Source organism: Seriola dumerili, unplaced genomic scaffold (assembly GCF_002260705.1).
Source record: "Seriola dumerili isolate Sdu_G_001 unplaced genomic scaffold, Sdu_1.0 BDQW01000258.1, whole genome shotgun sequence".
Classification (NCBI taxonomy): domain Eukaryota; kingdom Metazoa; phylum Chordata; class Actinopteri; order Carangiformes; family Carangidae; genus Seriola; species Seriola dumerili.
In genome coordinates, this window is record NW_019174513.1 from 2,809,659 (window position 1) to 2,953,837 (window position 144,179).

Sequence of the window (144,179 nt, forward strand, 5' to 3'; positions counted from 1 at the left end):
CACGCACATCCATATTTATAAATGACATGTAATCAGACAGCAGAGTTTTATTACCAGGGTATTTGTAAACAAGGAGATTAACCCCTGACTTTTTGTCTAGTCAACAGCAAGCCGACAGTTATATGAGGCCGTTTGGTCTTTCAAGATTACTGTAAATTACATTGAAAACAAAATGACCCTAAACTACACTGTACTTTACTTAAATGTTTTTCAAAAGTGGTCTCCACGACTTCACTCTCTAGGAGCAAATATCTTAAAGCAAAAGCAAATCTCAGGTAGGGTGCTTTCTGGGAAAGGATTGATACCACTGTTAAAATTCTCTCTTAAATATGAGGCCAATGCCAGCAGCTGGTTAGCTTAGCTTTAGGGTTGGATCACCAACTGGGCATATTATTCCATCACTGAAGTACTGTAAGGCTGCAACCAACATTTTCTTTAATTATCATTTGTTCTGACAGTTACTTTCTTTAATAAAGGCCCATCATCATTCCCTGATGCCTGAGTGAACATTCAAATAGCTTCTTTTTTTTTTTTGTCTGACCAACAGTCAAAAAACCAAAGATGGTGAATTTCACTATCATAGAAAATGAGGAAACTAGTACATATTCACATTTCAGAGGCTTGTTTCCAGTGAATTATAATAGTTAATATTTAATCAGTTATCAAATTTTTTCCCAATTGTCTCCCAATCAACTAATCAATGAATCACTTAATCATGATTGGTTGATTTCTAGCAAACGATGAAACTGCACAGTGAAAGTCAGTAGAGTTGGAGGTTAATTTGGTTCTGTTTAATTATATCAAATCAATCACCCAGTTCAACCTGTAAACCTCCCTTATTAACACATTTAATTTGTACAAGAAACTCAAGTGTATAAATACCAGACTATTTCTTGGCCGTAAGCAGTAACGTCCTCTCCTCTGGTTGCCTGCCAACAGCCCATGGTCCAAATCATAACCCCATATGACCAATAAAGAAAAGCACTTTGTCTGCAGTGTTGCCGCCCACCCACATAATGTTCACATAAGACTCAGCCATTTACCTTTACCGAGACGTCAGTACTCGCTCCTTTGTCTAAAGCACACTTACAGCAACATATTGTATTAAAGAGGAGGAGGATGAGTTGTTGGCGTGATGGCGAAGAGTTGTTGCTCTAGAATGCCCCATAAATTTTAGTGTCATATGAAATGTTTAAAGCAAAAAAAATGCAAGAAACACCAACAAAAACCCAGCTTCAGCCTTCGTACACACAGGTACACGGAAACATTTACATACATTTGAACAAAAGCAAACTATAACTAAAATTAACAAATGAAAATGACAAAACTGTAGCAACATTTTGACCATTGCGTAAGGAAATAAAATAACGTCTGAAGTAGATGTAAAGACTGAAGTCTGTATTTTCATGAAAATATAAAGAGAACCACATTTAACACTGTTTTTTTTTTGTCCTGTGGTTCAGTTAAAGTCCACTTAAGTGTTTTGGCAGTTTCAGAAAACGTGCAGTTTAAACTTTAAATCTTATATATGTTTTGACAGGATAAATTATGTGAACAAGTTAATAAGAAACGTCTTTAGCTTCTAATGCTGAATCAACACCTCTCTGATAGTATTTATAAACTTGCCAAACAACTAAAACAAAGTTTACTCTTCATGTTGTTCATGTGTTTTCATTGACAAGTTGAGTAAAAACAATAGTAAAAGACAGAGGGAATTTTATATGCAAAGGACTGTAACTGGAAGATAGACATTTATCTGTATCTTACCTATCTATTATCCTCAGATGAACTTCACATCGGATTTGTGTACTGTGGATTTTACACTGGAATCGGTGTAGTACTGTAGTACTACTGTTACTGACAGTTTCTTCATTTCCAGGGAATTACTGGTAAGTTTCACCTCTTCGGGCTTCTAACAGTCATTCAAATGAGTCATTCACAGAGGAGAAAATCCCTCTGGTTGACCTCCTCTCAGGTCATAGACATATTCAGCCTGTGAGGAGGGGTCACAAGCAGACACTGGTTCATTTTAAACAGTCGCCAGCCAAAAAGGTTGGGAGCCTCTGCTTTAAATGATTCACCCACACAGACGCCTCTGTGTTCCTAAAATATCAGTTTGTGATATATGACTCATGTAACCTGGTTTTACCCACTTTGACCTTGGTCAGGGTCACTATATACATGTATACAGTGGGTGGTGTGTGTGTGTGTGTGTGTGTGTGTGTGTGTGTGTGTGTGTGTGTGTGTGTATGTGTGTGTGTGTGTGCATGTGTGTGTGTGTGCATGTGTGTGTGTGTATAGATTCCTGGACCCCACTGTTGACACACCAGTCATCCAGGTTCTCCATTCACAGCAGAGGAGAGAGAGAAAGAGAAAGAGACCACAGGAGCCACTGTGCTCTCTCACCTGTGCCACATCCCTCTCCCTTTGCTTCCTCTGAGCGCCTGCTTTCGCGGAAATCTGCGCAGAGCCGGCTCTCTTTTCCACATATAACCACAACCTGTGCAGTGTGCAGACACTGCACAGCAAGAAGCCTTTGTGATTTACACACACACACACACACAGGAGTGTTGCATCTACTGACAGAGTGACGGTACGATGAGATACAGGAGGTATGCTAGTAAATTCACCACATCCTCCACCATACAGAGAAAAACTGCACCACACAGGATTGATGCACTTTCACAGTGACGGCACTTTGTCACATCGAGCACAGACGTGTGCATGCATTGATGTGGTTTGTTTGAAGCTCTGGTACTTGTATTTCCTTTTTCTCCTTCCTTCCCGCCAGTCTTTCTGTTCAACCTATATGACCCTGAAAAGAAATATGTTCATTTTTGTCTCATTTAGACGACTGAAATATCATTGACTGACCAGAGGTGTAAAGGGTAAACAACACTCAGTGAAACAGGCCCAACTTGACTATATCATACACCCCTAGAATAAAACTGGTTCAGTTTGCTCCCTCAGTTTGGTCATTTCCCATTGACTGTCTCCCCCTGTTGTTGGAATTCTTCACTGCACATTATCCGGCTTTAAGTTCATAGTTGAAGTTGAAGTACTGTATTTCTCAGTGCTGTTAACTGTGTGTTAGGTGTACCTAATAAACTGGGTACTGAGCTACTTGCATATTAAAAACACTGTTGATTATGCAGTTATGAAAGGCTGATTGGACTGATTTGTGGTTAAAAGCACAACATTTTATTATTGTACAAGTAAAAGTTCATATAATTTGGTGTTGTAGTATAGAACAGTATACTTATATACTGCTTATAGATAGATGGATAGATAGATAGATAGATAGATAGATAGATAGATAGATAGATAGATAGATAGATAGACACTTTGGCTGAGTTGTTGTATAGCCTGATGGCAGCGGGAACAAAGGATATCCTGAACATATACAGTTATGAAACTATGTTATACACTGGGCATCTCATGTGCAAAATTTAATGCAAAATTAAAGAAATGAAACATTAGATACTGAAGTGATGAGACGATGGACACCTACGATGGAGTGCACTGATTTGCAACCACTCGCTTTTCATATTGTCTCTAATACAGGCAGGAATATCTGTGTCCAAGGACACCTGTCCATGGGGGTCCTGTCTTCAGCCCCGGGACATGACGTGGACCCTGTGGAACAGCTGAGTGGTGTAAAGTTACCGTGAACAAGAAGCACAGTGAGCACAAGGGCCTACTGTTCTCCACACTGCAGCTTGTACGGACGCCAGCCTTCTGCACCACTTCTGTTAGGCTTTAATAACGCCATGATGTGCTCTCTGTGCCTTTTTTTAGCCATTTATCAGGGTCATGGACCAAATTACATCGGTGTACAGTAGTTGTTCATGTTTCAGAATGAGTCTATAAATGAGAGACATTGATAGATTTCTGTCTTCATATCTTTTGTGGTCATTTTACTCAAACTGGTTTTATTTCTGGGTTTTATACCAGTGTGTGCTGGCATTGTCTCTTCTAAATCCTTAACCTTACCTATGCAAAAAGTAAAAGTACAAATATATTCAAAGACTGGCTCAAAGCCACAATGATTGATAATTAAGAACCTAGCTGAAGTTTCAAAGACTCACAAGAAGCACATACAGGCATTATGATTCATGCTGATGTTTTGCAGATATACTGTTTACAATGTTAACCATCTTAGTTTAGCATATTAGCATGCTAACATTTTCTAATTAGCACTAAACACAAAGTAGAGCTAGAACTGGTGTGTCTTTGCTGAATATTTAAAATCCAAGACTTTCCCTGCTGACTCCAATCCTGTAGGTAACAGGAGTCCATTGCTTCAGGAACTGTGAAAGACTGGCTCTCAGATGAAACAGTGCATGACGTCACAGTAGCACACTTTAAATCCTCACTGAACACTCAGAATCTGAGTTTTATTGTTGGTTTTCATTGTTTTATCAGAGCACACCATCTCCATGACTGCAAAGCTGTTTTGAGAACTCTTTTCAGCTTTCTATTTTCATTGCTTTTCTGATGGGGTTTGACAGGGCATGCGTGGTTTGACTGGAGTGGGTGAGAGGTCAAGGTGAGGGTCAGAGGTCAGAGGTTATGATACTGTGAGCATCTGCTTTAAGAAACCCTGAGGTGAGAGACATTCCTGATGATGGGTCTGGCTTTATGTGGGGTTATGGTTAGTTTTGGGTTAGTATACAGGCAAGAGTTAGTTTACGGTGTTTTCTTCTTCCACTTCTTCCCTCTGTGTTTCCCTCCGCGGCTGTCTCTACCTGAGGCTGGGCTGACAGCAGAGCCCAGCAGGAGAGGAGGGTCTCCTGTGTTTGACTGACAGACCAGTGATGAGCATACAGAAAGAGGGTGAAGGGTGAAGGCCAGAGGTCAGGATCCCATTGAGAGGGGGAGAGTAGAGCTGGGGAAACAGACCAAAGGGTGGGTGAGGGGGTTGGTGGGGGCTTGCTAACAAGGTAGAGTGGTCAGTGCTGTGGCATGCAAGGAAAAGAGATAAAAACCACGCTGGAAATGATACAATAAGACTTTATTGATCCTCTAGTGGGGCAAAGGGGCCACTGTACCAGCAAATAACTAACATATAAAAGAAGAAGAACAAATAATGTATATATATTATCAACACTAGTATTAAGGTATCAATAAAAATTTGAAAGACATGAATAATGCTTGAGTTTGAACTTTCGATCTTGACTGTGGAAGCTGTAGTTTGACAGAAAGAAAAGTTCAAAGTTCACTTACTAGTGTTTTCCATACCTAACCTAAATACTTAAAGTGAGTTAGGTGGGGATATTTGAACTATCCCCGTGTGCTGAAGAAGAGAGGTGGTTGAAATGAGATAACTAAAGATAGTTAAGTGGACTTCAATTGTTTTGTGAAACAAGTAAAAGTGTCAGCGATGCTCCGTGTAGCTTATTGGTTCAATTTTTTGTATAAAACAAAATACATTACTAAGCATTACACAGACCTGTGATTCATAGTGATAATTTTTTTTTTTTAAATATTTGTAATATTAGAAGCGTATCTGTAAGTCTTACACATGACAAACAGGAGGAAAATGAATTTACATTGTATTAGTTATTTTGAAATTGCAGCCAACATAATATCAGCAGTGCAGAGCCTAGGAATGCAACAGGAGTCCAGGCCCAGCACTGTTCACATATGTAGTGCACATTTATGGCTGCTGAATCCCTCACTAAAACTCTGGACCGCTGTTTGGACAATGTAGTCAGTTTAAAAGTTCATGTGCTTCCACAGCTATATTCAATTCTTCATTTTTATTTCTCCCCAATATTTCATATGACATTTAAAATATTCCTCTAAAGGTGCCTCAACCAAGGCTGGATTACCAACCTGGCAGTCATTTAACTCATATCATCTGGGTATACATATGATTAATCAGAAATTTCCACCAAGTACAATACCAGCTGAGAAGGGCCCTCCAACCTCCATCTTGTCACCTTATCTTATCGAAATCTATTTTAAAGACCCTGTCTGTTTCAGTTTATATTCTGGTCATTCAGTGTAAAATGTACTGTTTCTTTGTGTCAAGCAGTTAACACACAGAAATAATTTCATCGTAGAAGTAAGGCTGTAAGGCTGCAACCAACAATTTACTTTCATTATCAATGTGTCTGAATATGAAGCACATATGTCGAGTTTACTAGCACAGGGAACCAGGGAAACTTGCAAATACTCACATCTGAGAGGCTTGGTACAGTACCAGCCAATTTTGGCATTTACAAAAAAGAAAAAAACTTTTATGATGAACAAAATTGCTGCCAGTTAATTCTCTGTCAATAGTTTAGTTGATTAATCAGTTAATAATTTCAGCTCTAGAGCACTGGTTGGTTTTAGGGTGCCTGGGGAAATAATGTAAGTGTCATTTACAGTGGGGCTTAATGGGGCTCAACAACAAATCTTTGCCCCTGGATCCCCTGGGATGTTAATCCACCACAAAACCGATGTTTCACTCTCTCTTGTACAGAACCTTCAGTTTGTTGTCTGCACAAAGCTATCAAGAAATTAACACTGCCAAACAAAGTAAAATTACACCAGTCCACAAAATGTTTTGAAATTTGCACAAGTTGCAGTGCTGGAAAATGACAACTAGATGTCACTCTACATCAACATTTAATCAACATCCAGCCTTATCTCTGCCCCCCTCCCGCTCTACACACACCAAACACACACACACACACACACACACACACACAGGCAAGCACACACACACACACACACAGGCAAGCACACACAAGTGGCAAACACACTCTTACAAAATATTCTGCTCTTTGCATCCAATCAGGACTTTCCTCTGTTTTTAGCTCTACTCATCCCTCCTCTCCCACCACTGCTTGAGTGAGAGATCAGCATGCATGCATCAGATCACACCGACAGGGGACGCTGCTTCTATGAGGTCCCGCATGGCTGTCTGTCTCAACATGAGTCTGGTCTTCTCTACTACACACGGAGCAGAGATTATGTAATGTTTACTATTACCGCACTTTATCTTTTGCAAGGTATTGTACTTTCTCTTCTGCTATGCAAAGGTTAAAGGCCACAGTGGTGATGTCTTATATCAAAGTGATCACACGTGCAAGAGGCCAGTCTCACGCGCCACATGCACATCTTTTCAGTAAAGACTCAGCACACCGGTTCGCCTCCACCACCGCTGCCTGCAAGTTGCAAACACGGGGTTAGCCGAGTTTACGCCAGACCACGCCNTCCCATTGAGAGGGGGAGAGTAGAGCTGGGGAAACAGACCAAAGGGTGGGTGAGGGGGTTGGTGGGGGCTTGCTAACAAGGTAGAGTGGTCAGTGCTGTGGCATGCAAGGAAAAGAGATAAAAACCACGCTGGAAATGATACAATAAGACTTTATTGATCCTCTAGTGGGGCAAAGGGGCCACTGTACCAGCAAATAACTAACATATAAAAGAAGAAGAACAAATAATGTATATATATTATCAACACTAGTATTAAGGTATCAATAAAAATTTGAAAGACATGAATAATGCTTGAGTTTGAACTTTCGATCTTGACTGTGGAAGCTGTAGTTTGACAGAAAGAAAAGTTCAAAGTTCACTTACTAGTGTTTTCCATACCTAACCTAAATACTTAAAGTGAGTTAGGTGGGGATATTTGAACTATCCCCGTGTGCTGAAGAAGAGAGGTGGTTGAAATGAGATAACTAAAGATAGTTAAGTGGACTTCAATTGTTTTGTGAAACAAGTAAAAGTGTCAGCGATGCTCCGTGTAGCTTATTGGTTCAATTTTTTGTATAAAACAAAATACATTACTAAGCATTACACAGACCTGTGATTCATAGTGATAATTTTTTTTTTTTAAATATTTGTAATATTAGAAGCGTATCTGTAAGTCTTACACATGACAAACAGGAGGAAAATGAATTTACATTGTATTAGTTATTTTGAAATTGCAGCCAACATAATATCAGCAGTGCAGAGCCTAGGAATGCAACAGGAGTCCAGGCCCAGCACTGTTCACATATGTAGTGCACATTTATGGCTGCTGAATCCCTCACTAAAACTCTGGACCGCTGTTTGGACAATGTAGTCAGTTTAAAAGTTCATGTGCTTCCACAGCTATATTCAATTCTTCATTTTTATTTCTCCCCAATATTTCATATGACATTTAAAATATTCCTCTAAAGGTGCCTCAACCAAGGCTGGATTACCAACCTGGCAGTCATTTAACTCATATCATCTGGGTATACATATGATTAATCAGAAATTTCCACCAAGTACAATACCAGCTGAGAAGGGCCCTCCAACCTCCATCTTGTCACCTTATCTTATCGAAATCTATTTTAAAGACCCTGTCTGTTTCAGTTTATATTCTGGTCATTCAGTGTAAAATGTACTGTTTCTTTGTGTCAAGCAGTTAACACACAGAAATAATTTCATCGTAGAAGTAAGGCTGTAAGGCTGCAACCAACAATTTACTTTCATTATCAATGTGTCTGAATATGAAGCACATATGTCGAGTTTACTAGCACAGGGAACCAGGGAAACTTGCAAATACTCACATCTGAGAGGCTTGGTACAGTACCAGCCAATTTTGGCATTTACAAAAAAGAAAAAAACTTTTATGATGAACAAAATTGCTGCCAGTTAATTCTCTGTCAATAGTTTAGTTGATTAATCAGTTAATAATTTCAGCTCTAGAGCACTGGTTGGTTTTAGGGTGCCTGGGGAAATAATGTAAGTGTCATTTACAGTGGGGCTTAATGGGGCTCAACAACAAATCTTTGCCCCTGGATCCCCTGGGATGTTAATCCACCACAAAACCGATGTTTCACTCTCTCTTGTACAGAACCTTCAGTTTGTTGTCTGCACAAAGCTATCAAGAAATTAACACTGCCAAACAAAGTAAAATTACACCAGTCCACAAAATGTTTTGAAATTTGCACAAGTTGCAGTGCTGGAAAATGACAACTAGATGTCACTCTACATCAACATTTAATCAACATCCAGCCTTATCTCTGCCCCCCTCCCGCTCTACACACACCAAACACACACACACACACACACACACACACACAGGCAAGCACACACACACACACACACAGGCAAGCACACACAAGTGGCAAACACACTCTTACAAAATATTCTGCTCTTTGCATCCAATCAGGACTTTCCTCTGTTTTTAGCTCTACTCATCCCTCCTCTCCCACCACTGCTTGAGTGAGAGATCAGCATGCATGCATCAGATCACACCGACAGGGGACGCTGCTTCTATGAGGTCCCGCATGGCTGTCTGTCTCAACATGAGTCTGGTCTTCTCTACTACACACGGAGCAGAGATTATGTAATGTTTACTATTACCGCACTTTATCTTTTGCAAGGTATTGTACTTTCTCTTCTGCTATGAAAAGGTTAAAGGCCACAGTGGTGATGTCTTATATCAAAGTGATCACACGTGCAAGAGGCCAGTCTCACGCGCCACATGCACATCTTTTCAGTAAAGACTCAGCACACCGGTTCGCCTCCACCACCGCTGCCTGCAAGTTGCAAACACGGGGTTAGCCGAGTTTACGCCAGACCACGCCCCCTCGGTCCAGCTGGTGGCAACACTCGTGATGACATCACCGCCGCGCGCGCCCATTGGTCCCGAGACGTCGCACACCTGCCCAATCGCCTGCCGGTGAAGTGACGTCAGCGGAGACGGTCCCGTTCACTTCCAGCGGAGTGGGCGGGGTGGAGACGTTACCGACGTCAGAGCAAGCGGGATGCTGCGCCACCATTGGCTGAAAGCGGTGAAAGTGAGCGTCTGTTGCTGAGAGAAAAGGGAGAGGGAGAGAGACGGAGGGCGGTTTGTGTCGGCTGCAGCACGCAGGAGTCGTTCAGCTCCGGGACAAACTTTTCAAACGTGCACTTAAGCTCATTTCTGTCCTGTGTCAGTGCGTTCACTCTGTTTGCCTAAATGATAACACAAAACAGCGGTTGCAACAGTTCGGATGGCGGGCCACAGAATAGAAACTGCCCACCGCATCGTGGTGCTTTAATCCTGCTGCACCAACTTCTTCCTGGACAAGCATAAGCGTTGATGCATTATCACCGTCTGCTCAGGGATGGCACTTGTGCTGTCAATTATGGTAAACATACTCCTTTTCAGAAGGGGAGGGGGCATTTGTGCCTTTCTATTGGCTCTCAGTTATTTGCTCCCTCCTCTCGACCCTCCCTCATGCTGTTCCTATGGTTCCCAAAGCTCTCATTGGATACTGTAAAGTTTGGGACAGGACACCGGTCTTGCTCAGCATCCCCGCCACCATTGGCTGCACCCCCCCGTCTGTCAACTGCACTTTGACAGCCCGCCACGCCCTCTGGTCTGTGGCGCCGACGTTGATTGGCTACTGTACCTGTCAGCAAACTCTGATTGGTCAGCTCGCCCAGCTGTTAGTGGTTCATTCACCATTTTGTGACTGTAGTGGGAAAAGAAGACCGATAGTTTTTTATACCCTTGTTTGAGTTTCTGTGGGGGAAAGACATGTTTTGCGGAGGAAAAGTAAAGTGTGAGGCCGGACCGCACAGTCGTCAAAGCCGACAGCCAAGGGATGTTACCGAGAGTTGTGTGAGCGTCCTCATCAGCAGAATAAGACCATAAATCTTCCTCTGGCGAAGGAAAAAGCTCTGTTTGGGTGAGTTGAAACTTAGTTAGCAAAAGGCAGAGAAGCTCAACTGACATGAATTTTCCATTTGCAGGAGCAGCGAGTTAGCACGAGACGAGCATCAACTGCCAACCGTCGGTCGCTTGTTCCGATACCGTCCGAAGAAACGGAGTGACACCGCTTGCGAGCCGAGGAAGAGCCGAGAGAGAGGGGAGGGGTGAGGGTGTAACAGCCTAAAAACTTTCTCAAATGTTTTACCGCAGTCCCACGGACGACGGAGAAACATTTTAGCTTCCCGCGGGTGGATATCACTAAATCGTGGTTAGTGTTGAGCACTTTTCCTTGACCTTAGTTTTCGAGTTTTGCGCGGAGCAGCGCTAGCGTAGTAAAAACAATCGACCTATTTGCAGCATTGCAGCCCAAATGTTTACCAATAGCCTCGCAAGCTTATTTTGTGTTTATAAAATGGATCCGGGGAGAAAATGGAAAACAACATGAGAGCGTGTTACATCCCGTTTCCTTGTGGTCTGGCTGACGGTGTCATTATGTGGGTACTAGTAGTCTGCAACCGTTGCGTACTACGACTACTACAACCACCACTACTACCAACGTTACTGAGCTGCTTACTAGAGCGAAACACCAACACGGAAAGATTCCTGCTTTTTCCAAGTTTATAAAATCATATAAGCAGACTGTCACTTCACTGGCTCCATTAAGGAAGCTTCTCTGGAGTGGTTGCGTGTATACTCTAGGCGTTGTAGTGGATATTTGCATGCCAAACACCGTTGTATGAGGAAGAATCAGGCCCGTCTAGTTGGGATAATAAAGCGTCACTTGAAACCGGTTGTTTGTGTTTGTTACCGAGCACCGTACAGCAGCGCAGACCGGCTGACTGCCTCGAGTCATAATACTCCTTTGACATTGTGTAGCGCCTCTCGTAGTACTCGCAGNGGCCCGTCTAGTTGGGATAATAAAGCGTCACTTGAAACCGGTTGTTTGTGTTTGTTACCGAGCACCGTACAGCAGCGCAGACCGGCTGACTGCCTCGAGTCATAATACTCCTTTGACATTGTGTAGCGCCTCTCGTAGTACTCGCAGAGATCAGCGCATAGAAGCCGGGGATGCATTCGGTGTTTTCTCGGCTTTCCCCTCGCCGACACTCCACTTTTCTGCACTGCAAGCCCGCAATCAGTGTCTGTGCACCCTTGACATCTCTGACTGGGCAGTTTTAAACAGTTCTGTCATATTGGGTACATTTTAAGTGATAGGAATTTAATGCCTGTTTTTGACATTTGGAGAGTGTCCTCATCTGTCCTGCAGATTTACACCGTGGCATGCATTCCTCATATCTTCATTATTGCACTTGTTTACGCAGAAGACAAATCCCTGATGGTGTAGGCATCTTTGCATAGCTTGTAGAGCAGTTGGCCATTGATGTGGCATTGGCAGTTCTGCCATTTGGTCCCAAACAGGAGCAGTCACCCCTGATCTATGCTGCAGCCTCCTGATCAATATGGGCCAGAATGCACAAATTCCAGGCCTCAATGTTTCTCTTTTATTGATATAATATCTACAGAAAGATATGCCATCCACTAAACAGCTGCCAGTATTCATACTACGTCACAATGGATGCCTCTTCACAACAAGCGCGCACACACACACACACACACACACACACACACACACTTCATTGCTCATACATACACACTTCAGCTTGCCCTCTTGCTACACCTAAAATACCATAACGAAATGTTTTATTTTACTTGTGTTATTTTGCCTGTACCATCACATCCCACTCACTCATGAGAGCACGAACCAAAGTGTGTGTGTGTGTGTAACAGAGAGCATGTTCTGTTCATTTTTTTTTTTTTTTTTTTTTTTTTTTTTTTTTTGCTGTTTCATGTGTGTGTGTTCCCTAGTGACCCAGTTAAGGGCAAAGCACCCTGCCATGCTGGAGTGTACCAGGGCCACGGCAGGCTTCACTATCACGGCCGCACCACTGCCTTCCTCTGTTGTACCATTGCACGTTCTTCTCTCTCCATCTCTGTCCTCGTCACTGCAGCCCTGCGCCCATACAGACACCCATAAAATGCTTTTAGGAGAGGGATGAGCTGCAGTGTGCCTGGTAACTACGTATACACTCAAACTGACATATAGTGCAAATGCAGCGTTGAACAAGGTACAACCTGAAGACAGCCGTATACAGTCATACCTTGTGTTCTATAAGCAGCTCAAATACCCCCACGTATCCCTCACACACACACACACGTTCTGTGCCATGTTGCGGTGGGGCATAGGCTACATTCTCTACGACTGACTGAATAAACTGGCATCAAGGTGGAGGTTTAGTAGGGTTGTACAGTCCAGTAATAAATACTGCACAACTTCTTCCTCTTGTAGTGTTGACATTAAGTTTAGATCTCCTTATGAATGACCATTCTGTGTTTGTGTGTGTGTTTGGCACATACATGCACCCATGTCCAAACTGCTAAGAAATCACCGGCAAGGTGCTGATTGCATTAAAATGTGTATTTTTAATCTGAAAATTTAAAAATGATCAAAGTCATTTTTATGTTTCTTTTTATAGAAATACAAAAGTTATACTGGCCGGAGTGTGAGCTCCTGTGCATGTGTGTGTGGACGAGTGTTTATACGGCGCAATAAATGTGTGAGTGTGAGACAATGTATAGGTTCAAGGGAGATTTTAACAGTGTATGCATCACTACACTGTAAATTCCAGGGAGAGCATTTAGTGTGTGTGTAAAGTTTGATGTTGCTATGCTGTGGAGGGGGGTTACATTGTGCGCTCCTGTTTGTTTAATCAGTGAAGCAGCATCTTTTTAAGGAGGAGTTCAGTCCAACGCCATGGAGACGATAGCCGTCAATTATCTGTCTCTTCAGGATTTACAGTAGCTTTAGACCAGACCAGCAAATATCTCGATCTTAACTTACTCTAATACTTGAAGGTGTAGACGTCTTGAATTGCCAAAATTATGACTGAGTTCCTCTCTGCTTCACCTGGATTCATCCCAGAGGACAATCAGGATTTTCAGCAGCTCCCTATTTTTTTGGCCCCTAATTTTTGATGAACAACTTGATTTAGACTTGCTCTTGGCATCTTGGATTGTAGCTAACACTAAGAGTTGAAGGTCTGTAGTTATATTCGATTTAAGGGATATTTGTTGAACACACACTGTGTAATTCTTCAGATTTTTTTTAAGGAGAAATTATGGGCTTATATTAGGACTATGTGAAATGTTAAAATCCTGTTCCATTTATTATATGGCAGCACTGCAATTATAGATGCTTCCTGCATAAATTCATATACTTTTCCCTGTAATTTAGTATAACATATTTGGTGTCTTTGGCAACCTTGGTATTTTGTCTGGAATAAGATTATTGCTTGTCCACATAACATGTGTTTCTAAGGATGGACTCACATGGTTGAGGCTTTCTTTGATTGATGAATTGTTTCAGGCGGGCTATAAACTTGCACCAAATACTCAGTTCTGAAAGTGAAGATAGGTCAGTGTCTAATTCTGAAAGTCTTCTGTTATCTACATGCTGTGCACACAGTCTGTTGTGCTGTCCAGTGCCTTCAAAGTTACAGAACGTGAATACTCACACATGCCTGCCGATGGCTTATCAGCCAAAGCCTAGAGCATTTTGGGAGACCATGAGCATGACCAAACGCATTTTTATATGCTAAGATCAGATCCTCGCAAGTCATTCAGTTAACCAGTCAGTCGGCCAAGTGGCCCTGACTCCTTCCTGTCTCTTCCAGTGCACTGGTGTAACTCTACAGGACCAACACTCCCAGTCGAGGCCTCTGTCTCTAATGAAGGGGTACTTGGCCTGCTACTGGTAGGATGTACATTCCTGCAGTAAGAGCTTTCTGTCTTTTTCCGCTTTGTCTGGAAATGCCGATTTACGCATGTAATTTACAAAGATCTGCTGTAATTAGAGGTTGAGTAATGTACTGTATGGTGTTTCACTTTATGTTCTTCTCTTTATTTCATTTTCTTTTTGTTGGCAATGGACAGTATGATCCGTTATTTGTTCCACAATATATTTTCTTATTAGCACTAATATCAAAAGTATCCCAAATATTTTTGGATTGATTATATAATTCAATTCATCAAACTTCTATTGAAAAGATCAGAAATGCCTGAAACATTTGTATCTGTTTAATTTTCATACATTTGAGATGAAGTAAATGATCTTCAGTTGCGGACACCTTGTAATAAATAAGCACATATCAATAAGACATAGTTTTTCAAATGTCTGTATCTGCAGGAAGCATCACAGTACAACGAGTAAACTCCAGATGTGAAACTACACACATGGTGCAACTGCAATGAAATACAAAACATCAGTATCACAGCACTGTGTGGGAAGACTTTACAGTGGAACTAGTCAGCTAGTTTATATTGGTCGTAGGTAAATGTTGTACATTACCAATCACTAACAATGATAATAAATTACTGAAAATAAGGAGTAATAAAATGATGATTCAGTAATGAGAATGAAAGCCAGTTTGTTCTGTTTATACAGTAAATATTGTGAGAGGTATAGAGGTTAAAATGGCGAGTCAGTGATGAGAGTGTGTGAATGACTCGGGTTGTTTATTAGTCATTTTGGACCAGGAAGGGGTGTTTTTCTATACTGCAGGAAGTGGAAGTGGTGTCATACTGGTATATGTTGTGGATTGTTTGTTACGGCAAACAAACAGTTAATAGTAAGGTCACCTTATGTGTGTGTGACGAACTTTTCCAGTGTCTAGGACAGGAAGTGTGAGTATGTGTGCTGTATGAATTTGTCCGTGTTGTCTTTTCTGTATTTGTGGGAATGCAGGCATTTGCACACGTTGGTGAGTTGCTGAGCTTAATCGAGGGAAGCACATATGCACAAGTGTGCGTATGAGTGTGTGCGTGTGTGTGTGTGTGTGTGTGTGTGTGAGAGAGAGAGAGAGAGAGAGAGACTGTATTTAGCCTGTAATCTTGCATCAGTGAGTGTGCCTGATCCTGTGCCAGCCTTTTAATTTCTCTCATTTTGGGCGTATCTTACCATGGCAGATTATTCCAATTATATTGTCTTTTTGTGTGTGTGTGTATTTGTGTGTGTGTGTGTGTGTTTGTGTGTGTGTGTGTGTGTGTGTGTGTGTGTGTGTGTGTGTGTGTGTGTGTGTGTGTGTGTGTATGTGTGTGTCAGTGAGACAATGACAAAAGGCGACTGGGAAAGACTGAGACATCGAGAAAGAGTGAGAGAGGGCCAGCGAGTGCTAGAATGACTGTGGAAATTCCCAGTGACTACACAAGAACAGCCTATTTGAACAAACAGCCAAACAGCCGCATACTCCTACCTCTCTCACTCCCTTTCTTTCTGTTTCTCTCTCACTTATGTGTCGTAGGCTGACCTCATCCGGGCCACTGCCAGCCCTTTACCTCCTGATAGAAGACTAAATAAATGCTGTGTTGTTGTTGCGATCCCAAGTTGAACATGGAGTATCAAGTCTATAATGCGTAGCATGAGAAAGCTACGCTGTCGCATGTGGAAGTAGCTGGAGGGAGTACAGTGGAGAGATCAGGCGACCTGTAGTCTGAGACTCAAGTGTGTGTGTGTGTGTGTGTGTGTGTGTGTTACATAGAGAGATAGAGAGGAAAAGCATTTTTGTCTCTGCATGCATTTAAAGAGATGTAGGCCTCATTAAAGGCAGAACGTAAGAGACAAATTGAAGCAAGTGACCTTGGATTTTTACGTTTCTTTTTCTTTCTGTCTGTCTTTCTTTCTTTCTTTCTTTCTTTATTTATTTATTTATTTATTTATGTATTTATTTTGTCTTTTTATACAATTATTTTTTCTTTTGCTGACCCTTTGTTTTTGAGTAAACCTACTATATGAATGACACACTCACCACATTAAATCTCAGACATTCTTACCCAGGGCTACCTGGGAGGTAAACCAATATTTCATGATAATCAAAACATAAACAGCTGTTTATTCACCCATCATTAATTATGTAGTATTAAATTAACGGTGATAAGATCTTAACAAGAATGCTGATTTTTATAAGAAAAACACTTGTCCTTTATTTTCATCATGCAGTTGTTTTAAAATGTTGTTGTAAGGTTTTAAAATGGTGGATAATTAATGTTGGAATTAAGATTTTATGTTTTGAGTACACAAACTTGCACTTACTGACAAGTACACACAGGCATGCTTGCATGCACAGTGTGGTGAAGCAGGCAGACATGGAGGGTGAATGAGAGCATACGTTACATATTGAGTCAGTGTGATAGCCAGTGCAGAGTAGCACGCTTCCAGGTATGACGTCATTTTTATTCTCAGCGATTTTTGATTATGAAGATAATAAATGACCACCTGTCTTCTGCATCTACCTCTTCCTTTCCAGACTGCAATACAGAGGACAGAAGGACAGAGAAGGGGGAGAAGAAAAAGCAGAGAAAAATAAAAGGAGTGCCTTAGAAGTGAAGAAAGAGGAGCACCACACAATCTGTAGCACTTTGTGAACAGTGAAGAAGAGATGAGGCCAATAAAGAAACACAGAGGGCGTTCTCCACCGTTAACTAGAGGCAGAGGGGGGAGAAGGAGAGGAGGCTCTCAGCCTCTCCAAGAGAAAGACCCCAAAAGAGTCAAGAGGGAGACGCACGTCAAAACCACACAGCACACACCCAACACTCCCTCGACACGCAAACAGAGTCTGCCCACAGCCACCAACTCAAATGAAGAACCAATCACAAACAGCAATAGCCCCACGAGGGCGGAGTCTACTGAGCCGAGGAAACCTGTGGAGTCCATTGAAAAAGATGGAAAGAAGGCAGAAGAAAAGACAGAAAAGGAGAAGATAGTGGGCATGAATGGAAGCAGTGCTATGTCCACTGATACTGTAGCATTTCCTACCTCTGCCCCAGCGCCACTCTCCACAGCTACACCTCCTCTGACCACAAATCACAGCACCAGTTTAGGCTCTGTTTCTAGTAGGAAAACAGCCACATTTAAGGCTCGTGTCCCCAAGAAGAAATATACATATGAGCACTTTGCTAACAATGCAAGTGCCATGACTACCATTCCTACCTCCAGCCCTGCACTCATACACAACAGTTACTGCAATATTAACAGCAAAATTAGTGATAATGTGAATACACCCAATAATAATTTCAAGAGTAGTAACAGTATTAGTAATAGCATTAATAAAAGCATTAATACTAGCATCAATAGTAATACTAACAATAACACTACAAGTGGTATTTACAATATGACTACAAGTAGTAACAGTAGTGCTGGGAGCCATAGTACTTTTATTAATATAAGTAATAGTAGAAGTAATAATTGCTCAGGTAATCAGCCATCAGTGCTAACTGTGGATAGTAAAGCTAGACAAGCAAACCATTTTGTCTCCATGGAAGATAGGGCCCTCAGGACAGCAAACTCCCAGGAAAAAGAGTCCCAAGCTGGAGAAAATGAGTCAGAGGGGGCCCCTAACTCGGTGCGCTCCTCTTCCACTGATACAGCCAGTGAGCACTCAGCTGACCTGGATGTGATGGAAGCAACAGGGCCAGGTCTTCATCAAAAAAATTCCCACATCCCAGCTCCCCTCCATAACTCGCATCCTGAAGAGGCCAGTCTTTCAGAGGGGCTAGCTGAAGCTCTGGCCAAAGGCATGAAGAACCAGAGAGTCCTGGCTCGCCAGATAAAGAGGACAATGGAGAGTGGGTTTGGGGCTGCAGGGGACAGAGGGGTTAAGGATAAAGACTCATGCCCCTCCCTGTCACCTGTGTTCAGACCAGGGGTAGTGCGTAGGGTGAGTGGAGGTACTGTTGATGTCCAGCTCCAAGGAGAAGAGACCCTTGTTAAATACCCTTTCCGTGGTAGAACTGTGATGACATCGTCATCAGGGGCCGATAGCACTGTGGAGTTCATTTTGGATGCCCCCCCTCCTGGCATGGCACCTGTGGCTGTTGGGACCCGAGTGTGTGTGCCCTTTGGTGGAGAGGAGGGGGGTCCTCTCCTCTACAGAGAGGGGATTGTCACTCAGGTGGACCCCCACCCTGGTGTTTCATTTCCTTACCAGGTGCTCTTAAGTGAGGACAGAGAGACTCTGGGTGATGGAGGGGTGGCAGAGGAGATAGAGAAAAGGAAAGCTAATGGTAAAGCTGTGTGGGTGTCCAGACAGAGCCTGAGACTGCTCACCCCTCCATGGGAGGTCCCACATTTGGATGGTGGGAGGGCAAAGGAGAGAGAACGGGAGAGGGAAAGGGAAGAGAGGGAGCGGAGGGAGGAGATGGAGGTAGAGAGGGAAGTGTGCCAGTTGAGCATTGGAATGGGGGTGCTGGGAGGGGGAGCAAGGTTGGTCCATGGTTTTGCACATGAAGGGGTTACAGGAGGGCATCCCTATGGAAACGTACATCCACCCCCCCACTCCTCCACTGTGACTTCTAGTGCAGTAGCCAGCACAGTTCATGGCTGTGGAAATAACTACTCTGATAGAGAAAGACAGACACAGCCAAACACTCCTGAAGAAGACGTTGAGGTGTCTCGTTTTAGCATGGGCCTTACCGTTGCTCCCAAGCCAGTTGCTGGGATGTCTCAGCAGAGAAACATCATCTCCAAGTCCAGTGGTTACCCTCCATCCTCCCCCCACCTCTCTGTAGTACGGGGTCTGGGGCCTCCGCACCTCTCCACCCTAGCTAGTCCTCAGCCACCCCCTTCCCCTGCCTTACTGGGGTCTGAAATGAACAACACCACTCCAAACCTACCTCCATCCAAGACCACTCCCACCCAAACCCCTACTCCTACTTCTGGTGGGGGGTCCTCCTCTACCTCCTCTCGCTCCAGGACTCCCCTCTCATTGGCTCAACAAAAATACAAGAAGGGTGATGTGGTGTGCACCCCTAATGGTATCCGTAAGAAGTTCAATGGTAAGCAGTGGAGAAGGCTGTGCTCCAGGGAGGGCTGTATGAAGGAGTCTCAGCGTCGAGGATACTGCTCTAGACATTTATCCATGAGGACCAAAGAGATGGAGGCAGCAGGGGGAGAGAGGGGAGGAGGTGGCAGCAGCTCAGGGACAGTCACCCCCTCTGACTTGCGAGGCAGAGCCAGTAGTGAGTTTGAGTGGGACGACACATCAAGGGAGAGCAGTGAGACCAGTAGCAGAGGAGACTCAAGGCCCCGTCTGGTCCTACCCTCCCTCCTCCCCCATGATCTGTCTTCACGCTTTGACTTCGATGAGTGTGAGGCCGCCACCATGCTTGTATCATTAGGGAGCTCTCGCTCTGGCACCCCCTCATTTTCTCCCATCTCCAACCAGTCGCCCTTCTCCCCTGCCCCCTCTCCCTCACCCTCCCCACTGTTTGGCTTCAGGCCGGCCAACTTCTCCCCGATTACCGCCTCCCCGGTTCTGCAACACCGGAGGCACAGGCAGCCCAGTGGTACGGGGGGAGGAGGGGGAGGGGGCAGTAAAGCAACAACCTCAGCTGGAGGAGCAGAAAGGGAGAGACACACTTCAGGCATCCAGCCCTCCTTCCACAGCAACCTGACGTTTACAGTCCCCATGAGCCCCAGCAAACGAAAGCCAGATGCACCTCCTCCACCACCCCTTCCTTCACACCACCACGATTACACACCCAAGACAGAGCTGGACCAGGGGGACCTCAACTCTTTCAGGGTGCTGTCCCCCCAAACACCAGCTTCACATTCCCACACACACACATCCACCTTCTCCCGACCCAGAGGGGTGACCACCCCCTCCTCCAGTAGACCCCCGTCCTCCACTGCTGTCTCCCCTCCTCCTCTACTGGTGTCTCCAACTCCTCCTTCACCTCTCACTCCAGATGGAGGGCCTCGTCGTGTGGTCCCTGTATCCCAACAGGCTTTGCGGGACTCCCCTGTCATTGTGAGGAATCCCGAAGTCCCACTGGCAAAATTTACAGAATGTCCCTTGGGAAGAGGCGGAGGAGGAGGTGGAAACGAGGGAGGGATAGATAACACTTCATCTAAAGACATCGGCTTAACACCCCTCACCCCTCAGCCAATTTCTGGCCTCCAGGTTCCCGTCCCCATTAACGCTGCTACAGCCACAGTACCCAACGGCACCGTCCTTTTGCGAAGCCCAGCCCAGACTCTGGTGCTTGTGTCCCCAACACCTTCTTCCCTGCCCACTACTGACACCCCTGCAACCCCCCTGCAGGCCCTGTCAGTTACTGTCAGCACAGCAGTCACAGCTCACGCTCCAAGTAGCACGGACACCTCTGGGGAACGGGAGGAGAACAGGGGGACGGGGTTCGGGGGTGAGGTCCAGCAGCCAGTTCCTTGTCACCCTTCTCCTACTGCACTGCTGCCCTTGATCCTGCCAGCGGAAAGTCTTCACCCCGTCCCACGAAAGGACATCATCATGGGACGTCCTGGCACAGGTGAGAATTGCTTCATGGATATTTTGTATGTGAGGTCACTGACTTTGAAGGGATGAGGAAAAACTCAGTTATTTCATGACAAACATATAACAGGACCTTTGTGGAATAAGCAATTAAAGGGTATATTGTGTGTGGCTATACAAAATTCTCCAAGCCACGATGAAAGAATGAAACAAGCAAAAATCCTAAAAGGAAATGTATCTTGTTGATAAGAACAAACTATACATCATAATAGATTATTATTCAGAGACAATGTGTTGAAAAATGTATTATATAGTGCAGCTATTTAAAAATGAAGAATAATTACACTAAATTTTCAGAAAGCAGTTTCACTCTTTATAGCTTTGATTACACTGTTAATATGTTGTTTTTTAAATATCACTCTAGTCAAACTTTATTCCTCTATGATATATCAAAGTCCAGCTCTGTATTTACAAATGAAAAATGAGGGAAATTTTTCCTTGTAATTTTTATTGAATCCCCACTTGACCTCAAAGGAAGAATTTTTTGCAACATCTCCAATAGCGTAGCATAAAGGGTTAGGAGCACTCTGGATAACAATTTAAATAGTCATCCATAGAGTATACTCAGTAAATTCCATTGTCATCAGAATTGTCTCATAACTTTTTAAAGGATATCTTCTTTGGTTGCTATGTGGCTTGTAGTGAGACACACAGTGTCAACTCAGAATGGAGAGAGGGAACTCTCTTTACTGGCCGTGAACTAGTGGGCTGACCAGAATTTTGCAGTACGATGGTAATGATTCTTTTCCTCAGACACTGAGAATCCACAGAGAAATGCAGTGATTGTGCAGCTACGGCTTGAGAAAAGTATCATAGGAGAAAAGGAGGAATAATTCTGTTCATTCCACTGAATTTAGTTGAAGCTACTGCAAGTGACATAATTATTAGAATAATGAGAAGACTAGAAATGGAGCTTTACAAGTTTTTCTCTTTTTATTTTGTACACACACACACACACACACACACATACACACACACACACACAAATCGAGAAAGAGAGGGAGTTATATTGAAGCTTTAATATTAAAATCACATTTTCCTGTTAAATGAAATAGTAAATAGAAAGACCTGGCTTGGTGATTTGTTTCTCTCTCTATATATATTTTTCTTATCAAAAAATACCAGACAATCATTAATATAGCCTACTGTGTTGTATTTCATTCATCCAATAAATCTAATTAAGGTAAACAATCATTTATTCAACAATCATGGTTGTTTTTAACAAAAAAAGTATTAAACTGCTGTATAATGTTTTTTTTTATTTTCTGTAATAACTTGTGCGAGAACAAATAACACCCACAGTGTAATAGAGGGTTAGATTCACATGAACATGCCACAACCTGTGTGTGTTGATGCCCAGTGAAAGAAGCGCCTGTTAGCCAACATGCTGTTGTCCCATATGGCTTCCTCTAATCGTCTGTCCACCATCCTCATGTCTGCTTGTAAACTAAATGCTAAAGCTGGTCACGTGACCCACGTAAGCCCTGGAACAGGCTTGTGTGATTGACCAGGTCAGGACTAGTCTTGTTAGAATCACTGCTGATGACAAAACAATCACTAAATTCACTAGTCAGCACACAGTAAAGTTGGAATAATCCCTGCCGTCCATCCCGATAACTCAGAGCAAAGGGGGCTGGGTTTATCTAATGATTTTCAGAAGATGACTGTTTTATGTCATGTGTCATACATTATTTAAAGCCAAACTCTATTATTAGAAAGGCAAAATTATCAAAGTAATAATTAATTTGTTGTTGGTTTGGATTTTAAATGCAAAGGGAAAAGGGAGACGTTAACTGGATGCCAAATTATTTCAGTGCATTCATGTGTGTGTTTGTGTCGGAGAGTGTGTAAGAGAGAGAGTGAAAGTGCAAAAGAGAAAATGTATGCACGGGCATGCATGCTTTGGTGTTTTTGTGTTTTCTATAGGGATTAGACTGTACGTTATACAGGATTAGCTTTGTCGATATTGGAGAGTCCCTCTTATATACGAAGTCATTATAGACAGAAACTTCGTGGCTGAGTGGAAGCAATCATACCTACACTACATGCACAATACACATGGATTCATAATAGAAAGGAACGGGGAAGTTCGATAATAAAATATAAGAATTCTTAAGAAAAAGAAAATAAATGGAAGCATGAATAGGAATAAGTGTTTTCAGAGACTAACTGCTTTGAATCAGTTCTACACAAGAAATTAACATTCAAAGATGAAAGCAAAAGTGTGTATGGAACGTGTGGGCTAGATTTACAATATGTAGGCCAGTTATGGACTGTTTCCACCAACTTGTTTTTGATTTTGTGTGCTAGAGAGAGAGAGGGAGAGAGAAATGGGGATTAGATGAGAAAGAGAATGAGGAATGAGGAATGACATAGAGAGGATGGCCGTGTGGATAAAAAACACAGAAGGTGGGAAAGAGGAGAATTCAACAGCAAGTTTTATGTAAATCTTTGATTCATTTGTTTATTGAAAAACTCTGACCAACATTCTTATATTAAATGTATGTGTGTCTTTGTGACTTCCTGACCCTAGCAACTGTTATCTTCTTACTCACTACAAACTATTTCCGCTGACTCTTGCTGTGTGTATGTTGATCCGTTGTTTGTTTGGTTTTTTGTTTATTAGTGACTCATGTAAAGATATAGTGAAACACATTGTGGGCTGCATTCTTTGCATTGTTACTGAGGTGGGTGATTTTAAGTCTGTCTGTGTGTGTGTGTGTGTGTGTGTGTGTGTGTGTGTGTGTGTGTGTTCGTGTGTGCGTGTGTTCGTGTGTGCATGTGTGTGTAAGAAATGTGTGTTGTTGTTGTAAGTTTCAGTGTATTGTGTGGGTGTGTGAAGTATTCGTTTCTCAAGGTCCTGTGTGGGAAAACGCTGTACTATAGTGTGTGTGTGTGTGTGTGTGTGTGTGTGTGCGCGTGCGCGCGTGCGTGCGCGTGTGACAGAGAGAGCATTATTCATCATCAGCTGAAAATAAGAGTCCACTTTTCAGTTCTGTGATATATGAACATATAGTATCAGTTAGTGTAATTCACTTCAGCAGCTCTCAGTGTGTTTGTACTTATCTCTGTGCAGACTTTCATGAGTGTGACAGAGAAGTGGACAGGAAAGGGAGCGCTGTCATTTTGAGTGTACGGTCCCTCCTCAGTCCCCCTTTTTTTTTGCAGCTGAAAGGACGCTGAATGAATGAATAGCATCTCTTTGTGTGAGAGCATGCACGCTTGCCCGTGTGTGTGTGTGCATTTATTTTGAAGACCTTTGAGTGAGGGGCACATGTGGGTGTTTTCTGTAGAGTTAGAAAGGGTGTGTGAGCTTTTGCATACGGTCGTAGGAGAGTGTGAAATATGAGGAAAGTAGGAAACAGTGTGTGTGTGTGTGTGTGTGTGTGTGTGTGCAATCACACGTTTGGTATGTTTGTGATTTGCAAGTTTGTGTAGGTGTTAGTGTTTTCTTATCAGCTTTTGAAAAATGAAAAAACGGTAATCTGCTAATTTTAATTTGAGTTTTAAAGGTAATTTAGTGTTTTTCAAATTACTTTAAATAAAGATTATGTCAGAACATATTACTATAAAAGTATACTTTAAAAAATCTTTGCTAATTCTTATTCTCTGGGGTCACTGGCAATTGTTTTAAAAAAAAAATGAAAGTAAAGCAGTACTCTAAGCCTTCTGCAGAAATAAAGTTGACACTCCTTGATCTTGAAGTACAATTTCATGATAAATATGTGCATCTTTGTGGTCATTAATGGTAATGAATATTATTTAGAGTACACAGTCAGTATCAGTATAAATTTTATCATGTTTATACCAAAAAGAACACACATTTGATGTCAGTCAGATTCTTGTTCATGTGAGGGTAGAAACACAAAAATCTTCACTGAATCCCAGACTATTGAAATTTTCCTACGTGGGTTACCAGCTCATCAATGATGACACATTGCACCTATTCAAGGGCAGGAAAAACTATAGGTTACGTCAGGCTTTTAAATTAAATTATTATTTTAAAAAACTACAACCCAACAATTAGATGAATAAATAAAATGTGGAAAACTAAACATTTGGTATGTTCCTGTGGTCTGGTTGGAACAATTTAGTTTGATATTTCAGGAAACTAATATAGTTCTAACACCTTATAGATCCTACAGTAAAGTCTAGATTTAATATATAAGAAGACAAAAGGCTATGATATGTAAGAAGAGAGGAACTGGTTAAATTAAATTTCATACAATTCAGAAATAAGTAGTTAGTTAGTTCTTCCTCTCTTTTCTGTGTAACATACAGTGTTATGCCACATATATGCTGTGTTTTTATTAATTCACTCAGAAATATGGCGACAGACCCCTGGCTTAGTTAAGCCCCTAAACTGACAGTCACACACTTTACAGACAAAGCAGCATATTTTCTCTGTGTGCATGTGTTTTCCCACCTAAAACATGCTAATGAATAAGTAAATTAAATATGTTTTTAATCTTCCCTGTAACTTCCTGTAAAATAAAACTGTTGAAGGCAGAAAACTGTTCGCGACAAGGTGAAGGATGAGACCATTTTTATGGTGTCACGTGTGTGTTGCATGCAGTGTGTGTATGAGACAGAGTAACCAAGCGTCAATCATTGAGTACCGGATATGATGTGTAAGCGCCAAACGTCTGTTGCCATGGCAACAAAGCAAACATCACACTGATGTAGCCTGTATATAACACAGAACATTCACAAATACAAATAGCTGTGTGTGTGTGTGTGTGTGTGTGTGTGTGCATGCGTGCGTGCGTGTGTGGGGGGCACATGTTCTTGTGTGACTTTCCACTGAGAGAGGAGGAACTTCAGGATGCTCACATGTGTTTACACACCAACACACCATTGGCAGCTCTTTCTTGTTCCGTCCTGGGTGTTTTCGTCAACATTCCCTGAAAACAGAAACGATCCTGGATAATCGGAGGGTTTCCTCTAAATTATTTAAACTGCAACTAAAGTGTTCCAGGTCACATATCAATTACACGCTCATATTTGCAGCCACTTCCACACTTGTACTGTTTTTTTCTGTCACTTTAAAAATACAACTGCTATTATAAGCATTTATTTCGAACATGTTTTCCTTTTTTACATTTACTGATAGTGAGATTGTAGCATTCTTGAGTGGCAACTTTCATCACTCTAGCTCTGAAGTCACAGAGGAAAGTGTGTATCAAGTCCTTTTTATAGAGAGGACCTAGATGACTTTGTTGTTGCAAAGGTCTTAAATGAGAGTTGGGTATTTATTTTTTGTGTCCAAGTCCTGGTCTTACCAGAAACACAAGCTTCCTCTGTGTGAACACATAGTGAAACTGCTCAGCGTTTCACATACTGTGCTGCATGATTATGTCTGTGAGCAAATTATTATTAGCATGACTGTTTCTTGAACAGAGCATTTCTTTTTTTTTCTTTTTTAGCATCTTAAATAAATATGTTCTTTTTCACCTTCAATCAACATTCAAAGATATATGTTAAAATATATCACGTATGTCAGTCTTTCACAGTTATAAACGACTGAAAGTGGAATTGCATGTTATGTATGTTATTAAGTTTGCTTAATTCTTTTTTTCTCTCTCTCTGTGTCGCTCGCCCACACAAACATGCACATGCAGTTTGTGCAACACTGAGTAAACATGTCACACTCTCTTAAGTGCACGTGAATACACTTTTCCGCAACCGTTATTCTGCAGTTGAATACGTCTTTTTCTCTGCTTTCCCATCTTCCTTCGTCTCATTTTTGATTTTTCTGTCTAACACATTATGACACATTTGTTTTAACCCTTTGCTCCATCGCATTGCAGTGGCTTTGCTTCCCCTCCTCTCTTCATCCTGGTCTACCCGGATACGGATACCCGGGAATAACATCCCCACTCCCTCCCGCCCCTGCTTTACGTAACGCTTAAAGCCCTGCATATCCTCCCTGGCCATGGCAACAACCACATCTGGATCACACAGCCATCTAGACTGGCACCAAAGCACATGTGAAGCCCTCAAGACTTACCACAAAAGTCATATGCAATGATAATCCAATTTCCTATTGGGCAAAGCATTCTTTGGGGAGATTCTCAAAATGCACTGGTGCAGTGGGACTCCTTAGTCTGAGGTGGCTCCAAGATTTTGACTGCATGCATGTAAAGTTAGAATGAGATTCACCTTCTTTGGAGTCTCTGTCAAACTCACTTTCATTGTTCTTTTGCGATCACAGTGTTCATGTGCTCCTCACCTCCCAAAGTTTGGAATGAGTTTGTATTTTGCTTAGGAATTTCTTTTCTCTCCTTCATCCCACTCTCCTCCTTTACTTTCCTTTCAGCTGTAGCTCAGCAGTCGCTGCACTGGTTTACTGGAGCTGCCTGTCTGTTTGCCATTTATCTGCAGACTAATAGTGCCCCCAGATGGCCAACCACATACATTACAAGTTCTTTCACAGTGGGTGGAAGGATCTGGGTCTCCAAACATTAGTCTCAAGTTTGTGTTTGATGTATTCTACTCCATGGTAATGATTCACTGTTATGAAGAGATAGTTAATGAATCTACATATGAAGTCACAGAGTGTGAAGTGTGTTTTACATTTTGGCAATGACTTATCTATACAATTCCCAATAATTGTGGTGTCATTCCTCTCAGTACTCAATGGTGGAGTTGTCCTTTGCAACATTGAACAAAATAAGGACCACCGGTTTAATTAGACTTTAAGTGAATCTATAACAAAGCCACAGGCCGATCTAATGTCTTAAAAATCTCCTTTTTGGGTCACACAAATAGCTCCCTCTGTGTGTCAACAAGCTATGAATAAATGGTGTAAAAATTATTGGTTAAGCTTATGTTGATGCAATAGATGATGATGGTCAGTGGCAGACTGGTGACCACAGGCGACATGGGGACCTGTGCCCAACATAGCTGTTGCCATGGTAACTGCAAAGGATTGGTGGATCGAGTTATAATTGGTCGGAGCAAATGGTGGGTTGTGGGAGGGAGAGACACAGAGCACAGGGGTAGAAGATGAATTAAGGGATGAGAGAGATGGGATGGGAGAGTGAGCGAAGGCGGTGCTCCGCCTGCATATTGCCAGTGTAGGTAAAGAGGAGGTGGAAAAGTTTCTTGAGTGAGGTCACGTGGCATTTGACAGATTTAATTGGGGGGTAGAGAAATGCATACATACGCACATTAAAAGCATGATGTCTGTAAGAGGAGACAGCCAATGAAAGCTGCTGAACACCTACACAGATACTGCACTGGCAGCACGGCAGCAGGGAGAGATAGTTAAGCTTAGCTGAGGGGGAATTTCTCTTTTACTGTTTTTTTGACACCTCTCTTCTCTCTTTCACCACTTATCTCTATTGTTTATGAGTAAGCGCTAAAATTCTGTGGTTTCCCACGATCATATTGTGTCTAACTCACCTCCTCTGTGAAACTTTACATGCATGCAGTTGACAGATTTCCTTGTCTTAGCTGTACATCCATTTATATTCAAATAGATGTTGTGTGACATTTAAAACTGTTTCTGAAGTGACAAAAATACCATTACACAAATGAGTTTGCGATATTTTGTTGTGAATCAATCAAGTATTTTAGCATATTCAAACCAGGCTAAAGGGAAAGCTCATTACTCTGCTGTGAATAATTGGTCAGATGTAGTTCATTACTAAGGGCTTGTAATGTTTACCCAGGGTTGTAACCACTGAGCAGCCACAGTAATCCCACATCTCCACCCCTGCCCTATTTCACCCTCTTTTCCTTTCAGCCAAGCTGTCCAACTCCCTCCCCTTAACACACTGTGTTTGCTGGATTGACTTGTTGAGAGCTCAGTGTAGTTGATAAGCCTTAATCTCTTATTCTCTCTCCTTGTCTCTTCTTCTAATGCCTTTTAGTTTAACCCTTTCTTAAAAAAAAAAAAAACCCTATAGGCTTAAAAGAGGAACAGACAGTCCCCCCCCATATTTTTACATGATGCAAGATGCTTTGCTGGTGCCAGCAGACAGAAGAGAGAGGCACATGAGAGCTGAGTGACGTATTGAGGTGGAGCATAGGCACATTGCAAAGATGCTTCTTTTTGTTTGAAGAATATCATCAGAATATTGCTTTTTATCCCACTCACGTTTTTGTATAGTGGCACTGATCTAAATCTAGATTTGAAAGATTTGTAACCCAGGGACTGAATGGGTTAACTTTTTTACTACTGAGGACAGCGGCTGCCAGTAGCTCTCACAACCTCATTGGTCAGTTCCCAAGCTCCTGATGAGCCGACTGGCTTATAGTGGTAATTAAGTCTCTCCCAGTATTGTATTTGTCTTATGGATACATGAACTAAGCTAAGAAAGACTTCCTGACTCATGTCGTATGAGGAGAAACCTTATCATATGTGCAAGTCCTCCTTTGTGTAGCTGTGTTGTACTTACACAACATAGGTATCTTTAAATGTTTTCCCTTTGTCTCCCCCGTCTTTGGCCCCCCACACCCTTCCTCCTTTTAAGAGAAGTTCTGTTTTCACAAGTTGTTTTCTCTCCACCCACCCACCCTCCTACATCCCTCCCTCCCTCCCTGCTTCCCTGCCTCTCCTGCTGAAAATGACTCTCAGTCTATTTTTACCCTCTGGTCCTCTCCACTCTTAGCCTGTTCCACCCATTTTCCCTCTCTTTCTAACCACCCCTACTCTCCTGTTTTCAATTCTTTTCTTCCTCTCTGTCTCTTTCTCTCTCTCTCTCTCCTCTCCATGCCAGTGTTGCATCAGAACATTTAAAATTCTGTCTGGAGGAGGCACATTTGCATGATGGAGAGATGGAAAAATGTTTGGGGATTTGAAAGGGCTTTTTATGGTGGAAAATTACATCACTTGCCTCCCTACTGTTAGCTGCGTTACTAAAAGCAAATTATGACATTACCCAAGAAGGGGTTTACAATCCCTCTCAGAAGTGAATATTGCTGATTTATAATACAGCCAGCATATATGTTTGCATGGACCAACTTTGTGAAAGACTCAAATAACAGGCAGAATGACCCTGCATACTGTTATAAGTTTAGTGGGTATGGATATGCATGCATCTTGACCTCAGAGCCCTCATCAACATCCTTCCCTTGTGCAGATGGCATAGAGAGACCACAGGCAGCGTGGCAAGCAAACTCACTAGCGCCTCCCTGCATTAGATGGTCTTTATGGGTATTAAAGCATTTGTAAGAAGGAGGGATCGCATCGAACTTCTGTTAAGCCATTGGTTGGCCTATATCTGAGTGTCGGCTTTTGATTCGTTCATTCACACATCATTCAAGGTTTACTACGAATCCTGCACCAATGACATAAAACTGGGGTGGGCTTATTGAAAGAAACATAAAAAATACACACTTTTGAGGCATTACTCCAACGCCAGCAAGTGTTTTCCTGTGAATGTAGTAAAGTTATATTGCGTTTTTTGTTTACTATTATTGTGTATTTAGGTTAAGTTCAGTTTTTGTGGTGAGAAGAGAAGCTGTCCGTGAGGCCGGGTGAAATTTGCATATGACTGGCATTCCAGTGCACACGCTGACCAATCAGGGTTCGCGGCGGGCAGATGACGAGTGGCTGCTTTGCCCAATAGCCGAGCGGAATTCGCCTAGCAAGGCGGGACAAGGCTGGGCGAGGTTGACAGGACGAGAAGGGGAGGGCGACGACTACGGGGGATGGGGGGGGCAGAAGCCTAGTTTACAACAAGAGGAAGAGGGAGGGAAAGAGAAAGAAAGGGCCAAGGCTTGTGAGAGAGAGAACGAGACTAAAATAAGGGAGTAAACTCGGGCTGGGAGCTGTGGAGATGCGATACGAGGACTTTTCTAGACCAAAACAACACTCATAACTCCAGGTATCCTACGCGGGCTGGACGGTGTGTGCGCCGATGTCGTCCGCACGAAGTGGCTAGCTAACCTGCTGCAGACGGACGGACCTCACCAACGGCTTTAACCAAACCTACTGTATCGGTTCTTCTTAAAGCCCCCCTCCACCCCTCGTCGGCTTCTGGTGCTGTATTCGGGCATCTTCAACCAGCCACTCGTTTGCTGCCTTGAGAGCTTGTCCGAGGAGGAGGAGAAAAGAGAAATATAACAGCGATTCATCTCCCTTTTCCCCCTCGCTGAGTGGAGTCAGGAGTGCTCACCGTGCTCGCTTTTATCGCTGTGTTGTAGTCTCATCAGTTGCTAGCTAACGTGAGGTTTGTGGCCAGATTGGCCAGGTAGGAAATGGGATGGTAAACTGTACAGAGATGAGCTAGGCATTAGCTAGCAGCAGAGGGGACGATATTGTTTGTTTGCTCTCTTGATAATCAAGCTGATGGATAGCGGGCTTGTAAGCACTGGGTGATGGATGAATGCACCAGATTTACAGTCAACGACATCTGCTTATGCGTAGTAAACAAGGTTAAATCCAAGTTGATCGCTATTTTTAAATGGTGATTTTGTATCTTGGCAGGTGTTAACTAAATTTTCAGGTTAAGACAGGTGCATGGTGCAATTCTCGGGTCAAGTAATGGGAAAAACAAGTTAGTATTTGGTGTAATGCACTTGTCAAACAGTCCTCGCCGGATTATTTTGGCAGCCATGTATATGTGAATACGCCTTTGTAGTTGAGACATGAGAACAATTGCGTTTCTTTTGCCTCTGTCTGTGCTGCTGGTGCACGACCAGGGGCGTTCCCGAGAGGTTGGTCCAATTTGGAGCGGTGCACTTGAGGCTCCGGCTGTTGCAAGAGACAGCTAAATCACAGTCTATGTGGTTTATTATATAAATCAGAGCGTATTAAAGTAGTCGGTGTTTAAGTAAACAGTGCATACTTGGACAAAAAGCAGATTCTCACGCTCCTCTTCCAAGTTAGACGAATCACCTTATCTCTGATCGTCCCTATTTGCTTGTTGCAGTGCAGTTTAGTCTGATCGATACGGTGCCCTCTTACAGCAGCCCTTTAGCTGTTTGACTCGGAGGCTTTATGTGCTTCTTAATACCTGCCGAGCCCACCTGTCTGCAGCTTTGCTTTAACCGCAGACGAAGGTTTAAGATGGCCCTGAACGACTGCGTAGTTTCCGGGCGCATGTAGTAATCCAGGCCGTGGATGGGCTCAAGGCCTTGTTAACCCCTTCATGGCCGAGCTGCTGTAGTAATGTAAACAAACAGGGAGAGAGGGCATCGGGGGTAATTAGACCAAAGGGAGGAGGAACCTTTTCTTCCATCATAATCATCTTTTCAGTGGGTCGTCTATACACTGTTTCATTCTTACAAATGTAACTTAAGTTTTGTATGTTATTGTAATCGTTTATAGTACATTTTGTCCACCGATGTTTGATTGCTCTGTGTAAGTTATTAGATTGCGGCATTCTGGACGGAGAGATGGACTCTACTTGACAGACATATTTCATTTTTGCTCGCTTTGGAATAAAAAAGGATACCTCTCTATGCCACATCTTCAAAGCCTCATGATGCAGGGGGGTGATGCAGTAATAATTGTGAATGATGACTGCAACCTGTAGGGATGAAACGGACAGACACCATTGAGCACTTGTCGACATCTGTGAGCTTCCAGACAATTTCAGCTCAAGATTTTGGATTAGAAATGTTTCCTTACCTGGATTTGTGTGTGTTGTAGAAAGGAGATTTTAAAAGGACATATCATTATTATTTTTTTTGGAGAAACATCAAGGATTTTATTCAGCCATGTTCTCATCAGAGAATCCCCAGTATCTCCGCCAAGGATTAAGCATGTTTGGTTAGTCCATATCACTTTCCTTACTGTCAGTATGAAAATACAGTGTCTTTTTTGCTGAATCTGTATACATACAGTGGGGTCCAAAAGCCAAGTGGTGTCAGACTTTTGGACCCCACTGTATTTCATTATTGTTTATTTGTAGAATAATGCAACCCTTAATTGAATTAACACTCTTACTGAATATGTTTTTGTAGGCTTAAAAGGGGCAGATATTGTTACTTTAAAGTTTTTGAGAGATGCATTCTTATTAAGAGGTTTTTTTTCAATAATGGAAAGAAAGATAAAATGACTTAGACAGTCCCTTATTCGATTATGAACATTCAGAGTGTACCAGCTTCTGTTCTCTATCCAGTCTGTTATTGAGAACAGAGAGTCCTTTGGTACATCTGCTGTTGTTGGAGTGATTTAACCAGTTAAGTGGCTGGAGGTGTGCTACTGTGGCAGTACTGATATCCTTGGTAGTTCTCAAAGTACTGATATTGTTCTATTCTTCCAAGTAATTATTGTATTCACCTAGTGTCACAGATGTTAACCAGCCCCTGGTTAGATGACAAAAATGAGCCAGTAGTACTCTGCATATTGCCGTAACCTAAGCATTGGGCGGTGATTTCATTATATTTATTTTTTGTGCCATTAGTAATAATGATTATGCATGATCACATTGCAAATAAATTTTAAGAAAATGATTAGAGCTGGTAATTAGAGTAGGAATGTATTTCTGTTAGTAGTGTTGCACTGCGGGCCCTGATTCCCCAAATAAGGAAATAGGCCTGGTTCTCTTGAATGTGATATCTGAGCAGGGGAGCATATTATGAAGTTATGGATATCAGATGGTGTTGGCTGTTAATAAGTAATACTGTTTTCCTCTGCAGTGTGGACCAATGTAGAGCCCCGGTCAGTTCCAGTCTTCCCCTGGCATTCATTGGTCCCTTTCCTGGCACCAACCCAATCAGATGCTGCTTCTCAGCCAGGAGAGGGCCAGCACCCCGTCAACCACCCCCAAGCAGCCAGTCTGAAGACAGGTACTGAATACCTTATTGCTGTCTTAATGACTGTAGAACATGTGTTATCACCACTTTCATGTAATTTTCCTTGGGTTTTCATACTGTTTTGAATACCACATATTATTTACTTTTCCATGAGCAAGTATGCATCCCTTTGTTGTTTTTCCTCAGAGTGTCAGGGGGTGGCAGCGCTGTCACAGGAGCCTGCAGAGGCACCTCCCACTGTAGAAAGAGGTCCACCGTCCCGGCCTCCCCCCTCCTCTGATGAGCCGCCTCCAGAGAAGGAGAAAGGAGATGCAGAGAGAGAAAGGCCTGACAGCGAGACAGAGAGTGATGTGGATGACCCGTTAGTGCAGTTTTTTTTTCTGTTTTATAGTGATTTTAAGTGAAAAGCTGTGAGGTTACATGAACACACAAAGACACATGCTGCATATTTACCCTCGTGTCAACAGTGTCAATATACAAGAGCAGTTACGTATTTGTCTGTATTTGTCCAAGTCAGCCTTCACAGTAATTTTCTGTGGTACTGTGTACCCACACATACAGTAAGGGAGTGTGATATTTTCTGTATCCTCGCGCTAATTTGGGCAGAAGAGCTCAGTGCCAGAACAAAGCAGATGGGAACAAAAGCATTCCATCTCTGAGCTCTATCACTATATGAAAGGCAGTGGCCAGGCTGTCAGCCATTGAAATGGATGAGCTATCTGCTGAATCTGCTAATGTATCTCATGAGAGATGAACTACTTGTGCTCTGTGTCTACATCTAAGAGAATTGCAGTTCTATGGTACATAATACTTGATATGAAGTAGAAGATTACTCAATATTTAAATATTTAAGAGGGAAAGAGAAAGTAGTGCTTATGTATAAGGCTGCATGTTTGTATTGTTCTCTGGGAAGATGTCTTCTGAAGATTATAAAACAGAGGGCTGTTTTTTGTCTCCTTTCAGCTTCCTCCCAGGAGTTGTACCAGAGCAGCCCCTCTCTACATCACCAGTAAAGCGACGCACTCAGTCCCTCAGTGCGCTGCCCAAAGATGGAGACAAGAGCAGCCCTGGAAAGGTAGCCGTGTCACTGCTAATACAGAACATCAAAAGTATTACTGTTCCTTTTAGTAAAACATGTAATGTAATATCTGTTTGTTTTTCTTTCTTACTTGCTCAGCGGGAGAAGGACCACATCCGGCGACCGATGAATGCCTTTATGATTTTCAGTAAGCGGCATAGAGCATTGGTGCACCAGAGGCATCCAAACCAGGACAACAGGACTGTCAGCAAGATTCTTGGGGAGTGGTGGTATGCGCTGGGACCCAAGGAGAAACAAAAGTACCACGATTTGGCCTTCCAGGTACACAGATGCATTTGCAGACAAAGAGCCCCACAAAAGGACTAACATATGAAAGCTTCTATGTCAACCTATAGTGCATGTACTATATTTTTGTCTCCTTATCACTTACTCCCTCCGTCTTGTCCCCTCTCCTTTTCCCAGGTAAAAGAGGCCCACTTTAAGGCACACCCAGACTGGAAGTGGTGCAACAAAGACAGGAAGAAGTCCAGCTCTGAAGGTCGTGGGGTCCCAGGGGGCAAAGACATCAGAGAGAGGAGCATGTCTGAGTCCACAGGTTGGTTTCACTCAACTCTCATGATGTACAACAACAGACACATACCAGAAACATGTAATTTATAGTATTTTTATCCTCTCCAGTCCTTTAACAGTCCTTTTTATGCCCCCTGATAGAGCCCCACTCTGTGGAGCTGAAGGGGGTTGGTCCAGGTCTGGTGTCTGAGAGGAGTACAGGAGAGGGTCATGTGGGCCAGCTTACCCGTCCCCGAGCCTTCTCTCAAAGTGCCATGCACAGCCTGGAGCGGAGTGATAGGGGTAATACACAGGCCCTGGCAGAACTGGCACAGGTAAGACATTAGAACAGCTTGTGGACCTGGAAAGACTATTCTGTAACATGCAACCTGGCATATTGTAAACAATGAAGTGGAGACAATCATCAATGGTGGGGACAAATGGTGTTAGTTTTCTAGTGCTATCACTGAAAAGGAAATAGTTATATTTGACAGATTTGCTTCTTAAAACATTGGAAAAGAAATTTGAATATTTCTTTAACAGAGTGCCGATTGTGTCAGTAAAATTCAGCATTTTTCTTTGATAAAACTTCTCACATAGATAAAAATATACAAAATACAGACAAATTTGGTATATATACAGTGCATCAGGAAAGTATTCACACCCCTTCACTCTCCCCACATTTTGTTATGTCACAGCCTTATTCCAAAATGGATTAAATTCCTTTTTTCAGAAATTTTTGCAAATTTATTAAAAATAAAAAACTGAAATATCGCATGTACATAAGTATTCACACCGTTTACTCAGTACTTTGTTTAGGCACCCCTTGGCAGCGATTACAGCCTCAAGTCTTCTTGGGTATGAAGCTACAAGCTTGGCACACCTGTATTTGGGGTATTTCTCCCATTCTTCTCTGCAGATCCTCTCAAGCTCTGTCAGGTTAGATGTGGAGCGTCGCCTTTTTCGCTTTGTCATTATGGGGTATTGTGTGTAGATTGATGAGAGAAAAAAAGGAATTTAATCCAAATTGGAATAAGGCTATAACATAACAAAATGTGGGGAAGTGAAGGGGGGTGAATACTTTCCGGATGCACTGTAAGTAAGAGAACCCACACAAATGGTAAACCCCAGCCATTTTAACCTGTTTAAAAAGCATCTTCTCTCTATAATCCTTTACTTCATGATTTCAGATGTGTGGCGATGGTGGCAGCCAGTTTTCAAGCCATGCCCCACCCCTGTCGCAGTCCCAGCGGGGGGTCAGTGAGGACATGACCAGTGATGAGGAGCGCATGGTCATCTGTGAAGAGGAGGGAGATGATGATGTCATTGGTGAGAAATCAGGCTTACTCTACTCGTGAAGCAAAATACTAATTAGAGATATGTGTTAGTATACTTTCTTGTGTCACTGACCCAATTAATACATTTCCAGTAACTACACTTGGAAATCCCATTCAGTGGTACAATAAGATAGTCTGTAATATTTGATGTCAGCAATGATGCCCATGTGTCATTTTGTCACAATAGACTTTGTGAAACCATCACGAGATTTTTTTGTTCATCATGTGGTTTTATTTTTTGTCTTTTGTACTGTTTGTTCCTTACTTACTAATATAGCCTATATAGGCTAAATTGCGTCCAGTTTTTGACCACTTCCATGTTTCATTTTTATAGATTTGATGGCATTGAGAGCTGATTCAGACACACATGCCACGTTCACGTCATATCGTTTAAACTGTAATTACAAGCAGTCAAGTGCGGGAAAAAACATTCATGCCAGCCTCCAACTTATAATTCTCTGTGGAAGATATTGGGGAATTTCGGACATTGACGTTATCTCCCACTTGGTGAGAAGAACTACAGACTTGTGAACAAACTTTTGGCAGAATGTCTGGAAATGCTCCACCGCTGGTATTAACATTAAAATAAAATCCATTATTAACGCTAGGACAACTAATTCAGCTCTTTTAGTCTGTGCTACACACTGTATCTGGTTTCACTTGGAAATCAGCCGCTTCAAATACATAACAAAACAAAAGTAGTTAATTTAGGCTAATTATTTGGTGTGACTGCAAGGTTAGCAGGTAGGTTAACTACACTGGAATATTACCTGAAATTCCAGGTAATCAGGAAGTCAGAGTTAGTTTTTTTTCCCTGTTCTTTCCATTCTGTCGACATTGTATCAATGCAGCATAAGTAGTGTATATTTTTATTTTCCACAGAGGACCCCTATCCGAGCAGTTCCATAGACCTCAAGTGTAAGGAGCGGGTGACTGACAGCGACAGTGATAACGGTTCTGGAGATGAAAGCGATCGAAAGGTAACATTATTTTTCTCCTGTTATTCATCTTTTCATTGATCACATATAGATTGATTTACCATTTAAAAGTAAGTGCCTTCTATGGTATCTTTCTTTTTTCAAAATCCTTTTCTGTTCATCTGTCTTTCTTTTCAGAGAGTTTTTGCTCCAGTCATCTGCTCTACTGCATCATCTTCCTCACACCATACCCCTCATGGCAGGAGTGTCTCACTGTCCTCTTACCCCACCAACAAGCGTTATGATGAGGGGAGATCAGGAGGGGGAGGGTTTTCAGATCACAGGAGGAAGGAAAGAGGAGAAGGAGAGGGTAAGGACACATTTGGGGGGGAGGCAGCAGGAGGAGGAGGAGGAGGAGGAGTGCACGCCTCTTCTCTCTCCCTCTCTTCTGGTCAGTCAGTCATTTCCACTTCTCCAGCTGGAGGGCCTCCATCCTCGTCAGTGGGTTCACTGGGTGGGAACCCACTCCTGGGCGTTGGTGCTGTGAGGGTGGCCTCTACTGTGGTGACCAATGTAATGCGTCCTGTTATCAGCACACCACTCCCCATTGCCAGCAAACCCAGAGATGGAGGCACTTCATCCAGCCCACATCCACCAGAGAGGAAGTCCCTGACTCCACAGCAGCAGCCGCAACTTCTGATTGGTTCAGGACCAGGAGGCGGGGCCACAGCCACAGGGGGTGGGTACTACTCTTCTTCATCACCTAATCCTGTAGGTGGAGGCGTGGGCCCAGGTGGTGTAGTGACAAATTTGGTGTTAGGAGGGGCTCTGTCTGCTCAACCTGCTGTACAGCTCATCACCCCCTCCCCCCAGCCTCAGCCCTCCCAGCAGCAGGCCCTTCCCTCCACCGCTGTTTCAGCTCCACATAACCAAACCAATGGGCCCCTGCCTCTGCCCCTGCTTCAGCCCCAGTTCCTTCCTGCTTCCTCGCTGGCACCCCACGGGGGTAAGGCCATCACACAAGTTCAGTACATCCTGCCCACCCTACCTGCCAACACCAACCCCAAGAGTCCACCTCAGCAGCTCAGCCAGCCAACCAGTATCTTCAACCTGCCCACAGCTCCACCCGCACACGTGTCCTTAGCCAATGGAAAGCAGCAGGGTACAAGTTCACTGACAGGCTATACGTCCAGCCCAGCAGTGGGAGTGGTCAGCCCGGGAACTCGAGGTGAGAGCATTAAATCTGCAGTCATGACAGCAAAGCAAAGCAGAGTCATGACAAGGGCTCAGATACATATACCAAAAAATCTGTGGTGACTCCTAATAAACCCCCCCCCCCCTTCTGTTGTTGCATTAGTACAAACACAATCTCCAGTGCTCCAGGGTAAAATGCTTGTTCCCATGGCAACAGTACGGACTGCGCCAGCCCCTGCCCAGCAGTTTCCCATTGTGGCTCCACCTCTTCCTGTCCAGAACGGTGCTCAGACTGGAAGCAAGGTCAGTTAGCACTTAACTGAACACACTGATATGAGAACTTTAGAAATCATTAAGATTTTGTTAGCAACGCCAAGTAAAAACAAATATGTATCTCACTACTTGTATTGTCCAATAATACATTTGTATTTGTCCTTCGATTTTCTTCATGGCCTTCTCTTTCCATGACTCTTTAGATCATTCAGATAGCGCCCATGCCTGTGGTCCAGTCTCAGCTGCCTCAGGGCGGAGCAGTGCACCCTGCCAGCCCCTTCCCCGTAACAGTAGGCACAGCTGCTGTGGTGGCTCCAGGATCAGCGCCTTCCCAGGCTGTACTACTGCCACCAGCACCTACCAGGTAGGAAATAACTCACAAAACAAACTGCACTGAAACAATGAATATAGATCCTCTACTTTTTTGAACCTACAACGCCACTTTTATATGCTTTTTATTTTGCACTTGGGCATCCGCTGCTGAACAGGACAGATAGCAACAGGAATATTGTGCAACATAACAATTTCAAGTAACTAAGGGCTTATAGTATGTGCTGATGTGGTAAACGTCACCACCTTGGTACTCCAGAACAAACAAACAGATAAGTGTTCAACGATGAAAATTATCCTGAATTGACTTTGAAATGCTTTACTGTAGTTGTCTGTTTAGAAAGTCTTTATTTTCATTAGACTAAATCCACCTACCGTACCTGCCACTGAAAGACTGTAAGAAACACTTTGGTATCATGTTTGTAAAAAGTGTTTATTCCTTCACTCTGGAATTAAATCTTGACTAAATGTGATCTACATGAGTGTTTATACACATACGTCTATTAAATGTGTGACTTGTGATGCCCTCTGAAGACAGCTGGGTAATAAATTCATATGTTAGCCTAATTATCATTCCTTGTGTGCAAGAAAATTAAATCTGTTTAATAAATTATTTTATAAACGAAATACTGTGAATGAGCCAATTCAAAAAGAGAAGCGAGAGGAGCAAGAAGAGATATTCATGGTGTTCTCTTCACATTTCAGGTGAGAATATTTGTAATGATGTGGTTTTTTTTTCCATCGAGGATTTATTTTATCTAGCAGTGCAGGGGAACATAGCGAAATAAAAATCCTCCTTGGCAAATTCCATTGATTAGATTACCAGCACATTTGCCCTAAATTTTCAGCTTCTTTCAGTTCAAGGATTTTGCTGAAAATCCAGCAAAATGCTTACCACAAAAATACAACATTTTTACAGCAGATACAAGGCTGGGTCAAGCCACAGAGAATCTGCTCTTTGCTTAGGTGAGAGTAGGTTTGCAAAGCACTCCCTGATACCCACTGCATGGCCTGATGATAGGTCAAAACATCATTTAACATGAATATTGGGCTTCTGTAGAAATGCTCACCTGGCTGTTGGCACATTTTACACTATATTGATAATTAATTTAATGTATAGAATAACCAGCGTGTGAGCAAACTGAGGAATTATTTGAAAGCCAGAACTTGGATAAATGTGTTTCTTTTTACAAACCTCACTGGAAGAGCTTGTCAGCATGTTTTATGTATGCGCGTAATCCTAGTGGATGAATTAAATAAAAATTATCAGTTAGCATGGTAGATGGTTGACAATCAAATGGTAAGGATAAAATGTCAATGACAAAATCTTTATTTTTATCATAAAGTTTTATTTTTCATAATTGACGCAGCATGTATTTTGACTCTTCCACCTTAATGTCAACTTTTACTAATTCACTGCTGTTTTCCAGTAGTGCTGTGGTGTGGCAAGGAGGGGAAAAAGGATTTTAGAGTTCCACTTACGCTTGGGCACTGCTGCTCTCTTGATAACACTCGTGTTGTGAGTCGACATGTAACGCTCTATAATGGAGACTGGTTGAAAGCTTAAAAGCTATTTCTTTAACAGCTAGATGAACCCAACACTGTTACAGATCAGATGTCTGAAAGGGGCTATAAACAAATTACAGATTGTGCCAGAAAAGGTTGACTCAGCCCTGACAAACAGGCACCCATTTAGGAACATATGCCAGCTTTACTCATCCTATCCTGGGCTTCTGTTGATCTCAGTATTTGTTCAATTATTGTCAGTCATTTTTTTCCTGTATGAAAGAAATCTGACTGATGGCTTCCATGAAAATACATAAATGCTTCAGAGAAGAAATGGATCAGACGTGCTGTGCTCCAGAATACATGTTTAGAAAAAGGAAATCCAACTCATGTGAAAATGTTTGAAAAGGTGCACCAGCATTGTGCCGCTTTGTTGGTTCACTGCTATGGTTGCTATTGAAGCATGTTTTTTTTTAATAAATATATACACACACACACACACACACACACACACTACTCTTGGAATCATTAAATTGGAGCAGGCAAGCCATTCATGGGACTCAGAGTGACTCAGAATCTACCTAAAACTAGTAAACATCACTTAACCAAAGATAATCCCTCAGCAACAATCTTGGACTTAAAATAATGATGTGAGCATGCATAGAAAGTGTGATAGAAAGCAGCCAGGAGGAGTGTTTACATGACAATTATCACCCACTAGAGATGTTAAAAAGGTTTATTCAGCCATTTGAAACAATGAAATACCTTTTCAAATGGGGCAGTTAATTCTTGAAGTTTTAAACAAAACAATTTTCAGCAAAAGCTGATTACTGTCAAACAGTTGTTATCAAAATAAATATATTATTTTTCCCTCTTAGTTTATGGAATGAAGTAACTCAAGGCACATTCTGGTACTTGATTGAGTTAAGGTGGCATAAATAATACCGAACAGCATGAAGTTGTAGTGCAGTCCGGATTTCTTAAAGCACAGCGAGCAGACAACATGAGAAACAAAAACTCCAGCAGGGGTGCAGCTGTAGCAGTGCAGCTCTATTCTGGATGTGTTAGTCATGCTGCTGGTGGCCCAAGTTGCCTCTGCCTGCCACCCCCACACTACCTCTCAGCTTCTAACACACACACACACACACACACACACACAGAGAGAGAGCACTAGTCATCCAGTGCTGCTCTCTGTGATGTACACTCAACCACTGACCCCCCTCTGCAGCACTTCTCTTTTTGTCTTCCTCTTTCTTAATAATCATGTCTGTTCCCATCATTTCTATTCTGCCTCGTTATTATACTTTAACACCTTCTGTCACTGCTACTACACCTTTCTCGACATTTTTCATTACAAAAATGTCATCTACTTCTCCCTGTGTCTCTGTTGGCCTTCTTCACCTTTTATTTCAATTCCTCATTTTCAGTTTCTCCCCTCTAATCACCTCTCCTGCTCCTGTCCAGGATCACCTATGTCCAGTCCACTCCAGGGGTCCCATCCACTCTGCCTCTGGTCTCCACGGCAACAGGCTCTTCCCCCACCCAGCAAGCTCTGCCAGTGCCTGGATCTGCATATGTTCCCTCGCCCCTAGCAACACTCGGGTTTACAGCCATCGCACCACCTGGACAGACATTGGTTCAGCCACTGATTGCAGGTCAGTGCCATGGAAAGATGATTTCATAGCCTCTGTTCTTTACAAACACAAAAAGTAGCTTATAAAGTATTGTATGAAATGAGTTACACAAAATCCCCTTTCGACAAATCGGCTCAAGCTAAAATATTTGGCCTCTTGACAAATGTTGAAGTTAGTTAGCTAAAAAATAATATAAATACGAGGCTCATTTAAATCCCAATAAATATGAACTCATAATATCTAATACTGTGCCCACATGAAGACAAGCATACCATGAGTACTAGCTGTGTATTAAAGCCATACTACATCCAAATTTTATACAGCATATACCACATACAACTTGTTATAGTGAACTGCTTTGGCACTTGGTTCACAAAAAAGCACCATACATCATTATTTTATACTAAATGTGTATAAGGTCCAGCGCCAATCAAGTTGCAACTTCAGGAAAGCCCTTTCCAACTTAACTTCACATGGAGACATCACAAAGTTTTTTCCTAAGATTATAAACATATTTTTTGTTTTTCATTATCTTTCAAAAGCTGTTTCACTACCATCTACAGTTTATTCTAGTTGTCCTCCAGTGGTGTGTTACTTCCCCATTTCCTTTGGACTTTGTGGAAGAATAGTGTCTATCAACAGCACACTCAAAAATGGACATATTTAGTATGCATACAGTCTGGTTTGAATATACTTTATGCACTCACTTTTTTTTAATGGGAACACACTAATGTACATTCTCAAAACCTGCCTAGATTTAGTATGTAGTATGGGTTTGGGACATACAAGTATGTCTCATTCTGTGCCAAGTGAACAGTGCAGGGTGCTGAAATGAAATTAATGGATGAATAACAGATCAATAATACTATCTGCTTCATTTAAAGTTGAAATTTCACAATTTTAATGAATTTTATTCAACTATAAATGAAGTCTGCCAGTGTCATCATGTGTGGTTAACCTATCAATTACAGCTCTAGTCTCATGGTTTAACACAGAACATATATTTGCATATATTAGTTTTAGAAATTAGTATTAACATAAGCAGCTTTAAGGGAAAAAATCTCCCACCTAGAAACAGTTTAATACCTTCAATTAATTCTTACATGAAAAATAAATAAATAAATAAAATATACTGAAAAAATGTAGGCCTGTGTGTCCGCTGCATGATTAAAACATTGGCCATCCAATGAACAATGCTGAAACAACTGGCCTATGGATTAACGTAATTGCTGACCCCTGAACTGCAATATCCACATTTGTCTCTTTACTGAATACCTATACAAACATGTGCTTTGACAAAATATTTGATGATCAGTAGTTGGTGTGGTGTGGCTTTCAACCAGTTTCAGTTGGCCAACACTGTGACAGTAGGACTGCCTTAACACCTCACTCCATGTATAAACCTCATTCACAGGACAAATCTGGACCAACAGTGGTTGTGTTATGTTTGTTATGTTAATTGGCAACAGAGAAGAAATATGGACATTTATTCATGTGAAAATGTTCTGTCTCCTTCATCCAGGTCAGCCACCGCTCATAGCCACAGCTCAATCTCCACAGCCCTCCACCTCAGCCCCCGCCTCAGGCTCCGGGGGCCAGATAGTCACCGCCATCTACCCTCCTTCACCTAGCGTCACTATGGCAACAGGGGTGGTCTCCATGACAGCAGTGCCCCCCAGCGTGGTCTATTCCGTCTCCAGCCCTTCCAGTGCTTCCCCTCACATCCTGCCCAAACACACAGCAACACCCGCCACAATCACACACCCACATCCGGACAGACAGGCAGACAGGCACCTGCCTCTGGACAGACCTGCAGATCGACAAGCTGAAAGGCAGGCGGAGAGGCAGACAGAGCTGCTGACACATTCGGACAGACAGCTTGAGAGGCAGATGCAGACCTCCAGCAGTAGCAGCTCAGTGGCACCTCCCAGTGGCTCAGCTGTGTCCATAAGGCCCTGCAGTCCTCCACTTCAAATCCAAACACCTGGTACATGTTTTTTTATTTTTTTTTATTTGTCTTTTATATATCCAAGACTAACTTTGCATGGTTATAATTTATAGTGAATTATTTTCTTTCATTCTTTATTTATTCATTTTATCTTTATTTTACAGGTAGCACACCAGGTACACCCAAACTCACCCAGCTTCCAGTCAGGACCCCTCAGAAAGTGAAGGCAACAGTGGCAAACATACCCGTGGGCAGCTATGAAGGAGGAGGAAGAGGAAAAGAGAGAGAACGGGAAAAGGATAGGGAGCGAGAGAGGGAACGAGAGAGGGAGCGAGAGCGTGAAAAGGAGAGAGAGCGAGAAAGGGAAGCTGCGGCCAACAGTCACTTCTCCTTTGATCCTGAGCCGGCAGGGCAGACAGCGTCTCCATCAACACATCCTGCCGAGGAGCCGCCATCCTCTGACCGAGCCCTGGAGAGCTCCAGTGCAGCGGACTCCTCTGACACAAGGACCAGGGAAAGCACAACCGCCAAAGAGGTGAGAGAAACATCACGCACTGGCTTTCAGCTGTAATACAAACAGAAAAAACTACCCTGTTGTTGTTGACACATAACATCTCTGTGACTGTTTAAAATACTTGAATTTAACTTTCTGTGCAGACTGGATGGAAGGAGTCCCTCCCTTCTTCTCCTCTCCCTCCTCCATCAGCCACAGAACCTGCCCTGCCTCCCCCACAGACTGACAAAGAGGGTCCTGCGCCCAAAAAGGTTAAAGCCCGCCCACCACCTCTAAAGAAGACTTTTGACTCTGTGGACAAGTGAGTTAACACCTTTATGAATCTTTTATTTAAGGTTAGAAAAATTATTGGTGGACAGTGTATATATACACTCTGTATTTTGTGTGTGTGTGTGTGTTGGTCTGGCAGGGTGCTGTCAGAGGTGTATTTTGAGGAGCGCTTTGCGGAGCTGCCAGAGTTTCGGCCTGAGGAGGTTTTGCCTTCACCCACCCTGCAGAGTCTGGCCACTTCACCCCGCGCAATTCTGGGCAGCTATCGTCGCAAGAGGAAGAACTCTACAGGTCTTACTCAAAATACCTTTTTATGATAGTCTGACTAAATGCTTTTAGATTTGTATCTTTAGTTGAATTGAACGAAAATTGACTGGCAACTATTTTGATAATTGAGTAATTTTTCAAGCAAAAATGCCAAACATTTCATGGTTCCAGATTATCAGATCTGTTTCTTGTCCTTACATCATAGTAAATTGAAGATTTTTAGACTGTTGCTTGGAGAAAACAAGACATTTAATATGTCATCGAGGATATTGTGACATACATTTTTCACTGTTTTCTGGCGTCAGTAGACCAAATGATTATTGATTAACCAAGCCAATAATCAGAAAATTAAGCGATAATGAAAATAATTGACAGTTGCAGGCCTAATCTGTAGGGTATAGTTGCAGTGACTTGTCATGGATGTTCAAGCATTTAGAGAAAAGCAGATATTCACAGTTTTTATCAAAACAAAGATTTAAATGTGTGATACTCTCAAGATTTTCTTGATGGATATTTGAGCTCTGCTGTTGTTGTTTCATTGTTAAATGGTAAATGGACTGCTCTTATATTGCGCTTTTCTATTCTTATTGACCACTCAAAGTGCTTTGCACTGCAAGCCACATTCACCCGGTCACACACACACACACACATTCATACAGCACTTGTACCATACACACACTCATACAATGATGAAACAGCCATCACAGGCAACTTGGGGTTCATCATCTTGCCCAAGGACACTTCGACATGCGGACTCGACACCTTCTGATTAGTGTATGACCCGTTCTACCTCCTGAGCCACAGCCGCCCGTTACCAGTGTATATGTGTGTCATTAGTGTAATTCAACAGTAATTAAAGTAAAGTATTTTCTGAATGTGTCATTCACATGTTGAATTTCACGTTTGCTCTTTGGTAAAAGATGCACTTCATGTTGGTGGTTTTAAAATGAGTTTGCTTCCTCTGTGTGCTTCTAGATTTGGACTCAGCCACTGACGATCAAGTCTCTCCTAAAAGAAAAAGCCGCCGGCGCTCAAGCTGCAGCTCAGAGCCCAACACGCCCAAAAGTGCCGCAAAGTGTGAGGGAGACATCTTCACCTTCGACAGAGCAGGTAACGCACCGAGAAAAGCAAGAGCACTACTAAGACAGACAATTACATTTTGTTCTGGGCAGGATGTATGTAATAGCAGCGTAGGATGAGGGGCTGGGTAGAGAGCTCTTGTTGGTGTTTCTTTTTTTAGTGTTTGCACTGTGCTTTCACTGTAATGTTTTTAATGTTACATAGTTACTTCAACCTCACTGAGAATCTACCACACATACCATTTAAAAAAAAAAAAAAAACTAACTGTCAGAACCAAGTAACCATATAATAGTTGGAAGTACATAACCAAATATGGAAAAAAATTTAACTGATGTAAGGACTAGTTTGAAACTCTATATATGGGTTAAATAGGAATCAGTGGCTTAGAGTAATGTTTTGCCTACTGCTGTGTTTTTTTTCAAATGGATCCCACCTTTTGGAGTGCATGGGGAGGGACATAATTCATTTCTGTAACCAGTTTCCTGAAGATTCATCCACTCCATCTGTTTGTCCCGTCTCCTAGCCACAGATGGAGAAGACATCCTGGCAGAACTGGAGTTTGATAAGGTGCCGTACTCCTCCCTGCGACGAACACTGGACCAGAGGAGAGCACTGGTCATGCAGCTGTTCCAGGAGCAGGGCTTCTTTCCATCAGGTAAGACACAAGCACATACTCCCTACTGTATATACAAACATTTTCAGAATGAATTCCCACTTGCAGACATTCATTTTTTGACTTTGAAATTTTTTTTTTTATGTTGCTTCCAGCTCAGGCCACTGCAGCCTTCCAGACGAGATACTCTGACATATTTCCCACCAAGGTGTGTCTGCAGCTGAAGATCAGGGAGGTCCGGCAGAAGATCATGCAGACCGCTGCCCCCTCCGATGCCTCTGGTTTAGGTATCTCTGACTCAGCCTGCTCCCTCCCTGGACCTTCTGGTTCCCAGGCAGGAGAAGGATCTGGGAGAGGGGGCGGGGACCTGCAGGATGAAGAAGTGGAGCAGGGGACAGACCTAAGCCCAGAGGAAACACGGGACTCACAGGACTCTTGCAGATGAGGGATGCTGACTAATTAGATTGACCAATCAGTGACTGTTGCTGTCACTCATCTTCATGCCCTACACACTTTCAAGTTTCCAGTTTTTTTTTTTAAATCCACCCTCTTTGCTTTCCACTGATCAGATCCTGATTTCTTTCTATCCTCAGCAGCCAACCTTTTGAGAGTAAGAGATGTTTGTATGCAATGTTGAGATTTTTTTTTTTTAATTTGTGACCATTGTACCAAAAAAAAGGACATGTGAAAAAGCAGTGGCACAAAAACTACCACAACACCGGCACACAACCTGCAAACTCTTAAATCCCACACTTGAATTAGCACTCTGTATTAACCACCTTGCAGGAAGCTCCCATTGATGCCAGTGAACGAAGAACCATTGTGTACAGCTGCACTCATTTGCCTCGAAGATGAAAGGGTTCTTGTTTTGGACGGAGAAACCTGCTTAACCCGTTCTGAGATGGTGAAAAGTCAGCAGTTTTAAAAAAAAAAAAAAAAAGAAGAAAAAAAAGGATGTTACATGTTTTGATATTTGTTTTTAACAGGGTTAGATGAGTAAAAGCAGTATGTTTCTGCTTGAGGAACAACCTGTATGTAGACTGAACTGTTGTAAGCTTGTTTCTTGTTTCTGCTGACATTCGGGGGCTGGGCCCTCAACAGCTGGAAACTATTTGATTTGACAAGATTGATTTCACAAGCACTCATTGCTATGGACCTGGAAATATCTTTTTCACCATTTCACTGCTCGCATGTAGACCTTCAGGAGGGGTCTACCAGGAGAGACTGAAAAATCGACTGAAATGTTAGTGGACTTCTGGCAGTGCCATCATTCCTGCAATTACCTGTCTGGCCAAGTCCTCATTTCTCACAACTGACCCGAGCACATGCCAGTAGGTAGGAACCAAGCATTCCTGTGCCTCTCATTCGCTAGCCATGAAGGAACGAGGTGGGTCAGAGTCAATGGGCACATCCTGGCTCTTAGTTGTAGAGGTCAGGCTGTTACAGCCTTAATCCTCCATTGCCAAGCAGTTTTATTAACTTTTTTAAAAATAATTTGATTTGTATTTAACATGGTCATATTAAGTTTGTTGTTGTACTATTCATATGGTTATTGTTATTACTCCTATCACTGCAGTGGATCCTGGTCCTTAGTTCTACTTTCATTGCTGGCAGATGTTTCCTTAATTTCTGCCAGCTGTTGATTGCTTGTTCTAGTTTTTTTTATATATAATTTTGAAGGCAGGTGAGAGATGCTGCTCCACACCTGTACAGTTACTCCATTGTAGTCTTCCCTTGACTGCCTCACCTCAGCAAGGACCTGTGGTGCAGTTATTTTTATGATTCATTTCAAAGAGGAAGACAAACTCAACGTGGACCTTTATATCCTTTCAACAGTAATAAGCAGTATGTTTTTCAACAACCTTGTATGCCTCTGTCCCTCGCTAAGTTTGACTCTATAGCCTCAACACTTGTACATCTCTTTCCTCCACCTCTTTCCTTCCCTCCTTCCTCCCTTTGTCACTTTATTGCTCTCTCCAGACCTCCTTTTTAGACGGACGGAGAGAAAACTGGGGTAAGTGAGAGGAGGGTAATGAATCAAAGAGAGCTGGTAGGATATAATACTGGTTGTGTCTTTGTGCAAGACTTGGTTGTGTTGTAAATAATTACTGTAGAGTCAGTAGACTCATTATATTATTGATAAGGAAAAATCTGTCATTGAACATAAGTTGACTTTTAAGACACCCATTACCGAAGGTAAAACACATGAAATGGAAAAACAATAATAAATATGGCTATTAATGTTTTTGTGTTATACTCCTTGTTTTGCTGTTCCAGTATGCAAGAGAGGAATTTATATGAATAATTTAAGTTTGTAACTGTATCTTTCAGTATGCAAATAAAAATAGGTGTTCAATTAAAGTGATTTTATTGCTGGAAATGTGAAAAATGGGTTTTCCTTCAGCAGAGATAAAATAAATGGCGTGGTTCTAAAATGTTTTCTAAATAGAATTCTATTTTTTATCCAGCCCCTTTAGACGTAACAGCAGCTGATCAAAGTAAGGTTCACATTACTTTTACAGTGTACAGCAGTGACTCTGGATATGTGAAATTTAATTTAATCATCTTGAAAAAACATTTATTGATTTCACTTATTTACAACGGAATACTTTGTTTCAAAATTATGAACTAACCTTTAAACAGAGGGAAAAAAAATCACATCCATCTCATATAAATGACAAATTTAATCATACAAATGTCATGAGGCACAACCAATGGTCCTTATTCATAATGAATGCCATATTCTTAATTTTAGTATGCATCATTTCAGTACACAAAGAGGGAAGTTGACATACTTTGGTGTGTTTGCTGAACTTAATATGGATTTGTCATTTCAGCATTCTGGTTCCAGTTAATTATTACTCAGGACTGAATCCTCACCCTCACAGTATTCAATTAGTCTGTTTCAGTCTGTATTAAGACTCATCAGTCCAGCAGTAGCTCTAGAGAATTAATTCTAGTTTTTCTGACTGGTATTAGTCCTCAGAGGAGCTGCAAGCCATCCACAGCAACTGTGTCCATGGCGAGGCCGTTCTCCAAAGCTGTGTGATAGATCTCCAAGGCCTGCTCCAGAGGCAGTGCTCCTCCCTCACTCGTCTCAATGATGGCGATGGTCTCCCCGAACTCGTTACACATTATAGTAGGAGTTCCCTGTGTCTAAGAGGAGGAAACAGAACTCGGAGTAAGTTCAGCCAACAGCAGAGAATGAGTACACAAACACATTTACAGGTGCTGATTAAATGTCATCCTCTCACTCACTTTAACTGTTCAGATTTCAATTATTCACCTAAAATTTCAGTGCTTTCAAATGGCAGTGTCATGCTTCTTTATTGATTAGGTGGAGTAAATTCATTCTGACCTGCTGAAGATCTGAGGCGTGGATCTGGATGAGCTGAGGCTGCCCGTTAGCTAGTTCCACTGCTGAAGCATCCACCACTGCCACAGCAGAGCTGGTTTCCATGGCAGCTTGAGCAGCAGCCTCCTCATCCAGCCTCTGCTGTCTGGCGTGGGTCTTTTTGTGGTTCCTCAGGTTGGAGAAGGTCTTGAAGGCTTTGCCACACAGAGGACAAACATGCGGCCGTTCGCCCGTGTGTGTTCGACGGTGTTCAGCCAGGTGCATACTCTGGATGAAACCCTTTCCACATACCTCACAGCGAAAGGGCCGCTCCCCCGAGTGTGTGCGCAGGTGCTCTCGCAGGTGTGTGTTCTGACGGAAGCGCTTGCCACACACTTGGCAGGGAAACGGGCGCTCACCAGTGTGGACTCGCTGGTGAAGTGCAACTCCGGAGGAAGACACAAACTGTTTCCCACAGATAGGACACTGGTGGGCTTTAGGCCGCTTCCCAGTGGCGCACCGCGGTCGCCCGGGGCCTAAAGCAAAGTGGCTCAGTCTGTGAAGTCGCAGGTTGGCAGGAGAGTTGAGCTTCTTCCCACAAATGTTGCAATCTAGACCTCCCCGCACAAGACTGGTTGAATCCCCTGATTGTGTCTCTACTGCTGCTGAGGTGGAGGGCTCTGAGGTCAGGTCTTCACCCAGCTCCGCTTGGTTGTGGGTCTCTTTGCCCACTTCTATCCCTGTACCAGCCTGCACCAGGGTGGGGTGCTGCCCCAGACAGTGGCTGTCTCGTTGCCTCCTGCTCAGGAAGCCAGCCTCACAGTGAGGGCAGGAGAAAGGGGCTGGAGCCCCCTGGTGCTGGGTATAGCGATGTGCTGCTAACTTCGTGGGCCAGCGAAAGGTGGCGGGGCAGTCGGGGCAGCACAGAGTTGCAGCATTGGAGTGAAGCAGGCTGTGCTGACGGAGGTTGGAGGACTGTGAGAAGGAGCGGTGGCAGACATCACAGCGGTATGGGCGCACACCAGAGTGGATGAGGTTGTGCCTCATTAGATTGGCAAGAGAAGAGAAGGTTTTGCCGCAGTCGGAACACTGAAATGGCCTCTCGCCGGTATGTGTTCGTATGTGGTTGCGCACGTGGATCTGCTTCTTAAAAGACTTGCCACAGATTCCGCACACAAAGCTGCGCTCAGTGACATGGGACTTGCGTCGATGTTGAACAAGCTGCAGCTGGGAGGGAAAGGTCTTACAGCATGAACGACAAGAAAAAGGCCCTTTGTCTGATGACGCAGCTGCAGCAGCTTCTGTGGAGCTAAACGTGACTCCTGCATCAGTGTCGTCCAGGGGAGCAGGGTCTGTAGCTAAGCCAGACTTGGTGGCATCCTCCACCTGCTGTGAGTCATCAGTGTTATCTTCAAGTGGGGCAGACACCTCCATGTTGTTGTCTGCCCCCTTCATCTCCACTTCACCTCCTTCCATTTTAATTTGAGAGCTTTGTATTGGAGCTTCTCCCAGTTTCTCCATCTCTTCCTCTGTGAGAGGGGCCAGCAGGTTGGTTTCTGTGTGGGAATTCCTCTTTTCTCTTGCTCTCTGTAGGATGGCAAGGGCTGAGAGCGATGCTCTTCTTGGAGCTGAGACCTACAGGGGACAACAGGCAAATGTTACATTAAAATGTCATACTAACATGAGGTTGTGGACACAACTGGGAGATGCATATGCTAACTACCATAGAGTGAGCGGCCGGTGTGCCAGATGTATCACGGTTGAGGTGGGTGCGACGGTGGTAGAGGTACTTGGTCATGTTGGTGAAGGTTTTGTGGCAGAACTGACACTTGTGAAGGGGATCTGCAGTGTGGGACTTCCTGCAAGAAATCAGATGAAACAGACAGAAAAAGTCAACAGGACAGTTTCTCATCATATTCTAGGATGTGTTGGTGTCTCCAAACCTCTTACCTGTGCATGATGAGAGTCATCTCAGTGGTGAATCCATTGCCACAGTCCACACACAGGTACCTGGCCACACCAGAGTGTGTGCGCATGTGCGTCTGCAGCGATGTTGCTTTCTTGAACACCTTGCCACACTCTGGGCATTCGTGTGTGCCCTGCTCGTGCACACGTTTGTGAGCAGCCAGCCGGTTGACTGAGGTGAAGGTGCGGTTGCAGAGCTCACACTGTTGTGGCTTGGCCCAGACTGTTTCTTTCTTCTCTGCCACTCTGATCCTAATGTCCTCCACCTTCTCTGTAGACTCTTCCCTCCCTCGTGCCTCCTCGCAGCCACTCATGACCCCCGACTCTCCACTCTCTTTGTCTTGGCCCAGGAAGTGCTCCCCCTGGTGCTGGAGGAAGTCCTCTGGAGTTTGGAAGAGAAGGGAGCACTCTGAGCACTCGTAAGGGTGGATGACCACCACCTCTGTTGGCTGCTGCTGCTGCTCCTGGACAGTGGGAGCCAACCTTAACTCCAGTCTCTGGACACCATTTTCCATGACCCCCAGCTTTGCTGATGAGCCTCGGCCGACAGCAGGCAACAGAGGAGGCAGCTTGGAGCGGCGCTGAGTGGGGGCGGTGCAGTTGTCTGCCAAGGCTTGAGCCGTGAGAATCTGCAGGTGCATGGTGGCAGAGCCAGGGGTCGGTGTCACAGGAGGCAGCAGGGAGGACCGGGAGGGTGCAGCAGCTTTAAAAGCGGACTGACGTTTCTTGTTCTGTTGTTGTTGCTGCTGCTGGGCAAGTACCTGGAAAATACACAGAGAAATGTAAAGAGAAGAACTTAAAGAGAGTGAAACCCTAAAACCATTCATCTAGTCCTCAAATCTATGCTTCCGTTGTGAGATGTTTACTATCCCAAGTACCTGCGCCAGGATCTCCCCAGCCTGCTGCTCACTCAGCACGTAGTTCTGCATACTGTTCAGTGGAGTGACGGTGCCATCAGGCTGTAGCACATACTCCTGTTGCAAGGGCAAAAGAAATGAACGTCAGTTACTAAATTTCTACTTTCAATTAAGGCAATGCTACAAAATAAGTCAGTGATATCAGATTTTAGAATAGCAAAGACGCTTTAACATTTTAGATCTGCTGTCACTCATTCATTTATTTCAGTAGATTATCAGATGCTTGGAGACCGGATGTCTATGGATCTCGTGCTGTCTAAAATTACAGTATAATCGCAGCAAGCCAGTCTGTGCTGCCCTACACAACCCAAATAAGAGAGTCACTGAAATAAATTCTGACAGTGTTGCAAATTTAACACAATCTACAGCATATGGGCATGACTCAAAAGTAATGAATGCATGGTCAGACACAGTTGTAAGTGCATTTTAACACTGTCACCATCACTTAGAGATTTCCTGAAGTGCTTGCTTTTAGATTCACAGAAAAATATTACCAGCTTTTGACCACTATCACTTTAACTGTTTTGGGCTGTGCACACATGAATGACTCAGCATGGTAGAAAATAAAAGCATGTTTTGTCTCCTTTTCTGCTCCACTACGTTCAAAGATTTGGCCAAGTGTTGTATTAAAATAAAATTACAATTCAGCTGATGATTTACAAGAAGGGTAATAGCTAAACAAAATCTTGTATTAAGAGGATGTGAAGGAGTGCGCATAACAAGGCCTGTTTTATCTATCTCAGTGCATAATTACATGGTGTAAATACAACATCAATTTCAGCAGGCAGCTTATTTTCACAGACAAAACAACTATTATTGTGTTAAGCAGCCTCCACTCAATTCTGATAATAACAAAAAAACGTATGCATTTGTACTCAATAATTAAAACAATTAAATACTGATTAGTCTTTGTCAACATATGTTTGATCCCTTACCGTGGGTTCTGTGTTACTGTGTGTGCTGCTCCTGCTGTGGGTCCGCCGGTGCTCCAGCCATGTCTCAGGCGAGTCAAACAAAGCCAGACAGTCGAGACACTGGTACTGGACCGGTCCCGACACCTGAGCCTCTGACCCGGCTTCCTCTGTCTCCAGGACCTCGCACAACTCTAGCAAACAGTCACACACACTCACAGTTAGTGTTGTTTTTTTTAACCTTAAAATGACTAACAGCCATGCAACTGGCAAAAATGTTGAATGCACACTTTAAATGTGAAAAGATTATATTGTCTAAGCAAGCAACCTGACAATTGAGTTAGTATGATGAGTCTGTAGTTAGCTTAACCGAGAACCTTTTGCTTCCTCTCATATGACTGCATTAATATATTGCACAAATGGATTTCCTTATAAGAGCACATGAGTTCACTTCCACAGTATAGCATCATGTTCAGCCCATCTGCAGTACATTATTATTATATCATCACCTTCCAATTTTTCATGCTTGCTCAAAAAACACATAAACCAATGTCACCTTGTTGCTCCACCTCCATCCCAGCCTCTCTCATGTGCATCTCCTGGTGCTGCAGCAGCTCCTCTGGGTTCATGAGGAGGGTCCCACACTCCAGACACTGGTACTGCTGGGTTTGCCCCATCTCAGAGACACCATGGATGGTCATGCCCTCCCCTACCTCCCCTTCCCCTTCTCCCTCTTGGCCAGTGTGGATCTGCTGGTGGATCAGCACATCCTCAAGGGTGTTGAAGAGCTGGTGACACTCACTGCACATGTACTGGTGCTCCACATAAACACCTTCTGCCTCCTCCTGCTGCTCCGCCATGCTGCCACTGTGTGTCTGTGTGAGTGTATGTGCTGTCTTATGTAGATTGTGAGTGTATCATGAAAGGGGATATGTGACAGGTGATGAGGCTGGTGAGTGGTGAGTGAAACCACTGCTGTGTCCAATGAATGACGACTTTTTTTTTCATCCAGTCCAGTATAAGAGCACACCTGTGGTAAACAAAACATGAAAATGACAACATGTAACACTGAGCAGCATTGGTACATAAATCAGCCGTTACGTAGTAGCAATGAAATTGTTAAAACATTGCCACATTTGCCATTATCTTATATTTTACAGTAAAAAACAGCACTGTTGACACAGACATTATGGAACAATCCTGCGGACAAACATCGCAATTTTCAGCCGTTAGCCAAATGAAGGCCCTCTACTGCTAACGATACGACCACTACTTAACACAACCTAACTAACCATTGTCCGATTCTCCCCAAATATGTGATCCCTATCTTTGTTTACAGTGTGATGGCACATGGAGAGCTGTTGGCGGCGCTCCCTCCGATACTGCAGACCTGTTTCTCGACACCGCGGTTTCCTGACAGCGGCTGCCCGGTTCGTCGGGCGGTCCGTCAGGCGGCGCTACCCACTTTTACCCGCAGCTCTCCGGCTACGACGACGACGGGCCCTTCTTTCCCCTTACCTCTCATTCACTCTCGTTGGACAATCCCTCGTGTAGCCATCTCTCTTCGTTCACACAGGCGTATGCCTTTTTGTCAGCCCCTCGTCACTAACCGTGGCATGGAAATCAAAAAAACTGAAACGTATCTGTGGGAAACTACATTTCAAAGCGTGAAATGATACGTTTGCCCGCCGATCGCCTCCATTCTTGTGCTACAAAGCCCCGCCCAATGCGGTAGTCTCGGCATTTCAGATTCCATGATTGGACAGGCGGACTGTCAATCATAAACCATGCTCTCCTGCTGGAAATTGTAGTTTTTTTGTCGGTTGTTGAAGCACAAAACAGTTTGTTGTTTTATTTTTTTGTAATTTTTATTTATGCATTTCTTCAGTTTATTTATGAATTGTGCTAAACTAGTTTGTGTGCTTTGGTGATGTCTGCCTTTTTCAAAATTATTTAGGCTCGCATGTGTCTTAAAGGGCAATGATGATCTTGTTAATTATATGTTGACTGTATATTCATAACCCAACTTCAATAAACACAGCACATATACATTTGACATCTTTTCTATTTGTACTGTATGAAATAATAAAGGTGTAGTTTTAATGTCATTAACCAGATCAGGAAAAGGGGTTAGCTGTTAGAGTTTCTATGCTCATGGTTATAAAAGTTGGCTACAAGTATAAGACTGATCATGTAGAATTTTTCTTTCTCTTTCTCTTTCTGGCTGTGGTAAAGGAAATCAAATGAGATGTTTTCCATTTCATAGAGAAACCATGATAAATTCTGGAAATTAGCAGATAGAGCCTTTCAAAAACTTGTACAGTATTGACCGTTCCAAGATGAACAAGTGACTGACAGGCTTAGTGGAACCCCCAAAAAAACCCCAAAGAACACAAGCGGTATCAATGGTTTTAACAAATCTTGTACAAATCTTGACAACTACGACAAAATATGAATTTAAATTCTATTTATTTTTATTTGATTATTACCATATATTTTTATGGTACCCTTTTCCAGCAAAATTGATTCCTGTGAGAAACAGCATAAAACAGCAGTTTATTAAATACACTTAGCTAAAACAAATGCAGTCTTATACGACAGTCCTTCAAGAAATACCTTCATGATGGTTGTTATGTTCATTTTTTGTTGAAACTGTTTTACAGAGATGTTGATACAGCTTAATGGTGATTTTGGAGGATACAATTTGCCGTGCTGTTGAGTTGTATCGTGTCAAACTCTGACGGGTCTCTATTATTTTGCCCACCGCATTTATATCAATCAGGGAAGACTAAATAACAGACATACTGTACATCTCTGTATAATACCTTACAGTGCAACAGCACCCCTACATACTCGAAAATGGCCATGAAGATGACTCAATACCTGTCTAAAATAATTTTAATAAAAATGCTGTTGTATTGGACTGCATTAGTTTTAGCCAGGTATCCCTAATAAACCGACAACTGAGTGTAATGAGGCCATGAAGCTCTCAACAACTCAGTTTCCCATCAGCCCTTGCGAGCTTTACGTCGTTGTGCGTCAACTCCCCAGTCCCCCCACCATCATCGTTCTACAGAGGAAGAAAGGGGGAGACGGGCAGCCTATACAGAACGCTGTAAGTGTAGTTTTTTTATTTATATCGAATATTAAAATACATATAGATAGCTTAAATCTGTGCCGGTCTGGCTGCGAATAACACTCAACCTTGCCCCGGCTTTTAGTTCACACAAATATGAGCGGCAGCGGGCGGCCCAGGACCAGCTCATTCGCTGAGCCTCCCGGAGCTCCCGGATCCGCTGCAGCCGGTGCCGGATCAGCAGTAGCCGGTGGAAGCTCGACAGGAAAAACTGGGGCTTCACAAGCCACTGGAAGCAGCTCGACGAGCTTTCCGAATCTGAAACTGCCTAGTGAGTATTATTATATTTTTCTTTCATAAGCCCAACTTACATGTTATTAGTAAAGCTCGAGTTGTGCGTTATTTTAAAGGAAATGTGTCGGCGTGTGTTTAATCTCGATCATTGCCGCGGAGCTAACCTTAGCGGGTTAGCTAACTTAACTTAGCTGTCCGGCTAACGTTAGCTGTGTTTTTCACTAAGGAACCGCTGCGACCAAGGGCTTTTATCGCATAGCTAACATTATCGTTAGCTGGTGGTGGCAAGCCTAGAACCTAACCGCTGATATTTCGACGTTAGATAACGTTATGTCATTTTTTCGGCAACATTACCAAACCATTATTATTACACTACAACCCAAGAATAGAGTTGGTGTTAGCCGATGCTTGAATATATTCGTCTTTAATATCAGATGTGGAAGCTAACTAGCTTGCTAACGTTAGTAAAGAGTAGGCTGAAAATGATCAGTTTTAAGTTTTTAGGCGTCGTCCTCGGTGTAGTCTGATCTTGCACAGATAGTTTTTCTCCAAAGTAGGGTAACGTTAGTTTACAATGTGGTAGCCTTAGTACATGGGAATTATTTTCAGTCTAATTTCCCAAATTACTTAGGTTCTAGCTGCTTATTAACCAGCAAAGGTTGACCATCCTTTTTTGTTATCCAACTGCTCGCCAGGATGACTACACTTATGGATACCTAAAAGCATCAATCCATGATTTCAAACAGTTGGTCCACTACATGAATCCATACCAGGGTATCTTTAAAATCAGGAAAGTGAGAATGTTCTTGCTTTGTGTAATGGAAACAGTTTGGCACACCTGTATCTGGCGTATTGCCTGTGCAACTGTGCCACCACCCTCAGGTGGAAGACAAGTTCTGAATTATAATCAATTTTTGTACACCTTAGAAGGAGCCTTTATCCCCTTAAGTAATTATGCAGATGGTTGAATATGCTCACTTTCTTCACCATTTTGATGGTTGTACTGGAAACCCTGCTTTGCCAACAGCAAAGTCACTCCAGTTGGTTTTGCTGGTGTGATGACAAGAACTTGCAGAATGCTCAGGGGTCATGTAGCTCTGCAGCAGTAGCAGTTGGCTGAAGATCTAAAGGTTTAAACAGAGGTGTGCAGAAGGGCAGACTGCAAGAGACCAAAGGAAATAGCTTGTGTCAAATAACGGGAAAGAAAAACTGCAGGTCGGCAATAAAAATAATGGTCAGTGTGATCAATAATTGATCATTACCACAAGCGTAATGACAAACAAAGAAAATGAATGGAAATCAAAGATAGAAATTCAAATAAGTCGCTGTGCTTTAAGTCCTCGCTGAAATCAGTACTTGCAGCCAATCACCAGATCTTCACTAAGTGACTTGGCTCATTCACATCCATTGGTTTTAAATACAAGATGGCCTTTTCACTTGTACAGTTTTCAGAATGTTTCAGTCTTGGTCTTCAGAATCTGCTGAACTCTGTGAAAGCATTGTTCTTGTGTCAGGTGCCTGGACCCTGCAGAAACCCAAAAAAAAGTTCTGTTTTAGACTACATCAACACTAACTGTGTTGACTGGTCGAGTACTTGCTGCATTTTGATTCACCCGTGATGTTTAGTCCGCAACGAGCGGGGAAACACATTCTCCACACCGCAAAACGGGTCCGGAAGAAGGAAAAAAAACTTTAAAAGGAAAATTAAGGACCACAACAACCGGAGTGGCTTGGGTTGCCACCCATCATGTATAATATGGGATCGTCCCGTATTTGAAATTAAAATGCTATTGAATATTGAATATATATGGGACACAGTTTGTCCCGTATTTTCGTTCATGTTATGCCCCCAGAGTGCTGTGAATAATGTAATGTCAAGTAATAATTTTGCATAATCTTCCCGGGACTTAAGGCCACGGTGGAAACACAGACAACAATGGGCCACAGAAACCTTTTAGTTCCTGAAGAACTTTTGGTCAAAACGCAGCTTTTTTTTTTGCAAACTTCTCTACATTTTACCAGCACCAAGGTCTTCCTAAACTTCTTTACCTGTTTGCGCTAAAAACCTTCCTTACAGGACAATCACCTGTCATAAATAATTAAACTATTTTAGCCCTTGAAGAAAGCATAATAATAAATATAAGCATAACCACTGTAGTCCATCTACAACACTTTACTCAAAATATATATAAACTGTGATGTGAACTTAAATAATAACAGAATTTGTGCAAGCAAAGCAAAGAACCTGGCTTCAAATTTTATGTGTTGAGCACAACAACAACACGCACACACTAACAATATTGGCGATTTGTTTCCACGCGTCTTTTGAATTTTTTATGTCCCAGTAACTCCATAAAGACGCATTGTAGAGAAATGAGAAGTAGAACATCACAACAATCAAATGTTCTTATATTTTGTTTAGAGTTCATTCCCATAGTGTAGTGGAGTAGTACAACAACACTGTGTTTCCATTTCTGCTGAAATCAAGATGATCACAGTTGGCTCTTGCCTGGCTGTCGCTCACACTGCGTCGGAGGATATTTGCATAAAGTTGAGCCTTTCTCCTTTTGCCCATGTAGTGTATCTGGGTGCTCTTTGAGTCTGCCGAGCTCATGCCCTGCAAAGCCAGGTCTCATTTACAATGAATTGCAGCCATCATCCCAGCTTTTTGAAAAATGTGTGAATGGCACGTAAGCTGTCTAAATATGAAAACATCTCTCCATCTCTACCTTTTGGCCTTTTGTCCAAATTAACCTGGCTGTTTTTACACTGAAATCTAAGCTCTCTGGAGTGGATAAATCCAAAAACCCCAGGCTCAATTTTTAATGTGCTTTGGGAAAACAGAGCTTTCCCAAAAGGAAGATTTCTGACTGTTCAGACATTGTCAGGTGCAATGTAGCAGTGTTATTGAAAAGGCCGCTGTCTGATACCTATACTCCCTGATTCTGCCAATACTGCCAGTCATACAATACAGGCCTCCATTAACTTATATTCACTGTTGTTAAACACTTGTCATGTTATAGTGATTTCATCAATGATTCTACTACAGCGGTAAAGGAATAACTGTTCTTGATTGACAGGTAGCATTAAGAAGGCACGATTGAATCACTACTTTGTACTCATTCACTTGTCTTATACAATAAACAAAAACATATGTCAGTAAGAACAACTAAATTGTGTCTTTGGCAATATTGAAAAATGGTATAAGTGATCACTGAGAGCAGGAGGAGGAAGAATAAAATATTTATCCATTTTGGCTGATCGAAGCCTCCAGAGATGGTGGCTGTGACAGATTTAAAGTGATTACATTTGGCCAAACAAACATCCGTTGCACATTCATTCCTACCTCTCAAATGTTACATGTAGTCAAAGACAACTTACTGTACAAGAAATTAATCTAAGTAAAATGTCTAGAATCAGAAAGTCTGATCAGATAAGAAGAGGAGTACAAATCTGAGCAACCATTTATCACCGGCTTTTATTACTTGTGCTTTTAATACCTGGTGCTATTTTGCTATTGTGCTACATTTCAGTGTGTACCAAAATATGGTTTAATTCTTGGCTCTATTCATTTCTGTTCTAGAGTGCTTTCACACGAGAGACTTGTTAAAGTCACTGGTTTGGCCTTGTGTCTGTTAACCATTTCAAAAGTATTAAGCTACTTCACTTGGACCTGTGGGTTATGATGTTATTACATCCTGTTACACTTTTTAAAATCGCAGTTGCCTCCATCCAGCCTTCAAATCCTGAACCCACACACACCTGTATTATTAGTGGCATAAAAATGGTCAAGAGAAGAGATGCATTGGTACAGATCCAGCGACTCCAACTTTAGACATGACCAATCCACATTAAATACATTTTCCTCATCAATGTCATTATGAAATTCAGTATTTTATTGGGCCTCGACTCAGTATGTAGTGCCAAGGCCTCATGTTACCTTACATAAAAATGATTCCAATGAGTTCTTTTAGTCCTACAGTGGGGTAGATTTGCAATATTGCAGCAGCAAAGTGGACAGTACAAAGAAAGAAAAAAGGAAAAACTGCAAAATTACAATACCAAAAACGCTAAATGATATGATAAAATAGATAGATATATAGATAAATACTTTATTTATCCCCTAGGGGAAATAATATAAAAAAAAATAATAGCAGGTAGTGACATTGAAAAAGAGAGCGCCATATTGGATCAATACTCTGCAATGCATCGATAGATACCCTGAGCTGAGGTATTGAAATCGGTAACAGGAAAGAAAAAGTTGAATCTGTACATCACAAGAGAACCATCTTGAGTCTGTGTGTTATGAAACAGTTACATTAACTGTAAACTGTTGTGAGCTGTGGTTTTTCTGATCAGCAAATGTATAGATCATTGATAGTTATCTGTAATGTATATTATGTGACTGTGATTTGCTTCTGATGCATCCTCTATTGTGCCTCCACAATAGTGGATGTGTAGATGAATGGATTAAAAGCCACACCCAGTGTAAATCCATCACCATATGCAATTATGCAAGGTGGCATTATAATTCCCATAGATCACTAATGGTAAAATACTAGTTGTAATTTGTCCTGCAGTTGCTGATCATTGTGTCAAGTTAAAAGTGGGCTTGGGTTTTACACCTACCAACAAGCTCCAAGCCAATTACTTATAAGTGTGGGTGTGATGAAAGTCACTTTGCTCATCCTTTTTCTCTTACTCATCAGGCTTGCATTGACGTATCAGAAACCAAAGCTATTCACTGACAGCTGGGCAGAGTGCTCATCTGTGCATTCATTATTCAAGGGACTATCATGCCACAGCTGCTCCATATTTAATGTGCTCCCCTCTGTCTTAACTTGTTTAAAATGAGTGAAAGTGATGCTAAAAGGAAACACAGAGGAGCAGTGTATTTTGGAGCTGGAACACAGGAATGTGCAGGACCCACACAGTGACTGATCTCGAAAGCTAAATATTTCCTGCTGACCCGAGGGTAGAGATCAGATCTAGGCCAATCATGTGGATACGCTATCGGCTGCTGTTCACTGTTAACCTTGAAAAAGGTTTTGGTGGAAAACTGCCAAAAAAAGAAAAAGTATATGGTTTTCGTTTTTCATTGATAATCAATTGGAGATAATAATTGAATTTGGAACTTTTGAAATTTTTTTTTGCAGACAGAAATAGCAGGTGATGACGCCAAATTGCTGTCTTGGTTTTTTTGTCAGTTTATTGAAGAGACCTAAATGCTTCATTGTCTGACTCCATTTTGAGACTCGGAGACCGACTAGAGATCAGGAGGGGTCCTGTTGAGACAGGCGAAGTGAGCAAACCCAGGAAATGGTAGCACTTCTGGGTGTGCTACTGTCCACGCAATTTCATCACAGGCTCTGACAAGCCTTTTGGCAATGGGCCTCTTTTTTGCTCCTCTTCCCATCCCAGTGTCATTGCTTCTGGTGCCGATTTGTCAGATCATTCTTGAACCAGCACGTGCGTAAAACACTGAGCAGCTACTTGACCCTAACTAGAGCTGTCAGTGACTGTTAGATCATGAGCTTCTCACTTTGCTCGATTTCCACAAGGTCAAACATTAGTCAATGATACTGTTGGACTACTTTAAAACATACACCTTGTATTCATTCATGTAAAATTTTCTCTAATATTAGTGCTACAGCTCTCACTTGACCCTTTAGCTATACATAATGTGATCAGGGTGTAGTTGCACTTTTACTGTGTTCCTTTTTACAAGGCCACTTTGTCAGCAGAGCCTCTTAGTTTTGACTTGTGTTCTATTTAATTAAATCCAACTTTGTTTTGAATTTAACTAATGGAAGGGTGAGGCAGTAATGAATGAGAGTTTAGATCACAACATCACAACAAGTGTTTCTTATCCAAGAGTTACACCTCACACTGTGACATGGTAAAAGGCTATTTTAGCCGCGTTTCCACCGCAGGAACTTTTCCCAGGAACCTTTTGAGGAACTATGCACGTTTCGACCGCACGAACCAGGGTTTAAATTTAGTTCTGGGGTAATTGATCGATCCCCAAAAAGGTACCTGGTGGGGGGATAGTACTTTCCAAAGGTACTTGCTGCATTTTGATTCACCCGCGATGTTTAGTCCGCAGCGAGTGAGCAAACATTCTCCACACCACAAAACAGGTCCGGAAGAAGGTAAAAAAAAACTTAAAAGGACATCCAAAAAGTAAAGGACCACAACAACCGGAGTGGCTTGGGTTGCCATACGTCACGTATAATACAGGATTGTCCCGTATTTGAAAATAAAATGCTGCGTCCTGTATTGAATATATACGGGACACAATTTGTATTTTCGTTCATGTTATGTCCTCAAAGTGCTGTGAATAATGTTATGTCAAGTAATAATTTTGCATAATCTTCCCGGGACTTAAGGCCACGGTGGAAACACAGACAACAATGGGCCACAGGAACCTTTTAGTTCCTGAAGAACCTTTGGTCGAAACGCAGCGAAACTTCTCTACATTTTAACAGCACCACGTTCTTCCTAAACTTCTTTACCCGTTTGCACTAAAACCTAATAATAACAAATAAAAGCATAACCTCTGTAGTCCACCTATAACACTCAACTCAAAATATGTATATAAACTGTGATGTGAACTTAAATAATAACAGAATTGGTGCAAGCAAAGCAAAGAACCTGGCTTCAAGGGAAACTGAAACAAATTTTTATAAATTTATTTGGTAATGGTAAAAAGCAGTGATGTGTATTTGGAATACTGTTGGGGAATCATCTGTTAATTGTGATGACAGATTACTGATCCAAGACAAGCAGTCTGGTTCAGACTCTGGTTGAACTTCAGTTGACCTGCATCATATGCATGTCTCCAGTATGAAGGGGGTTTCAACTAAGTTCACCCAGGGGAGCAGGGGAAAGTCTTGTGTGAAGTATCAGTAGCTCATTACCAGCTAGTGCAGTGTGTCTGGGGAGCCACCACATAGGTCCCAACCATTCAAAGGAGAGAGAGAGAGCTAGTTGATGTTTGGCTTTTCTCTCTTAGGGATACTGGTTTAAAAGCTAATCTGGAGAGGGTTGTGTTAGGGGTGTCTTACATGTCTGAACATAACTTTATGCTATTTCTTATTTCATCACAGTATGTTTATAATTTCAGAATAATAGATATGTAACTGGTGTGAGGCCACAGTGAATGTCTTGACTGGGACAATTTTTTATCATTTCTGAATCTCCATGACAAGGTGTACTTGTGCTTTCATTCACAGGAGACAGTGGCAAAGTGACGACGGTGGTAGCCACACCCGGCCAGGGCCCTGATCGCCCACAGGAAGTGTCCTACACAGACATAAAGGTTATAGGAAATGGCTCCTTTGGAGTGGTCTACCAGGCTCGCCTCATCGACAGCCAGGAGATGGTGGCAATTAAGAAGGTTCTCCAAGACAAGAGGTTTAAGGTATGCTTAGAAAGGTTTACTCAGATAATTACAGTAGAGCAAAATGCTATTGTCTAAATAGGAACTTTGCATCTACAGAAAAGGTTGTTGTGGCTTTTGGTATGTGCAAATTTTTATTTAATTTTATTCTTTTTTAAGCACTGCTCTCTCACTCTCTGGATTAGAATATAGAGTACAGTAACTATCCTAAATTAACTGTCAGTTTGTTGTGAAAGTTTTTTTGCACAATTCACAATCTGGATTTCTCTTCCCTTTCCTTTTTCTTTTCTTCATTGTAGAATAGGGAGCTGCAAATAATGAGGAAACTGGACCACTGCAACATTGTGAGGCTACGTTACTTCTTCTACTCCAGCGGAGAGAAGGTGTGTGTAGTAGAAATCAAGTTTCCAGGTGGAGCACTCTGCCTCCACACCCAGCCATTTTTATGGTGCATGCATCAAGGATGATTCATAGACATGTTCTGGACTTGTAGAACTTTGTCTGATTTGTAACATGAATTCACACTCTTTCACTGAGTCTCTCAGATTATTGTTGTGGTTTTGCTTCTTCCTAAAATGTATCTGCATCTGAGAAAACACAATCTAAACTTGAAAGGGAAGAAAAGGTTTATGTATTGTCTCATTCACAATGACAAATATTAGAGTTGATGGGATTGTGAATCACTGACAAGTGAGATTACCTCTTGGCCCATAACTTCTGATCTGTGCTATACTTTAGAAACAAAATAATTGTGTCCCTGAATTCCTCAGATCAAGATGCATCTTTATATAAGTTATACACAGTGGCATGTACTGAATTTATGTCAAATCGGATACAACAGACATAGCACATCCTCACTGGCATAGAATCACTCTATAACTCGTTTATTCTAACCCGCCTCTGTAAAGAGTAAAAATTCATGCATAATATTTCATAATGGAAAATTTTATGGTTTATGAATTAAGTACAGCAAGCCAGAATATTCTCCCCTGCATTTGAGTCAAGTAGTGTTTATGCTTCATTGTACTTTTGCAATGTTTACTATAGCAGGCCAATTAATTGTTTTTACACTCATAATGACAGCTGTGTGTTATTGCTTATGAAGTGGAACTGCAATGTCAAAGAGCTGTACAACTGTAATTGTTTATTTAGTCATTGTTTGCAGCAAATATTCATTTAAGATAAGTGAAGTATAATCATTTTCCTTCTTATTTCCTCTTATTTCTTCAGTTATATAGCTAATCACTGCTCATAGCTCACAGCATTAATTATTTTTAGTTTTCTTACTTATCCTTTATCCAATCAGTATATTTTTTAGACTGGTTTGTTCTGTAGATTATGCTCATAGCACTAAATTTAGTTTTTTGTGAAGTAATAACTTTTGATTTGGATTGGATTAGATGTCACATTCCACTTCTAATTATACAGCCCTCTTTCTTGCTTTTTTTTCCTCCTTTTCCAGAAAGATGAGGTGTATTTGAATCTGGTGCTGGACTACGTCCCCGAGACGGTGTACAGGGTGGCTCGGCACTTCAACAAGGCCAAGACTACCATCCCTATCATCTATGTTAAGGTAAGTAGACACAAAAAGACATACACACAGCTGGGGTGTTTTCCCTTCGCCGCTTTCACTACACCACTCAAGGCATCAGAGTCTTAATTCAAGTTCAGTTATTCAAGGATGACACACTTCATGTCTGTACATCACAAGTGAAAAGTGCAGTTATCATCTTAGAAGCAAATACTGTCTGGCCTGTCCAGCCACTACTTGTTATATTAAGTCCACCGTGTTTGCAGAGGTTGTTTTTTCACCGTTGTCTGTTTATCTAAAAAGCAAGGAATGCAAATCAAGTGGACATTGTCTGATAGTGATGTGGGATGTGCGTCTCAAATGCATTATAGCTGTAAATAAATAAATGGGTCTGATTTGTATTTTTTGTACTTTGTACATACTTACACTGGTCACTGGTTTCCATGGTAGGTTGTCATCTCTCTCCATGTGTCAAATAAAAGGTGTTAGATTTAATATTTCATCTTAGCTTTTTGAATTTAGTCTCATTTAGTCAGATCAGTTATTGTGCAATATTTTACTGATATTTGGTGGAAACTGAAGGTAAAATTTTGTTCAGTAATTGCCTGTGGATGTAATGAACAACCAAGTATTTTCCTGTTTGTTTTTCACAGACAGCTCACTGTTTAAGGATTATGAAAGCAGAAAGGGAAAGATGGCCCCATGGGAATTAACGTGTTTGCAATACACTTGGTTCCCTGTCTAAAAGGGTGCTCATTTCAGGGAGAATGTTTGTGTGTTTACTGTGTCTGCAGCAGCAGAGAGGACATTATAGCTGTCTCATGGCCCATTTCCCTACCTCAGCTTGCTGCTCCCCTGTGGCTTTGAGATGCATACTGATCTCTCCCTCTTTCCTCTCCTGTCATCCCTCCTTCCTCCAGCGACACACTTCAATCACAGCATGTCTCAGGCCTTCTTTTCCCCTTCCTTGCCCTGTGGGTCTCATGTTTTTATCATGTCTCTCATTGTCTCCCCCTTCCTCACCCCTCTCCTCCTTTTGTATCTCTCTCTCTCTCTCTCTCTGCACCCTTTTCAACCATCATCTCTCATCCCTCAGTCATCTTGTCTTTAATCATTTTGTAATCTGTGGCCGGCCTGCTGTCACTGCATCATGTGGGTAATAATGATGATAATGGTGATGATGACGGTGGTTTCATATTAAGATGCTTACCGTCTGCATTCCACAGACACATTAAATGGGTGCAGACTAGGATGTGTAGTCAGGGGTTGGATGAGGTTGGTTACGAGTCTTCAGGGAGAATTTTTCACCCCTGTATTTTTTTTGTAGAAACATGCCACTGCAGGCTGCATCAGACACCATACAGATGCTTCTTTCAACATGCACAGTGAACCTGAAAACCCAATCAGGGAACGTATTGAAATGATGAAAATCTATACAGACAGTCACTCATGTGCTCCTGCCTTTGGAAAAGAAATTATATTGCTATCTAATCTTGAGTAAAATAGCCAGATATATTTGTAGCACAGTAACCATGAACTAGGGTTAGCTAGAATTTAGCTCAGTGGTCCCAAGCCTTCTTGGGTTGTTTAAATGAAGCAGTGTCACTCATCACACCCTACACACCTCTACAAATTGTGAATAGAAATAAGCAGATTTAAGAAAGGTCTGAAACATGGTTACACATTTTCATAAAAGAACAATATTATTCTTCTTTCCTTAACCATTCATTGTCTGGTGACCCACTAGAGGGGTCCTGATGCCCATGTTGGGAGCTAGTTGATTCAACATTAGCCGAGGTCAGTTAAGGTCACACAAGACGAGCAGTCTCAATGGCAATGAAGTTTAAATTCCTGGTTACTCATTATAACATTTAAATGTATACAGTGCAGTTAAATGACAGGACGGAATAATTTTTAATAGGTTAATCCATCCATCCAATTACTGCCACATATATGGGTCCAGGTTGCATTTATTTGACAGTTTATTTCATTGCTTGAAAGTACTGGAAAATGTGATCATTCTGGGACATAAGGCCCCTACTTGATTTCCAATATTCCCTCATATTTTGGCTGATTTGATGATTAAATGACAATGAATTGTGGCTTAAAAGGTCTTTAAAAGTCTTAAATTTAACTTGGGAAACCCCTGCAGAAATCCTGGTTGAGCACTGCAGCAAAGACGCCTCCCACGAGTCAAGCGTCACCTGACACCTGAGCACAAGAACAGGGAAAAGACATGAAAATAGTGAACTCAGACTTCTTCACTTGCTCATTTGTTATTAATCTTGGAATATGAGTATGAGTCTGTTGTGAAAGAATGTCAGGCATTATTCCAACCCTCTCTGTCCCCCCTCAGGTGTACATGTACCAGCTGTTCCGCAGTCTGGCTTATATCCATTCCCAGGGCGTGTGTCACAGAGACATCAAGCCCCAGAACCTCCTGGTGGACCCAGAGACAGCCATCCTCAAACTCTGTGACTTTGGCAGGTCAGTAACAGACACTGCCTCTGAACATGTCTGCCTGTCTCTATCATTCTTTCCATTGTGGTAACTGTCTGTGTCTCAGCATGCATGTTTAGTTAACTGTCTGTTTGTATAGCCATCTCTTTCTCAAGACTTGACTTTGCCTCTATGTATCAGTCACATGTCTTCTTATCTCCCTGTCTAAGTCACTTACATGCTTTGTGAAACAAAAACACTAAGAAACTTAAGGTTCATTTTGACTGGCACTCTCCTCCTGAATCGTCTGTTTTTCTGCCTCATCTCCCATCTACCACCTTCTAGTGCTAAGCAGCTAGTTCGGGGGGAGCCGAATGTGTCCTATATCTGCTCACGGTACTATCGTGCCCCGGAGCTCATCTTTGGTGCCACCGACTACACATCCAACATTGACATCTGGTCGGCCGGCTGTGTGCTTGCTGAGCTGCTGCTGGGCCAGCCCATCTTCCCCGGGGACAGTGGTGTGGACCAGCTAGTAGAGATCATCAAGGTACAGTAAGGATGCTACAAGCAGTGGAGGAAAGCCAACTAATGGCATAAGCCACTAGATGAAACAAGACATGGTGTAAAGTTTGGAATTGAAACTAGTTTTGGTACAGTCTGACAATGCAATATCACTGTTAGTATGGGTTTTAGAATCAAGACACTGTATTTGTAAGAACTATGGAAAAAGAAACACGCATAAAGAAGCAAAGTTTAAAGTCCTACTTAACTAAACACATGTATACTGACATTTAGAGATGGGTGTTATTAGATAGAGATCACTCAATATAACAAAGAATATCTGTGTTATCACCCACACTGACAATCCCTCCTCCTCCTGTTGTGCACAGGCATGAAGGACATGCCAATGATTGTAATTATATGAATGAATATTAACTTTTCACCTTGTTTGTCAGGTTCTGGGGACACCAACAAGGGAGCAGATCCGGGAGATGAACCCTAACTACACAGAGTTCAAATTCCCACAGATCAAAGCACACCCTTGGACAAAGGTATGTTCACTCTACTGAAGTAGATTAATTGCTGGATAACAATTAACCACACTCTCTCTCAGTGGGAGATTTTACTATTTATAGGTACTGAAACTGCTTTTTTCCTCTTTACTGGATAGGAAATATGCCACAGGAAAATACAAAAAATAAGACCCAGGTTGTACGAAACTGAAATTTCATGGCTTATGCAAGTAGTTAATTGTGTTTTGTTTTTAAAATGTTATCCACACTTCTTTGGAATCTTCATATTTGTGCAAGAACATGAACACAAATTCCTGGTGGGACTGACTCTCTCCATGTATCGATACAGAACCCTAAATTTATTCATTGACTTTCTCCCTTTCTCTCTCCTGTCAGGTGTTTAAGCCTCGTACCCCACCAGAGGCCATTGCCCTCTGCTCTCGACTGCTGGAATACACGCCGGTGACCAGGCTCTCTCCTCTGGAGGCATGTGCACACGCCTTCTTCGATGAGCTGCGCCAGCCCAACACCCGCCTGCCCAGCGGACGAGAACTGCCGCTCCTCTTCAACTTCAGTCCCGTTGGTCAGTTTGCCTCTCTGTCATTCACTTTTTTCCATTTATCTCCCCAATGTATTTCTTGTATTTGACCTTTGGTGACCTTCGCTTTATACAGAATTAAACATTTACTTGTCTTTTCTGCTCCCTCAGAGCTGTCTATCCAGCCCCAGTTGAACTCCACACTCATTCCTCCTCACGCTCGCGCACAGACATCGCCTGCCTCACACGGTATGATTGGATATTCTTTTTAAGCTACAGTTTTCTCTTGATAGAAAAATGGGTCTATGTATTCATTTATTAGCAAATTGTATTGTACCATCTCTCTTAAGAGACCTAGATCATTTACAATTGCAGGCAATTTGGATCATTTTGACTATCTCTCTTGTTGCTGACCTGTACAATTAACTCCAGTCTGCACTTTAACCCTGATCTATTTTGCAACCCAACCCTGAGATTACCTTTAGCCCAAATACTGAATGTCAATAAACTAAATATCTCATCATTATGAATATGACCTTAAAACATTTTAGTGACAGCAAGGATAGTTTCAAACAATCAAATATGAATTATCTATCAGAAATATGACTGAACTATTTTTGAGATTTTCTGATGGTAACAATTTTATTACCTCTCTCCCCCTGCAGAGGGCAGTGTGTCAGACAGTACCGCCCAGCCCAGCTCAGCACCTGGATCCATCAACAACAGCACCTGAGCATCCATCCCTCTGTCATCCTTTCTTTTTTGTCTTCCCCCATTTTCCTTTTCTCTCCTCTGCTCTTCTCCCTCTCAACCTTCCTCTTGGCTCCAAACCTTTAAATAGAAAAAAGAAAAAACTATACACACCCACATAAACACTCAGCATTGCTATTTACCCTGAATGTTAACCATTTCCAATAGAAAGCAATTTCTGTGGCTGCTAGCTTCAGGAGGATTTGGGTTGTTTTAAGGACATTTAGGTATCCACACTTGGGCTTAATATAAGCTGCAGGTTAAAGTCCAGGGTAGCCCTTGTCTGGCCTGTTAGAATAAAGAAACACCACATTGGTTGGGTAGGATGTTTGGGAGATGAGGAGGGGGTTGTACATGTTGTGTGGATTTTCTGTATTATAATCAACAGTTGACTTTTATCCCCTTTATGTTCTTTTTATTTGTATTAGCTAATTTTATGTGTGGCCGTGGTGCCATTGAATGGGGTCTTGATTGGCTATGGAGTTGAGAATGAGGGCCGCATGTAAGGCCCGACTAATATTGACAATCATCCTTAGTAGGGTCAAAAATGGCACACTTGTACTGTACATAGTGTTTGATCGTACAACCCACTGTGTAGACTGGTGGCTTTTCTGTCATTTTTCTACCCTGAACTCTACTCAAGTATTGTCAGTTCACCCGGCCCAGCGGTGAACAAATGTGAATAATTTTTTTAAAACTCCCAGTTTGATACAGACAGAACACATTGGCTGATTTTGTCCATGTCATTTTAGAAAAGAGGTGGTTTTAAATTTTATTATAAAGCAGGGCACCACAGCCTGTCTTTACTGTTTCTTTTTGAATAGCTCCTCAACTGCCTTTTATGTGAATGAGAGGGAGCTTTATACGAGCAGAGTGCACACATCTTCAGTTTCTTCAGTATAAGCTCATGTTGTCATGTTGGTTAAGCTGGAAACCAAGCGTTTCATGTTGATTCTTGAGTAAGTATTGCACATCTCCAAAGGGAGTAGAGGGGAAGCAAAGGGTTGAGTTATGTGTACTGTCCAACACTGCTGTGAACATAACCTCACAAGGAGGGAGCCGTTGGTGTGGGGCTCCAGTTGCATCTAATACAGAAGCCTCAATGTCTCATATGTCATAAACACAGTTGCCTAGCACTGTAGGGTGAACAGTCGGCTCATTAATTATGTCACTTTTACAGTGTTAAGTTTCATATCAGCTTGATTATGTCAGGTGCCGAGGGTACAAAGAGACTACTGCTCACCCGGCTCATCGTTGTCATTTCAGCTAGTATACACAATTACTGTTTGTGCAGGAGGATGACTCTGTGAATGAATTTTGTTTGTGGTGTCTGTGAGATTTGTTGAAACCCTCTTCGCCCCCTTTCCAAACAGCCTGCCTTTGACGCTCATATCATGTTCTTCACATCCTGTAATGGTGGTAGGAACTGATCTCGAATGATTCACACAGCCTAGCGGTCCACTGTCGGCATGGACTAGTTTCTTTCTTCCACCACGCAAATGTGCATGTTCAGCCCAAGATGACCACACTATATTACTTCCACTAATATCAGTAATAATCTGACCAGAAACGATGCTCAAACCCCTGGAACCCAACAGCTTTTGGAGCCTCCCCCGATTCCTTTTTGCTCTCATCCCTCTGCCTTCTGCTTCCCTCTTTCCTCCTCCTTTTTTCACTGCTAAACTGTAAATATCAAGTACCTTTTATTTTATTTTGTTATTTTTGTTATTATTGTTATTCTATTGTTGTTCTTGTAATTTTTTTTTTCTCTAGTAGACCGGCGCAGCAGCTGCCGGACTGTTTATCCTCAGTCGCAGTCTGTAAATACAATTTCATTTCAGTCCCTGGTTCACATGGGGAAAAAACAGAACAAAATGTTTCATTTTTATTCTCTCTCCCTCCATTTCTCTCTTCACAACTTTCCCTTTTCCCCCATAAATGTTGTCATAATTGTTTTATTTATTGTATTGTGTTTTTTGGGGGGTGGGAGTGGGGGAATCTTTTCTTTTCCACTGGGGTGGTAAAATTTGAGGGATTTGGTTTTTATTTAGTTTTGTTTTTTAATTCCAAATTTTAGTCCAGCAATGTCACATGCAAAACGATTTCACATCCAAGATACTGTACTCGGATCCAGATGGTGGAGTGTGCTGTTCAATCAGTGTGGATACAGCTGCACATGCTAGCCAACAGGTCGAACTCCAGTTTTCCATTTAACTTCAGTGCGAAGGGAATGTTACAAACCTCTGGATCTATGGGGTTGTGGGGTTGGGAGGGAGTGTGGTTCACCCTGTGTGTGAGTGTGTCTGTGTTTGGAGGAAAGGAGAAAACCAATCTGTCCATTGACATGTATCATCTCCTGTGTCCAACTATGTCCTGTTTCCCTCGCTGTGTGTCGTATGAGTGTTACAGGTTTGACCTGTTGACAGTGTGTATGTTTCACAGATACTTTGTGAGTTTCTTGAGCACAGCTGCAGGGAGTGTGTGTGTGTGTCTGTGTCTGTGTCTGTGTCTGTCTGTCTGTCTGTCTGTGTGTGTGTGTGTGTGTGTGTGTGTGTCTGTTAGCAAAGCATGGACATTATTCTTTGTATTTTCCTAAATGAAGAGCTGACTAAATGTGCCGTTTTCATGTTTTTTTTGTTTGTTTCCATCTTCTGATCTGTCACACTTAGTTTTTAATTTGCTGTGACCCTGCTCTTTTATCACCCTTGTCTGAGGGAAAAAATGTCATTGTTGGGAACAGAACGGTTGGATAAAGGAGATGATGAACAGTGAGGACTGGAGGGAGAGAGACAGTTTTTGTTTGTTGGTATAAATAATTAAACTCATTAATAAAGTGATGAAACTGTTCCTGTCTCACATTCATGATTCCTGAATAATTGAGCCATTTTTACAGTGTCACAAAAGTGATAAAAGTCATAAAGATATAACAGCATGTTTATTGATAACTCACTCATCCTGTGCATGCAAAGGAAGAGAGTTTCAAGAATATGAATTTAAGGTTCTGTGCAAAATAAAGGGTGAATTACCAACCAGGCAAAGTAAGCAAATGCCCCAAAAACAAGTTTATCTCAATCTAATTGAAATTTTATTTTGAAGATGCACCACTAAGCAAATTAACAGATGTGATGAGGGCTTTTAGGTGGGTCCCTATTAACTGATCTTGAGACCTTGTATGAAAGAGGGTCCTAGTGTTAAAATTGAGTAAATGTAATTTGATAGTGTTTTTTTTATCCTAAGGGGTTGATATCCACAGCTATCGTAAGGCTCTACATTATAGAACATACTTATCCACTGAAGTTCCATTATCAGAATAATAACAATAATTTATTTCCTTAATTATCAATAATATATCTGCTACCAATACATCATCTTTCCCTCTGCTTCTGCACAGGGAGTGAGAGAAAAGGGAGAGCAATAGGGGCCAAGTAGCTGTGTTTAGCACAAGGACCTCATAGCAGGTTAGTCCGGCTATGCTGCATCAAAATACCATCGGTATTCTTTACTTGAGTATTTCTCTTCTACTTAACTATATTTGACAAAGAGCAAAATAGGCCTGCAGATATTGTGTAATTCTGGCTGATAAAACTGGGCCATCTTTCAGTAGATGGGGTGAAACTGACTGATGCATCTTGCATTTTTCTCTTCCTGCTGGCAACTCAGGACGCAATCTGTTTTCAGTCAAACATCACCAAAAAGAGCATGTGTGATGAGGCTAAGAACAAATGTTGAGTTTGTGTTGAGCCTTTTTTTTCTGAGGCTGTTTTTTCCTACAAAAATGTTCATAGCTAAATTTAAAGCAGGATAAAATTAATGCACTAATGTTGATGTGGAAATTAGAATAAGCAAAACATTATAAACTTGCTTATCAGGCATGAGTCATCAGATTTACTTCAGCTTCATAAGAAACCTTTTCATGAAGGGATTAATGAAATGAAGCACTCTTTATGCTCTGCAGTGGAGTCAGGTGGAGCGGTGAACTTTTGAAAGGACCAGTTGGAGAATGATGAAATCAGAGCGGTTGTTATGGGAACCATGCTATTGCAAATGTCATTGAAAATGTTTTTGACCTTGACTGATGAAATCTTGCACTTCCACAGTTTGACTATATCAGGGCTGTCAAGAGGGGAGGGTTCATGAACAATTAACATGCTGGTATTGATACTGATTTGAGTTGATGGTACATTCCAGTGACACCCTCCCTCAGCCTTTATCTCTGACATGGAGTCGCACTTTTGTTTCAAGATATCAGAGCATCACATTGAATTCAGGTCTCATTTGGCTCCGTGACTTCAAGGACCTTCAGCATGCATCTCAAACACGGTTGAATATCTTCATCGCTGCCTAACAAGGTGCAAGGAAGTCTCCCCCACACAACTGTCTCAGAGCGATTCCGATTTTTCATTCAGACAAGAATCTGCTGTTCACTGCTGTAAAAGAAGAGCAGGATTTAATGAAGTCTCAGGGTGTCCATGAACTTTCTTCTTTCGTCTTCGTCTGTGTTCAATAGAAAATATTTATAGGTTCTGGCAGAACCTTTGCTGCCCGGCGCTTAACTAAAATTCCTTGGTTACCTGAAGCCTGCCCCTCAGGTTCAGCTCAGCTAAATTAATACTATGTCCTTGTATGACCTGGCCCAGTCTTTGGTCTATATTCTTAATCATGAAGTTAAGTCTTACATAGACATTTAGAATTAGACTGTGTGATCATTTTTGATGAAGGATTTTGGTTTACAAAATATTAATGCACTTGTTCAAGTTAGAAAGTTTTGGCAGGGCAGTGTGATTGTATCACAGACAGAAGAAATCTTGTGATAGTGGTCTTTCTTTTGTTTTCTACAAGTTTAATATTCTGCCTGACAAAGGCAGTGTGCAGTAACTACAGAGGCTACAGGACTACAGAATGGCAGCATCTTTTCGATCTGTCTGAGTGCTATTAATATTTCCTATGTCCTTATGATTTAAAGGTAGCTTAACTACACCAAGTATCACATCAGTTCTCCTGTTGTTAGTTGAGCTGTGATGAATTGATGTGGCTACAGCCTTATTTCATTTTGTCAAATAACAAACAAAAAAAATTCAGTTTACAGAGAAAATCAATAACTAACCTTACTTACTTGACTTCAAATTTAAAAAGCAGTTTTCACAAAAATTAAGCACTTTACATAACAACACCAGCATGTGAACACAAGCAGCAACTCCTCCACAGTTGTCAGCCAAAGTTTGAGCAGCCCTGGGCAAATTATACATTTTATTGATATTTAAAGTGTAAGTTTACAGTGTAAGTACATCCAGACAGACAGGGAAAGAAAACACTAAAGCAAGTGGAGCACAAGTTGGACAGCCTGTTATGAATTTAAAAATAATTTGATGAATCATTAACACAATCTAAACCAAATCAGACCTATGAGATGGAAGATATAATGTGGGAAAAATCTTCTGGGACATTATCAATCTTCATCTCAGAGGTTACCAGATGTGCATGTGTTTCCAAAAATGTTTACACACATTTACATCACACATACAAAAATCTGACTCTATTTTCTAACAAAACCCTAGTGGGATAAATATATATTACAGTTTTATAATGTCTCTTTTATTTCAAGGGGAACAAATAAAGATAAACATTGAGTGTTTTTTCAACATGAGGAATAAAGAAGTCTGAATTCTAGTTTCATAATCTCCAAAAATGCTCTCCTTGATAAATCCCAAAATGAGTCTGTCGAACAGCTAAATGGACCTTAAAGTGAGATTGTTTTTTTAACTACATGATTATGAAACTTTTTCCACCTGAGCACAGCAGCTGCAAGTTTTAAGAGAGAGAGGGGTATCTAGAAAATAACAAAACAGAGGAGGAAGCATATGAGAGGAAAAGGAGAAGAAGGTAGAGAAGGTAGAAGGTGCATGTAAAGATCCTGAATTATCAATGGTGCATGACAAGACAGCCCTCCTCTCCTAGGACCTAACTGCCTCCGAACCGTAACCTTCAATGAAAACATGTCTGCTGAGTCTTCATCATAGTGATATAATATGTCAAGGTTGAATAACATTACTCTACGCTGTGTTGAGATTGTAAAGTTTCTGTGGAGCTTGAGTGGCCCCGGCCCCTCTGGCTGAACGCCCAGTCGGCTCTTTAATACCATTTGGAGTCAGGTTAAGCAGTCTGAAGGAGCTGCTCATCTTCTCAATCAGCCAATGGAGCACATCGGGGCACTGTGTAATTCTGGGAAATGAGTGGAGTGGGCTAGTCTATACTTTCACTGACCTCTGTATATAATACTTGATGTGGCAGAATCGAGGTACACTGTTGAGCTGCCTGTATTCACTCTCAGGAGAGTAAATCTGATAAGTGTTATATAGTGTAGATTTAATAAACCTCTCAAGTGCAGTTGAAGTCATATGAGACAGTTATTGCTGTCACTGTGTGAAAAAGGTGGAAAAAGTCAGCAATTATGTTGTTTATCAGAAACGGAAACATTTTACTCAGTACTCCATTCAGAAGTGGTGCTTAGAGAGCTGTGTGACCATGTTTGTGTGGCATAAAATTTGGCTTAGAATAACAAGTGTTCAAAAACTGTACAAATAGGCCTCACAGACTCTGAACCTATTTCCCATCACATGCCCTTTCTCTATCTATACAGACGGTATGTGTAAACAAATGAATCAATACTATTATATTGTTTCGAGGATTCAATTTTGTACATGTGCAAAGTTTATTCAGTATTCCTTGGTTGCATTACTGTTTAATTTTGAATTTGCTGCATATTTTGTGTCATGTGTTGTTTGTCTGTAACTCCTGCAGTTTTAACCTTCTATAAACATTTTTGATTTATTGGAGATTTGTGCTATTTTAAGTCAAGGCTGTTGACTATCTTGTTTTAAGCAGGACTGACAGGAAGTGATCTCTGGTTGATTTTATGGTTTGGCATCTATATGTCAACCATGAAACAATCTAATGTATGTGTTCTGCACTGGAGCTTTGAGCTACAAAGATAAAACACTGTATATCTATATCTATCTTTGGCTGAACATGAAAACATGAAAAGTTGAAGAAAGTTAATTCTTGACATTAGAAATAGAAGTTTCAGGGAGGCATCAGATGGGTCTCAAATTCATTCTGCAGCATGATGAGTCCAAACATGCAGTGACAAGAAGAACAAGGAGTCCTGCAACAGATGGTCTGGCCCCCACAAGGCCCTGATCTCAACATCATGGAGTCAGTCTGGGATTACATGAAGAGACACAAGACACTGAGACAGTCTAAATCCACAGAGGAACAGTGACAAGTACTCCAAGATGCAACAGTTTACCTGCCAAGTATCTTGAAAAACTGTGCACAAACGGAGATTTGGTGCTGTTTTAAATACAAAAGGTGCTCACATCAAATATTGATTTGAATTAGTTATTTTCTGTTCAGTGCATTATGTATTGTGTATGTATAATGTATATGTATAATTTTAAGCCTTCCATTGTCTTTGTTTTGTTGTTTATATTGTATATGTATCAGATTGCTTCAATTGTGTCTGTGTCAATTAATTAACACACAAAAACCCACAGAAAGGTCGTATTATTCCATCATATGAATACCATAAGGCTGCAACCAAAATTTATTTCCATTATTAAAAGGTTCTGACAAGTATTTTCTTTAAAAATCAATTTATTGCTCAATCCATAAAATGTCAGAAAATAGAGAAAATGCCCACGATACATATTCTTAAGACAACCACAACACTGCTCTTGTTTACTATTGCAGAAGAGTAAGAACACTAGCAATTATTCACATTTTAAGGCTGGAACAAGTGAATTTCTCTCTGTGACCATAACCTGCTGCTGCAGCACTGCCGCGCTTTCAGATTCCAAACGCTGTCAGTCTTATATGTAGTCGAATCCTATTGGATTATGAAGTGACCCTCTCAGCCAATCAGACCGAGCCTTCTAACATGCAGAAAAAAAGCTGAAGTTGTTGCCCTATTTCCTCAACCGGTAATGTCCGAGTGTGGTGAGTAATGATGAATTAAATTTACTTATTTATCATTAATGTTACTTTTTCGGTGATATATTAGACACTGATATTAATGTATGGAGGATTTCAACGGGGGGAGACAGCTAATGTTAACTTTTAGTCTGTCGCCGCCATTATACCACCGAAGAAGCGTATCCCGCCCTCCTTCTTCGGTCTTTTCTTCTTCTTCTCCTTGGTATTAGATAGTAAGCACCACTGGTGTAAGTGGTAAACCGGGTTTAGTCGCTAGCCAACCTGGCTTCGACGCCCGCTATCAAGGAATGATCTAACAGCTGTTTTATTAGCTTCCGAGCTAGCGAGGGAGCTAACTACCACGCCGCGGACACGTTAGCTTTGTTGCTAGAAAGATGGCTATCATTGCATGTTAGCAACACTACACTGGTTAGAGATAATACAGCTGGCTAACGAGTAGCTAGCTAATCGCTAGCTGTGGAACTGGCGTACATTGTATCACAAGTGAGACCCCTAGCTAAAGGGTCACAGTTGTTGATATGGGTTATTAGCGGGTGACTGCATGAACTATAAGAGACTGGTCCACTTGTGAGTCAACGTCGGAGTGACATTGCCCTTGCAGTAAACACGATTAAGTGCTGGCTAGTGTAGGTCATCCTCCATAATGCATGTCATAGATAAGCATTCGTGGCGTTTAGCGAAATGTTATCTCTTCCTGCTCTCTAATAAAGGCATATTGGGGGACAGGATACTACTGCTGGTGCTCGCAAGTAAATGGGTATGAGCAGATGCAGACCATGGCTGGATTAACGTCCTGGGGTGAGGGGCCCAGGGCGAAAACTTCGCTCTGGTCCCCAACTGACCCCTGCTACACATGACAGTGTCATTTTATCCTAGACAGGTATTTTAGAAAGCGGGTTTCACAAACTCTGAGTTGACTAACACTGGGATTGGAAACTCCAGAGCAGTTGATCAGAGTTAGTTCAGTCAACTCTGACTTGTGTGAATTAAAAAATCATCACTGGACCTCAGATACTATGATTCATTATGGCAATGGTTGAATAAAGAGGTGAGCCTCCATTTGAATCCAGTGGAGCCAGAAGGAATAATGTGTGGACAGTGGGCATTCATCTTCAAATCACATAGGCAGCAGCAGTAAAAGAGTCTTAGGCTATGTCAACATTAAGCCACCCAAAATTTAAAATGCTGTTTTCATGATAAAACAACATGCGTCCACACACCAGGCGTTTCCTTTCAGCAATTGACATCTATTCACATTAAAATGCCAAAAACGGTGATTCTCCTCTTACTGAGCATGGTATACTAAATGGTCTATTATCTAGAAAAGTAGAAAACAATGAAATACCAAGCTACTGCCACCGTCTGTTTTTTCACTGATATAGCAGTGTTTCCCACAAACCTCTGTTTTCCCAGTACACACTAAAATGCCAAGCCAGCATTGTCAGATTTACACACTATGGAGACTGTTTTAGAAAAGTAAAGTTTTTGGGGAGAAAAACTACATGTAGTCTGGATGCAGGAGCAAAATGCATAGGAAAAAGATGAATTTATGAATTCAGCTGGAGAGTGTGAACATGGCCTGAGTTTGAGTGGAGAAAATAATTATATAGTTAGCACTATTACATTTTATTCAGCTTTGTCCAATAGACCACATTATTGAATTTTCTTAATGATGATACATTTCTGGGATCCACCTGTTTGACTTTTAATTCAGCTGTAACCTGATTGGGACAAAGTGCTTCTGGCAGCAGATGATGAAAATATAGATTAAACAGACAAGACATAAGTTTATAGACTTATGATTGTAACCATAGACTGGCCCAGTAATAGCCTAATGATTTTGGTCATTTGCTGTTGAAAAAGCATCAATGTTAAAACTGAGTGTAAAATATTTTTGCTCAGCAGCATTTGATGACTATATATCAACAGGTTGTAGATTTAAACAGCCATATTTAATTTAAACTTTTAAGATAAAAGTTTAAATTAAATATGGTTATTTTGGAGGCTGCAGTTTGTGGTACTGTTGAATTGTTTTGCTTTATATGGAGAGGTATTTTTTTATTATTTTGTCCATTCTATTTATCTCAATGAGGGTAGTCTAAATAAGTGGCTTTATTCCATTTTTTTCTTAATATCAACATCTCCCATGAAAAGACCAAAACCAACAAGGAAATAGCTGCAACGATTTGTCAATTAATTGATTTGTCGATTGACAGAAAATTAATCTTCAACAATTTGATAACTGAATAATCATTTTAGTCTTCTAATAATTTTTCGAATTTAATCTTTTAAGCAAAAATTTAAACTTTTTCTTTTTCTATTTTCTCCTATACAAGGATTTGATGCTTTTCTTTGTCATAAATGATACTAAACTGTATATCTTTGGATTCTGGTTTGTTGGTGAGACAATACAAGACAACATTTTTTTTCACTATTTTCTGGCATTTTATAGACAAAGTGATTAATTGAAAAAATAATTGCCAGATCAATCAATAATGAAAACTAGAATGGCACTCAGTAGAGCGCAGTGTTGAATAAAGTGATACCAGTGATTCCCTGGCCCAAGCCCTATCCCTCCACCATGTGGTTACTGTAGTCTTTTGAGCTGATCCCACATACACTGTCCTGCTGCTGTAAATACTCACTAAATGACAAGATGCAGTAGATAAACCATTTACTCCAGTTTTAGCAACATTTGCTAAAACCTAGATCGGCCAGCTGTTTTAGGATATTGCTGTTTTGGGGGGAAAAGTCCCTTTTCCAAAATGACCCATTCAAACATTTATATCATAAGTGGGAACTAATGAGCTTTGTGAGGAATGACACAGATGGACTGGGTAATGTGAAAAGTAAGTAGAAGAGACAAATTAACGAGCATGGCTGGTTTTTATCTTTTTATGGGAATTCTCAACTACAAGAGAATATAGAAAATCACCATCCTTATTAATTGAAGTTATAGTCTTGTCTGCCAATAAACTAAAATGTCACATTGATGTCTTTCAAACATGTTGATTCGTATCTTCCAGTGGGTTTCTTTTATTTGTAAGGTTCTTTTTTCAAAGTAGAGCTTTGTTGGTGTTGTATATGGTCTGCCTGGTACCTAGTGAGTAGGAAGGATTGTAGAGATTGTGTTTTTGATTGTTGTATACATTCAGCAGTAGTATGAGCTAAAAAATAATAATTAGTCCAGGCTCAGCGCATGGTGAGTCATCTTGGCAACCCCAGAGTTAGCCTCCTGGCACTTGAGTCCAAGCTGTTGTCTTGATAATATATGCAGGCACTTCTTTTCATCAGGAGAGGGCAATGTTCACAACTTAACTTCAAATGTAATGCACTGGTGGGTAGGCATCTGTATAAGGCTCACGTTGTGATATTACTTTCTTATTCAAAGCATGTTGAGTTTTGTGAACTATTTCACCTTTTATCTAAATCAGGCTTGAATTGCTGCTTCTCTTATGAAATGTTTTTGATTTCTAATCCCCTGGCAGAGATGGAGAGTTCATCAGTGTACATGTGCTTCCCCTGCTACCAAGAGTTCAACACTCTGGAAGAGGTACTCAAGCACCAGTTGACATGCACAGCTGAGGATGAACAGTCAGACACATCAGGAACCACCGCTGTCACTGTTCCAGTGCTACAGACTCAGGTAAGTACTGGCACAGTCAACAATTTTCCCTTTCAACATGTGATTGAGCCTGGGTGTTTCTGAGTGCAAGAATAGAATTGAAAAAGCATCAATATTGTGATGGTGGGGCCTGAAAAGGCCAGCTGTGTGATCGTGTAAAAGCCTCTAAATCATGCCTGGAAAATGACATTGAAATGACAAGAATAACTTTAGCCATAAATTGACAATGCTCCCGTTCTCATCGTAGTAATTGTGACATTCATCAGAGCGCTCATCAGAACATTTAGTTGTTTGTAATGATTTGCTCTGTATTTATATCTGATTTAGTTGTACGCTGATGTCATATTTTTAACCACAGAATAATGAGGAAGTCTTTTTTGTTTAGATGGTGATCGTTATTCGTCTTTTATGGTGTAATTGTTACTTAACACGTATCAGTTTAATTTCTTTTAATCTTCCTTTATTTAACCAGGCAAAAGTCTCATTGACAATGAAATCTCCTTTGGAAGAGAAACCTGGCCAAGAGGGCACCAATAAAACATTGTTACATCAGTAATGCAAATGATATAGATGAGTTGGCAACTGTCCCACGCTATGAAAGAGTGCAGACAGTACCTTGTTAAGATGGATAAACAGGCATGAATTTCTTAGATTATCTAAAAGAAAGTAAAAACAATTGTATCAGAATTATAAGGTCATTACATACATTTCTAAAATAAGTTTTCAAGGTTTAGTGTACAGTGGATGTGGAGATCTTTTTGTTAGGCTGAATTCCTGTTTTCTACAAGCCCCTCACTACAACATGTGTATGTACATACAGTATACCAGTATACATATTAAGGACAAATATCTGTCACTAACTCCTAACGTTTACTCGATAAGTTGACAGTGGATATGTAGCAAGGCCTGCACATTATTCAACAGTTTTTTTCTAAGTACTTAAGAGCCACCTGGACTTGCTTTCTTTCTCACGTAATGGCAAAATAACACATTAGCACGTTGTTTATCAGAGTAATGAGTCACTTGTGAGGCAAACAGGTGGAACAGGCAAAAAGGTGGCAGTGCTAAAAGTGGATGGATTATGGATTATAGAGTGCTAGACTTTTTAAATCTAACTTTATATTTCAGAGTACACGACAGTGCATGTTTTATATTTTTAATAAGCTCTGAACTGGCATGTAAGATATACAGTATATGAGAGTTGTTGGTTGTTGAATAGAAGTTTGTTAAGTCAAAGAAGATAAACCTGCTTAACCGAGATGTTGTTTTTGGTCATGTGATACAATACAATAGCAACATGGTTACAAGAAATATAAGCAAGCATTGCATTATTTTGGACGTAATAGAATAAATCACAGTAGATTAAAACAGGCAAGATTGAGAGTGGAAGTGAGTGACATATGATAAAGGTCCCAGGCCAGATTGATGTCCAAGACGCCACATTTACATGTTTTCCAGCGAGGCCAGCTGAATCACCAGAATGTTCCTCATGCTTCATTAATAATGAACAATTTGTTTTCATGAGGACAGGGAAAAAATATTTTCTGTCTTTTTTTGATGGGGCCTCCCCTTTTGCTTCTTTTGGGTGAAGTCTGCAACTTGTCATTTTTTTTGTATATACCCTCTGGGTACTAAATGTATGCTTCTGTATGGACTCTCTTGTATTTTTATTGTTTGGCTAGTGCATTTGAGAGGCCTGTGGATTTTTACATAATGCATTGTGTTCAGTGTTTTTTACAATGTGTGTCCTGTTTGGTATTTATTCTTTTCATACATTTCATCAAAATGCTGAGCTCTATTAATTCAAAATTCCATGAAGACGCCATCTGAATTGCAGAGTTTGAAAGTTGTGTAACACAGCGATTTATTCTGTTTAACTTTGACATATTCAGCTGAGTTTTGGTGTGACTCGCACTTTTTTCTTTTGCCTCTCTCCTGACAGCTTCAGAAAGCCCCCAGGGTTAAAAGCAGCCATTGGCCCTCGTTTAGCAGTAGGGCATGGCTGTCTGAGCTTGTGCCCAGACTTCCATTCTTACAGTCTTCAACACACGTCCATAAAGCACAGTGACACTCATGACAGACAGATTGCATCCTGAGTTGCCAGCGGGAAGAGAAGCATGAGAAATGCATCAGTCATTGCCACCCTTTCTCCTGATGTATCGCTCATTGGCCTTCTCATAGATGAATCAGTTGGAGAAACACTATAAAACCTGCATACCTTATGGCTTCCTGGCCTCTGCTTTGCCATAAGCTGGTTTATTGCAAGCCACCCCACTTCATTAGCTAGAGTATTATAATTTCTGTCTGCATTATATGACATTGATAGAAAACAATGGCTGCTATGGCTGAAATGGATACAGAGAGCTCTTTCAACACGTCTGTACTCATTCCCCAGATGAGTGATTGAATTCACAGAGTGTAATTTGCACTTCATTATGCCTCTGTGCCGGCGACAGCCCTGGCCGGAGGCCTTATGTTTTTGGGTTGTCCTTCCGTTCCATTCTTGTGAATGCAATACCTCAGGAACACCTTAAGAAATTTCTTCAAATTTGGTGTAATTGTTCATGTGGACTCATGGACGAGCTGATTGGTGGTCAAAGGTTATAAGTCACTGTGGCCTCACAAAAGATGTTTTTGGCCATAGCTCAAGAATTGATATGCTAGTTATGAGAATTTCCCACCAATGTCTAATGGTACAAAAATGAAGAAGTGATGACATTCTATATCCAAAAGGACAAAGGTCAACTTCACTGTGACATCGTTCTGCAAAAACACTTTTCTGGCCTTTATTCAACACACATAAGTGTTGAGTACATATATATATATCTGGACAGACACGGATTTGAACTGCACCTTGACTGATTGGTCATGGCTGGAGCCATACAACCCGAGGCGGTGTCTCCTGTGTCTGAGAGTGAGAAGATCAGACATTAAAGGAAAATGAAATGTTTCCTCAATACTGTGCACTGAACAAGTCAGAGTTTGCGTTTTTGGTGATTTGGTTAATCAGAAGTGCACCATCCTCTGACTTCACAAATTCACCCCTTCATTTCCTTTTTGGATGAAATTATGACTCAGCTTCTATATCTGCAAACTTCCTTATCAGGATACCAAAAATATTCTCTTCACATACAATATGGCATCATCAGAAGCTCTCCAAGAATGATTTGAGTACTTGTGTTATCAAATTCAGTAGGACAGCTGCCTGACAGCTAAAGTTCTTAGTTTAAAAAATGTCCACATCATATCATTTTATTAGGATCAAATCTCTAACGTCTAATGTCCATTTGTAGCATACCAAAAAAGTTTGTCTAGTGGGCAGAGCAGACAAAGCGTATAGGACAGTCGATGCCTCGTGTATACCATTCACTGTATGTTAATGCGTTTTTTGTTTGAGGTATCATCCTCCTGAAGCTTCAACACCAATAAAACAGTGCACTGTCAAGCCATAATAGTTTAGGGTAGTCATGAAGCTGTATTTTGTCTGAACTATGAGCAGAAGCTGTTAAGTCATTCAGTATTAATTTCAGTATGAAAAAACTATTATAAACCTTGTGCACTGTTCACAAAGGTTAAAAAGATTTGTTCATGTTCCCTTTTTTTTTAAATGGGGAAGTGCCTCTCTTATTGAAACTTATAACTGTGTGCACACTGTGTATACACCTACAAATGGTACGGCATGTCACTTTTGTAATGGAAGCCTTGTTTCAAAGATTAAAATGAAATGAAAGCCTCCCTATTATGATAAAACGAGGGACCTGTGACATAAACATGAAAAACACTCAATTGTATTACATTAAAAATAAACATAAATGAGAGGAGCATTTTATAATATGTAGACTAAGAAGGATGAGATTACAGTGAGAGTTAAAAATCTTTATGAATCAAAATGTTCAGAATAGTTTTTCTTTGGGATGTTTTCTTTGAGGTATGTGAAGTAGCTGTGTAGTGTGAAAACCCATAGCCTTCCTTTCAAGGCTTGTCCAAGGTTTTTCTTGCGCAGTGTGAAAAGGTTTATTCTGAATGGTAAAGATGTACTTATAAGAAGACTTACAAGTTTACATTAATGTTTAATATGAAGATCTAAGCCCTTATAACATTTCCACATTTGCTATGAATGAAGGGTTCAGTTTTCTGAGTGATAGAGTATTTTTTTGGTGAGACGTATGGATGTAAGGATACACACTTGTTTTTTTTTTTTGTTTTTTTTTTACTAATACTTCTTTCTGATATTATTTTCTCTTTTATTTTTAATGCAACCTTATCTCCAGTGTAGTGCCAGAGATGGGCTGATAGAACGCTTTTGTTTGTGGGTTTTCTGTGCTGTATCCGGGAATGGTGCCAGTTTTGTGAAGGCTAGAGCTGTGGAGGAAAATTTACAGAAATGTTATTAGGTCTTTTGACTTTGTGTAAAATTGCAAGAACATTTATAAATTGCAGTGGATGTGTATGAATCATGTTTTTTTTAAACTACAGTCCAATCATGTCCTTTGTCGACTAGATTGTACACAAGGCTGTTAATGACAAGTTCTCCACTGTCGAGCTGTAGTAGAAGATAAAAAGTGTTCCATACATTCCTGTTGTGTTCAAAACATAAATCCTGTTGTTGACTGATCTTGACTTTCTGCTTGATTAGAGGCTTGACTGTGCAGTTAGTCAGCATATACTTTAGAACTAACAAATATACAAATTTTCTGTACAGCCTTAAAAAAGAATATGCCAATTGTTTGCCAGAAGGCTGTAACCAAAGAAAATAACAAACTAAAACTGTTACAAGTTACTAGCTGTTTGAATATAATGTGATGCATTTAATACTCATTTGTTATATTGATAAAAATGGACCAATTAAGCAAACCACTTTAGTTTTATTTCAATTTCAAGAAGTAGTTGAGACATGCGCATACAATATTTCAGAGATGTTCACTTAAGAAGCATAAAAAAATTATGCTCAGCAGACCATCACCACCCTGAATTTCCAACTGCTTACTGGATAAAAATGTAGGTAAACAGCTTTAGCTGTACAGTCAGCGGTAAAACAGAAATAAAGTATGCCACAAATCATTATTGTATGTGAGACATGTTGAACTGTTGTGATTGAGGCAGTTTCAGACGTCTTTAACCTTGGCCCTTGATATTCTGTTTTTATCATCTGAATGGACAGAAGTAGCAAATGTAAAACCCTGTGGAATGACCCATTCAACCTTTGATAGCTATCGTCCAGGCTGAGGCCTTATCTTGGCGGTCTGGAGCTCTCAGAGGAACCTTGGCTCTAAACACATGCTGCACTAATTGACCTCAGTACCCCAACACTGAATTCTCATTCCTCATCTGCCAGACAGAATAGAATTAAAGAAAAACACACAAATGTTGAAAGTAATCTCTCTGATTTTTCTTTCCTCCCTTGTCTTTGCAGCAAAAGGTAATAAATATATCAAGGACAGTTGCAGTCCCACAGATTCAAGTCCAAGCAGAACAGTCCTCCGTGCAACTTGAAAAGAGTACATTTAAGCAGGCTACAGTCAGTGCAAAGCTGTCATCAGACCAGCCCAGAATCCTCTACCAGTGTGGGGACTGTGATGAACTCTTCAAGAGCCTGGACCTTTGGCAGCAACACCGTAAAGAAGAGACATGTCAGCAGTCTGCCTCAGGGAGCAAGTCAAACCCTGATTCGCAACCTGAGGCAGACACGTCCTCAGCTCAGAGTCCCACTTCAACTTTGAATCCAGATGATTCTTCTCTCTCAAAGAGTGAAACTAGCAAAAATCTAAAGCCAGAACCAGTGGAGACACCTGTAGAAGAGGAAGAGTGGCAGCAGGTTACAGAGACCTCTACAGCTCAGAGCTCTGATCCTCCTGTTTCTGAGGCGGCCTCTACGACCTCTAATCCAGAGGATTCGTCTCCCAAGAAGCGGGGGGCAAACAAAAAGCCTAAGCCTGAACCAGTTCTCCTGTGTGTGGACTGTGGCTCATGCTTCGGCCTGGTGTCTGAACTAGTGGCCCACCGCAAGACCCAGCATGGCTTTGAGGAAGCTCTGCACCGCTGCTCTGTGTGCGGGGAAAGCTTTCTAAACACTACACTTTTTCTTTACCACCGCAAGCAACACAGACAGCAAGGTGAGGAAAAGGTGGTAGTCGTTTGTGAAGCAACACAATCAGAGGAAGTTTGTTCTCAGAGCAATGGGACTGATGAGCAGGGCCAGGAGCCCACTCCCTCCACTACCAGTGTCACACCTACCTTCACACAGCCTGAGCTGTTTATGTGCACCCAGTGTGGGCAGAGCTTCAGCGATGAGGGAGGCCTGGCTGCCCATCGTAAGCAGAAACACGACCTGAAGGAGGCACTACACAGTTGCTCCCATTGTGGGGTTAGCTTCATGAACACCACCCAGTACCTGTACCATCGGCGGGAGCACCGTTTCACATCAGGGATGGAGGTGGCGGATGGAGCTGAAAGTGGCGATGAAACAGCCACCACTGAAATTCAAGGTGCCCCACAGAGCTCAAAGCGACTGCTTTCCCCGCCTGCCTCTGCCAGTGATTCAGGTTCACCCCTTCCTAAGAGAGGTAGGCCCTCTTTCAGGATCCTGAGCAGTGGTAATGTTGTCAAAGGTAAGTGGAATTCATTGCTTTAAAGACAATTTTTGCAAAAAATAAAAATAAATTATCGCTTATAAATTAAAGCTTTTGGCTTTAATGGATTGTTTTTGTTGTTGTCAGGAAACAAGGGTTCAGGCAGCAAAGAGGAAACAGAGGGCAGCACTGCAGCAGACTCAGACAACACCAACCATCCTCCACCTGTTAAACTGCTGCAGGACTGGGCCCGCACACCATTACCCCATGTTTGCCCTTACTGTGGCAAAACCTTCACCCGACGCGTATTCCTCCGCACCCATGTGTACAGCCACACTGGAGAAAAGCTCTTCACGTGCAAGGTGCCAATCAAAATCTAATCAAAATGTGTCCTTTCTCAAGTCTGAGGGATAATATGCTTTGATATAAATGTCTTTTATGTCGTGCAGTTGACATTGATGAGATGATGTAATGCTTTGAAGGGGAGGCAGACACAATTTGAACCTCCAACCTCATTATATTTGACAGATTCCCCGGTGTGTCTGCACAGTGGAAATTGATTTGAAAATCGTAATTTGTTAAAATTTAGCCATATACAAGTTTATTCATTCCCTTACATGAGATGCTTAAAACTAATAAATATATCAAGTAAATATATCAGTGACACTAATCTTGATTATTGTTGTTGTGAAGGTGTGCCCAAAGTCCTTCACTAACTCCCAGAGCCTGCTGCGCCACAGCATGAACCACACGGGCAGCAAGCCCTTCAACTGCGATGTTTGTGGCAAAAACTTCTCCCAGAGCTCCACCCTGAAGAGACACAAACGCATTCACACATTGCTAAAGCCTCAGCGCAAGCGTGGACGAAAACCGGTACACTTCCTACTATTGTTTACTTGTTAAAATTGTTCTCAAATTGAAATATAATGTCATATATAAAAATAAAAACTACATGAAATGATTCAGATTCATTTGGATGTCAGCAGTCGTTTTCTTAGCTGGCATCACACTTTTTAAATAGTAGATAACTTGTTTTTGAAATAAAACTGAATTTTCATCAAGAATTATATATTTTTGTGGTAAACGTGCAATGATTATTTTTTAATTTTTTTATTTCTGTGTCCCTCTATACAGGTGTGTGGTTTGGACAGTGAAGGAGCTCCTCTGGCGTGTCCTCACTGCCCGTCACGGTTCAACACGGAAGATCAGCTTAACCATCACAAGTAATAACACGTTTTTGTTTTTTAAGCATCTTTTATTTGTAGGAGTGTAGGTAGAAAAACAAAAACATGTCAGACAATTGTCAACATTTAATTTCAACCCAATTTTTGGTGTAAATACATTAGACTTGCGGTTCCAACAGAACCCAAGACAGGATTTAGATAACCCACCCTTGCCCAGAGCTGTAGTAGCTGAGCCGTGTCCATCTACTGAGCAAGATCTTTAAGCCATGTGACACACACACTAACTGAGATGTCTGGGTGCCCTTGAGCCTCGGCCACGTATGATTGGCAGACAGAGGCCCAGTAAATTAAGATAACGATAACAACCCAGGATGGAGCCTGGTCCTGTCCTACCTGGTTAAGCGAGGGGCAGAGGATATACTGTGTGTGTATGTGTATTTTATTGGTTTTGGCTATAACACATTGGACGTGAAATACAGTATTGTAAGTTAAAAGCACTGGCTTTAGGCTTTACAGTTTTGAAACTGTATATGCTATGTTTATACCTGCAGAACAATGATCAGGATCAAGGTTTTGTTGTTCAAATACTACACTTGTGATTGTCTTGGACTGACTGCCAAAACCAGTGGCATGTTCTAGAAACCAGTGGAACCCAAGGTTTCGGCCAATTTCTGCCGTACCAGCTGGGCCAATATCAATCAGTATAATGGCTTATCAGTTACTCTGTTGAGTTTTTGATGAGTCGATTGGTCTGTAAAACGCCAGAAAATAGAGGGATATGCACATCACAAGATGCCACAACCCAAAAATAATTAATTTTGACAAAATAATGTTAACTCAAGGTCTGCTGTGAAGCTTTTTCCAGAGCTTTCGGCGGTATCTCACCGTCCTCATGAGCAGATAGAATTTACTTATGTTGCTTATTTTCTGAAGAAGATTATTTTCTTTATTTCCAAAGTCAACAATGAACTTTCGTGCTAAACAAAGATATTGCAGCAGAGGATGAGCAAAAGCAGCATCTTTTTCATCATCATTTGAGAAGCTGGAACAAGCAAATGATGAACTTATCGTTTTAGCTCTAGTCAGCCTATTCTCACATGTATTACTTATAATGTGCAGTTTATACTTACTTACCTACTAATACTGTACAGCATCAGTCCTACTCATTAAAGAACATCTGGCTGGAAAGAGAAGTGACCCTGACTGAAATTTTAATTCTCCCATCCACCTCAGGGTCAGCTGTCCTTGAAATATTGATTTCTATTGTCTGTTTAACAGGGAATAGAAACAGCCTGGACCCTTGAGAAGTCCTTGCACATCACCTCTAGCCTTCTGCTTTACTTTAAGTGACCTGTGTGCTTAAATACTTTTGCCATAATAATACCTGTAGGAGTATGATATACATAATACATATACTTGTATGTATGCAATATTTAGCGAAGCGTGTTTTTAAAACTTCAACATCATTCTTGTTTATTCTGATTAAAAGCTGCCCAAGAACCAGTGTTTTTTTTTTTTTCTCCATGCTGTGAAAGCAGGCCTGATGCAGCATTAGGTGAATACATCCTAACACTTCTCTCCTCCCCTAAGGCTATATCCAGCGTAACGTTATGCAATGGATAAATATAGTCTTTCATGTCCTCACTCTGACTCCTCCCAGTTTACTGCTGTTCTTTTATCTCCAGCCTTTATACACTCAGCTAATACCCCTTATTTAACCTGAAGCACAGTTAAGCACATACTTGCTGGCAATCCTCCCACAAGTCACATATAGGGCGGCAGCTCGAAACCAAAACATGACTTTTTCTACCTCTCTATTAAGGTTTATTATATGTCTTTGAATTGGGACATTTTAAATCTGAAATGTATTTAATATATTGGGGCATATAAATATTTAATTTAATTTTTTTTTTAATTTTAAATATTTGTGATCATTACACATTGCACACAGTACCTCTGCCCATTTACTCCCATCTGAACATATTTGTGTTAGGATATTTTTGTGTTAGAAACTGTAATTGTTGTCTACAACGTTAGTAATAGTATATGGTTAAATCGTCTGACTTTGTTGTGTTTGTGCACTTGCTTAAATATGTAATTTTTCTTGTTTAAATAGATTGCTCCACACCAGCCACCCATTCCCTTGCGCAGATTGTGGACAGGCTTTCACACGCAGGAAAGACCTCGACATGCACTCGCTCACTCATCAAGGTGAGAGATCAGGGCTCAGCCCGACATATATCTTTCACCCCCATACTTGTATGTTTTACCAGGAACTACCTGAAAATACGGAAATGATATCGATCAATCCTCTGGGCTGGGGTGTTTTTTCATTATTAAATCTTTTTTTTTTACCTCTCTTTTCATGTCGCATATCCTTTGTCCATGTGACCAGCTCTTGTCTTTTGTCTTTGATCAGCGTTTCCATCTGTGAGAAAGTGTGAATGCATTCAAGAGGATCACAGAATGTGATGAACATATCAAGCAATCAGATGCAAAGCAGATGCACTTTGTTGCAATGGAAACTAATCAGATATGATGTTCTTATCACTACAACATTCAGTTAATTACTATTGATTAATGCAAAGTTGGCGATAAATGCCTCCATCAAGTTGCCTGGGTGACCTATCTTGTTTATTTACAAACATACATCCATGTTGTATGTGCATTGTTCTTACGATGCATTAGGTCAATGACTTTCCATTGATCTGCCTCCCATGTGGACTGGAGGAGGAAGGTGGAGGTAAATGAATTGGGTCAACATGTTGACACTTCATCTTAATCAGGGGGCCGTTGGCACAGCAACCTCATTAGTAAAGCCTGAAGAGTCAGCGTGCATCAGGGGTCAGAGGTATGTGGCTCCTTTTAGAGAGATGATTGGAGAGATTGATCCATTGATCAGTCCAGGGCCATAGGCTGAGATTGTCCTTATTAAAGGTTTAATTAGAGGGCCCCAATGCGGAGTAGAGTGGATCACCCCCACTGGGATAGACAGTACAGATGGTTAGCAGATTGCAAGATGTTGGTGTGACGACCTATGGACATACTGATGAACCATCAGTGTCAGCGATTTCCCAGCCAGGTTTTACAAGAGCAACCCAAGTGAGAGTGTGGTTTGCTTTGCCAAAATACAACTAGGCCACCAGCTGATCAGAGCTGAAATGATGAATGGATGAATTAACTGATTAGCTGTTCGACAGAAAATTAATCTGCAACAGTTTTGACAATCGACAAATCACTTAAATAAATTTTCAAGCAAAAATGCCCAAAATTAGCTGGTTCTGAATTCTCAGTTGTGAGGATTTGCTGTTTTTTTTATCTGTTTTATGCCACTGTAAATTTAATGGTTTAAGGTTTTGGCATGTTGGATGCCACTTGAGCTCTGGGAAATAGAGATTTTTGTTATTTTCTGACATCTAGTCATAGACCATATGATTATTGAGAGGGTGACTGTCTAGCTCAGTTGATACTTTGTTGTTGATAGATGTAATTATTTGATATAATAATAATAATTTGTCTTTAAAAATTTGAAAAAACATAATATAATAATTTCTAAGACCCCAAGGTGATGTCTTCAGAAGTCCAAAAACCAAAAATATTTTTGTCATTATTATATCAAGCGGAGAAAAGCAGCAAATGTTTCACACCTTTGCTTGATAAAGCACTTCAATTATGAATATATGATCAAAATTGTTTGACTAATTGTTTCTCGATGGTGTAATCAATTTATGGACCAGCAGACATTTTGAGTTGTCATGCTTTTAGGAAGAGGTGTTACTAATGGCAACAACGATGGCTTCGCTCCATTCAAGTGTCCAAAGGACTATGACAGTGTGACCACAAGCCACCATGAACAATACCTGGACCCTGAAACTGAATCATTAATTTTAAATGTCTGTTGTGAAAAAGAACTATTGTCTTTTCTATCTTAACATCTTGTGTATTACATTTTTAGGTTGAACTCTCCCTGTGTGTTCATAGTATGAGCAACCATGGAACACAATTAAAATCTAACGATGTTTGTTGACACTTGAAAACTGGCTGCCTCTGACTGTTTGGGCACCGCTGCCCATCACCAGGCATTTCTGTGCGTACCACCTGTCACTGCAGCATAATTGGCACAACCTCCAGCATTAAACAAGCTCAAATCAGCCATCAGATATTAGCATGGCACGGTAGCTGCTCGACGTATTAGGAAAGAATATGACCACCTGTCTAAAACCTGACACTGCTCCATCACAGACAGGCAGCCGGCGTCGTGTCCTCACTGTTCATCCCAGTTTGTGAACCAGTCAGTGCTGGAAATCCACCTGCAGCGTTGTCCTACCACAGACGAGGAGAAGAATACTGGCCGTGGACGGGGTCAGGGCCGAGGACGCTGCACTGGACAGGTTAGGAGCACAAATAATCATTACTCTGTTTTTCCCTCTCAACTTCAAAGACATTCACAGAGTAAGAGATTGTTAATCTTAAGTGACAGATATGTTTTTAATGAGAATGAAGCAAGCACTTGAAATTTTATGTGATCTTTTTATCTCTTTATTTTCACCTTTTTAAAATTATTTTTGGCATTTTGCCTTTATTGGATAGCTGACATTCGAGACCGCCTGGAAATGTAGGAACAGAGAGAATTGGGTGACATCTAACAAAGGTCTCCAGTTGTAATCGAACTGTGACACTGTAGTTACGTCACAGTTGGACCATAAAGACACCAGGCTTTTCTCTTCATTAATACCTCCATCCCTTTTTCCAACTCCTTAATTTTTTGTTTTTGTCTAATTCCCATCCCTTTTCCCTTCATGCCTTTATTCTGCCCTCAGATTGAGTGTGACCTATGTGGCCACCGTTGCATGACCCAGGAGGGCCTCGACCTCCATCGGTTGTCCCACACGGGCCAGACGCCTCTCAAATGCCCAGTGAGGCCTTGCCGCCGCCGATTTACCTCCAACAGTGCCCTGGAGGAGCATGTGCTGGCGCATTTCCAGGGAACACTCAGCAAGTCCAAAACCCGACCCCGCTTCACCTGTGAGATTTGCAACAAGGATTTTGCCTACAATTCCACCTTCACTGTTCACATGAGGACACATACTGATGAAAGGCCCTTTGAGGTAAGAAGTAGGATGGTGTTTGTGTGTTTTATCTAAAAAGGGGAATTTTTCTGACCCTCTTAATCTTATTTTGTCCTTTTACACAAGGATTTCAAACACTTTAACATCTGTATTTCAAATTGAAATCCAGCACTGCCTCACCCGCCATCGTAACACCCGTTCATAACTGTGGCCATCTCTCTGGTTCCGGACCATGGCCATTTGTGCAGTGTGTGTCCTGCGGGTGTTTCCTCCCTCCCTGTGTACCTGTGATTAATGGCAGGGCTGAGTTAGGGCCTGTCAGCTCCCCTCTGTGCCTGTTACTATTCTGGGACTCTCTCCCTCTGCTGCTCTGGTGACGAGGCAGGACATCAACTATAGACCCACCCAAGCCCATCACAGCACGTCGGACTGTAGAAATTGATTTCATGTTTGTGGCTCTGCTTTGAGCCATATCTATCAGGCATGCTAAAGACTGAGGTTCAAGGAGCATCGGTCCTCAAACACAGAGGCGGTTGTAGGGATGAATTTTAATTCAAATCAAATACACTGCGTTCCTGAAGGAACACCTATATTTGCTGAGTATATAAAGAGCAATCTCGGCAGGAAAGGTAATTTTATTAGAGTACACTACCGTTTCAATCTGAGCATCTCCCGTGGGAATCAAAATAAAGCACAACAAAGTCATTCTATTTTAGTGCTTTAGGTTTAATCAAGTATCTTGTTATAGTTTATTGTCTGCACTCAGGTGGGAGCAGTCAGAAAACAGTGTTACAGTGGCAGGAAAGGTACAGCTGTGGAATTTACTTTATTAAGAAATTGTGTAGCTCTCAGCTCACTGGATACATTTTTTCCTTTTGTCCACTGTTAATTGATTGAAATTAGCTGGATTTCTTCGTATTTTATGACAGTAAACTAAACAATATTGGATTTTTTTACTGCTGCTCAGAAATAACAAGAATTACTTTTAGGTAAGCAATTGTAATGGTTATTTTTCAAAACTATTTTCTGATGCTTTATAGACAAGCAATTAATTTATTTTTGTGAAAATCAACGGTAGATTGATTGAAAAACACTTGTTTCTATTGCTTTCTATCTGTCTTATCCGGTCTGTCTTCCCCCATACCCTGTTTTCTCTGCTCTTCCTCTATCCAGCCAGAAGTGCTGCATCTGCAGAAAAGTATAAAGAGAGGTCTCAGAAAATATTAATTGCAGTCGAGTTTGTGCCTTGGCACTGTTGTGAACATAACTGTACTTTTCTGCCACTCTCTTACCTTTCCTATATTTTGTGCATTCTCCCCTTTCCCACTTCCCCATTCTCCTCCTCACCCCTCCACCAGTGCACCACATGTGGCAAGCGTTTCCGCCAGCTACCCCATCTGCAGGACCATGAACGCATCCACAGTGGCCTGCGGCCTTTCTGCTGCTGGATATGTGGCAAGAGTTTCAGCGTGGCTGCCCGTCTCACCGAGCACGCCCGTACCCACAGCGGCGAGAAGCCCTACCCCTGTCCCCAATGCCCCGCTGCCTTCCGTTCTCGCTCGAACCTGGATAAACACATGCGGCTACATGGAGACATGCCTTTGGAAACCGCTGAGCAGGTGGCACAAGCAGCCGAGGCCGCCCAGGTTCAGAAGGTCCTGGAGGGGGCCAAGGTGCTCTCTTCTCTGGCCACCACAGGGGAGGTCGAGTCTGGCTCAGTACAGACCATATATGTACTGCAGGGGGCTGAGGGAGGTACCGAGACGGTCATGATCCCGTCTGATCAGCTCAGTGGCATGGACGGAACCTCACAGGTCGTCATCCTGCCGTCCGCCGTTCTAGGAACTCAGACCATTACTGTTCCCACTATTTCCATGGATGGGAATGAAATCACCATGGTAGAGACGAGCCAGTCACCGCAGCATACCATCGAGTTCATTGTGGAGGAGACTGTATGAAGGCAGATTAGAAACTTTCGTGAACAGGACAACATGGTAGAGAAAGTCTGAAAAATTAGTTGAGAATATAGAATGTTGATTGAGTGAAAATTTGATAATTGATTGATATGCAGTTAATACTTTATGTTTATAGTTTGATAGCTTTCTAAGCCAGTTTAAACAAAAGTCCCATCCTGTGAATAAATACTATTTTACAACTTCTCTTGAGCAGAAAATGATTTTAATATCATTTTTGAAAGTGTGTAAAACAAATGAATCAAAGGTTGATACACAGATGAAATGCTCAGGAGGGTAGAATGTACCTTAAATTAGTCTTTCAAACTGATTAAAAAACTGGTTGTAAAACTGGCCTTCCGTTCTATATAGACATGCATTTACAGCCACTATTTATTAGGGGAAGACTGGTGGTGGCCCATGAAATGTCTTCTGCTTTCTTTATAATAAAACGCTTCAGCTTTCACATCCATGAGCGTCCATCATTTTATAAGGTGGATGACATGAGGGCATTGCCCCCATCCCATCAGATGAGATGGACTTTATAGGTCCTGCTATAAATTGCCACTTGTGCCTTTTGACAAACAATATGAGGTCTTCTGCTGAGAAATATACAGACCCACACAGCGCCAGTCAGTATACAGCTTCTCAAACCATTTTGTTTCGCTGTCACATACACGCTAATGTTAGTGGAAGGCAGAATGAAGAAGAATTGTGTGTATAGATCAACCCTAATGTTCCAATAATTTGTAGGACATAATGTAATTGATTGATTTTGTGTTGTAATTAAATACAGTAATGGGTATGGCAAGATTTATGATGATTTAGCTGAAGTATAGAATTATGCAGTGGCAAGTAGTGTAATGAAATTATCCAGCACTTGCTGTATAGTTATCAAAAATAATGATCCTATTTGTGTCTGAATGGGAAGAGGCATAATATGATATAAGTTTTGCCAGCGCTGCAGTAGCCCATTATAGGCTTCTAAAACGCAGTTTATGGCTGTCTCCCACCCAGTGATTGCTGACAGGGGTTTTGAAACCACACACAAGCAGAGGCACTCAGTCTTAGTTTGTTTTCATGTCATGGAGGGAGAAATGCTGATGATTGTGCCGGGAACTGAAATGGGAAAATGGCAGCATTTCTGCAGAGTGAGAAGCATATCAGGAAATAGAGGGCTCCTGAGGAGCAAAAAGAAGCCAGTGCCAAGAATTTAGCTGCTCTTCATTGCTTTTCTGAGAGTCAACAGGCAACCAGTCGATAAATACATGTTTTTTCCTTCCTAGCAAATCTTGAGAGCTGATATTCTGGTGGAGTGCCGTTTATCATACCTGCTGTCTAACACTGAACCCGAAAACACACACAACAAACACACAGATGTGTAATGAAATTGTTGATGCTGGCGTTGAAATCATGAGACTCGTGTGCTCTAGGGAGCCAGTCTGACTGGGGCATAATGGTCTTTTTGCTGTACGGAGAACAGTATATTGTCTGTCTGTGTTCATTCCTCGGCTCAGACTTAACCTTGTGGCTTTGCTTTCGGTTCTGTATTTGTGACGACCATGGATAAACAAAAACTGATTTTTCCCACTGTGATGCAGAGTTTTGAAAAACAGATTTAAATGTAATTTAAATTTTACTCACACTTAAAGACTTACAGCTTTAAGTGAGATTTTTATGTTAGGTCAGTATGTTAACTTACAGATCTGATCTGGTTGGTTTATCTTGACTGTCAAACACATAATATATAAGAGTTTGGTGTTGTCCAATTCAGCTTTAAATGCATATGCAACTGTAAATGCAACTTTGGGATAGAGAATGTAATTGCTATTGACAAACAAATACAGTTGAATCCAACTATGTTTATTTTAAAAGTGAACATAATGGCGATCACATCTTCAAAAAGTAATGTAACCATAGTCAAGGGGACTTAATAATACTGGAAAAAAGCATTTACAACATATTCAGTATATAAATTCAGCTGGTGCCAGACATAAAGAATATAATGAAACATATAGCTGACTGGTGCTTTGTCAAAAATTAAATTGGATCATGAAAGTGTGACCCCACACATTATTATTACATAAGATTATGTGTTGTTCAATGTTAAAATGGTGAGATATTTAGTCATTATAGTAATAACCTAAAGAACATACTTTTTAAAATACTTCTGATGACACCATTGAAAAAAAGTGAATAAACTGAATAGCTTATTTATTTTGCACCTTATCGATGAAAATACACACAAGCCAATATCCAATAAATGATTTATAATCATGCATGAGCAAGCTGGGATGAATATAAATTACTATATATGCTTGCATGTGCAATGGTTTTTGCAATTATATATTTAAATTATTCATGGAATTTGTAGGCTGGAGTAGCAAGCTGTGAAAAGAAGGTTTTATCTTTTAATGCAAGCAAATGAAACAGACAATTATGCAGATACACGGGGCCCAAAATAACATCAGATTTAGGAATATCCTTGCTACAAATGAAAAAAATTAGAAACAAGCAAACACAGTAGCTGTTCTCACCCTGGGCATCCCTTTGATTCTCACCTCTTTTTATATCATAAACACTAAAAATACCCAAGTGACCCTTAGGAGAAAATGTGCATATTCAGCTCTCACAGCAGTAAACTCGCTGACATCACAGTGTCCCGTGCAGGTGGAGGACACCAGGAGTTCTGTTTTTGGCTTACACCTCCAGGTAAGAATAGTCACAGAGCATCTATGAAGTGGATACACAGGTTTAAAGCAATTACAAGTTACTTCGAATTTTATTATGGCTTTTAGATAATTGGCAATATCTGGAGTATTTTTTTGTCAGATGCATTTGTACGAGCTAATGTTGCTACATTTCAAATATTATATTTATCCGTCAGCAAAATATTTGAATGATTAATCAATCAACCATTTGTCCATTAGTTTTAGTTTAAACCTTTTCCCATTTTTCTCAGCTAGCCATTTTCAATCAATTTTAATGTTATGTATCCATTACTTTTTAGTTTTCAATTAGTATGCTTTCACTAAATTGTGGGTAATTTCACTAATTTGTGGGTCTCCATTGTTTTAGCTTTTTTTTTTTTTTTTAACTATTTCAACCACGAATATTTATCCACCACCACTAATTAAACCATTTACCCATTACTTTGAGCTATTTCAACCATTCAACTGCTAGCCCTTTAAGTTAAGTATTGAATTCAAGTACTGATTACTTAGCTAACTGCTTTTACTTCTCTGCTTGCTTGTTCAGCTAGTTTTCACACACTCTTAATCAACCCTGGTGTGTTACAGCTGACTTGATGTATATGGATGTATTTTTATATGTTCATGCTGGAGACAGCTGTGCCTGGAGGCATTATGTTTTCAATTCTTGTGAATGCGTTATGTCAGGAACGCCTTGAGGGAATGTCTTTAAATTTGGTACAAATGTTCACTTAACCTCAAGGATGAACTGATTCGATTTTGGTGGTCAAAGGTCAAGGTCACTGTGACCTCACATCTGCTCCATTCATGTCAATGTGACATCTCAGGAATGCCTTTGGGGAATTCCAAGAAAAATTGACACAAATGTTCCCTTGGACTCAAGGATGAACTAATTAGATTTTAGTGGTCAAAGGTCAAGGTCACTGTGACTTCACAAAACATGTTTTTGGCCATAACTCAAGCCTTCATGTGTTATGACACAATTTAACCCATGTACATTAAATGTATCCAGATTAAATTGAGTTAAATTTAAATCAAATTTATTTAATTCAATTCAAAAATGTATTTGATGTAAAATGTTTTAATTCATTCATCTCAATTTCATTTATTTTATTAACTCAATTGATTGAACTTGGTAAATGTAATTTATTTTAATTTCACTCAATTCAATTCAGTAAATTAATCTATGAAGTAAATGTGATTAATTAAAAATATTTGTTTTAATAAAAGTAAATTAATTTGAAATTTGAATCAATTTAATTTATTTAACTCAATGTAATTTTATTGACTAATTTCAATCTAATTTAATTGCATAATCAACTCAATTTATTTTACTTAATTCAACTCAATTTAAAGTAATGTAGTAAATTTTATTTAGTTTAGTTAATAGCACTCAATATAATTTAATTGAGTAAATTTACTTTTATTTTAATTTCCTTTGATTGCATATATTTGACTTGATTTTTGGTGATTCGATGGCCACTACAAGGCGTCCATTCTACTTTAACCAAATGTAATTTCCATTTTTTAAAACTAATTGGCCTAACATTACTCAATATAATCTTTTCACGTACCCCATGGGGTACAAATACCCCTTGCTGGGATTCAATGGTGTAAACTGATGTTCTAAATAACTCAATCTGCAATATGGTCTGCTAGTAAAAGACCTACAGTAATAATGATCTGTCTGAAGGATATACTGCAAAATGCCAGTTAAAACTATAGGCTACAATATCCTGGAGGAACATTATGGTATATCACTGGAAATAAAAAATATACACCTACAGTAAATGTCTATACAACCTCTGTAAACCCACTAACTGCTGATCCCCAGAGAAGTATTAATGTCATGGTTTGTTGATGGCGTTTGGATGTTGTTGGGTGGCTTTTTAAAGCTTTGCTTCCAAGGTAACTTGATGGGAATTTATGTTTGCTGACACAGATTATCACTGTGGTGAAAAAGACGTTATTTAATTGTGGAACCATTTTCTTTATAATTGCAATGTTACTGCCTTATCTTTACAGTGATGTGGGACATGTCTTCAAGTACTGTATGAGCATTCTTAATGGATTGATTGCTGTACATATACCACAGCAGATTTTGCCCTGTGCATTTCATGTTTCTGTTTGATGTGACACTGATTTCATTCAGTTCTTAGACTAATAGCTAAAGTAATACTGCAGTATATATTTATGAGGAATCCAATATAAATATCACAGCAAACCTATCATATAGCCATTAAAGGTCAAAAACCAGAGAAAATTACATACAGTAGTAATGCAACAGGAGAAGGAAAATATCATAAATCACGTTAAGGTCAAAGTACTGTATGTGCAGTGCTACACAATACATCCCTGCAAGAAAAATGATGCTGGTTTTTATATAGGGAGACAGCCATGTTTTATTAAATTATATTAAAATATACACTATGTACATAGTACACAGATGTACATACTGAATCTTGAATTACATTGGTGACCTCTGCTTCGGGTGTGTTGCACATGATAGTCAAAATTATGCATCCCTAATTTATGTTTACCTTTGCTGCTAATACTATACTAATATTCCTTTCTGATTAAGATTATGCAATTACAACTGCAACATGATTAAACTGTAGATGCACTTTACCAGCCTTAAATGCTACATATTCACGAGTGTTTCTGGCTGTCTAAAAATCAAAGCATAAACATTTGGTCATTCTATTGTTTATATCATTAAAAATTTATGTTATCTATTCCAGTAATTCATTCTATTTGCTACGCTTTACAAGTGACAGTAGAGTAAATTATATGCATTAATGTAGTTTAAGTTTTTCTGTCCTAATTGAAAAACATCTCACTTCTATTCTGATACTTCGTCTTGAAAAATAAAGTCTGAGTTAGGGGGCGTGCAAAAACATGATGTAGTTCTTTGTATTTGACTAAGTGGGCACACTTATGCAAACTTACTCAGTCGGCTACAGCTGACTTCCCAGCTCTATTATCATATTGTAGTTATTAATGTATGATTGACCTATTTAAGTAATGGTATACATTTATCATTCTCTATGTCTTGCGATTACATATTTATTGCTTGTACATGCATCCTCTCCACGCTCTGTCCTTCTCTTATTTTCATTTTCTCCTTTCTCCCTTTTTTTTTTTTTTACACCATTACTCCCTTATTCTGTCTCTCCCTGTCTTCCCCCCCTGCGACATAGCCTCTGTCTCTCTCTTTGCTGAGGTGGCTATACCTGCTGTGACTTTGACAAAGTAGTCTCCATGCATGTAGTGGTGTATTTCTGTGTGTGTGTGTGTGTGTGTGTGTGTGTGTGTGTGTGTGTGTGTGTGTGTGTGTGTGTGTGTGTGTGTCTGTGGCTTGCACTAGCTTCGTTTTTAGTTTGCAAATTTGTCTGACTGTTGCGTTTGTTTAATGTGCACATTGAATACATGCAGCATGCATTCTGTGGGTTGGTGTGTGTGTGTGTGTGTGTGTGTGTGTGTGTGTGTGTGTGTGTGTGTGTGTGTGTGTGTGTGTGTGTGTGTGTGTGTGTGTGAGAGAGAGAGAGAGCATACTGCAGCATACGAGCACCTACGTCTACTGCTTATGTCATACTATACTCCTCTGGTTTGTCCTCCATTATCTCTCACTTTTTTCATCCCTTGCTCTCTTTTTCACCTTGTTTCTCCCTGTGCTCTTCTTCTCCCGCCCCCCCCCCACCTCCTTCCCACCTCCCTCTGCTTGTCTCCTCCCTCTCTGTCCCCTCCCTCATGTTTCCTCTGTCCTCTCTCTCTCTCTCTCTCATTGATAGTGAAGCATATGTGACTAGAATACTGAGGAGCTAATCATTATTCCACGAGCAGAGCGCAGTGCTCGGGCAGAATGTCAATTCTCCCCCCTCCCTCTGTCTTCTTCTCCCTCTCCCTCCCCTGTTTTGCATGCTTTCCAAGCAATAGTTAACACGGAAGCCTCTACGAAGAGAAAAGTAAGGAAACACTCTTGCAAATACACATTCGCAATTGCAAACGCTGGGCTCTTAACACCTGCAGCAAAGTGTGTGTGTGATGGTTGAATAAGGTTTACATTTGTGCTGTCGATGGTATTTGGAGTGTGTGTGTGATACATAGTTGTTATGTAAAAGCGCTCCATATCAATTTGTCAAGAGCAAAGTGGTGTGGGATGGAGATGAGAGAGAGACAGCTGTTGAATGCATATTTAGAGAAAAGGAGGGAGACTGAAATAGAGAGTGACAGCAGATTTTCAGAGGATGCAGTGAGGCCTAAATCACCAGATATATTAAGTTAAATTGCCTTAATGCATCTTTGCATGTTGGATTATCAATATATATGTATATAGTATGAACATAAAAAGACTGAGTATAATATGCAGACAGAGCCCTCTCACAGAGCAGATTCAGTGTCACCCAGTCGTGATGAAAACCAAGAGAGGGGTAAATTAGACCAGAGGTAAATTAAACAACAGACACACACTGGGACTGCAGGCGTGTGTCAGTGTGTGTGATTGAATGGGAGAGACAGCACACGGAGACTCCTCCTGACTTCCTGAAAACTGCAGCTGTGGGTCACAGCCAGGGGTAACGCTGTGTACGCAGCCCTCTCAACCCTCCAAGTCACACACACACACTCACCACGTGCGCAGAGCCTAAATAAAGAATTTTAGATTTGCAAGTTGGTCGGGTGCAGATACAGTCATATCCAAATGTCCACACAGACAAACAGACACACACAAACACACACACACACACACACACACACACACACACACACACACACACACACACACACACACACACACACACGGAATAAAAAATGCCATGGCCTAAGGGAACCGCTGGCGTGACATGGCTGCAGTCTAATAGGCTCAAGCATGAGTGAGTAATAGGTGTTCCAGCACTGTCCGCCCACTGGACAAAGACATCTTGAGATGAACATAATTTTATGAGATGCAAAGTGAATAGGTGAAAACATGATGAAGCATTGGGTGGGGGGGGGGCTGTTTGAGACCAAAGTAGAGGAGACAGCTCAGCATTGTCACATACTATATTTGCTTCCCTGTTTGATTAGGGGACAACTTCGTGGACGAACCAGAGTTGATGTATCCAAAGGCTCAAATCAGAGGGTATTAGTCAATATGGGAGACACAAATAGGCCCTAACTTTACATTACACCACTGCGTATGTAACATTTTTGCTCAGACAGGAGCACTGTGGCTTAATTAGTAATAGACTCTTGGCAGTTTTAGTTGTAATTTTGTTGAATTAAAATCTAACAGTAATATTTTAACCAAACACCTGTTTTAAAATGATTTGAAGCATAATTTACAAATATCACTGCAAGGCACCACAGTGTTGTCAGTAGCAATTAAAGAGCCACCTCATGCACGGAGTGACAAAATCAATGATTCAACACACTGTGGTGAGTTTAATAGCCTTGGAGGACATGAAATGTTAAGGGAGCTGCAAGGTTAAGAAAAAGATCTATATTGAAAAGGCTACTTGGACCGACCAGGGCACCAGTGAGGAACAAAGGCATCACAAGGCCAACGTGCCAGTCTCGTTAGGGGGGATGAGACAGCGTAGCGTGATAGAAGTGGGATATGGGAGTTAGGCAGTGACATCATATAGTGTGAGCTGCTTCCTCTGGAGACTGCTGTCTGCTTGCACTGGGCTCATGCTGTTGTGGAGTTGTGCCTTATATGAGTGAACATTATAAATAGTGAGGAGGGTGTCAGCTCCATTCAAGGGAGTCCCACATGAAGTGTCAGGGTGCTCTGGTGAGAGGAGAGATGATTTTCAGTACAGTATGTGTTCATGTGTTCACCCAGTGGTGGAAGAAGTATTCAGTTACTTCAGTAAAAGTAGAAATCAGAATGAAAAATGTACTCAACTAGAAGTAAAAGTCCACTATTTAAATTTCATTTAAGTAAAGCACAGTGAGTAAGTAAGTAAGCACTAGCAGCAAAGTAGTAATAAAAGTATGCAGACTTGCTCTTTGCAGAGCATTGTAGCACAATTATATATGCATTAATGTGTTAACAGCACTTTCATTTCATAGTTGGTCAACAATATATTGTCGTATAGTAAATCTATAAAAATGCAGCGTGTCTGGCCAAGGGCCTTTGTTGCATCTCTCTCCTCATTTCCTGTCATCTCTGGTTGTCGGCTGTCTGGTAAAGGCATAAAATGAAAACATCCTAATCTCAAAAGTAATCAGTAACTATTGCAGTCAGATAAATGTACTGGAGTAAAAAGTACAACATCCCATGAAATGTAGTGGTAGGTAAAGTACAAATAACTCAGAATATCTCAGAAGTGTATCGTTCTTGACTAATGTACTTAAGTACATTGCACCACAGTGCATGCCTGCATGCATGTTTGATCCAACATCATGCTGTGATAGGATTTATGTCTGTGTGTGTGTGTTTACTTCTCCTTCCCCCGCTTGCATTTGTGCATATCAGTGACATTATGTCAATATGTGCCTCAGTATGTGAGCCCAGATGTGTGTTTGCATCTGATTCTGCTGTGTGTGTGTGTGTGTGTGTGTGTGTTTGTGTAGATATATATGTGTTTGTGTGTGTGACAGTGCGTGATGTGTGTCATAGGGTATGAGGCGAGTTGCGTGGTGGTGTGATAGTGTTTGTCACCCTGAGCATGTAGCCATGTCAAACTCTGTCAGTAGTTTACCCTGGCTGAGGATGCAACACATCCCTATGATTACTCGCTCTCCCTCTCTCTCTGATGGCCCGCGCGCGTGTGTTTGTTTCAGATAGTGTGTGTTGTCTTCATGGCCAGTTTTTTTGCCTTTCCCCTTATTTCAAATGCTTATCGCAGAGACTGACAGAGATAAGAGAAAGAGAGAGAGTGGGTTGGGGGGAGGAAAGGGGGGGGGTGAGTTGATATTCATCTTTGAGAAAAATACCTAGGAGGGAGAGAGAAAGAGAGAGAGTAGAGGAGTGGGTGTTGGGAAGGAGGAGGAAAGGGAGGGAGGAGAGTGGGAGGGTGCAGCGAGAGAGGGAGAGAGAGAGAGAGAGAGAGAGAGAGAGAGAGAGAGAGAGAGAGAGAGAGAGCTGATTAGATTGGAGAAAGCCAAGGAGGTATGGGTATACTATTGAGCAAGGGGAGAGACAGAGCAGGGAGACACAGAGGGGAGGGTGACTAAGTGAATGCCGCTTGCCGTCGCGTGTCGCTGAATCACAGTGAAGTCCACAGGCTGGCGGACGGATTGGACCTGAATCAACAAATGGATACAGAAAAACTGGATGTACACTGCATGTTAGGAGAGAATTAGGGAGGACGAAGTCTGCCTTCATACCCTTCATTATCTCTGCATCAGATACTGCTGAGAGGAACCCACGGGGAGGGAAAGGAAAATAGCGGACAACTCATTTCTCTCTAACACCCTTGGAAGCCGAGGAGCCGTGAGCAAGAATAGAGTCGACTGTGGGACTGGTTGGGATTGAATATATGCCCAGTAAGTATTTCTATAGGCTGCAAATGCCAGTGTATGAGCGTTTGTACTGTGTGTGTGTGTGTGTGTGTGTGTGTGTGTGTGTGTGTGTGTGGATTGATCCCTCTGGCTTGTGCACTGCCTCTGATGCTTTTTTTATGAAGAAAGAGAAATGGGAGAAAATAAGAGAGGGAGAAGGGAATGCAAATGCACTTGTGCTGCAATGTCTCTTCTATTGTGTTACGCTGTTTGCATCACGAGACAGCTTTTTTTTTCTTCTGATCTGAACAACTACCCCAGACTTGACTCTGTGTGTTTGTGTCTTTTCCTCCACAGTGCCGGTGTGTGTGTGTGTATGTGAGTGAGTGTGTGTGTGTGTGTGTGTGTGTATGTGTGTGTGTGTGTGTGTGTGTGAGAGAGCTGATAATAGCAGCCCCATTGGTATTCAGTGGAGGGAGCTCCAGGATCTCGCTGCGCCTTTCCCCAGGATGGGATCACAGAGCAGGGATTGTGCTCGCCTGTGGAGAGCCCTCTGAAATGGGTGAGTGTCCGTCCCTCTCTTCCTCCTTTTTTCCTCTCTCCATCCTCTTTCACCTCTCCTTTTCTTGTTTCTTAGATCTCTCTGTCTGCCGCCTCTTCCTCAGTCTGCAGTTGTGTTCAGTGCATTTTCGCCTCTGATGGGTTCTCCCTTCGTTTCCTTGTGTCTCTCACCCTGTCCAACCCACCTCCCTACCACTCCCCCACCTGTTTCCCTCCATCCCTCCTTCATCTTTTTCATCCAGCATCCATACTCTCCTCAACCCCCCCCCCCCCACACAGACAACCACCACCACCACCACCAACCAGACATAAACAGGCCTGTCCGGTTTGATGGATTTGGATGAAATCTAAATGGCTCACTTCAATTTGTTGCTTCTCTCCCTCCTCTCACCCCCCCCCCCACTCCCTCTTTGGCTGTCTCTCTCTCTCTCTTCCCCACTTTGGCTGTGTCACCCCTCCCCCCTCCTCGCCTCCATCCCTGTCTCGGTCTCTTCAAGCTCCTCTCTACATTCTGTTTGAATTCACATCGAAGACGTTTGGTCTCTTGCCTGACACGGGCAATGAATGAAGGTGCAGTGGATGTGTGTGTATGTGAAGGGTTCGCTATATCTGTGTCTGTGTCAATCTTTTTTCTTTTTTTTTTTTTTTTTACAGCGTTTCATGTGTGCACGTCTGTGACACAATGCAGAGAGGGCAGAGGTGTGTGTTCAGCCTCAGTGTGTGGGGTTGGTGGAACAGAGTGTTATGCAGTAGATCAATGTGTTTAATTGCTTCGGGCATGACAGCTGTGACACATATGAACATGCACACACACACACACACACACACACACACACACACACACACACAAACAAAGATGCACACACTGTCACTTGTTTTACACGCACCTTTGTCTTCGCACTCCTCGCTGACATACCTTCTGCACACCAATTCACACCCACCTACATCTTTTCACACCTGCGACACAATAGCATGCTAATGGTGCCAACAAAAGGTACGTGCACACTCACACACACACGCACACTAGCAGACACTGAGCACTAACCTAACTAGCGACCGGACACACACACAGACACACACACACACACACACATGGTCTCATCCTAAATGGTCCTAGGAGGATATAGGTGTCACAGGGGGGTCATAGCTATCCACACAGCTGTATTGATTGGAGCTGATGCACAGAATGGCCTCTAATGTTTCATTTTAAAAGGACCATCATCTCACTGGACTCTGGAAAAAGGAACGAGACACCAAACCTTTGTAATGATTTTGTTTCGTTCTGTTAAAAGAGATGATTTTGACATCCACTTTTAAAGAAACACATTCTTCCTCTGTACTGTTCTGAATTAAGAAGGTCTTTGTCACTCAGTTGTGAGGCGTGAGCTTTTTGTATTCAGAAATGACTTTTATGTATTCAACAGGTGCAAACTGTTGCATGGTAACAGAGGTGAGACTACCTGTTGGGTGGCTTAGATTTGACATACTACTGCTATTTTTAGATGTTTGAGAAAAGGTGCTATGATTTATTAGGAAATGAAAAAAAAAGAGAAAGAAACTCAACAGGCGTCTGTCAAAGCTCAGGCCAGCATTAGTTTTGCCATCAGTCATCTGCATGTGTACCTGTCTGCCTGGAACATTGTTAGTGTGAAGGGATGTAAGAGTATGTGTTGGCACAATACAGAGGGATACATAAATGTGACAATGTTGCTGTGTGGAGCTGAAAAAATGATCAAAGAATAAACTAAATCTGATCAGTTGTGACTCCCAAAAGGTACAAATTTCTGTTTACATACCGAAAATCCAAGAGAGCACAATGAAATCCCGATGCTGTGACGTGTCAGAGGCTTCAAAAGCTGTCTGAAACGCTTACAGTTTTGAAAATTCTTTGTACTACTCCCAAATCTAAAATCAGTTTGTGAGGAGATGTGCAAATTGGGGTTTGTTGCAAACTGAGAGTGTTACAAGTTCAGACGTTTTCATCTCTCTCTCTTTTTTTTCATTTGCACTAAAACCCCCAAAAGAAAGAGGATGAACAGCAAAACTTAAAAACACATTTCTAAGTATTTTGTAACGAAGGAGGAATAAATAAGGAATTTATAAGGAACTCTGAAGTTTTTTATGGTTCTTCTAACATAATTAAAAACCAGTAACTGTATTTTCTCAAACTAAAGTAAATAAATAAATAATAATAATAATAAATCCTGTCTATTCAAAAAATGAAGTTTGAACAAAATTGAACTGAAAGCATTTGATGTGACTACTGTAATTTGAATGAGGCCTTCACGGCCTAATCCTAAAATTAGTTTGAATTAACTTTGCTCTTTGCTGTTTCACTTCACTCACTGATCAACATTACTGTAAGACAGCTGTACTCTACAGAGTCAGCCTTACATTCATCCACAGAGTCGTCCATCTATAGTGTGAAAAATGCCTCCTCCCATTATGTCTCATGGTTTGGTGTCCTAATTACCCATTCAGCATGGCTCACTAGTTTTCTCCTTTTCACGTTAGCAAAGAAAAGAACAACAATAGGCCATGCGATGGTTCAGACAGTGTTTTCTACGCTACAGATTCTGAATAAGAACAGATCATTACAGACTGAATATTGAATTTTCTCCCATGTGGAAACACAAGTTTGAATAAATTTAGAATAAAAGTGACAGCCCTTGTCTACATCAGATAACTATGTCTGCTTGTACCTGACCAATGATACGAGCCTGGACTGCAGTCCTCCACCTGCCTCAGGCACATTCACCAGTCAGAGGTCTCTCTCTGCCCTTCAGTGTGCTCCCTCACATGCATCTTGACTTGGATACTGTGGTGCATATGATGGACAGCTAACTTGGAATTGAAAAGAAAGAAAGACAGCAGAAATGATTGGAGGAAAGCAGGAGAGGTGCAGATGTAAAATTGGATGGAGGGAATAGAAGAGAGATGTGACGGCGGAGAGAGTTTGAAGATGAGCTTGTTGGGGGAGAGTGAAAGGATCAAATCATAGAGTGAGTGGAGAGGAGGAAGGAGCAAACAAGCAGCAAAGTCGGAGGAAGAGTGACAAGGACGGAATAGACAGCGGGACGACAGGCAGGGTGGAGTGTGACAAGGAGGAGAATGACGTACGCGATAAGGCAGAGTGACACAAATGTCACCATGCTAACCTTTCATGCACTCTCCCTCTCTCTCTTCTCTACTTTGCCTCTATTCTTCCTCTCCTTCCAGATCTGAAGCCTCACAGAGATGCACACCAAATGGGCAGCATGGAAGCCAGCACACACCCTCCAGCGACTAGCTTTCCACACCTAACTGCCTCCACCATCTCCAGGCATCAGCTCGAACCATCCCAGAGAGGGCTGAACTTGCAGAGTTGAGGCTGGACAGGCCAGACTGCGATACCGGAAGCTGTCCACAGGAATATCGCTGGAAGCAGAGAAAAGCAGAGGGTGACGAGCCTTAGAGGACGCGAATCGACTTACCACAAACCAATCAACCTGTTGAGCATACAGCTGGGCTTCTTGGACTTCACGAGAAATGAAATAGGCTGTAGTGATGCTTGAGCAATGGTATGGAGCTTTTGGACACATCCGGATTTATCGACCGGATATCCTATCGAGATTACGACACTGTTGTGCACACCTCAGAGCCGGGCCACTTTTTCAGATTGGCTTGTGGGCAAAAGCGAGTAATTGAAAACCCCCCCTCGAGAGGCTTTCTGTTCTGATTTGGTGTGGGGGAGGAGGGCTTATATGTATTTTTTTTTTTTTAAAAACGAACAATTTCAAAAGCCCCCTCTCTTTATCCCACATTTCCTTCCTCTTTCTTTTTCACCATCTTTCTCACACATTGCGGAAAAATACATTATGAAGCAGCACCATTCTTCTTCATCCTCCCTCTGTGACGGAGAGTGAAGAGGGACAGACTGTCCAGAATAGATAACGAGCACGGAGACTGGCACTGAGGAGAGGGAAAGGAGAAAGAAAGAGCAGAAAATAGACGGAAACAGGTAGAGAGGGAAAGACGAGGGAAAGACAAGCAAAAAAAAAAAAAAAGAAAAAAAAAAGAGAATTAACTAGGATTGTTCGAAATCCTCTCCGAGATTTACACTCTTTTTTCTAATTCGCCTGTGCCGTGTTGGAGGCTAGTTAGCGCAATGGGCTGGGGAAGGGTTAAGAGTTACACCAGGGGGGGCACTTGAGCAGGGGAGTAGGGTTATGCCCCCCCCCACCACCACCTGCACCTGCCTGGTCTGTATCTTAGTGTTTGGCAGGAAGACGGACTGAGAGATGGCTTGGTAAACAGACAGCTATACTGAGTGACAGACAAGCTCTGAGGCTGGTAAGACAGACAGACAGACAGGAAGACACAGCCCATTCCAAGTGTCAGGCAGAGAGCCAGGCAGACATCCAGTGCGGGCACAGTAAACAGTGTGCGATTCATTGTCATTCTATGCAGTGTGTGAGGGAAAGACAGAGAGAAGGAAAGAAAGCTGGGACGGAAAGAAAGAAGAGGAACATCCCTGTGTTTGTGGGTTCTGGAGGATCTCACTTCCTCTGCATCCACTTCAGTCACTACAGTGGCGAGCTCAAGCACTGACAAAACAGGCGGGGAGGGAGGGGGCTGTTACTAGAAAGGAAATACAGGTTGGAGAGAGAGAGGGAGAGAGGGAGGGAGGCAGGCAGAGAGACAGAGGGAGAGAGCAGGTGTCGAAAATCCTCCCCTTCATCTGCTTGTCATTTACTCCTTTATGTTCTCTTGTCGTCTGGCGGGGTGATTGGTTTTCTGACGCCGGCGTTCCTCTGCTCATAGGCCCTGCGCAATCCTGAGGAAAACAAGAGGTGGGCAGACAGAGGAAAGCAGAAAAAAGACAGCATAAAAGGAAAGGTGGAGCCCTATTCTGATTGACTAATTTTTCACCCCTTTCTTTTCTTATTTGTCAAGACGGGCTCTTGTTATTTTTTCGCTTTTTTTTCTCCTAGAAGTAAGAGATATAAGGAAGAAAAACACTGGCCCAGTCAATCCCTCATTCTCCTTGTACACAGAGTTGAGCCTCTCCTTTTATCAATTGTTGATTTTTTCTTGCCTTGTTCTCATGGGAATCTTTTTTCTCCATCTGAGTATAAACACTGGAATCCTATAGATTCCCTCTATATGTCCTGACATCCCCAATGACACAGTGTGAACCCCTCTGACTCCTCCACGCCGTCCCCTCCTTGGCTGAAGTGCTAAAACCCTGTGGTCTCAGATCTCAATGCCTGTGTTGACTCACTACTACAGCGATAATATGGCACAGTGCTTCTGATACCGTCTGATTCATTCTGTAAGTAGGACTCTCTCTCTCTATGTGTGTGTATATGTATGTGTTCACATGTACACTGCATGTCATTAGCGTGCATTCAGCTCATGTATGCAGAAACACAGACGCGGTCCGACTTTCTGCAGTGTTGGTTTTATGGTGTCTTCACAGTGGATTTGCTTTCCTGTGCTTACTGTGCTCCAGGCAATTTCAGCATGTGTGTGTGTGTGCATGTGTGTGTGTGTGTGTGTGTGTGTGTGTGTGTGTGTGTGTGTGTGTGTGTGTGTGTGTGTGTGTGTGTGTGTCTGCCAAAGAATGAGATTTTGATCTTACAGCCAAGCTTACAACAGCATCAGAGTGGTGTCAGAAAGAGGCAAAGGAGGTGCCTTTCTCTGTGTGTGTGCACGCCTACATATTGGTCCTGAGGTTAATTTGAACTAATTAGTGGTGAGTATTTTTGCTTCTCAGAGCAGTTTTTGGTTCTGTGTCAGTGTACTTGCATTCATTAGGGTGAGATGGAAAGGGGGTGGGGGGCTAAAACTGAAGAGGGTGAACCAGCTAATGAGAATGACTCTGATTCCCTGACTAGTTCTTTGTTGCCTCCATTTCACAACTAATGCCCTGAGCATTACGCCCTGGCTGCATATCATTTCAGCCTCCTTTATCTCCCTATGTGTTGCCCTCGATGAAACCCTATATGGAGACCTAGCCTCTGCAATGTCCTGCATATTACGAAGCCCATCTATCTCCGTGGACACATCCACATCTTTATACACTCCCACAGTCACCAGGCCCTGCACCGGGAGACGCTCAATCAAGATAGTCCCTTCAAACAGACCAATGAACTGTGAATAACGCCATTACACAAACTCCCAGCTCAGAGCATTACAGAGACAGAAAGATTGGGAGGGTGGAAAAAAGCGAGGAGGAGAAAGAGAGGGAGAGAGAGACTGAAAAACATTATGGTGATAGAAGAACAAGAGCAGAAGGGGGATGAGAGAGGAAACAGAGAGTGAGAGACAGAAAGCAACACATAGAGGAGGGAGGGTGAGAAAGAGAGGGGGAAAAGGGAGTGCGTTGGTCTAGAGGGGCTGCGGAGCAGGAAAAGACCTCTGCTCCATGGGAGCACTCTGATGGGCTTAGCAAGGCCCTGCTTTGTTCACACTGTTGGTCAGCCACTCAGCATTAAGATTACTAAATAATACGATTACTGCAGCTGCACACTGATAACACACTGCTGCCGATCCCCTTTGTCACTGTCAGAAAACCCAGAGAAGAGAGGAGGAGTGGCAATACGATGGCATCAAAGGCATGACGGCGCTGACTACACTGCGCGGTCACAAGGGCCCGTGCTTCACAACATGGCCTCTCTGCTTGTCGCTGAGTTAAAGTGGAAAGAGTTGGTGGCGACTTTTCATATGACAAGTGGCCATAAACAACAGGATACTAGGCGAAAAAATAATGCTAGCCAAGGTGTTTTCTCTTCAAATGGATGATCAATATTGTGCCATAAATTTGGACTTGGCCTTATCTTTTTTCCCCCCATAGTTAATGTTGCACTGTCAGCTCCAAAAGGGACTAAAAACCAAGTAAACAGGGAAAGCTCTCAGTATATTACCAGATTGCACATGTGTAAACATAAAACAAGCGTCTCCTGGTGAGATGCCTGCCCCTTATCTTGATGTTTTACTCCACATCCTCTGGGTGGGCTATTTGTTTCATGTTCCCGTGCTTGACAGCTTTGACACAGATTCCTGCCAAGTTGACCTTGCAGTTTAAAGTGTAATAAAAGCTGAATTCCCAGGCAATGTTGCACATCAATACGTGTTCTCCTGGTAACTGATAAATGGTCTTCCACCCCTCGAGAGAGAGGGCAAAAACAAGCATGCAGCAGAAAGTGCTGTCCATTCCTGCTCAGCGGAAGTAAAGTACAACCAACTGGACTAATATCAGGGTTGGGCTTGTCTCAAACCCCCTCCTATGCTATATGAAGTTTTTCCACTCTCCTCTCAGCAGGAGCAACCATGAGCCTGCCGAGCTAAATATTAGCTTGGAGCAGGAAAAAGAAAAGATGCATTTAGCATGTGATAGTGTAGTGTAAGAGTAACAAACCAGAGCTGGGGGCACAAAACGAAATCAATGAATTATGACACACAGCACAAACATGCAGCTTAAAACAGCCCTAAACCGCTTCAAGTTGGCAACCGTTCATTTCGGTTTCTGTTCCTGTGCAGCGCATTTGTCATATACTGGAGGTTTCATGTACATGTCATGGAGTGTATTTGCTTCAGTGAGATCAAATGAACTTTGACCCCAGACCCTCCCAGCTGAGCCCCATGGTCACAAAATAAATGTATGACTCACCCTGCACAACCAGTAGAGCTCCAGTCAGAAAGCATCCATGTTGAAACACATGCACTCTGCTCAGCGAGTCCAGACATGCAGAAATAGAAGGGGAATATCGAGATGATGTGCCAAATTATCAGTTATGTGTTTTGTGTCATTTGGGCTCCCCTTTTTTAAGTGCTTTTCACAGCAGCAGTATGCTGCGTTGGTACAGTACGCTCCAATCATTTCACTCCACTTGGTCTAAATTGTGGCAGAAATGCACATGGTTCATAAGATAATCTTTCACGTTTAGTTTCAGAGCTTCCCGTTGCCCTTGTTTGTACCAGTTAGGTCCTTTCAGATCAGTGATCCCATCATCCCTCAGGGTTAGATTTTCTAATCGCTGGCTCAGATTTTATTTTCTGGTTCCACTTTTGGTTGTGCCTGACAAAAAATGTTCCTTGATAATCTTCCTCTCATGTTATTGTTTGGGCAAAACCACATCCTTACATTGTTTGCATCATTAATCATTTTACAGTTCTTTGGTGGGAACATCTGTTCTTTCTTCAAAGGTGGTCAGCAGCTGTAATTTCTTTGACTGTGCCGTAATGTAGCAGGAAATGTTTCATTTATAGTTCTAGCAGGAGCAGATAATTGTCGGACTGTTATCGACGCCGAATCCATCATTTTCCTGTCAAGTTGGTGCCGTGATTGGCTTCTGCTATTCTGCCCCATGATGCCTCTTGCGTGACAGTTCACCCCTGAAGTGTCTCAGACAGCTCCTTCTCCTAAGCGAGCCAGGCTAATTTGAGATATGAGATCTCTTCTAACACTGAGCAGCACTTCAGTTTCCTCTGCCTTCAATCCTCCACCGCTTGACCACCAGCGCGAGGCACTGCAGCCTGCACTAAACCTTTGCTCCTCATTGCCTAATGGAGCACAAAAAATGGCCCTGTTTGCTTAGTCGTTTGTCCACTCCTGCTTGCTTCAGGCTAGTTGGCCTTGGGGGAAAGATTGAGTGAGTGTATCAGTGTGTGTGTGTGTGTGTGTCTGTGTGTGTATGCGCGTGCGTGTGTGTGTGTGTGTGTGTGTGTGTGTGTGTGTGTGTGTGTGTGTGTGTGTGTGTGTGTGTGTGTGTGTGTGTGTGTGTGTGTGTGTGCGTGTGAGAGAGAGGAGGGTGACAAGAAATGGACATTAGGACACACATGCCCTTTCCATAATGTGCTCCCAGCTGGGCTGTTTGGCTGGCCATAAAGTGAATGCCGCTAATGGCCTCTCAGTTAATGGAGTCATTAAGATTGGATTGCAAGAAGATAAAAGCAATGTGTATAATGTGTGTGAACCGGGTGGAAGTGTGATCGTTTGTATACATGTACTGTTACTTAAACGGCTTTGTGTATTTCTAGTTATTTAGTGCTTCAGTAGCTTCTCTCAGGACAACATGAAGGGTGGCAGTGACACTCTTCAGCATTAGCATTAGTAGAAAAGGTCAGTATTCTATCAGTGTAATTGTAATACGGTCTGAAGCTCAGGTGATCAGACCCGGCCTGTCCTAATCAGCCGGCTGGCGGAGGCTCAGAAAGTCACAGCTATAATGTTTCACTGCTAGATTGCTGCTGCCTTGTGTGAGTGTGTAAGTGACAAAGGCTGATAAGCCTGATAAGAGGTCACTTTAGGACTTTTCCCTGAGAAAATACGGCTTGGCTGGCCCAAAAGCATTGTGGGTAGTGTTGCGTGTTGTTTTCATGGTGGTATGATTGCTCATTAAGCCTATGTCAATTTCTTGATTCTTACCAGAGGGTTTGCTTATGTCACTGCGCTCATCATGTTTTAAGCTTCAGCTGTGGTTGTTACAGCTCATCTCATTCACTTGTTGTATTCAGTGAAATGCTGCCTTTAATGTACCACAAGAAGAATTAACCTCAAATCACATGATAAAATAATTAAAACAGAATAGAAAACGCTTTAAGTCAGACAGAGTCAATAGTTTGACCGCTAAACTTTGAGTATATTCACACCAACTGTTCCTAAACTCTGCCAGCCTCATGGGTAATAACCATATTTGTCTGTCAAAAATAATCAGTCCATTTATCAGAAGATCAAAAAAATATATTTCAGTGAAAGAGTGCACCTTTTAATCTAATCCGTTTGCCCATAGCTGGAAAATAGAGTCTCAGCAGGGGATGTCATACTGCAATGACCTGTCTGCAGACTCCTGAGGACGCCCGAGGGTTCATGCTGTAACATGAGGAAAACTTGTTTAATCGCCCTGTTATTTTAAGAGGCTAGTGAAGGCATATATTAAGAGCGACTGTTCGGATCAGAGATTTAATTATTGTCAGTCATCACAGTGTAAACAGCTGTAAATTATAATATATTGAAATTCCATGTGTATCTGTTTGGGGAGCTTTTTTGTGAAGCTGTTTGAAAACCCCAGACAGTCTCACTACAGTACAAGGGAATAAGTCTTTTGTTACAGCATGAGGTGAAGCACTCTGTAAGCAGCCTCGTACTGTTCATCCACTCTGTTACTATTCTACATAACTGCTTTTGTGTGAGAAATTGTTCAAAAGTCATTCAGGTAACAGCATTGCCAGCCTTGGTCTAGTGAGTCTATTTTACATTTTAATGTTTCACTGCTGCTCCTGCTGAGCGGCGGTTTGGCTCACAGTGTAATAATGGCACTCATCATGATATCTACAGGTATCGCCTCTTCTCTGAAGCTGATCATTAATACACGTTGGACTCAGCTCAGCTCCACTCGTCTCTTGAATGTATTTGCTTTGATGTAACTTGGGAAAACAAAATGCTGTTTTGCCTTAACAACAAGACGAGCCTTGTTCAGTGAGATGGCTGATGGCTGGTTTCCGAGCTCTCTCGTGCTTGCACAGTTTTTGTTTATTTGTTCCATCTTTTGCAACTTCAACACAATTACTTTCGCTAGAGAAGAAGCGCTGAACACCCGACAGTCCACTCCACATCCATCTTCACAAATGCAGAAAGGTTCGTGGAGATTTTGTTCAGAGGAGACGCAGGCAGCAGGTACTTCACCACCAGCACCAGCCCCCCCCCCCCCCCCCCCCCCCCCCCCCCCCACTCACCTGGAGAATCTCTGTTCTCTAGCCAACAAAATGGATGAACTGCTGCTCATCAACAGGACAAACTCTGGCTTTTCATGCTCGGCTGCCTTGTGCTTCATTGTGCTTCACTCTGTACTGTGTGTAAGTACACTGAGAGCCACTGGAAACAGATTGCTTGTATGCACAAACATATACTCGGCCAATAAAGCTGATTCTGACCCTGATATTAAGTGTAGTTGAGCACCTCCCGTATAGTATTTGCAAGCAGTTGTTGTTTATTGTGTAATATACACGTACCAAATATACCATTGCTGTAAACAAGATTTGCCAGTAAAACATAAAACATTTCACTGCAAACAAAGAACTTTGTCTCCTCTCCCAATATCTGCAAATATAAAAAAAAATATTTCTGAAACACAATTTAAAAAAAAGTGTAGCCCTTAAATCTTCATGTGATGAACCAAAAACATAAAATGTACTTTGTCTTTCGATATCACCTGAATCAAAAAACAAATATTTTACTCTTTTATGACATCATTAAACCTGCCTGTTTCTGTGGTAATGGTAGTGTACCGGAACATACCTAAATTCTCCTTTACGTACTGTATTTTTTAAAAATTTTTATTGGGCAATATGTTCATAGTTTAGGTTTTTACTTGTTGTCAATAGACCATCTTCCCTTATGCAAGAGGAACAATTTAACAAGAGTTATGAATATTGCACTGAAATCTATTCTGTAAAACAAAAAATGAATTATTCATACAAAATACATATTTGACTGAGATGTCCATGGAAAATGTCACACTTAAAGATCAGACATGTTCACAAGTCTTTTCCAAAGATAGATAACGTCATACTATATTTATGTATGACATTTTCAGCCTAACTGTGGCAGGTATAATTTGAAACAAACAAAGAGCCAACACTTTGTCTCAGTTATTGCCCAAATGAATGTGTGTGTTACTATACAACATTAAGACCACTGATATATCGCGCGTTAAATTACAATTCTCTGTCTGCTTCTCATTCATAAGACCGCATTTCTTTACCACTTCCATATTTTACCCTGTTTCTCATTGTGTGTCCACAACACTGGTATTTTGGGATTGTGAGTCAAGAGCCTGTAATCAGCTCCACCAATCAGAAGTATTAACATGCAAGTCAGTTCCAGCTCAGCTGGCTCAGTCCAAATGGTGATGCGGCAGTTGATTATGGGCTACTGCCTGATTTTAAACTGCTGAATATTTAATTGACTCAATGAAACATAATACTCCAAATGGGCTCACATCAAGTCATTATAACTGAATTTTAAAAAAAATACAACAGATGTGATTAATTAACTCATTTGTGGGGGTTATGGGCTTTAGATTTCCGCAAATGTGCGGTGGGCTTGAAAAATATGGCAGCATTTTTTCCGCTGAGTCAAGACTTGTCCGATGACAACCCCCCACCATTGCCCCCTGCTGCAACCACATACACAGACGTGTCATGAAATAGTAGAATATTATTTGCATCAGTGCCTTTTTGAGGTATAACTTTCAGATTAGCTCAGATGTAAAATGGTAGTCTGAGCATAATGTTAAATTCAGACACCCAAGGAAGAAAGTGTTGACTGTAATTAAGCTCATATGAAGGTGTGCGTGACATAAAGTAAGAATGCTTTCCTAAAGGAAAGTAAAATCTTTAAACGGTCTGACACTTTCCTGAGGGCGATAGTTCTCTACTTCACTTAAGCTAAACAATAGCAGCACCTTCCAAGAGGCTCAGGGTGGAATGAAAATGATTTTTTTGTCTCTGGTTCAGTAGTACTTGATGTAATCCAAGTGTTTGACCAGTGTTTATTTCACTTGAGCTATATTCACTTGCTCGAGAATCAAGTGTAAAGCTTGAGTAATTTATCCAGTGCTTTTCTCTGTATCTCCAAGTGCTGCGGCGACTTTGCACCAAACCCAGAAATACAAAACCAAATGCTACGCGCGTAAATGCTGAACTGCATTTGGATACAAGGCGATTGACGAGGTGTTTGTGTTTTTGCATGTGTGAGCTTATTGTATGTCTACTGTTTATACATGAACATCTGATGTAGTCCGTGTTTGTGTATGCGCATGTGTGTGTGTGTGTGTGTGCCATGTTTATGCATACCATGCTTGTATGTGTGAAATAAATGTTGCGGGGGCGTTTTTGCCGTATACAGTGTCATGATGAGTGATCTGTCAAGATGAGAGCCATTTCGTGCTCTCCGTGTGTGCATATAATGCCTTTGAATTACATACATGATAGAGAGCGGTGGGTGGGTGGGTGGGGGGAGGGGAGTAGGGGATGTGGTGGTTGGGGTGCGCTTTCTGCCGATGTCATGGTTAGCGTTGGTGTGTGGTGGATGCCAGAATCAATGTATTTCGCACAAGTGAAGCTGTGGTCATGCTGAGAGACACAGAGGATTTCATACTGCTCATGAGACAGTCTTTGATCCAGGCTGAGAGGGCATAAACTCTTCTGATTCACACAGGCGATACCAGCCTATTAGCACCTGCAGTCAGCACAGCTGAGGCTGACTGAGCTGAGCACAGTCTCGAGTAGAAAATAATACAAGAAAGTCAGCAGGATAATTTGGGACACAACATATTGTGTGCCTTACTTAAAAGCTGCAAGATTCAAGCTGTTCAGTATTGGGTATTGCTGAACAAATTCAGGATTAGGAATAGATTCTAGGTATAAAGTAACAGGTGCTATACTGACTTTTATTTTATTTAATGACATTTAAACTTGCAATGACACTTTTTTAATTTTTTTTTTTACCATTCTGGCACAGTGCAGACAAGCTCTAACTACAGCACTGACATATTATTGCCCCACCAAGTTGATATGTGAAACAGTTTAAAAACCTAGTAATTATCACTGAGTATGAGTCACCTGGCCACCTGATGAATGAAAGACCAATGTTTTTTTCTCCACCACCTGAGGGGAAGTATCCAGATCTTTAGCTGCGACATGCTCCAGCTTCACCAGCAAGTAGCTTATTTTGTCTGTGTGCCATTTGGCACTGAGCAGGTAGCGTAGAGTGGAGTTTGAATGCTTTTTAGTTGAAAACAGCTCTGTATTGAATCTGAAAACGACACTGATGAGAGCTATGAGAGTGAGCCAAACAGTGAAGCCAAAACAAGGAGCTGAAAGATGCTAAAGCACTATTTTGGGCTGAGGGGAACTGCATTTTTTGCACATTATATACTGCATTGTTAACGGTAAGAAGAATCTGAATAATACACCAATAAATAAGATTTTGTTTGTGTAATCTGATTGTATTCTGGTGGAAAATCCAAATACCTAGAAGATACTGTAGCTAATTAGCAGTTATATGTTTTTTTCCCCAGTGAAGATTCATTGTTTACCTGACAATGGCAGACCTTTGCCCGCTGCGACAAATGAGGACAAAACAAACAAAAACACAGCCATCATTTGCACTGCCTGAAGATTTACGTAACCTCACCTCCTGATATCACCATTTTCCAATTTCGCCATCTAGTTTCAATGGGACATAATCAGTTGCTAGCGGTTGGCCTGTGGCACTTGCTGGTGATATTTTGTCTACAATAATAACAGCAGGGCCCCATAAGGGGATAACCTGCCTTATTGCTCAATGGATTTACATACAGCAGGTAATCATTCTGACCGCAGGCTATGTGTGACTGATGGTGTGTGTCAGCACTGTACACGCAGCCTTTGTTTTCATTTGGCAATCAGGCCTGTCGGGCCACGCCGCTGTAGAGATCAATGTACCGTTTGGATGATTGTTATGTGTGTGATTGTCAGTGTGTATGTGTGTGTAATTCACCTAAATGCTTACCTGTAGGCCATCATCTTTGCTGCCTCCATGTATCCATCTCACTCAGTGTTGCTGTGAAGCAGAGAATACAGGGAGCTGCTTTTGAGGGGGACAAAACCATTAAAATAGCAACCTGATTTACTCTCCCACAGTAGCTTTGATATTAAGACACTGTTGAACTATAATCCATTTAAAAAAAATCCCAAATTCAGAAATGTGCTAATAAAGGGAAGGGTGTGTGTATAACCATATCCTCCAAGGCTTCAAGGGGATGTTGGAGGCAGACGGGAGGAGGTGTGGGGGAGAGGAGATAGGAAGCGATAGCTCAGCAGAAAGGAGTAAAGTCCTCTGGTGGCTAGCTAATCTGCCAGGCTTAGGGTGGCTGGTTTTCTCCGTGCCCTCATGGAGGAAGGGGGAAGCTCTATTGGGCTCACCTTTCAAGCTGCATGGGCCACAGCCACATGGGGAAACCCAAACACATTGATTAGCCGTCAGGAGGGGTGGGATGGGTGGTGATGGGGGGGCCTCCACCTCCACAGACCACCTCATCCGGCTGAGGCCACTGCTTTCTCACGGCAACACAGGGGCATGGCAAGGAGAGGATTGACGATGGAGGGGAAGCAGTCAAGAATGAGGTGGAAGAAAAATGAGGAGGGTGTGTTGAGCGAGAACAATCAACAAAAAGAAAGACAGGAATCAAACAAACAGGCGAGCCCAGAACAGCCGTGTTTTGTTTTGCTCTGATCATAAGCCAAAATCTGGGAGTGTGCATGTGTACAAGTGGGTTTGCATGTGTCTGCGTGCGTGCGTGTGTGTGTGTGCGTGTGCGTGCATGGCAGCTGCTGAGTTGCTGTGTTTATCTGTGTGAAAGCTTTACGGTAAATAAAGCTTGAGTCCTGGCAGGGAGACAGGTGCAGCAGGCTGGGCCAAAGGAGAGCTACTGTAACTCAGGAAGAGAGGGAGAGCAAGAGGAAGAGAGCAACTGTCTTGAAAGTGCCAACCGGACAATCTTTTGAAGTGGCCCATATTGGCATATGATGAATAAACATGAGCAATGTTTGCTTTCGAGCAAAGCAAGGCTGAAGGTGTGAGGCTCATTAGAGACCAAGAGGCCATGTTGATAAAAGAACTGTGGCCTTGATCATTTACTGCACTGCAAAGCCCTGCAAGTTCATCTCTTACTATTTATCATTTTAACCCTTATGTTCGTCTAATCATGCATGCACTGATGAGAAGGAATGGTGGAACTAATTAAAAAGAAAATTCCACAAAGCTGAAGAGTACCATGTAGACATGAAAACATCTGAGATCATCTGCTTTACTATATTATCTATTCATTGCTCAGTATTTCAAAATTACCTACCAATTATGTTGTCAGCTACCTAATGATACTATTTTGTCAGCACATTTATTAAGAAAACCGTTATAATAATCTCTAGAGTTTCACTGTAATGCCATTTGGTAAGGAGAGGTTTTACATTTTTCAGTTGCTGGAAACAAACTGATGATAATGTCTATTACTGCTGATAATGATAGTGCAAATTACATAACTCTCTCAGCACTTCCACTCCAAATCATAACTCATCTATAGGAACTTGGAATATTAACCCAGTGCTCCCCCAAGGCTGAGAATATGAACCAGCACCTTATAAGCCAATGCAGCCCGGTGCAACGGTGGTGTGATTAGAAACCCTGCCTGGCAAACTGTTAATACATTCGCTGGAGTTTGATAGCCTCCAGTATGGCAGGCTGCTGGTTATGAATAACCCTCTGCATAACCGACCCTCCCCCACATCACACGGTGAAATACACAGTTTTCACTGCCTTTCGATCAGTGTTTTAGGCTGTGCACTATAAGTTTTTTCTAGCTAAGTGAATACATGTCAGAGCACGAGGTTCATCTGAAAGCATTAGGGGAATCAGTAACAGCCCTTAAGTCTTTCTGAGGCGGATCGGGGTGGAGATTAAACAACATCGGTTAAAGGGAGACGGGAGGGGAAATGTGTTTTGGTCTTATAGGCATCTGACAGCTCCTTCATAATAGTGAGCTAATCCGTTTTATACAGTGTGTGTCTGTCTGTCTTATTTTTCCTACACACATGGGCAACATCCAGACACACAAACACAGCTGTACCGCATGCACGCAGGGACAAAGGACGCACACACACATGCATACGTGCACGTACGCACTCATATGTGCAGACACATGCATTCCTAAACACTTAACACGTTAACAAAACAGTACATAAACACTCATCTTAGCATTCTTGGCTGAACTGATGCAGGGTCTTTGAACTGTTGATAATTTCTTGACATGTTTCATCATTTCAACTTGACATCTGTCAAAACTGCTCAAGCCGCCATCGCCAAATAAATGCTGTCCTCCTGCCAAGACCATTGCCAGAAAGTATTACTTCAAGACATGCTATTGGCTAAGGTGTGAAAGCCGAGTGTGTGGCTATTCCTGGCGTGGCACTACAAGCTAGTTAGACACCAAACTGACTCATTATAAGTGCTAATGACAGGTGTCCTTTCGTGTTTGGTTTGCTGTATGGAAATGTTGCCAAATGCCTGCCATCACTAGTGTCAAACCCTGCAGTGTGCACATATTCTGTAGGATGAGGTGCCTTATCTATTGCTGTGCACTTGTTCAACTCATTAAAAATTAATTCATATGTGACATTTGATATCCATTGTTGAATCACTTTAATGACATTGATGTGACAGACTCAATTCAGCCAGTTAGGCTGCAACAGAGTGAGAAGTCCCTCCTATCGTTATCTCCTTCATCGCACCCTGTGATTGCACAGACCAATTAAAACGGATTAACCCCCCATCCAGTTCAGCCCGTGCTGCTGCCGAATTGTTGTGTCATTTACAGAGCATCATGGCTGCTCCAGCTCACTCTTTGTTTTTCGCTCCACTCTCTCGGGGGCTGTCGAAAGTAATAATTGTGTTTCTTGCTGTGTGATAATGCGGTGCTCTCTGTTCCTTTCGGGTCTGTATTGAAATCTCGATCCTGTCCCTCTGCAGTGGCTATCTCCCTCCGTATCTGAAGAACTGATGGTATCTCCCTCCCCCCGTGAATTTCCTCCTCTCCAGTTGAATTATCCATTCTCCCCCTATTGCTCTCTTTCTCAACTTTCAATATTTCCTCCCTGGGTCCCCTATCTTCCTCCTTTAACTCTCCTTCGCTACATTTCCTCCATCTTTCTCACTCCGTCTTACTTTCCTGCCTCCTTCTCTCTGTCCTCTGTCACAATTCACTTTTGCCTCTTATCGGTCCACCTCAATCGCACTCCTCTGTCTCACTTCAGTGTTACTCGGTATCCTAAAGACGTTTTTGCATGTCTCTGGTCAGGAAGCATCAGAGTGTAACCTGCTAAATTGGAATGTTATGGTGAGGAAACACACGCACACACACACACATGAGAAACCCTTGAGTTAATGGACAATTTACCTCACCTCATTGTTATTGCCTTTACATTCATTAAGCCCCTTCTGCTCTCTCCTCTGCCTCTCTGCCTCTCTTTATCTTTCTCCCACTCACTCCTTTACTCCTTCATTCTCTGCTATCACGCTCTCTGCCCTGGTTGTCTTCATCCTAAAAGCCTGGCTGCATTCTTCTTCATTGTGCCCTACCTACTGTATGTTTCCTGTGGCTCTGCTGTTTCCCTTCCCTCTACCCCCCACCCCCCCCCCAACCCAACCCCCCCACACACCCACCCCCACCCCCACCCCTCCTGGCTTCAGATGTCCAGCCTGGTTCCTCCAGCCTGCTGGAGTAAATGGTAAAATAATGGTAACAGCCAGCCATAAATCAACCCAATTGAAAAACATCACCATTAGAGTCTCCCTCTCTTTCCCTCCCTCATCTGCTCTTTTCTGTGCCCTTCACCTTTGTTCCAGGAGGGAGCGAGGGAGGGAAAGATGACTATTAGCAAGTGTTGTGGGGGAAAATAGAGGCTTCCAGAGGAGGTGAAGGAAATGAAAAATAAATACAGCACATACGTTACTGTGTATGTGTGTCTATTTGTTTCTGTGCACGTGTGTTTGTGTGTTTGTCAACTCCAGAGAATGAGATCCAGTCTTTAAACTGTTACTGGTATGTGGATGCTATGTGCTCTGTCCTGACCCGAAGCTTAGAGGAGAAGGCTCATGTGGAAGGAAGAATATCCTTGTGTCAGCACATCCGCAATCCGTTTCTCTCTCTCGTGTGTTAGTGTGTGTGTGTGTGTGTGTGTGTGTGTGTGTGTGTGTGTGCATGGCCAGGCATGTATTACAGGCTTAAGGGAGGGAAGAGAAAAATGCGTCACAGTGAGAGAGATAGCGCGAAATGGCAAAAAGAAAGGAGTGATAGCGAGAGATATACAGAGGCAGAGTGCATGATGGTAGTAAGAAATTTGCAACATTGGGTGGTGAGTGAAGCAACGCGTTAAAAGTGATATGACACACAGACAAGCATATTGTAGACACAAAAATTCATCTATTCTCATTCATAGAAGACAAATGCATTGACACAGAAACACATCCATGCACACACATATTTAGTTACAGCAGCTGATTGCAGGCTACGGTGCGTTGTTCAGACTTTATTGGACCAATAAATACCAGCGTCAGACAGAGGACTGTCTGGGTTTTGGTTGCTGTGGTGATGCTTGCCAAGATACATGGCTGAGAGCAGTGGTAGGGAGGTGTTTAGATCCTTTACTCAAATAAAAGTACAAATACCACAAATACTCTTATTACTAACCAAATTCTTGCATTTCAGATCTTGGCTAAATGGTCAGTTCACCCACATTACATGTTTTTCTCACCTGCTTCTGCTGGCATCTTGCCATTCTTGCCAAAGTTTTCATATTGCACACCCAGGTTTTGAGAAATCAATCGTTGAGATTAGTGCCTCCATCCCAGTGCTGTATAGGTGAACTGAATTTTGCAGCTCACAACCATAAGAAAAAATTCCTTTAAAAATTTCAGCAACAAAGTGTCTTCTCAGAAACAATGTCCCAGTTACTCTCCACAGACTGCACTATGAACAGTTTTCACTGGAACTATATTTATTTTCTTCCCAAGAAATAGACCCTGTTCCCTATCATGGAATCTGGACAAACTGTCCCTTTTTATGAAAAATACAGTTGTAATATTATCAAAATATTCTTGAAGTCCATAAAGAAAAAGCACTCGATATGGCGAATGTCCCCTTTAGAGTGTTACAATATTAATATATTGTTGAACAGTTACTGATGCATTAACAAGTAAGCAGCAATTTAAGTTAAAATTAACTACTTTAGTGTTGGGTACCTAAAGCTGTTAAATAAATGTAAATTTAACAATTGGTGTTAAAAAATAAAACAAACCAAAAATCAACAAACAGCGGGAAAAAGAAATTCACACAAAAATGCATACTATAAGTATTCATGCATGTACTGTATGCCTGCACTCACACTTGACTGAACCACACATGCCGTGACACATCTTGACAGATACACACACATCCACACATCCTTATAGACTCAGCGCAAAGGCCACGCTGCACAGAGGTGCTGACGGCTGTCATGTTAATATGCCAGGGAGGTTGGAGGATTGGGTTGTTACCAGCAGGATGAGTTGGAGGAGCGGAGAGGAGTGCGAGGAGGAAGGTGGTGTGTGGGGAAAAGGAAAACTTTCATTCGTGAATCATTTATTCAGCTCTTTTACAAAAAGTGACATCTACTCCTGCAGAATGATTAAGTGTACAAAAAGCTTTTTATTTATCTTTGTACAGTATTTCAGGCAGAGTAAATCATCATACTTTTACAGAATACGTAGTTGAAAGGGCAGAGCAAAAATTCAATGTTATTGTTCATCAACTTTCACATTCTGGTGATATGAATGCATTGTGTTATTGCTTTTAAAACCCTCCCCTGAACATCCATTGTCCAATCATAACTTAGCAACTGTAACAAGGCACAGCAGTAGTGTCTAGCTTTAGATTTCTCCACACGTTGAAGCAGTTCACATGAGGCTGTAGTAAGAGAGGTACATAACAGGAGAAGTATAGAAAATGTGTTAAACATTGTGTTTATCAGCTCTAATGTAAGATGCAAACATGTCCAGCTAACTAGATTACCGAGTAGTGACGCCTACGTAGTGTTATCATATCATTAGCATTAAGCTACATTATACTGTGGGGTTTTACAGGTTATGTTACAAAGAGCCCCATTCAGTCACTGTGGGGAGTACCACACTGCAATACCATGCTTCTACATTAAAGTTTATAGTAATGTCAGTGGCTCTGTCCTGCTCTTTATTGGACTTGGGAAAAATTTGCACTCCAGTAATCCCAATATCCCAGATAGTATTCTGTTTGCCCAACCCTGTCTCCCAGAAATTATGTTTCTATAGAACCAACAGAAACAACAGAAAATAAATTTAGCAGGAAACATAATTGTTGGCTGGATTATGTTAGAGGCAATGCATTTTTTGAATGAATGAAGCAGTACCATTATGAACAGCAGTGGAGATGCCAGGATGTGGCGGGTGTACAAAGTGCACATCTGTCACACAAGAGACTAGGATTCACATATAGAGTCCAGTCTGCGGTTAGTGTGCAGGCAACCAAAAGTGCTTTGGTTAAGTGTATGGAAAGACTGTGGCTTTTGTTAAATGTAAATAAACATGTTGTGTCTGAAGTCACTGTGGAGTTTTTTCTGTACTGAACTAGATCACAATCCTTCCCTATCCTGAACCAAGTGCTGTGAGTGCCTAAAATAAACCATAAAGAAGTTTAATAATGCTGTGGTCACTACAAGTGGATATTGAAGTGCTAGATTGTTCATTAAAAAAACTTTGTTTAAACTATGGAAAAAAAATACTGTGCTATGATTAATAGTTTGTTTGACATGGTTATCCCACGTAAAAAGTGAAAAAAAAAGAAGGGAAACTGCGGCCGGAAGCACATCTACACTTACTTCCTTATTTAAAACGTCTGGATCAGGCCTAGCCCCGCCCACCACCGCTGCTTGCGCTGCGTTGACAGGTGAAAGAGGAGAGTTTATCAAGCTGCTTAGTGGAGGAAACATTGGAAACAGGGACTCAGCCACATGTTTGACCCTCGGTTACACAAAGACTCAGGAGTTACTTCAGGAGTGAGGAGTTTGTTGTGCACCAAAATCAGCGACTTTAAGACGTATCAGAACGGTAAGTGTAGTTATTTGTTTATTTTGTTTGTTAGCTTGTTAGCTTGTAATTGGCAGTGGCTGTGCTAATGCAAACTCAAGAAAAAAACAGCAGCAGTTCTTTCAGGCAGTCTCCAAAAATTACATGTTTATGATCAAGAGACAAAATCTTGCCTAATATGACTCTTGTCTGTCAGAGGCAAAGGGTTTGGGGTACGCTTTCACAAAATACCAGACTTTAACATGAGAGATCAGTTTGTTTCATATCTCTTATGGACACTTAACATTGTTTGTTTTTTGTTTTTTTAACTGTGACTGCAGTCATTCCCTAACCTTAACCAAATTGCCATAATTTTAACCATGATGACAAAGTTTAAACAATTTTAACAAAGTCATAATTTTTAATCTAAGCCATTATCTTTCCGTAACCAAGTGATTTTTTTTTGTCTAACCCAAACCAAAGCTTAACCATACGGTGTAAGGTTCAGTTTAACTTTTGCAACAGAAATGCCAATATAGAAAATAGAAACAAGAAGCCTGCTTTTGTCAACTTCTGTGTGACATCAAGAGCCCATAGTTTCAAAAAATCCTGTATATTGACTGGTCAGTCTGTCATTGTTATCATATCAAATGCATATATGCTGTGCAAAAACTGAAAACTGAAAGCTGAAAACTGAAAGCTGCATAGGCATAACAACACCATTTTTGACTATTTTATATATCATTTTTTGCATCAAGTATAACAATATCTGGAAATATGTTATCAAAAGTGTGATATTGATTTCAGCCATATTTCCAGCCTCTAATATTGAGTAATCAACTTCAGGTCATGATAGATTGAATGCAAAATGAATAAACAGAGGTGTGGAATAGAGGCCCTCCTATGCAAATGTTAGTGGATGCAGCGAGTGGTTGATGAGATGAAGATGAGCGGTGTGTGGATGGGGGAACGAGGGAGAGAGGGAGATGGGAAGGAGGCTACACAGGATGAGGGAGGAGAGAGAAGTCAAGACTGCGAAGGCAAGAGGGGATGTTGATGATAGGATGGAGATACACAGGGCAGGGGGAAGGGTGGAGGCATGTTGTGAAGGAGTGAGGAAAAGGGCGGAGGGATTATTGGAAGGAAGGAAAGGAGGGGGAACTGTCCTCCATCCAGCAGGAGTGTGGTCTTCACTGGCCCCTGCGGCACTGTCTTCCCAATCTCCATCCCTTAATCAAGAAGAAGAACAAAGATATGCATGTTATTAAAAATCAGGCCCGTCAAAGGGAGCAAGGGAACAGGGGAAAGGGAGAGAAAGAAATAAATAATGGCATAGTAGAGTATAAATATAGTGATATCCTCCAGGCATGTTCTATCTATCGCTCTTTTTTTTTTTCCTCGGCCATGAAGGAATTGTTCTCTCTCTTTCGCCTCTCTCTTTTAAATAAAAGTGAAATGGTGTTGATTTTCATTGTCTGCCTTCGCTATGTCTCCACGTCCCATCTGTATTTTAGTGCCGACTGCCCATCTCTTTTTTTTTCCTCTCTAATTTCTATGTTCTGTGAGTGGCTCTCTCTCACTGTCTTATTAGCTTTATTCTCATTCCCTGTCTCTCACCTGTTCTTCATTTTTCTCTTACACTCGCCCACCCCCTCCTCTATCACACCCTTATTTTGTGTGATGTCAAGCTAATCACTCTGCCACTGTTTCTCTCGGTGTCTCTCTCCCTCTCTGTGGTGTGAAAGTGATTATGGTGGATGGCGCATTATGTGCTTTGTGGTGTGTATGTATGTGTGTGTGTGTGTGGGTGTGTGTGTGTGTGGGAGTGATGATGATGGCATTTCGAAAGACAGGTGAAAGGTGAGGCACGGGGCGCGGCTACAGACAGAGGCGTCAGTGTGTCATCTTTTATCAGCAGTATTTAATAGCGGATGTGTTACCCCAGTGTAATTTGCGGCTCAATGTGGAATTATACAATATTTACAGCCCAGGGTAATTAGAGGGCTGCAGTCAGCTATCACAGTGTCACTGAGGACACGGACAGTCTTAATTACATGTCACATGTTTGGATTTAGTCAGACTTTAATATTTGACTAAATCCAGTAGTCAAATCTGTCTATCCAGTAATAGAACAATAAGACTAAAGCTGTGTCCCAATTCCACACCACACATCAATTCTAAGCTGGTTTTAGATATGTTATTATGTGTTCACACTGGAAAAGTGAGAAAATTAAGTGTATTCAAAATTGTCATCACACAGACTGAAGAACTCTTGATTTTTGAGTGTCTGTTGATGTACGCTGTTGTCTTACAATACAAGGCACAAAAGAAATGGAGGCGTTGCTCATGTATTGCATCATATCCATATCCTTTTAGTCAGAAAAAGTAAAGTAAATTGACTGCTGGTATACCAACAACCAAACCAATGTACTTTGACAGTTAGTATATAGCACATACTGTGTCCAATTAGTATGTAATAGGGTTGTTGCTTTTAAAAACAAAAGTTCGAACAAATGAGAACGAACATGAAATTTGTTCAGAGTAACATTTTAGGAATGATCCCAGCAGGAGTACAAGGCGTGCACTGTTGCACTTACACATTGACTAAGGAAATCATTACAGATCGAGTATTTAATTTTTTCTAAATTTGAATAGCAATTTGAATTTGGATGGGATTTGGATTAGGCTGTAATGCTCATTACACACCAGAAACCAAAGTTTGGCAATTTTGCTATGCTTACATATTCTTACCACTGGTGGGGCAGAATCTTTAATTTGGCCTAGTGCTGGAATTGGAGGAAAGTTCATAGTGTTACATAAACAGTTTCTCTTCATTTCAGTGGCTATTCTGGGATATTTCAGTCTCAACTTTGTCAGATTACAGCACTGTTTTTAAAAAACCCAACCCCCCCATACATCTCAGTGGGACTGCTGTATTGGCTCAGTGGGTTTGCCAGCACAGAGGACTCTGGCAAAAAGATGCAGGGTCGTTGGGCAAAAAAGTTGAACCTGGCTCAACTTTTGCTGCAGTGCAATGCGGCATCATCAGGCACGGTGCTGTGTTGGCCAGACACATACATGCAAGCACATATTCCTGGCAGATTACTCTGTAATGTGAATGTCATATTTCGACCATGCAATCATTGAAATGACAGATAAAATGACTGCTGCAGTGATAACTGTCCAGAGCAGTAAAATCCTCTCTCACAGCGTTAGAAACTGCTTGCAGCCCCTTGCATTTTTTAATGCAGGTCTGTTTTTGATCTGAATACTAAGCAATGGCTTTTTGTATAGTTCAGATATTGTTACTTGAAACATTAGCGTACTGGTGCATAGCATAGCATACTAATATTACCAACACCCACATAATAATCCTCCTGAGTCTTAAACTTCTGCAATAACTACTTTTGGAAAGTTCATATTGTTCTGTTGTCTGGAAAAAAAGAATTCATTTGCAGGCTGTAGTAGTTGCAGAACTGTTGTGTTGGATTACATGAATCTGTACAGGTGTTCATGTTGTTTAGTTGACCCCTGTATTTGCCATTATATAAGTCTGAAGCAGTCACTTACCTTCCCCTCTCCCTCTTTTTTTCTATTGTTATAAAAAATATGACCACAAAGAGATGCTGTTGACCACTTTGACCTTCTTTGACCTTCTCATTTGTTATCATTTATGAGTTTAAAGTGATTCAGGGTCAGTATTTGAACTCTGAAAGCACATAAACTGTGCTCTCTCTCTCCTTCTGCCATGTTTGGCTCCCATTCTCTCTCTCTCTCTCTCTCTCTCTCTCTCTCTCTCTCTCTCTCTGTCTCTCTCTCTCTATATTATACTCTCACAAACGCAACACACAAAAACGTACCTGCCTGACACAAACAATTTATTCCAATATATAAACAGTCTATACCAAATGCTGCCCAATTTCCAGCAGCATTCATGATTTTCTTTCTATGACAAATGGAACATTTATAGAACAAGAAATAAGCAGATTGCAGGAAAACCAGTCAAATTCCTAGTCTTGCTTCAAATTTCCCCCCCTGATAGGCCCAGGTGCTGAACATGATTGGTTTTCTAATAGGTAAGCTGGCTTGAGACACATTGAGGATATGGGACCACCTGGGTGTGTGTATGTGCACATGTGTTTCATGGCCTGTTTGACAGCAGTGTGTGCATGTGTGGGAGAGTGTAGGTGCCTTCGCCCTTGGTTGTGCTCATTAGGCTATTACGAGGATGGTGTGTGCTCATTACAGAGTTAAGATTCACAAGAGCTGTCGTAGTATCGAACATAAAGTCATTCAGGAAGACAACAAAGAATGCGCAGCACATGATTTGTCCTCTTGTACCTTCAGTGGCACAAACGTGTGTTGAGATCAAAGACCGACAGTTAAATCAAGCTGCAATTGCCTCTGAGGCCAATGCAGAAGTGCCTGATATACATGCTGGGAAACTTAGGCTGTGGAGAGAGAAGTTGTGCTCTGAAATTAAGAAAACCTGATTCAAAATCATATTAAAATTTGTAACATCAATAAAAGTCATCCTGCTCTACCATAACATAACGCTGCTTAGCATTATGTTGTACAGTTGACATTCGTCCAGACAGACTTGACAAGACTTGTTTTTTTGATTTAATAATCCTCTTTTTAGGGTCCTTAAATGAACACCATTTCCCACAGGCCAGTGGACTGTTGCAGGTTAAAGGAATAGTTGAACTACTTTTAAGCTCTCTAATTAATACATATCTTGTTTGTTATTTATATACATATATATATATATATGTATGTGTGTGTGTGTGTGTGTATATATATATATATGTATGTATATATATATATATGCATACACAAACTGAGATCTATAAGTGACATGTTGTTTACCAAAACTGTTCCTTTAAAGGTTACCACCTTGACAGACTGAAGCTAGTCGAGTGTTGAACTAATGGACTTGTCAATCTTCAGTCCGGACACAGCTGTAACAATGTCACAATAGATGATCCAAAAGGCTTGAAAAGAGGCAAAAATAAAGATAAGGAAGGATCAGGAAGAAACTGTTATGACGATGAACATGAATGCCAACAAACAAACTGTTCAACTTTATCATGAAGGGCTGAAATTCTTGGAGTGAGTGCTGTAACAGATTCTTATTTATCTTAGCATGTGCATAGTAAACACCTTGTACTGTTTTAGAAAGACAGATGAAAGAGACTCTCGAGAGATTGGATTGATTTATAGAGGCTAGTAGAACATCAGCTAACTCAAATGTCACATCAGGACTTCGATTCTCTATTGACCCTTCAACTTCTATTTTGAAATCCAAAGGCAGTACATTACATGTTAGTTTGTCTATAGGTAATTGTACTTTTTCTGAAGTGGTCTTGGAGGTGATTTAGAAAATTGCTGTGCCATTAATGTGATGTTTAGGCTTAAATTGAAGCAGGTCTCTCGAGCAATTGCAGTATTTCAGCTCCAAGCAGGTTGACACGTCATCGCCAAAATTTTAAATTTCTGGCTTTGGTGTCTGATTTCAGCAAGTGATAAAAACTCCAGGGTTTAAAATCTCCCATCAGACACTGTTCTGTGATGTTACAAATGCTAATCTCCTAGTTTTCTTCAGTGAATGAATCCAGCCAATCACTACCTTCTGTCTCTTTCTCTCTGCTTCCAGCCGTAGCTGCTTGGCATACAGTGGATGTGTCCTCCTTGCAGACGAGATTAATGCATTGAAAACGAAATATACTGTATCTGCCAGTCAAAGAGAGCTAGATGTGTGTGGGCGACAGCATTCCCCAATTTACCTTTTGTGTGTGCTTAATAAAATAATTTCATCCGCTAAATATACATAAGCCTGGATTATAATATATGATACAAGATCAAATGCACAGACCTCACACTGTGTGCACACACATAAACCCACTCGCTCCTCACACACACACATACACACACACACACACACATACATGCAGGTCCATTTTCTCATCTCCCTGTTCATTGTCTCTCACCTGATGAGCATGTTTACATAGTGGTGCTGAGATCCCTGTGGTTTGCTGATGTTCCATCATAGCGTTCCCTCTCACTGAGCTGGCACTTCGCCACAGGGCTGGTCACGCTAATAAAGACCCTTTGAACTGAATCGAATTGACTCGAGACATGCGGAGAAAGGGGGAGGAGAAGTAAAAAACAGAAAGAGAAATGGAATTATGAACAAAGACTGAAAGAAAGAAAGAGATAATGAAAGGTTTTGGCCTCCAGGTAAAGACCTACAAAGGTACAAATCTATGGTTGTTGCCACTTTGTTTCCTGTTGCCCACGCTAACATCAATAATTGAAGCCAGATGACGTCTTTAGATAATTCTCGTTTCAACCTTCATTTTGACTTTGGAAGGTCGTACTTGAGGGGCATTTGACATCCTGACATCTGACATTTAAAAGAGTGGGCAGTGGACTTCACTTTGGCATTTTATTAGTTTCTTTTTTTTTTTTTGGGACAGTACTTTGAAGCCAAAATGTGAAGCGAGAGAAATGTGACACAGGCCTGATTTGAACCCATTTCTGGCTTTCGTGTCAGTACTGGAGCATTGCCAGCCTTCATGTTATGCCCTGCTCTTCAGTTATTCTACATCTCTTACTATTTCTCCAATGACAAAGGAAGTCTTCAAATTTCTTGTCTTGATGCTGTATAATACTGTTATCCATTTCATATCTGTCAGAAGATCTTGTACAACCCACCTCGCCTACATCCTGAGAAAAATCTGGCAAATATATTCTTAGAGATCAGTGTTGATGAGCTTATTTGGAACCTGGTTTCACATTAGCAAAAAGGCTATCATAAGAACCAGACCGACTGTCAATCAAACAGTCAATTATGGCACAACAAGACATCCACGAGCAGGATGAAACCTACGGGCTGTGTGCATTAGTTACTGTACCACTGATGAAGCAATGTGACATCTTGTGTGTGGGCCTGCGGCAGCTTCGGGCCTGCAGAGGCTGTCTAGTCCGACTAATGAGGATGGAGAGAGAGGTCAGAGATGATAGCCAATCTAAATAAGGACCTTGATATGACTTTAACACTGTGTCATAGTGTGTCACTGTATATGTGTGTGTGTGCTCGGAGGTAATGTCCTCCCACCTTCCTGCTGTTATGTTATGACTAGCGTCCTCGCTCTGAGCCCACTGTCAACAGGAGGTGTCATCCACGCAGCTCAGCCATCAGCGCACTGCTGGCTGCATTCTGAACACTGACAGCGATGGGCATACCTTCACAAACACACAAATACACACACAGTTGCATATCTTATGTACTCTTTATTAGGCATTCTGCAAGCATAGACAAATACAGGGCACGTATTGCACGTGCACGCACATGCTTCCTGCTCTGTCAGCTCTCCCACTGGCCATTGGTGAGTGTCCATGTTATGCAAACTCATAATAAAACACTGTCAGAAACTGTGAGTGTGTGTCAGCTCACCTGACAGGAGCAGAGGGCCGTCTTCCTCATTCGTGGTATCCCATTTTCCCTCTCTCTAACTTCATCCATCCTGAGGGAGAATCTTTACCACAGCACTTGCATTCAGCTGAAGTTGACGTATACTCATTTAACATTGACACATTTCTTGTTTCTGTCTCTCTTCCTCATCTAGTTCATCTGTTACATCTGACCACTGTTGGATTTTTAATGGATAAAAAGCCTCAGAATTTTCTGTATAAAATTATAGAGCAGTTGCCAGGATACACTGGACATGTAATTGCTTACTTGAATTTGGTATTTTTTTGTTTTCAGGAAGTCTGTAATTTTCCCGGCTCAGCAGGACTCTGAATGAAAGCATGCCTGTCTAAGGTGGCATGCAGAGAACTATTTTGGCGTGCTATCTATGCTTTAATACGGGGCTTAGCAGCCACAGTGGAGTTGTTAAGCAGCATTGTAGCTGAATGTTAACCAATACTTTAATGCCAACAGGCCTCATTGTGAGTGTAGCTGTCAGGAAGAACAGGAACTAAGCTCCACACTGGGGCCTGTTTCATACACACACCGGATGAGCAGCTGATGAAAAAGACGGTGCTTTGCAGAAGAACACAAGTGACATTCGAACATTTGAACAATTCCCAGAGTTGTTGTTGGATATAATTCCTGGGTGGAGGGAAAGCATTTGAAAATTTGGTGTTAAAGCATATATATTTTTTGATCATACATTTATGTGTGGGCTGTCATAAACACTCTGTATATGACATTTCTTTGGTGTAACAGTGTTTACAGTATGCTGGCAGATACTACGTAGGCGTATATGTTTCAGTTTCCCCATGAAATATATGTTCACTCCTCTGAATAATTAAGTTACATTTCTATAAATCCATATGTTACCTTCTTGGCTGCCGCAACAGCTTGTATATAGTTTGTCAGCTGTTGTTGTTTTAGCCTGCAGGCCCTTGTGATGGGATCATTTAAGACTTATTTGCTTCAGTGATAGCGAGAGTGACACTTCCCTTTATGTGTCTGTATATGGAGCAGTGTACAAGGACTTCACTTTGTCACATTTAGAGCCATCTCACCTAGCAGCCCTATTCTTTGAAGGCATTTCTTGCCGCATGACTGGCTTTACTGCACAATAGATGAGTTGTTTAAGTTGTTTCCACAGCTGCAGGAATGTGATTGTTTCTGCAGCTCTTGACACAGAAGCCATAATGAAAGAGAACTGTTTTTTTTTTTTTTTTGTTCGTTTTGTTTGTTTTTTTGAAGCACTGCTTCTCATATAATGGCTTAATTCAGGCAGGAATGGAATTTGCTGCACGTACGGATGTGAGACCCACTGGTCAATCATAGCAACTCACATAGCAACAAGACCTGCGTAGGACAACTGAAATAGATGAGATGAATCAGTAGCAGTCTTTTACTGCTGGCACACTTTATCTCCTGGCCATGACAACGGCTTTGTGATCACTGTTTGTCAGTTTGTCCATGCATTCTGGGGTGGTAAGCATTGCCAAGAAAAACACTGCGGACAAAAGAGTCTAATTAGGAGTTGGAATAACTCAAATGAAAAATATGTAACTACAACATAGATGCGGTATTGTGTCTATCTGGGAGTGTTGCCTTCCCTCCTGAAGCTGTGTACAAGAGGTGAGCCAGTAGCAGCGATGCCTTTGGTCGATTTGTACATTCTTGATTGCTGGCCATGCGTACACATGTTGCAACTGATGGTTGTTGACCTGGCCACATGGCGAGTGTATGGTGCACGTCTCCAGTCTATTACACCATAGCCTGAAGTGAAACCTGAGGGTAACCTTCATAGACTGATGAGAGTTCACACAGCTCACTGCAGCCCCGGGTTGGGTGACACAGACGCATATAAGCAAACAGACACACTTATGTGGTCAGAGAAGGGCACACATTCACACACTAACACAGATGGACAGGTACAATGTGTTCACAACCTGTTCAGTCACCCTCACACAGTCCAGAAGCATCCCTTGTTTCCGTTTTCTAGATAGGGTCGGCATGTCGACTAGCTCACCCTGAAAGAAAGGGAATTAGAGAGATGAGTGTGTGAATGTGCATGTGTGTGTAAGCATGCTGTAGGGCTTTGTTTGCATATTAGGCCCAAGTCCTGCATCACTCATTCCAGCACGACACATCAAAAAGACAGGAGCCGACGCTGCTGCCCGCTGACCATATATGGTTCTTCCTGCATCATCTAGGCTCTGGTTTAGCCCATTAGAGAAAGTAGGGCAGTGCTGGGTCCTGATGACCATATTTGGCCGGGTGCTCTGTCCCCTGCAGCCATCTTGCCTGCCTCCACCGCATGTTGCTAGGGCACTGCTGCTCAGCTCCTTTTCCTCTTGTTGTCCTCTTGTTTCTTCTTTTTTTCCCCTTCTTCTTCTCCTCTACCACCAGAACAGAACACTTTTCGTCCCCCTCTTGGTTTCTCTTTCTGCGCATTTTTTCCCTTATCACTCCTTTCCCCTCCTCCTCTTCTCCTGCTCATCCTGTTACTGCGCTGTTTTGTCTTTTCTCCCTAAACCCGCTCCTTCCGCTCATCCTCCTTCTCCCTGCTTCACCCATCTTTACTGCTTTCCTTTGTTCTTCCCCTTCTCATTACTTCCCGTGTTCCCCTTTTCTCCCTTATCCTTCCCCAGCAGGAAGCTGTGCGCATCCAGGTTTACTCCACTGGCTGTGTACAGGGAGCCGGGTCTGCTGGCCCCTGGCCTATTCTGGCTCCGTCCCTGTGTTCCTAATCAGCCCTGCTGCACGATGCACACGTGTTTGCAAATTCATTAACTTACGCACATCCTCACACATGTGCGCGCACACACCTTTGTTATGTATGAGTCTGTGAGGGTGTTAAGCCTACATCTGCACACCCATGTGTTTGTTAATGCACTTCCACACACACTCAATTTGTAGGAGCACATTAATACACACTCTCACTCTCTCTCTCTCTCTCTCTCTCTCTCTCTCTCTCTCTCTCTCTCTCTCTCTCTCTCTCTCTCTCTCTCACGCACACACACTCTCTCCACCTCCTGGCAGCGGGTTTGATCGCCTGGAAAATGAATACTAAATGCAGGGCAAAATGGCTGGCAGGGATCACCTTGGCTGCATACAGCTCACCGCCCGCTCTATGCAGGCATGAAACTGGAGCACCTCCACACCTATCTCCTTACTCAGATATTCCTGGACTCCACAGCTTGGTAAGGAGACACAAATGGATAGTTGGCCTTTGTCAGTAATTTGGTGAGAGGAGGGAGGCTCCTCCTGTGCCCCGGCTGTAGCATTCCCTCGGAGCCCTCAGCCTTTCCTCTCACCGCCTCAGACTGGAAGGAAACACAGCAGGCTATGCCCGTGCAGAGGTCTCTGCAGCAGATACATACTACTGTACACGCTCACATGCACGCACAAACATTGACATTCTGTATAGGCTCTCGTATATCCACAAGAGAGCACACACACACACACACACACACACACACACACACACACACACAGCTCCACACCACACTCACACACACACTCACACAAGCAGAAACTATTTCATTTCCCCAATCGCTTAGACTCAAAGGAGCAGGAGTAGCTTGCTGAGGACTGGGCCGACTGGGGGCAGGTCTTCCAGAGACTGAAGGGATACACACACACACACACACACACACACACACACACACACACACACACACACACACACACACACACACACACACACACACACACACACACACACACACACACACACCCCCTGGTACAGTTGAATATTTTCCCTAGATTTTAAAATGATTTTGGGAGTACATCACTATTGATAAAGTGTGATTTTAACCACGGACCTGCAGATAATTACTCATAAAATATTTATGGGATTATTGCATTTTTACTGGATTATGTGCTTATGTTTTTAATATGAAAACAATTCCTCTTACAATTGCACTGTCTTTGAGGTGGAACAGGCACTTATGCAACTATATAGTATCATTTGAAGATAACCTCCAATTTTAATGCGTCTGAGTATGGGACCAATTGAATGTATGACAAATTTTATAGTGCTGACCTGAGGTTTTTACTCCGTGTAGTGCAGCCATTTTCCGATGTAGTTTGAGTTGTTTGAGACATAGAAGCTTCGTTCTTGGACATTTAGTTGTAATATGGTTGCTCCTTTCTGCACTCAATGCTCAACCTGTTGAATGTCGTGCTGCAGTCTGACTTAAGCTGCATGTCTGATGAAGCCACTTGTTAAACAGATTTTTCACTCAGCTGAACTGTAATCTGCCAATTTAATACACACGGTGGAACAAAACGCAAGCAGGAATTGATCCAGTTTTATTACCATAATAATGCCATCTCAAGGTTTGACTTTGCATGGTCGCATTCATGATGTTTGGAGACAGCATCTTTCCTGAAATGAGCTTCATCAGTGACACACAAGCACACACGATGAACATACTGGGTTCCCACAGGTATTTTCACCAGGTAAAATTAAGCAGATTTTGGCCAGAATACCAGCGAATACTTGGAACTCGATTGTTGGTATTAAACCGTACTTGGTAACCCGTCTCCAAAACCAGAGTAGAAAAAGGTTAGAGTCCTTGCACAGCAAGAAAAAGACCGATTAAGGCCCTTACCATAGCGTATTGTGTGCGTTTTATGTCTGCATGTGTGTGGCAGGAGAGAAGCATGGCTACTTGGATGGAGTGTTTACAATACAGCCATGTCGGTGTGTTTATATGCGATTATGAGTCTTTTTATGTACATGAGATGTGTTCGTAGCACGGCGGGAGTGTGTTTGCGTCTGGGTGTGTGTGTTTGTGAGTGGGTAGTGTTTGCCTCCGTTATCAATCCGGGCCAGACGACAGAAGCCCTTTAGCGGAGAGTTAGTTCAGTTTAGCATGAAGATGAGGTTTGTTGGCCCGCGTGTGCCAGCATTACTTTGCCGAGTGTATTCCTGTGTGTATGTGTGTCAATGAGTGTGTGTTAGTGTATATGTAGGGTGTGTGTGTGTGTGTGGTTTTTGATGTCAGCTGGTGGCTGCTACTGTTTGCAGATGTGAGCGTTAGGTAATCACAAAACACAATCACTCTGGTCTATTCCTGAACCTCTGCCATTATATATAGCATTCTCCTCACCCACCCACAACCTCTCACCATTTTTCTCTCTCACACACATTTTCTTTTTTTCTCCCTCTATTTTCCATCTCTCCTCTGCCTCTGCCTCTGCCACTCCTCATCTCTGTCCTCCATCTCCTACTCCCACACTCACTCTATCTCTGTGTTTTGTTATATATTACTGCTCTCTGTTGTTTGTCTCCGGTCCCTGGACATTTTTCTTGTCATCTCTCTTTTTTCCCCTGTTCCCTCACCCGCTGCCCCCGAGCCCTACACTCCCCATCAGTAACACTTCCCGCCTCCCCAGCCTTTCTGCACCTCTCCTCCCTCCTCACCCTACAACATCCCTTCTTTACCCTTGCTGTCCTCCTCGTCTCCTCCTTTTTTGCCTTCCATCACATGTGTGCATGCTGTCGGAGAGGGAGTATTGATTGCACGCTTGGCTGACAGGCACAGTAATGGACGACTTGGAGTGTGTGTGTATCTGTGCGTGTGTGTGTCGTGGAGGGGGGGTGGTGTTTAAGCAACAGTCCTGGCAATAACTCACCTGACCAAGCGGACGGCCGCCGGGCAGGCAGGCGGAGTGAGAGGTGCTGCAGCACGCAGCACAAGTTGACAGGCTGCATTTGAAAGCAACTGAGCCAAATATAGGGCAACTTTCAAATCACACCCTATTTCTTCCTCGGGGAACTCATTTTTGACCAGGCGCACCATGTGAGAACACTGGCAATAAAACGGACGAGTAAATTCAGGAACTGCAGTCACTAGTCTCCCTTGCCATCATGTTATATTGTTTTACATTTATCTCCGACATGCAGGAAATCAAAAGCGCTGTTTTCAAAAACACAGTGCGTTTTGTTGTCGCCAAATCCTGAACCATGCTCCTCAATAATCACCACTGCAGCATGGACGGCAACACACTGCGAGACATACATTGCAGTTAAAATGCTAATATGGGTGATTCAATTAAAACTATCTCTTTTCCATCGCCCATAACACCATTTTGTGGCTTTTTGTGTCCACTCTTTTATGGATTATTATGGAAAAAGAGAGTCGGTTTCTTTTCTCTCAGGCAGTTTTTGGACATTGTCATAATGATTGCAGAGCTTTATGCAGCATCTCCTTTTCCAGCGGAATAGCTTTTGTTTCATGGTGCTGATCTAATAGAGAGAGCCCGTGATATTTGGGTTCAGGCCGGAGAGGCTACTATTACAAATACTGTACATATATAAACCTAATTCTGGTACATCTGCAGCACACCAGCAGCCTTATTATGTGATTTCTATACACACCAGTCAAATTCAGCGTGTATTACTAACAAAGCACACATAAGTGTTATCATATAGTCCCCGCTCTCATAATGTGCAGCACGTACAGTACATAAATACATGTTTATACACACAAAGTCACACTTTGTGAATAGATAGCACATTCAG

General features: G+C 41.9%; 4 protein-coding genes across 6 annotated transcripts; 3 read left to right on the forward strand and 1 right to left on the reverse strand.

Moving 5' to 3' along the window:
* Positions 1–19,007: 19,007 nt before the first annotated feature.
* On the forward strand, positions 19,008–49,686 carry cic (capicua transcriptional repressor). 3 transcript variants are annotated; one of them, XM_022756559.1, is made up of 20 exons: positions 19,008–21,043; positions 33,664–33,813; positions 33,967–34,141; positions 34,744–34,855; positions 34,958–35,140; positions 35,282–35,414; positions 35,531–35,703; positions 36,559–36,697; positions 37,588–37,685; positions 37,821–38,850; positions 38,980–39,119; positions 39,293–39,453; positions 42,390–42,580; positions 44,082–44,546; positions 44,672–45,042; positions 45,165–45,322; positions 45,422–45,582; positions 46,534–46,668; positions 47,162–47,293; positions 47,407–49,686. In XM_022756559.1, the coding sequence occupies exons 1-20, from the start codon at positions 19,180–19,182 to the stop codon at positions 47,694–47,696; spliced, it is 6,261 nt and encodes a 2,086-aa protein (XP_022612280.1). In that variant the 5' UTR covers positions 19,008–19,179; the 3' UTR covers positions 47,697–49,686. The 3 variants fall into 3 exon arrangements, with proteins under 3 accessions (XP_022612280.1, XP_022612281.1, XP_022612282.1); XM_022756560.1 differs by having other exon boundaries at positions 45,431–45,582; XM_022756561.1 differs by lacking the exon at positions 19,008–21,043 and adding an exon at positions 30,835–32,791.
* A 131-nt stretch (positions 49,687–49,817) lies between these two features.
* Positions 49,818–56,087, reverse strand: znf574 (zinc finger protein 574). The gene is made up of 8 exons (XM_022756573.1): positions 55,897–56,087; positions 54,935–55,408; positions 54,403–54,572; positions 53,429–53,524; positions 52,536–53,311; positions 52,309–52,444; positions 50,610–52,220; positions 49,818–50,407 (listed from the first exon to the last, which is right to left on the reverse strand). Exons 2-8 carry the CDS (start codon positions 55,236–55,238, stop codon positions 50,234–50,236), a joined length of 3,267 nt encoding a protein of 1,088 aa, XP_022612294.1. The 5' UTR covers positions 55,239–55,408; positions 55,897–56,087; the 3' UTR covers positions 49,818–50,233.
* A 1,334-nt stretch (positions 56,088–57,421) lies between these two features.
* LOC111230141 (glycogen synthase kinase-3 beta-like) lies at positions 57,422–74,280 on the forward strand. Its single transcript, XM_022756744.1, has 11 exons — positions 57,422–57,493; positions 57,600–57,785; positions 64,984–65,171; positions 65,450–65,533; positions 66,613–66,723; positions 69,038–69,168; positions 69,466–69,670; positions 70,080–70,175; positions 70,533–70,719; positions 70,846–70,923; positions 71,340–74,280. Exons 2-11 carry the CDS (start codon positions 57,611–57,613, stop codon positions 71,405–71,407), a joined length of 1,323 nt encoding a protein of 440 aa, XP_022612465.1. The 5' UTR covers positions 57,422–57,493; positions 57,600–57,610; the 3' UTR covers positions 71,408–74,280.
* Positions 74,281–79,352: 5,072 nt separating this feature from the next.
* LOC111230148 (zinc finger protein 271-like) lies at positions 79,353–98,264 on the forward strand. Its single transcript, XM_022756754.1, has 10 exons — positions 79,353–79,419; positions 82,905–83,062; positions 88,455–89,649; positions 89,758–89,972; positions 90,304–90,483; positions 90,745–90,833; positions 92,911–93,005; positions 95,037–95,185; positions 95,615–95,902; positions 97,222–98,264. The coding sequence occupies exons 1-10, from the start codon at positions 79,407–79,409 to the stop codon at positions 97,819–97,821; spliced, it is 2,982 nt and encodes a 993-aa protein (XP_022612475.1). The 5' UTR covers positions 79,353–79,406; the 3' UTR covers positions 97,822–98,264.
* Positions 98,265–144,179: the final 45,915 nt, after the last annotated feature.

Excerpts from the sequence above, each read along its gene's own strand:
- cic (XM_022756559.1), top strand. The coding sequence starts at position 19,180 with ATGGGCCTTACCGTTGCTCCCAAGCCAGTTGCTGGGATGTCTCAGCAG. Across the intron at positions 35,704-36,558 it reads CCCTGGCAGAACTGGCACAG|ATGTGTGGCGATGGTGGCAG; the intron begins GTAAGACATTAG and ends TCATGATTTCAG. Across the intron at positions 46,669-47,161 it reads CTTCACCTTCGACAGAGCAG|CCACAGATGGAGAAGACATC; the intron begins GTAACGCACCGA and ends CCCGTCTCCTAG.
- znf574 (XM_022756573.1), bottom strand. The coding sequence starts at position 55,238 with ATGGCGGAGCAGCAGGAGGAGGCAGAAGGTGTTTATGTGGAGCACCAG. Across the intron at positions 53,525-54,402 it reads ACAGTAACACAGAACCCACG|GAGTATGTGCTACAGCCTGA; the intron begins GTAAGGGATCAA and ends CCCTTGCAACAG. Across the intron at positions 52,445-52,535 it reads ATGACTCTCATCATGCACAG|GAAGTCCCACACTGCAGATC; the intron begins GTAAGAGGTTTG and ends GATTTCTTGCAG.
- LOC111230141 (XM_022756744.1), top strand. The coding sequence starts at position 57,611 with ATGAGCGGCAGCGGGCGGCCCAGGACCAGCTCATTCGCTGAGCCTCCC. Across the intron at positions 57,786-64,983 it reads TCCGAATCTGAAACTGCCTA|GAGACAGTGGCAAAGTGACG; the intron begins GTGAGTATTATT and ends TTTCATTCACAG. Across the intron at positions 70,924-71,339 it reads GACATCGCCTGCCTCACACG|AGGGCAGTGTGTCAGACAGT; the intron begins GTATGATTGGAT and ends CTCCCCCTGCAG.
- LOC111230148 (XM_022756754.1), top strand. Across the intron at positions 83,063-88,454 it reads TTCCAGTGCTACAGACTCAG|CAAAAGGTAATAAATATATC; the intron begins GTAAGTACTGGC and ends TTGTCTTTGCAG. Across the intron at positions 93,006-95,036 it reads GCACTCGCTCACTCATCAAG|ACAGGCAGCCGGCGTCGTGT; the intron begins GTGAGAGATCAG and ends GCTCCATCACAG.